This window comes from Jaculus jaculus, chromosome X (assembly GCF_020740685.1).
Source record: "Jaculus jaculus isolate mJacJac1 chromosome X, mJacJac1.mat.Y.cur, whole genome shotgun sequence".
In the NCBI taxonomy this organism is placed as follows: Eukaryota; Metazoa; Chordata; class Mammalia; order Rodentia; family Dipodidae; genus Jaculus; species Jaculus jaculus.
This window is the reverse complement of record NC_059125.1, coordinates 7655611-7799789: the sequence shown is the minus strand read 5'-3', so window position 1 is coordinate 7799789 and position 144179 is coordinate 7655611. Positions and strand designations below refer to the sequence as shown.

At 41.5% G+C, this 144179-nt stretch overlaps 2 protein-coding genes and 1 non-coding gene across 6 annotated transcripts; 2 read left to right on the top strand and 1 right to left on the bottom strand.

The window, feature by feature from the left end:
- The first annotated feature begins 37592 nt into the window (after nucleotides 1–37592).
- On the top strand, nucleotides 37593–68100 carry Zrsr2 (zinc finger CCCH-type, RNA binding motif and serine/arginine rich 2). The gene is made up of 11 exons (XM_045140481.1): nucleotides 37593–37657; nucleotides 38135–38217; nucleotides 41277–41361; nucleotides 43612–43720; nucleotides 43971–44057; nucleotides 49061–49099; nucleotides 50002–50120; nucleotides 59043–59256; nucleotides 63334–63389; nucleotides 64169–64278; nucleotides 66779–68100. Exons 1-11 carry the CDS (start codon nucleotides 37617–37619, stop codon nucleotides 67324–67326), a joined length of 1491 nt encoding a protein of 496 aa, XP_044996416.1. The 5' UTR covers nucleotides 37593–37616; the 3' UTR covers nucleotides 67327–68100.
- Nucleotides 68101–73341: 5241 nt separating this feature from the next.
- On the bottom strand, nucleotides 73342–104351 carry Ap1s2 (adaptor related protein complex 1 subunit sigma 2). Of its 4 annotated transcripts, XM_004667929.2 has the most exons (6): nucleotides 104276–104351; nucleotides 101800–101978; nucleotides 94476–94584; nucleotides 93657–93794; nucleotides 75345–75353; nucleotides 73342–74587 (listed from the first exon to the last, which is right to left on the bottom strand). In XM_004667929.2, exons 2-6 carry the CDS (start codon nucleotides 101976–101978, stop codon nucleotides 74540–74542), a joined length of 483 nt encoding a protein of 160 aa, XP_004667986.1. In that variant the 5' UTR covers nucleotides 104276–104351; the 3' UTR covers nucleotides 73342–74539. The 4 variants fall into 4 exon arrangements, with proteins under 4 accessions (XP_004667986.1, XP_044996852.1, XP_044996853.1 ...); XM_045140917.1 differs by lacking the exon at nucleotides 75345–75353; XM_045140918.1 differs by lacking the exons at nucleotides 73342–74587; nucleotides 75345–75353 and adding an exon at nucleotides 77790–78245.
- A 14920-nt stretch (nucleotides 104352–119271) lies between these two features.
- On the top strand, nucleotides 119272–119373 carry LOC123456898. The gene has a single exon (XR_006634765.1). It is a non-coding gene; the product is annotated as a U6 spliceosomal RNA (small nuclear RNA).
- Nucleotides 119374–144179: the final 24806 nt, after the last annotated feature.

Sequence of the window (144179 nt, the reverse complement as noted above, 5' to 3'; positions counted from 1 at the left end):
GATCATCCAAACAGAAACTCAACAGGGAAGTAAGAGAGCTCAACAAAACCATAGATCACTTAGACCTAATGGACATCTAGAGAACATTCCATCCCAAATCCACAGACTACACATTCTTCTCAGCAGCTCATGGAACATTCTCTAAAATAGATCATATGTTGGGTCACAAAGACTGCTTCCACATATTTAGGAAGATTGATATAATTCCCTGCATGATATCAGATCACAATGCTGTATTGCTAGAAATCAACAACAAAAGACCCACCAAGAATCCCAATGGCACCTGGAAAGTGAACAGCACACTTTTAAACAATAAATGGATAGTGTATGAAATAGCAAAATTCCTGGAATTGAATGACAATGAGAACACATCGTACCAAAACTTATGGGACACAATGAAGGCGGTCCTCAGGGGAAAAGTCATAGCACTCAATGCCTTCATAAAAAAGACAGAAAGATCCCAAATCAATAACCTAACCATCCACCTAAAGGCACTGGAAAAACAAGAAAAATCCAACCCAAAGAGCTCCAGAAGGAAAGAAATAATTAAAATCAGAGCAGAAATTAATGAATTGGAAACCAAGGAAACAATTAAGACAATTGACAAAACAAAGAGCTGGTTCTTTGAAAAAATAAACAAGATTGACAAACCCCTGGCCAATTTGATCAAACAAAAAAAAGGAAAAGCTTCAAATTAACAAAATTCAAAATGAAAAAGGAGAGATCACAACAGACATAAGTGAAATTGGGAGAATCATCAGGACTTATTTCAAATCCTCTACTCCATAAAACTGGATAATGTGTAGGAGATGGATAAATTCCTGGATGCATACCATCTATCAAAGCTAAACTCATAGCAGATTAATCATCTTAATGAACCCATCACACTCATGGAGAATGAAAAAGTAATAATAATAAAAAAAAAAAACCTCCCCAAAAAGAAGAGTCCAGGACCAGATGGCTTCCCAGCTGAATCCGATCAAACTTTCATGGAAGAACTCAAACCAATCTTCCTCAAACTGTGCCACACAAATGGAGAACAGGGAAAGTTACCCAACTCCATTTATGAAGCTAGTATCACCCTAATTCCAAAACCAGGCACAGATGCCACAAGAAAAGAAAACTACCGGCCTATTTCCCTGATGAACTTAGATGCAAAGATCCTGAACAAAATCCTCACAAACCGAATCCAACAACACATCAAAAGCATTATCCACCTTGACCAAGTGAGATTCATCCCAGGAACACAGGGGTGGTTCAACATATGGAAATCTGTCAATGTAATACACCACATAAACAAGGTTAAACATAAAAACCACATGATCATTTTGCTAGATGCAGAGAAGGCCTTTGACAAGACACAACATCACTCCCACACACTCTTGCAATTTTCTCCCACATTCAACAGTTATCATAGACTCTTCTATTATAACTGTGGATTGCCATCATCTATAGAATCCTCCTCTCCAATCACTGATTTTCATTAATCAGTGCAGTCTACAGCGCCACTGAATACACTCATAAAGAGTCACAGCATGCTGGAGTGTAACTCACTCTGATCATATATTCACTGATGTTCCCCACACAACAAATTCTACACTTTCCTACTCTACCACTCACTGCTTTTCATCTCACCCCACAATTTGCAGTGCATCCTCATCTATTCCCACCTCTCAACTCACCTAACAGTGTGCAGTTCCTTCAACTAAAAACTCCTTTTAATAACTTCTGATAGGAGTGATGAAAAGCAATGAGTGTAAGAGTTGAGCCTCACTGACTGTGGAAAGAAATGAAAGTGGTGAAGGTTAGAGGGTAGTTGGTAGAAAGTTGGATTAAATGACCAGCATAGAATATGTCAAGAGGGCTGAGAGTCTTGAGGTAGTAATGAAAAGCAGTGAGGGACCTATAGATGGGGGGAAATAATGAAAAGCAGTGGGTGTGGAAGGGGGTGGCTGTATGCTGTTATGTGCAGTGACTAGCAATGATTGCAGGATAAAGGACTTATGTACACTCTATAGACTATGTGGTGTGTTCAACATCATGAAATGTACAAGGATCCTGCTGTAGATTGTGAAGGGCAATTAAAAGCATTGAATTTTGGAGGAGGAAAACTGTAGGATTTGTGGAGAAATGCAAACAAGAGTATGGTGAAAGAGCATTGGAAACTGTGGTAAGGTTACAAGCAGTAAATGTGGGAGAATATTGCCTAAAGTGGAATGGAGTGCCAGACATTAAATGTAAGAGGTGGGAAATACAGACTCTCTAGTACAGCATGACTGTATATATGGCAGGAAAGTGCTGTGACCTGTTGGGAAAAATGGCCACTAATGAATGTCACAGGAAGGTCCTGCAGTCTAAAAGGAGTAATGAAATTAGTGAATGTAGAAAAAGGGTACTGTACACTGGAGTGGTCCCTAGCAGTGAAGTCACTACACATGGGGCAACCAACAGTGAATATAAGAGAAAGGCCATGTAGACTGCAGGAAATCATGATAATCTGTGGGTGTGAGAGGAGGAGAGTGTAAACTGTGGGGTGAGGTCAAAAGTGAATGTATTGAGAGTGTGCTGTAGTCAGTAGAGTAGGTTGCTCAACATTGAATTTAGGACTGTATTGTAGGAACATGGTCATGCAGACAACTGGAAATAACAAAAAGGAGTAAGTGTCTGAGCAGGGTGATACACATTGTGTGGTGGTGTGATCACCAGTGAATATACCAGGAGGGAGCTGTACAATGTGAGGAGTAATGAAAAGCAGTTAGTATAGGAGTATAGGAGGAGGACCCACTAGACTTTGGGTTTGTGCATCTGACAGAGGTTGTAGCCGGGCCCTGTATACTGTGATATAAAGTATGAACATAAGAGAAGGGTACTGTAAACTGGGATTATGTGATAAGTATCAATTAGGGAACAGGACCCTGTACCCAAAGGGAGTACAGCATCCTCATACTATATTGAGTGCCAGTCATCCCACTTCAGAAAGGACATGGTTCTCCACCTAAAACACTGCTAATAATTTCTCTTCCCCGGTCTTGTAGATCTTCATCTGACATTCACTGCTGCTCACCTCTACCCTCAGTTAATACCACATTCCACCCACATTGAGTGGTTTTCATTAGTCACTACCATCAGCAGGACCTTCCTCCTATGTTCACTATGACCCCCCCACACACACACACACGTTACACACCTTCCTTCTTCACTCATGACCTTTCATTGCTTAGCACAGAACACATCATCTTTTTTCCTCATTTCCCCATCTGCAGCACCTCGTCCTACACTTACTACTGGAAACCCAAGCTCAAAGTTTACAGTGTCCTCCTCTCCCACTTGCTTCTATTACACTTCCTGAGTACAGGGCCCTTGATACACTTATAGCATTCATACAACCCAATAGTTTACAGTATATTTATCTGACATTTTCTACTGGAAATCACAGTTTACATTGTCCTCCTCTCCCACTTTCTTCTATTACATTCCCTGAGTTCAGGTCCCTCTTCTCACACTGACAGCATTCACATAACCCCAGAGTTTATAGCATCTTTATCCTACATTCACTGCTAGAAACCCACGTCTACAGTTTACAGTATTCTCCTCTCCACTTACTTCTTCCTATTATTCCCTTAGTACATTGCTCACATTCCCCAGATAGCTATATTATAACCACATGGCTTACAGCACTCTTTTCCTACATCCATTGCTGGTGACCACACTGCACAATCTACAAGGTTCTTCGCCACTCAGTACTCTGCATTGCTCTCTACAGTACACACTGCCCTCTTTCTACCTTCACACTGGTAACCACAACCATAGTGTATAGACCCAACTCTTACACTCATTGTGTCAGCCCACCTGCAAGTCAACTGCACCCTCCTCCTCCTATAATCAATGCTCTTCATTATCCATCAGTATAAGGGTGTTTCTAATGAATTGGCTGCTTATCTTTACTTTCCACAGCCTACAGGGCTCTCCTTGTAAACTAATGGTGGTCAACACAGTCTACAGTACAGAAATCTCTCCCCACACTTGGGTCATTTCATTTTACTCCCCACAGTGCAGGTCTGTGCTCCCATATTCACTCCTCATAGTCCAGACAGGTCTTCTCCTACATCTACCACTGGCCCAATACTCCAAGTCTGCAGTGCCCTCCTCCTGCTCTCATTCACTACAGTCTATAGCATCTTCCTCTCATATTCACTGCCACCATCCCACTCCATACTTGATAGTCCCCACTTCTTAGTTTCAATAATAGTCACTGAATCCAAAATCCTGAAGCACATACCTAAAGTGCTTACTGCTTGGACTACTGTACACCCTCTATAGGATCCTCTTCCTAGCCAACAGTCTACATTGCACTCCAACACTCACTCATTTTCCACAGTCCTCAGGGTCCATTTGCTATAGTCCTTGTTGTTCAATCCACGCCTGAGTCAAAAGCACCTGCCTCATACACTCATTGCTTATTGTTACTCCCAAAGCAACACGATCCTCCTAACCCATTCACAGCTGGATATCTCATCTCACCTTACTCCTCTAGTAAATGACAGCCCGATGAAACGACAGTGTACTCTACCTTCTTCCAACTCAATTATTGTCATTACTCCCCATAGTCTACAAGGCCCTTTATTCCAACATTCACAGATGGTCACTCTGCTCCACTGGTTATAGCATGCCCCTCCCACACTCACCGCTTCTTATAAATCCTTATAGTGTCTAAAGAGCCATCTTCCTTCACTCACTGATGGTCATCTCACCTCATGATCTAAAACTTCCTCCCCCAAACTCTCTACTGTCATTTCTATCCACATTCTATGGCAAGCTCTTCCCTCACTCAATCCTCTATCTCTACTCTGCAGACTAATGCACCGTCCTTCTATATTACTACTGGTATCCCCAACCTAGCCTACAGAATCCTCCTCCTTCATTCCCTGTGAATATTTCCTCCACATATATTAAAACACTCTTTCTAAATCCAGTGTGGGTGGTGGCATTTCACAGAATACAGGAACTCTTTCTACTACATTCCCTGCTGATCATCTCACCCCACACACTACAACACTCCCCTCTGAAAATGGCTGTTTTTCATTTCCATACACATTCTACAGTGAACCTTCTCTCACTCACACCACTGGCCACATACCCATACAGATTACAATACCATCCTGCTACATTTTTTGCTGGTTTCCCCCTCCTCACAGATTAAAACACATTTCTCCTATAGTCAACCCACCACACAGTGTACAGCACACTTATATATTCACTGCTGATAACCACACTGTACACTGTCCTCCTTCCATATTCAATACCTTTAATCATCCCATCACAGAGTACAGCCTAATTACCCTGAACTCATTAATGTGCAGCCCACCTGAGAGCTTTCAATTCCACATTCATACATTCACTGCTGATCACCTCACTGTACAGTCTATTTCCCACATCTATAAGTGTCATTCAAGTACATTTACAGATTTTCACTACTCAGTACACTCTAGAGTTCCCTGCTCTATATTCACTACTTGTCATTAGGAACACTTATCTACAGGTCTTCCTCCTATAGTCTTTTCTGATCATGTCCTACCACAGTCTACAGAAGCACCCTTCTCCCACAAAGATATTCATTATCATTATTTCCCATAGCCTATTGGGTCTTCATCTTCCCCCCATGTTGGTAATATACCCCACCATCTATAGCACACTCCTCCCACACTCATTGGTTTTCATCACTGACCATGATCTACTGGGCCTTCCTTCTACATTTTTGGCTGGTCATCCAATACCACATATTACAGCACCCTCCTTGCACACTCATTGCCACACTCTCCCCCCCACCTCTGACTATAGCATCAACCTCCTAATTCATTACCAGAAACCACACTGTAGGCTGTGGGTGTGACAAAGTGGAAACTTGTAACCTTTGGGGTGGTGTAACTATTAGTGAGTATGAGATGATGGAGCACTATACTGTGGGGAGGAATGCAAAGCAGTGAACATTGTAGAATAGTGCCATAAACTGTGGGCTGTGGTGTTCTGCAGTTATTACAGGAAAATCTTATATACCATGTAATAGTGTGACCATCAGTGACTGTAGGGGCAAGGCCATGTAAACTGTGGGGAATAATGAAAAGCAGGAAATGTGGGAAGGGGACAATGTTGACTGAAGGATTGGGTGCCCTGCAGTGAGTGTTGAAGGGTGCTGTAAATTGAGTGATGCATTGACCAGCCATGGGGGAGAGAGGATTATTAGTAGTGTGGAATGTGGATAGAAGTGAAAAAGCAAGAGTGTGATCTCTGGTGAGATGATGAGCAGTGTGTAGGAAGATGACCCTGTGGACTGTGACAGTTGAGAAGCAGTGAGTGTGGGAGAGGGATGCTGTACCCACTGGGGTAATGTGACCTGCAGTGAATGTAGAAAGAAGACAGAACAGACTGTGAAAAATAAGGGATGTGATGGTTAAATTTGTGTCAACTTGATCTGTTGAGGAATCCACAGACATTCCTCATAAGTAATTCTCTGAGGTTGCTTCAAGGAAGGATTAACTAAAGAAGGACTCCTTCCCCCAGGGTGAGCCCTTTCCCCAGAGTGGGCGGCCCCTCTGAGAGGGGAGGGGCTTTACCTAAGGAAGTTCTGGGAAGGAAAGTATCCCTTCCTCCCACCTGGCTGCCTGTGCTGCTTGCTGCTTACCAGCATGGACTGAAGAGCAGCATGACTAAAGAGCAGCATGGACTGAAGAGCAGCATCTCTCCAGGGAGCCTCCAGGATTTCAGTGCCAGATTGGGACTGCTGAGGCATTCGCCTCATGGACTGAGCACCTACTGGGTCCCTTGACTCTCGGGCCTTCAAACTGCTATTATTGGACTGCCATAAACAAATCCAATAAATTCCTTTTTAATACAATTCATTCAACCTGCTATTGTTGGACTGCCCTAAACTAATCCAATAAATTCCCTTTGAATACAATTCATTCTATAGGTTCTCTTCCTCTAGAGAACCCTGACTAATATAAGGTAAAACAGTGAAATTGGAAGGAGTGTGCTACACACTGGATGGTGTTGCAATAAACAGTGAATGTACCAGGAGGTAAATGTACAATGTGAGGAGCAATAAAAACCAATGAATGTGGGAGGAGGATCCCATAGACTCTGGGGTGGCATGACAAGCAGTGAATGGAGGATAATGTAGAATATGAGGCTATGTTATGTCTCTCAATGTGGGAAAATGTCTTCTCTGAGACGAATGATGTATAGCAGTAGCCATGAACATGTGCAAATGTGATTATAGTTGGTGGGCCTGATTTCCAGTTGTGAATGTAGAGGTGTTGTGGACTCTGAGGTGGGATTACCTGCAGTAAATGTAAGAAGAGAACCATTTTCTGGTAGATAATAATAAAGCTACTGAATATTTTAGGAGTGTGTTGTACACTGTGGGGTATGGGAACTTGTACTGAATGTCACCTGAGGGTGTTGCAGTCTGTAGACATCAGTGAAAAGCAGTGAATGTGGGAGGAGGGTGTTGAATCATTGTGGTGTGTGGTAACCAGAAGTGCATGTGGGAGTGGATGATGGAAAAAAATGAAAACTGTTGAATATAAAGGAGTGTGCTATAGATTTTAAGGCATTGTGACCACCAATGAATGTCGCATGAGGCATTGGTAAGCAATGAAATCCCATGAGTGTGGGAGGGTACAGTGGAGACTCTGGGTTGGGTTGACTTACAGTGAAAGTATAAGGATGGTGATATATCTTGAAGGGTAATAAAAACAGTTATTGTCGAAGTGTCTGCTCTACATAGTGGGATGGGATGGCCAGCAAAGAATGTAAAAGCAGAGCCTTGTAGACAGTAGGGAGTAATTAAGTGACAGAGTTTTGAGGAAGTGTATTGCAGACTGTTGGGTGGGCTTATTAGCAGTCATTATGTAAGGATTGTGCTGTAGACTGGAGAATAATAAAAAACAGTGAATGTGCAAAGAAGGCAGGCACTGGAGACTGTATGGTATGTTCACTAACAGTGAATATTCCAGGATTCTGTACACTGTGTAGTGGGGTAACCCACAGGGAATATAGGATGACCATGTAGCCTGTGGGGATTAATAAAAAGCAATGAGTGTGGGAGCAGGACACAGTAGACTGTTGGATGTGGATACCAGCAATTAATATAGGAAGTGAATGCAGTACAATGTAGATCAGTGAATGTAGGAGGAACATTCTGTAATCTTTGTGGTTGGTGTCCATCAGTGAATATCAGAGGCTGGTGCTATAGTCTCTAAGGCAGAGATAACAGCAGTGAACGTAGGAGAAGAGTGTTGTCATCTGTGGGGTGATGTGAGCAACTGTGAATGCAAGATGCATTAGCTGTATCTGTGCAGCGGGGTGAACAACAGGAAGTGTGGGGGAGCAATGTTATAGAATGTGTGTGGAAACAAAGAGTTGAGAGTTTTGTAGGACAGAGTCCAGTGTATCAGCAGTTAAGGATGTGAAGATGGCCCTGTGGAGTTAAGAGACCAGGAGTTACTGGAAGAGGAGAGAGCTATAAACTATGTCGTATATTGTAGGGCACAGCAGTGAATGTAACAGGAGGGTCCCATATACTGAAGGCTGTAATATATGGAGAGAGTGTAACAGATGGAGGCCTTGGTAGACCAAAGGTCATAATAAACCTAGTGAGTTAGAGAGGAGAGAGCAGTAGACTGTGGAGTAGAGTGCACAACAGTGAATGTAGGAGGAGATTGTAGATTGAAGGCAGTAGTAGATGGAGAAAGTGTAGTGGATGGAGGGCTTTGTTGACTGAAAGTACCAATAAACCTAGTGAGTTTGTGAGGAGACAGCTGTGTGGTGAAGTGGCATGCAGTGAATGTAGAAGGACCCTGTAGACTATGGGGAATAGTATGGAAAGCAATGACTGTGGGAGGAGTGGCTTGAAAACAATGAGGAGGGGTAGTCAACAATGAATCTATAAGTGATGGTTATACATTGTGAGAAGTAATGGAAACTAGTGAGTACAGGATGATCGTGTAGACTCTAGCATACAGGGATCACTAGTGAAAGTATGAGTGTGCTGAAAACTGTTGTATGATGACAGTCAATATGGGAAGAGAGCCCTGTACTCCCAGGAGAGCAATGATAAGCAGAGTGTGGGTACTCTCGACTCTATGGTGGGGTGAGCAGCAGTGAGTGCAGGTTGAAGGCCTTATAGACATGGGGGATTAATGAAATGCCCTGAGTTCATATGAAGGAGCTCACTGTGGACTGTAAGGTGTGCTGACCGGAAGTGACTGGACTGTGTTGAACTACAGTGTGGTGAACAGCAGTGAGCACAGAGAAAGGGACCAGAAGACTGTGGCATATGGACATCAGCAGTGAGTGTAGAAGGAAGGCCCTAAAGGCATTGTTGATCAGTCCTTTAGATAAAGAGTGAGTGTGCACATGTATGTTACATGCGTGTGGCAGCCGGATCCTGAGGTTGGATGTCTTCCTATCCCATCATTTATTAAGATGAAACTTTGTATGGATACATCATTTATTGGTACCATCATTCCCCTCCTCCCTGACCCCTCTCTACTGAAGGTCCTCCTTAGTGGATTTCTGGTATTCACTATGGAGTCACAGGCTATGAGTTGTAGGAGAATCAGTCACTCATTGTGTGGGGGAGCAATGCCTCTGGATATTCCCTCCCATACTGTGACTCTTACCTTTTCTTTTCTGTCTCCTCTTCCCCAAAATTCCCTGAACCATGGTGGGTGTATTTTAAATCTACTTTAGAGTTGAGCTCTCAGCAGCTTCTAGATTTCTGCTCTGGTACATGTTCAGTGTCCTGATTGCTCTCTACTTTATTTACTAAATCAATGTCTCTCAGTTCAATCTGGAACATGCATAATAAGTTACTCAACCTAGCCAGCTGGCCCTGGGGATTCTGATCCACCCTCATGAGTACTGGAGATAGGGTGTCTCATACCCACCCTACATTTACTTGAGTGCTAAGAATTAAAATGCCAGTCCTCATGTGTGGGCTGCACATGCTTTGTCCATGTGGTGATCTCCCCTAATGCCATACTTAAAGGACTAAATACATAGAGAATTTTAATCTGGCTTCTATTTACAGAGAAATTATAACAAAATGTTACTTAGACATGTAGTGTGGCCCACGAACTGCATTGACACTACACAAATAAAACGGTAGCTATGATTATTCCATTGCGTTATTGATGAACCAGGGAAATGGTAAACACAACAAAATAAACCTCAAACTTGAGTATTGTTGTAAATACATCAAAACAAAACAATATGTTAGAATGAGAATATTGGCAAAAGGTCTCCCAAAAGGGACTTAGGGAATAGTTAAGATAAACCCATTTCTCCATGTGGGCATCTGTGCAGAAATCACAGAGCTCATTGTATAGGAGGACTGGGGAGGATAGGGTTAAAACTGGAAGTAAACAAGGACAGGGCTGAGGGAGAAGCCTTTGCTTCCTGAAGCAGCAACAGCTGCTGCTGCTGTTCTACTTGATCATTGTATGGTATGCTCAGATAGCCTTGGGGTGTGACACAGAATAGGTCATTTGGGCAGGTGGGAATGCTTAGTGGTTAAGGCGTTTGCCTGCAAAGCCAAAGGACCCAGGTTCAATTCCCCAGGACCCACATTAGCCAAATGCACAAGGGGGCGCACGCATTTGCAGTTCATTTGCAGTGGCTAGAGGCTCTAGCGCGCCCATTCTCTCTCTCTCCTCCCTCCCCCTTCCCTCTCCCTTTCTCCCCTCCCCTTTCTCTGCCAAATAAATAAATGAATAGAATAGAATAGGCCATTTCCTTGTAAGGGTTGATTTCTAGATGCCAACAGAAGGCAATCCTGTGTTACCAGATTTATTGACCATCAAGCAAATGTCAAGAAGATAAGAGAGAAACTCATCTGTGAAAGTTTGATCATGAATATAAATGAATTCATCAGGAATCTGCTTACTGCTTACATGGCAAGAAGGGATCAATTTAGAATTACTGTGTGCAGGCATGGAGGGTAGTCATACCTCTTTCAAGAATGGCATAGGGCTGGAGAGATGGCTTAGCAGTTAAGGCATTTGTCTGTGCAGTCAAAGGACAAAAGATTGATTCCCCAGGAACCATGTAAGCCAGATGCACAAGGTAGAGCATGTGTCTGGAGTTTGTTTCCAGTGGCTGGAGGCCCTGGTGTGCCCATTATCACTCTCCCTCTTTCTCACCTCCTCAAATAAAAATAAAATAAATTTTAAAATATTTTTAAAAAGAATGAGGGCTGGAGGATGGCTTAGCAGTTAAGACATTTGCCTGCAAACAAAAGGACCCAAGTTCTATTCCTCAAGACCCACATTAGCCAGATGCACAAGGGGGAACACACATCTGGAGTTCGTTTGCAGTGGCTGGAAGCCCTGGCACACCCATTCTCATTCTCTCATTCTCTCTCTCTCTCTCTCTCTCTCTCTCTCTCTCTCTCTCTCTTGTTATCTATCTCTCCCTCTTTCTGTTAAATAAATAAATAAAAATAAAATATTTTTTAAAAGAACGACATAGCTCTCTCTGTATTTTGGAGTGTGTGAGTGTGTGTGTGTGTGTGTGACAGGTAATAACACTGTGTGTCCTTCAATAACAAACTTCCAACTAATTTTCCTGAGACAGACTCTCACCGAAGCCGGAGTTCCACACGATTTCAGTTAAGTATGATGATTAAGTAGCTCCAGTGATCCTGTGCACACCCCACTCAATGCTGGGGGTACAGCAAGTGTAATCACGGCCACCTCTGTAGAAGGGTCCTGGGGGTCCAACTCAGTGCCTTACGCTTGCTTGTGCAGCAAGCATTCTTGCCCTCTGAGACATCTGCTCAGTCCCTGGAAGGATTCTCTTTTATACCGATATTGTACACATGCATGTGCATACAACACGACACTACCCATTTTACATGAGCAATGGGGCTTGAACTTGGGTCTTCAGGGCAGTTTATTCTCTTCATTCAATGTTTCCTTTACTCGCCACAGTTACAGTACCCTCAGACATTCACTATGGTTACTACATCACACACATTGTATACAAACTCCTTCCAAACTCACTGCTTTTCATTACTCCAGCCCATGTGCAGAGATCTCCTGTTACACACATTCCCAGTCACCCCACTCAACAGTTTACAGCACATGCTCATTACACTCGGTAGGTTTGTTTCTTGTGTGGTTGGCGGGCGTCCAGGAGAGGGGAGGGCACCTGGACTGCGGGGATCCTGGACAAGGGGCAAGGCACACAGGCCAGGTCAGCGGGGGTCCTGAGAGAGAGGAAGTCGCCGGTCTGTGGGGGTCCAAGAGAGAGGGGAAGGTGCAAGGGCCCTGATCCGCAGGGATTTGGGAGAGAGGGGAAGACGCACAGTCTTTGGGGGTCTGAAAGGGGGAAGAAGGCACTCAGGACCCGCCCGCAGGGTTTGGGAGAGAAGGGAAGGCGTGCGGACAGTGAAGGTCCAGGAGAGAGGGGAGGGCGGGTGGGTCCCGGTGGGCGGAGGTCCGGGAGAGAAGGGAAATCAGGAGGAAGATGGGGTCCGGGAGGTGGAGAAGGTGCGCGGACCTTGGTTGGGGTGGGTCCCAGAGAGAGAGGGAAGGCGCGGGAGTGATGGAGGTCCTTGAGAGAGGGAATGGTCTGCTGGTGGGGGTCCTGGAGAGAGGGACCGTGGGGAAGGCCCGTGGGCCCTGGTTTACGGGGGTCCAGCAGAGAGAAAGGCTCACAATCTGCGGAGGGTCCTTGAGAGAAGGGACGGGGCACGGGCGCCTGTGGGCGGGGGTATGGGAGAGGGGGGAAGACAGCTGTATGGCGTGGTCCAGGGAAGAGGCGAAGGGCGCAGGCCTTGGGTGGGGTGTGTCCCAGAGAGAAGGGAAGGCGCGGGGATGGGGCGGGTCCTTGAGAGAGGGCATGGGGCACAGGCCCTGGTCCCGGAGAGAGGGGAAGGCACAGTCTGCGGGGATGGGGAGAGGAAGGCACAGAATTTGCTGTGGTGTGGAGAGAGAGCCGCTGGCTGGTTGGCTGGAGTCCGGGAGACAGGAAGGCTCACAGTCTATGGAGAAGGCACATAGGCCCGGGCAGCCTGGTCTCGCAGGCCCTCCCTCTCTCAGGCCCCCGCCTCCCCCTCTCTCCCGGATCTCCACCTTCCAGGGCGTGCCTTCCCCTCTCTGGGACACACCCCCAACCAAGGCCCCACGCCCTACACCGCCTACTCCGTTCTTCTTCTCCCCTGCCTTCCACGCGCCTTCCCCTCTCTTCAAGGCTCCCGCTATCCTGTTACCTTGTCAGTACAGCAACACTGGCATCTGTGCTTCGCATAAGGACAGGTGCAGAGTCCCGGGCAGAGGACGGGTCAGTGTCCCATGAAGTAGGCCATCAGGGTTCAGTGTGTCAAGACAAGATGAGGAGGGGCACTGTGGCCCCTCTGCTATTCCACTGCGTGAGACCACTTAGCTGACAAGAAGTCATCACACAGTGTGGCTGCAGGCCCAGAGATGCCATGAGCCAATCAGGTGCGAGGTGCAGAGGTTAAAAGGACTAGAGGCTCCTGGACTAATCATTCAGGGTCTTCCCCATCCTCATGGCTTGATGTCAGCAGGTGCTGGCCTGAAGGCTTTTGAAGACCCAGGCTCACGGCACCCTTTCCCATTCAGACACAGTGCTCCTGAGGCTGCTCCTGAGCCTTGTGATGGCCTCATGTCAGCCGGCCAGGTCCGTGTTTCTGATTGCTACATAGAGCTTCTCATCCACACTCAGAATGTTTACTCCTGGCGCCCTGCCAGGGCCTCCTGTCAGCAGGCACATGAAATGTGCTCCAATTGTAGAGGAGCCACAGCCACCCTTCCTTTTCAGTCATGACTTCTGGGACTGAAGCATTTGACTCCTCCAGGTCTCCTTCAGAGCCAGAGGGCTAGGCTGTTCCTCAGCATTCAGACCACAGGGCTCCTGCGTGGAACCATTGCACATGCAGGATTCAGAGGTTAGAGAGCTTAAAGGTTCCCTGCTTCACTTCTACCTCAGTCATCCACTCCCTAGCTCTCTGATAAAGGCAGGTTAGGCCTGAAGGCTTCCAGGAAAACACAGTTTGACCCCTTCTCATTCACCCATGAGGTCATTGTACCCGGTGATGATCTGATGCGAACAGACAAGCTCCCTGTGGTCCTCTTGCAGAAGGTCCAGAGTCTCTTGTTATTCCCACTCAAGAATATTCCCCCTGTGATGGCCTGCTGTCAGCCATGAAGGGAAGGGCTAGTATGTGCCAGATATCAGAGAACACAAGATCCTGAGAGGTCCTCTTCATTCTGAGGATATGGTTCCTGATTGCCAGGTGCCAACAGGATCTTGAGGACACAGCATCTGATCCAACACTTCTTGTCATTTGGTCATGACATCTGCTGGTCCTCCCACATGGACTACTGATGGTCACCATCAGCCAGTGTGAGCCTGCACTATGTGTGGGCCCAGCGACCATTTGGATGCAGCCAACATGGGGATTTGGGGATGTCAAGGCTCTGGTAATGACCCTCTTGTCAATGAGTACTGGAAGACACAGGGTTTCCAGCACTACTTTTCCCTCTGTCCTGGGTCTCTTGTGGCTACAACTGGGCCCTATGATGACCTCTTGTCAGCCAAGAGTATGTCCAAACAGAGGGTGTTAATGCCCCTCTTCACTAAGAGAGAATATGGAGCTCCTTACAGCCTGATGTGTATGGATCTAAGGATACAGGATCCAAAGGAATGCCCCTGGTCCTCCACTGATGAGTTAGTTCTGTGCTTCACACATTGACCTGTAATGGACACCGTCTGTGTCTGAGCTGGCCCTGTGTGAGGGTCTCTGCCTCTGTGCCACAAATACCCCCTGTAGTGAGTCCAGGTCCTCCCTTCTTGTTCACACTCATCCCACATCCCATGGTCTGTTGTGTGTGTGGTGGGCAGAGGGTAGGCCTGAAGAGTCCCTAAGGAACAGGGCAGGAACAACCCTTCACCTTCACTCAAGGGTCTCCACCTTTAGGCTTGGTAATGACCTGTTGTCAGCAGTGGGGTCCATGGCTGTCGAATAGCAGAGGGTCCAGATCACCTGTGTCTTTTAGTCATGACTTCTGCAGCTAACATCTTGACCCCTCAAGGTCACTGCTAGAGCTGCAGCCTACAAGGTAGTCACAACTGTGTCCATTGAAGTGCATGGGCACCCATGGAGGCCAATGCACACTTAATGGGCTTGTGTCATGCAGCATGTGCAGGACTGCTGGCTTACCCCTCCCCATAGAGTTAAAGTCCTTCCACATTCACTACTTCTCATTATTTGCCTTAGTCTACTGGGCCTTCCAAAACACACTTCAAAATTCAATGCTGGTCAGCCCGCATTCACTGCTTTTCATTATTTCTCAGGGATGACAGGGCCTTCCTGTTACATTCACTACCAGTCACTTCTAAGAACCGATTACAGAGCCATCCTCCTACACTCATAGACATTACCCCACCACAGTTTACAAGTGCCCTCCTCCACTGCCATCAACTCACCCACAATCAAAGCATTCATCATCAGCATTCACTACCACTCATCGACCCCACAATCTGCAATGCCTTCCTCTTGCATTTAATTCTAGGCCCTTCATCTCTATTGGCAATGCCCTTCCACACTCTGCTTTTCATCTCTCCCTACCGTTTACAGAGTCATCCTAGCAATCTACTACTGGTCAACAAGCCCAACTCCCTACTGTGCTCTTTCATCCATTATTGTGGCTTGCATTTCTCCTCAAAATCTACAGTTTTCTCCTACATATGCATTGATTTTCATTACTCCCCACAGTTTACAGCAGTGAAATCTCCTTGAATATCCCCTGATGTTCACCACACTCAACCATATATAGTTTGTGCATAAACACTTCATCCTACTTCCAGTACTGGTTACACCACAGCACAGGACGAAGCACACTCCTTCCATGCACAGTGATTTCCACTATTCCACACAACTTGTCCCTCCTTCTGAATTCATTATGATCCATTAATACCCACACTGCCATGGCCCTCAAAATTTGCTCAATGTTGGTCACCCCGCTCCTAAGTCTAGAGCATGCTTCTGCTACATTCTCCCCTATACACCCCATCCCAAAGTCATAAATCCTACTCATACATTCACTGCTCACCACCCCACCCCACAGTTCAAAGGGTCCTTTTGTTTCTCCCCCAACACCACATGACTCGTCTTCCCCATTACCTCCAGTCATGCAACCCTCAGAGGTCTAAAGAGACTTTGACCTACATTCAGTTCCAGTCAGCTAACCAGGCACTCCACAGCATCCAACCTTAATATTCATGGATTTTCTTTACTCCCAGAACTCTCTTGGACAACCTTCAACATTCCCTGGTGGTAACCCCACTGCAATGTCTACACAGCGCTTCTCCAGTCACTACTTTCCATTACTCCGTATAGTCCAGAGGGTCCTGCTCCTACCTTCTCTTCCCATCACCAAACCCCATAGTCTACAGCACATCCCTCCCATGCTCATAATTTTTCAATATTTCTCCAACATTCACTGCTGCTTGCCATGCCCCCCACAGGATATAGTACACACCTTTCGAACTCACTGCTTTTCATTTCTATATAGTCACAATCTACAGTTTTCACCACCCCCACTCACAAAGTCACTACCCCCAAAGTCTGCGTCCCTTCATCCACATTCACTGATGCTCACTCCACTCAATAGTCTACAGTGTCCACCTACCACACTAAACACTTTCCATTACCCACATAAGGAAGTAAAGAGCCTTGTGATCACATGGCCTATCATCACAGTCCCATAGACAACATCATCTTGTTCCTAAATTCATTTCCAGTCAGTCCCCTCTACAGTCTGCTGGGTCCTCTTCCCACACTCACTGGTTTTCATTACTCTTCACAATGTACAGTGCACTTCTGGTACTCTTGCTGCTAATCAAAGTATACCACACATTCCTCTCCTAGCCCTCAGGGCCTTCCTCCTACATTCCCTGCAGTTCAACCAACCCCACAATCTACAGCTGCCTTCTCCCACACACTGCTTTTATTACTACCATCAGTCTACAGAGCCCTCCTCACACACTCCATTGATTACTGCCCACAGAACTCAGGACCTTTCTTTAAAATTCACTGCTGTGCACCACACCTCCTAATTTACAGCACCACACTCCTTCATTCACTAACTCCTGTTCTCCCAACTTCACAGGGTCATGTAGCCTCTGCCTGCATTCAGTGTATCTCTGCACCCCACAGTCTACAAAGCCCTCATCCTATATTAACTCCTAGTAATTGCAACCCACAGCACACAGCACAAGGGATTGGTGTCTTACAATCACTGTTTTTCTTTTCTCCATTCTAGAGGACACTCTTCCTACACTGCTGGTCACCCCATCTCACAGTCCAGAGCACTACCCTTCCACACTCAGTCCCCACTGCCTAAAAGCCCTTCCACCCATACTCATTCCTGGACATTCCAACCCACACTCATAGCACCCTCCAACCCCACCTGTATTCAGTGCTAATCACAGCACCTCATAGTCTGCAATGACTTTTTCCCACATCCACTGTTTGCCTTTATGTCACACAGTCTACAGGACCCTCCTCCCAAATTCACTGCCCTTCATTCCATCCAAGTTCACATTGTCCTACATCCACTTCCAGTCAACTGAAGCCACAGTCTACTGTATATTCCTCCCACACTCAATGATTTCTCATTACCACACAGTATACAGGGCTCTTCTTCCAAACTCATTGCTGGTTATTCCATTCAGCTGCTAACAGAACCCCCACTAGTACTACTATTTTATGAATCCCACAGTCTAAAGAACAATCTTTCTTCACTTGTATCTGAGGCCCAAGTATAAGATCCCCTTATATAGAAGAGGAAGGCCCTTAGCTAGGCATGGTGACATATGCCTTGAATCCCAGAGCTTGGGAGGCAGAGGTAGGAGGATCACCATGAGCTCAAGGCCACCCTGAGACTACATAGTGAATTTCAGCCTGGGCTAGAGCTAGACCCTACCTTGAAAAACCAAAAGAAGAAGGAGGAGGAGGCCCCAGCCTGCATTATTTAAGTTGGGTTAGTTCTTAGGTACCCTTAAATGGAACAGAGGGGGGTTATCTGAAATGCCACTGGGCAAAAGAAAACTGGTTCTGAAGGAGTAGGTGTGAAGATGCTCACTTGAGCAGAAAATGAAGGTCTGAGGCCCTCTTGGAGAGAAGGGAAGTTCTAAGGGCTCCTTTGAAACTGGAGTTTTCTTGATGCTGGAAACTGGATCACCTTGGCCCTGGGAACTGGAGTCACTTAGCACTGAGAACTAGATTGCCTGGGCTCTGGGAACTGGAGTCCCCTTTGTGCTCAGAACTAGAATGCCTGCTTACTGTGACCTGGAGTCACTTTGGTTCTGGGAACTGGATCACATGGGAAATGTGACCTGGAATCATCTTGGCATGGATAAATTGAATACCTAGGCCCTGGAAACTGGAATCACCTTGGTGTTGGGAACTGGATCAACTGGGAACTGTGACCTGGAGTCACCTTTGCACTGAGAACTGGATTGCCAGGGCACTAGGAATACCAGAGTCTACTTGGTGCTCAGAACTGGACCACCTGGGCACTGGGAACTGGAGACACCTTGGCACTGAAAATTGGAATGTTTGGGTACTGTGACCTATAGTCACCTTGACACTGTTAACTTGAATGCCTGGGCCCTGGGAACTGGACCACCTTGGCACTGGACATACCAAAGTCTCCTTGGTGATCAGAACTGGATCACCAGGGTACTGGGAATACTGGAGTCTCCTTAGTGCTCAGAACTGGAAATCTGTGACCTGGAGTCACCTTGGTGTTGGGAACTGGATCATCTGGGCACTGTGACCTGAAATCACCTCGGCACTGATAACTGGAATGCCTGGGTACTCTGACCTATAGTCACCTTGGCACTGTTAACTTGAATGCCTGGGCCCTGGAAACTGGATCACCTGGACACTGGGAATACCAGAATCTTCTTGGTGGTGGGAACTGGGAATACTGGAGTCTCCTAGGTGCTCATAACTGGAATTCCTGGACCCTAGGAACTGGAGTCACCTTGGCACTGTTAACTTGAATGCCTGGGCCCTGGGAACTGGATCACCTGGGCACTGGGATCTGGAGTCTCCTTGGCACTGATCACTGGATCTCCTGTGCACTGGGAACTCCATCTCCTTGGTGCTGAGAACTGGATCACAGTGGCACAGGGATGTGGACACAATTGTAAGCTGAGATCTGCAGATCTCCTCCTGAAAACTTGGCTGGCAGAGAAGGGCACAGAACTCGAGTGACCATTGGGCTTGGGGCACGCGATTGCCAAGGGGATATCCGGATCCTGTCCTCTTGCGACCTGCCCGCGCCTGGACACTAGTCCATTACCTGCCCATTGGCCTCCATGGGCGCCCACACGCTGAGCATTATGATGGGAGCTGGGACGCTAGCACAGGGCAGGATGCACTTCTGATGGTGGCCTTAAGGGGTCACTGTGTGACAGGCTCACGCACTGTGATACATACAGTTCATTTAGTGCGCAGGGGTCTACACGCAGTCTCTGCTCTGCAGGATGAGGGACGTTGGTCCCTTGCACAATCTAGGCCTCTGGCTCTGGTGAAGGCCTGGAGGATGCAAATGTGCCAGTCCCAGTCGTCAGTTCTGAAAGACAAGGGTCGCAGTGGACCCTCTACAATTGGACTACATAGCCTGTGCGATGGACAGAAGGACAACTCAGGGCATTGTGGAGTCCACGGGGGACTCATGACTGCTGATGACTGACTGGTGCCATTGATTGCCTAATGTCAGCAGGCACCCGAGATCAGCGGGTGTCATTTAGATCTTTATGGATGTCAGGAAACAGGGTCCCAATCCAGTGCCTCTTGTCATTCATTCATGACTTTCGTGTAGACACACTGAACCTTAAGGGCCACCACCAGTGGGCATGATCCTGGATAGCAGGAGACCCAACCACAGATACCACTGTGCAGGATGTGCACATGGATGCCTGGGTGCAGAGGCAGGAAAAAAATAAAGTTCCTCTCACTTCCTCAAGCAGTTCAGACCTGGCAGCGGCTAGATAGGCCACCAGTAGCCTATAGCATTCACCAGTATTTGCAGTGAGTTTACCCCTTAATTCCAAACCTTTCCTCAATGCACTAACAGGAAAACCAGTAATAGTGAAACTTGAGTGGGGAATGAAGTACAAGGGCTACCTAGTATCTATAGATGGCTACATGAATATATAGCTTGAAAATACACAGCAATATGTAGACAGAGCACTGCTTGGACATCTGGGTGACATTTAAATAAGGTTTGGTAAAGTCCTTTATATCAGAGGTGAGGAAAAAGAATGGAAAATAAGAGAATACCATCTTTTGGGGGGGATTTTATATATATTTCTAGACAATAAAGTTAGGCTTTATGGGTTTTTGTTTGTTGGTTGGTTGGTTGGTTGGTTTTGAGGTAGGGTTTCACTCCAGTCCAGGCTGACCTGGAATTCACTATGTAGTCTCAGGGTGGCCTCGAACTCAGAGTGATCTTCCTACCTCTGCCTCCCAAGTGTTGAGTTTAAAGGTGTGTGCCACCACATCTGTGATGTGATAGACAAAGGGATCCTTCTGGCATAAGTTTTATTTTTCAGTTAAAAGTTCCCATAATTGTTACTGCAGGTAACCTTCTGGACTCTTTGAACTCTGCCTGGCTAGGTACTTGAAATTAGTGTGTCTCAAGATCTGGCAACACCTGGGTATGCAACAGTCATCAACAAAAAGTATTTGGATTTGAATAATATGTGTCATATATTCAAACATATCAGTGTGTGTGTGTGTGTGTGTGTGTGTTTATTTTTACTTTTCAAGGTAGGGTCCCACTCAGGCTGACCTGAAATGCACTCTGTAATACCAGGCTGGCATCAAACTCACAGCAGTTCTCGTACCTCTGCCTTGAGAGTGCTGGGATTAAAGGCGTGCACCACCATACCTGGCAGATACCGTAATGTTTTTGTAAAGGTAAACTTCACTGGAGATTGAACACTCTCACTCTGAAAAAAAGATAATTTTTTTTATTTATTTGCAAGTAGACAAGAGGATAGATAGATAGATAGATAGATAGATAGATAGATAGATAGATTGTATGTATGTATGTATGTATGTATGTATGTATGTATGTATGTATGTATGTATGTGAATGGGCACACCAGAGCTTCTTGCCACTGCAAACAAATTCCAGATGCTGTACTCAGCACTCTGTGCATCTGGCTTTAAGTGGGTACTGGGTAATCAATCCTGGGCTGTCCAGCTTGACTTGGGAAGTAGAGGTGTGTGGATTGCAAACTCTTTATATAGAATCCTATTGCAGTGACTACTCCAGTGTGTCAGTTACTTTCTTGCTGCTGGGACAAAATTCTCAACTGGAAGCATCTTAGGGGAAGAAAGGGATTATTTTCAGCCTACAGTTTCAAAGGAAATTCCATCACCATGGAGGGGAAATCACAGAAGGAGTAGGAAGCTGGCTCCCATTGTCACATCAGCATGGAGGAAGTAGAAAGCATGGTGAATGTGCTTTCTTGTATGGTCCAGGAAACCAGTCCATGGGATGGTGCCACCAACATCTAGGGTGGGTTCTCCCACCTTGAGTAATAAGATTTTAAAAATCTTTCACAGACATGACCAGAGATTTACTTTCATGATGATTCGAAATTCTTATAATTTGACAACCAGAGATTAATCATCACATTCAGACTGGAACAAGAATCAATGTGCAAAAATTACTAACATTTTCCTTTTTTTCTCTCTCCATCTCTTTTTCTTTCTCCCTTCTTTCCTTCTTTTTCCAAAGCCTACCTCTTCTCTCCTCACTCATTTATAAAAGTTACATCCCCCCAATCTTTTTATGATGAATGATAGCAAGTAGTGAGCCTGGTTCAAATAAAATCCACAATTTTCTGGATATAGGGTGACTGGTGGAGTTTAGGGAACTTGGAAAAGGAGTTGACTTTTATAGTATACTATTTATTTTTATTTATTTATTTGAAAGAGAGAAAGAGAGAGAGAGAAAGAATGGGCATGCCAGGGCCTCCAGCCACTGCAAACAAACTCCATATGCATGTGCATCTGGCTTATGTGGGTCCTGGGGAATTTAACATGGGTCCTTTGGCTTTGCAGGCAAACACCTTGACCGCTAAGACATCACTTGAGCCATTTAGGGTTCTTCTTATTTTATTTATTATTATTATTATTTTGGTTTTTCGAGGTAGGGTTTCACTCTAGTCCAGGCTGATCTGGAATCCACTATGCAGTTACAGGGTGGCCTTGAACTCATGGTGATCCTCTTACCTCTCCCTCCAGAGTTCTGGGATTAAAGGTGTGGGCCAATATGCCCAGGAGGTTCTTCATATATATTTATTTATTTATTTATTTTCAAGGAGAGAAAGAGAAAAAGAGAGAGGAAATATGGGTGCACCAGGATCTCTAGCCACTGCAAACAAACTCCAGATGCACGAACCTCTTTGTGCATCTGGTTTTATGTGGGTACTGGGGAATCAAACCAGAGTCGTTAGGCATTGTAGGCAAGTGCCTTAACCATTGAGCAATCTCTCCAGCCTAAGGGTTCTTTTTATAGTAATGCCTGAAGAGACTAGAGGGCAATACCAGAGGGGAAAGATGATTCAATGTGAATAACCCATTAACCAACCATGTTCCTTCTCTTCCTCTGGCACTTTTACTGGGTATACATAGCAATCTGGCTCTGGAATTAGCCATTTATGATACCCACTGTGCAACTGGCCTTGCAGGAGGACCACTGTGTTATTTCTTTAGAAAGTCATATACATTGAAATAACTGCCTTTGTATTCCCTACCCATGCCTGTCCCTTTCAGCAATTCTTACTCCCTACTTAATGCTGCTAGGTTCCCTTCCAGAGGGGAGAGTGGGAAGTGAGAGAATCTAAATATATTTATAAGGTGACTGTGTCCTACCTTCCTACTACTGATTTCCTGGTGTGGTGGTGTAATTATAGTGGCAGTCCTTTTTCACTCTCAACCATGTTTGCATGGTAAATTCTTAACTTTATGCAAGGAAGATTATGAAAACTGCATTGAGATTATAGTTCCCATCATGCTTCCCCCACCCCAGGCAGGGTAAGATTCTAGGCTGACCTGGAAATCACTCTGTAGCTCAGGTTGGCCTCAAACTTAATGATCCTCCTACCTCAGCCTTCCAAGTGCTGAGATTAAAGGGGCGTGCAACCATGTCTAGCTCATCATGTCTTTGTCATATGACCCTCCAAGGGATACTGGGAATTCCCTGGCTACAACTATATCTTTTTTTAAATTTTTATTTATTTATTTATTTGCAAGCAACAGGCAGAGAAAGAAAAAAGGAGAGAGAGAGAGAGAGAAAGAGACAGAGAGAGGGAGAGAGAGAGAGAATGGGTGCGCCAGGGCCTCCAGCCACTGCAACTCCAGATGTGTGCGCCCCTTGTACATCTGGCTAACGTGGGTCATGGGGAATTGAGCCTTGAATCGGGATCCTTAGGCTTCACAGGCAAGTGCTTAATCACTAAGTCATCTCTCCAGCCCTACAACTACATCTTAGCAAAGAAACATTTTATGGATTTTACTTTTTTATTCATTTGAGAAGGAGAGAAAGAGGGAGGGAGGGAGGGAGGGAGATAGATAGATAGATAGATAGATAGATAGATAGATAGATAGATGGATGGATGGATGGATGGATGGATGGATGGATGGATGGATGGATGGATGGATGGATGGGTGGGTGGGTGGATGGGTGGATGACAGATAGATGAGAGAAAAAAAGAGAGAATTAGTACACCAAGCCTCCAGCCACTGCAAATGAACTCCAGACACATGCATCACCTTGTGCATCTGGTTTTATGCGCTTACTGGGGAATAGAACCTGGGTCCTTTGGCTTTGCTGGCAAGTGCCTTAACTGCTAAGCCGTCTTTCCAGCCTGATGATTTTTGTTTTTATTTTTATTTTTACTAAAGTAGTTCATTTAGTTTTATTCACTGCACAAGAATCGAGGATAAAGTAGTAACTTCTATTCCAAGAGTAAAGGCTTCATGTAATGTCTGCTGTAGTATCTAAGCTAATGGGTCCTCATAAAAACATAGAGTCCATAGTTTCTCTCATTCATAAGTTTCTCTGGTTTCTGGGAACACCAAATGAATCACTATGTGGCCAATATCCTCACAGAGCCAGACATCAAGTTGTCTTCCCTTTCGATGTTAATATAAAGCTCACTTGTACATAATCACAATGTGATGGACCATGACATTAAAATTTCGGGTGGGGGCTGGAGAGATGGCTTAGCGGTTAAGCGCTTGTCTGTGAAGCCTAAGGACCCCGGTTCGAGGCTCGGTCCCCCAGGTCCCACGTTAGCCAGATGCACAAAGGGGCGCACGCGTCTGGAGTTCGTTTGCAGAGGCTGGAAGCCCTGGCACGCCCATTCTCTCTCTCTCCCTCTATCTGTCTTTCTCTCTGTATCTGTCACTCTCAAATAAATAAATAAATAAAAATTTTTTAAAAAATTTCGGGTGGATGCTCTGCTACTAATCACAGAGGCATCTGTGCTTCATGTTTCTCTTTTCCAGATATACCAAGTGTTACATGCATCTGGAGTTCATTTGCAGTGGCAGGAGGCCCTGGCATGCCAATTCAGTTTCTCTCTCTCATAAACAAATAAAATATTTTTTCAAAAGACCTGAAAGTGTAAAAATGACTGCAGAAAAAAATAGGGAGAACCCTCCAAGATATTGACCTAGGGACTTTCCCCAGTAGCACAGGGAATTAGACATACACTCACCACTGGGATCTCATGAAACTAAAAAGCTATTGTACAGAAAAGTAAGCTATCAATAGAGTCAATAGACAATCTACAAAATGGGGAAAAATCTTTGCCAACTATACATCTGACAGAGGTTTGATATCTAGAATATATAAAGAACTCAAAAAACTAAGCAATAAAAACTTAATCAACCCACTCAAAAAAATGGGGCAGGAGCTAGGCATGGTGGTGCATGCTTTTAATTGCAGACACAGGTAGCAGGATCACTGTGAGTTCGAGGCCATCCTGAGACTACATTGTGAATTCCAGGTCATCCTGAGCTAGAGTGAGACCTTACTTCATTAAAAAAAAAAAAAAAATGGGGCAGGAAACTGAACAAAGAGTTCTCAAAGGAAGAAACACAAATGGCCCCAAACACATCTAAATAGATGTTCAGCATATTGAGCCATCAAGGGAATGCAAGTTACAACTACTTTGATATTCTATCCCACTGCAGTCAGAATGGTTATCATAAAAAAAAAAAATCCAATGCTAGTGAGGATGTGGGAAAAGAAGAACCTTTATACAGCACAGCCACCATGCAAATCAGTGTGGAGGTTCCTCAAAACCTTAAAAACAGATCTACTATCTAGCCCAGCTATACCACTCCTGGAAATATACCCTAAGGACTCTAATTTTATTATAGAGACACCATCTATATTCATTGCTGCTCTATTCACAATAGCTAGGAAATGAAATCAACCTAGATGTCCATCAACTGATGATTGGATAATGAAGATGTGGTATGTATGCACAATGTAATTTTATTCAATTATCAAGAAAAATGAAATTAAGAAACTCGTAGGCAAGTAAATGGACATAGAAAAATATACTAAGTGCAGATATACAAACCCATGTTCTCTCTCATATGTAGCTTCTAGTATTGAATTTTTATATTACTATGTGAGGTGGAATAAAAGTCAATACTAGAAGCTAAGAAGGTTGAAAGGGGCCATGCAGGGAAAGGAAGGGAGGACATAAAGGAAGGAGACAGCAGATATGAAAGTAGAGGGACAGAGTACTAGAGGTGTGAAAAATCTAAGGGGGGTTAGGGGAAGGAGATGGAAGAAATGAGGAGTTAGGGCAAGATTTAACCAAAACTGAAGACAACATGAATAAGCCAAACTGAAACCTACTTGTTTGTTAGATAACTAGAAATAAAATTTAAGGTAGAGATTGTCAAAGAAAATTCCAATCCCAGGGTTGGTCAGGAAGGCTTCCTCCCTGCTGCCTAGGTGCCATAGTGCTAGAAAGTCCCAAGCAGGTTGTTTAGCTGGTTAATAGTCTTTTATTTTTTTCTTTTCTAATATTTTTATTTATTTGTTTGTTTATTAGAGAGAGAGAGAGAGAGAGAGAGAGAGCATGCACACGGGCACACCAGGTTCTCTAGCCACTGCAAATGAATTCCAGATGCATGTGCCACCATGTGCATCTGGCTTATGTGGGTCCTTGGGAATCAAACCTGGGTCCTTATGCTTCACAGGCAAGCACCTTAACCACTAAGCAATCTCTCAAGCCTGGTCTTTTTTATTTTAATTTTAATTTATTTTTATTTTTACTTGCAAGGGGAGGCAGAAAAAAAAATATATATATATATATATAGAGAGAGAGAGAGAGAAGAGGTGTGCCAGGGCCTCCAGCCACTGCAAACAAACTCCAGATGCATGCACCACCTTGTGCATCTGGCTTACATGGTCCTGGGGAATCAAACTTGGGAACTTTGGCTTTGCAGGTAAGAGCCTTACCCTCTAAGCCATCTCTCCAGCCCTGGTTAACAGTCTTTGAAAAAAAAATAGGGCTGGTGCCAGGCATAGTGGCACATGCCTTTAATCCCAGCACTCAGGAGGCAGAGTTATGAGTATCACCATGAGTTCAAGACCACCCTGAGATGACATAGTGAATACAGGTCAGCCTTGACTAGAGTGAAACCCTACCTCAAAAAAACAAAAAAAAAATAGGGCTGGTGAAATGGCTTAGCAGTTAAGGCACTTGCCTGCAAAGCCTAAGTACTTCAGTTTGATTCCCCAGGACTCACGTAAGCCAGATGCACAAAGGGGTGCATGCATCTGGAGTTTGTTTGCAGTGGCTAAAGGCCCTGGAGCACCCATTCTCTCTTTCTTTCTATCTGCCTCTCTCTGAAACAAATAAAATATCAAAAATAAAAATTTAAATATATGTGCAAAGAGAGAGAGAGAGGGAGAGAACAAGTGGGGTAGGACTTCTTCCCACTGCAAACTCCAAATATGTGTTCCAGTTCTACTTTGTGTATCTGGCTTTATGAGGGTATTGGGAAATCAAACCTGGGTTGTCCTACTTTGCAAGCAAACATCTTTAACTGTTGAGCCATCTCTCCAGCCATGGTTAACAGTCTTAACCAGCAGGAAGATGAGCCCACAGGTATAATAGTGGCATGGATGTTATGGGGGTCACCAACTGCCTTCTGATTGGATTTGAGGCCTGTTTCACAGGAGGGAATTCAAGTCTGGTACTGAAAATCTAGTTCAAAAGCCTATGGTTTAAGAGCTCATAGGCACTAGGGCAAAAGCTACTACCGTTGTTTGGCTAACAGGACATGTTTTATCCATCAAATTTCCCTCTCAATACTCTCATTTATGCTCATATAGTAGGTCTCACTTTTGTGTGTGGGTGTGTATGTTTAATATTTTTATTTATTTACTTGCAAGCAGAGAGAGAGAGAGAGAGAGAGAGGATGGGCATGCCAAGGCCCTTGGCCACTGCAAGTGAATTCCAAATGCATGCACCACATTGTACATCTGGTTTTACATGGTACTGGGGAATTGAAACTGGGTTGTCAGGCTTTGCAGGCAAATGCCTTAATCACTGTAGCTCTCACTTTTGACCAGAGAAACTTGTTTTTTAAGGTAGGGTCTCACTCTGGCCCAGGCTGACCTGGCATTCACTATGTAGTCTCAGGGTGGCCTTGAACTCATGGCAATCCATTTACCTCTGCCTTGTGAGTGCTGGGATTAAAGGTGTGTGCCACCATGCCCGACTGACTAAAGAAACTTTTTACAGATGGTGGTGAGTACAGGGGAGACTCAGATTCATCAAAGAGCTAAGAAGTGACAGCTGAACACTTGGAATTAAATGTGACATCTGCATCACACCTGACAAAAGTCAGGGAACATTGTGGACGAGGTGGTGGAAAGAATGTGAGAGCCAGAGGATGGGCGGGGGGCAGGGGAGTGCTTTGGACTGGTGTATTGCAGACATGTGGTGGTTGTTTCATTCATAACCTCACAGAGGCTGTCTTTACCTGTACAATATCAAACCTGCCAACATGGCATCACAGATGATTAAAAGAAGGCAAAAATAAAGTTATTAAAATAGCAGATTGATTGGTTGGAGGGAGGAAGGGGTTCAGTAGAAGGAGCATGGGGAAGTAGGGGCAGAAGAGGATAAAATTTAAATGCATTTTACATACATAAACTTTCTTTATGAAACTTTTATTACTTATATTACTTATTATTAGGGAGAATGGGTGTGCCAAGGCCTCTAGCCACTGCAAACGAATTTAGACACATGTGATGTGCCCCCTTGTGCATCTGGCTTATGTGGATACTGGGGAATTGAATCTGGGTCCTTAAGCTTTGCAGGCAAGTTCATTAATCACCAAGCCATCTCTCCAGACCAAATTTTCTTTCTTTTTTTCTTTTCTTTTTTTGAGGTAGGGTTTTGCTCTAGCCCAGCCTGACCTGGAATTCACTATGTAGTCTCAGGGTGGCCTCCAACTCTCCATGATCCTCCTACCTCTGCCTCCCAAGTGCTGGGATTAAAGGTGTGTGACATTGTAGTGGGGAAATTGGAGTTCTGTGGTACTTACATTTTATTCATTTTTACAAAGGAGTGTGGAAAGGGGAAGGCTGGGAGGTAAGGGGAGATCAAGTGGGGAGAAGAGAACTACACCATATGGAGCCCAAAAGCCCATGTGGGCCACATTTAGATGAGGGGTCCATATGACCAGATATGGATCCAGGAAAAAAAGCTTGAAAAGTAAAGAGAAAGTTGAAGGAGCTGGTGCCATGTGGGGAGCTGGAGGAGATAAGGAACCCATGCAGAGAGTAATGGCTGGGGGGCCACCCAGCTGGGCATTGGCCTGGGCCTGAGCTGAGCCAGCCCAGGCCCAGCCAAGGGAAAAACTCACCCACAGCTGGAAGTTCCCACGTGATCAGAGAGCAAATACCTGCCCTCTCTTTGGAAAAGTATTTATAACCTTAGGGTGGTGGGCTGTCTTTTGACCCAGGTGAACCAGAGGGCCCGCTGGCTAGTTAGGGCTAGGGGCTGTCCCAGGAAGAGATTAATTTTAGGGGCTCAACTTGACCAACCACAATGTTTAAATCCTATGAAAGACCACCCTCCTAGGAGGGGTTCTGACTATGGAAAAACAGTTCTACAGAGCTAGGCAAGAGATAAGAAGTCAGATGATCTTGGATTTCTGGCAAGTGCAATCTTTCCTGCCCTTTTTACCTTCAGAGGTCTGGTCAACCTAACTCTATTCCCCCCTTCATCAATACACCTGGCTTCCAAATTTTCTTTTTTCATATTTTATTTATGTGTGTGTGTGTGAGAAAGAGAGAGAGAGAACGAGGGGGAGAGTGAGTATGGGCACACCAGAGCCTCCTGCCACTGAAAACAAATCACAGACACACGAGCCACTTTGTGCATCTCGGTATATGTGGGGGGAATGGGATCTGGGCCACTAGAGTTTGTAAGGAAGTGCCTTTAACTGCTGAGCCATGTCTCCAGACCCATATATAAATTTTCAAGAAATATTAATGAGAAAATATTAAGGCAGCGTTAAAAATTAAAAATGTGGTACACATAGGGTTGGAGAGATGGCTTAGTGGTTAAGGCACTTGCCTGCAAAGCCAAAGGAACCAGGTTTGATCCCCCAGGACTAATATAAGCCAGATGCCCAAGGTAGCACATGCATCTGGAGTTTGTCTGCAATGGCTAGAGGCCCTGGTGCACTCTCTCTATCAGCTTCTCTCGCTCTCTCTAATAAAAAATAATTAAAAATAGAAAATGTGGGCTGGAGAGATGGCTTAGCGGTTAAGCGCTTGCCTGTGAAGCCTAAGGACCCCGGTTCAAGGCTCGGTTCCCCAGGTCCCACGTTAGCCAGATGCACAAGGGGGCGCACGCATCTGGAGTTCGTTTGCAGTGGCTGGAAGCCCTGGCGCGCCCATTCTATCTCTCTCCCTCTATCTGTCTTTCTCCCTGTGTCTGTCGCTCTCAAATAAATAAATAAAAAATGAACAAAAAAAATTAAAAAAAAAATAAATAAAATAAAAAAATAGAAAATGTGGTACATATAAAACTGTTGTTCGTGTTTATTAAAAGCAGTAGCTTGGGAGCTTGTTTGTAGGTTCTAGCAGGGGACCGCAGCTACTCGTATGCCCTTGACCGAAGACCGGTCCTCCTCTATTCTGGGAAGGTCATCCTCTTCGACCGAGCAAGATTCCCCAGGTCCCACGTTAGCCAGATGCACAAGGGGTCACATGCATCTGGAGTTTGTTTGCAGTGGCTGGAAGCCCTGGCGTGCCCATTCTCTTTCTCTCTCCCTCTGCCTCTTTCTCTCTCTGTCACTCTCAAATAAATAAAGAAAGAAAGAAAACAGTAGCTTGGGGCTGGAGAGATGGCTTAGCGGTTAAGACATTTGCCTGCAAAGCCAAAGGACCCAGGTTTGATTCCCCAGGACCCACATTAGCCAGATGCACAAGGGGGTGCAAGCATCTGGAGTTTGTTTACAGTGGCTGGAGGCCCTGGCACACCCATTCTCTCTTTAATTTTTTTTTTCTCTCTCTCTCTCCTTGTCTCTGATAAATAAATAAATATAAAAAATGTTAAAAAAATAGTAGCTTGGGCCAGGCATGGTGGTGCATGTCTTTAATACCAGCACTTGGGAGGCAGAGGTAGGGGGATCACCTGAGTTTGACTCCACCCTGAGATTATAAAGTGAATTCCAGGTCAGCCTGGGCTAGCGTGAGACCCTACCTCGAAAAAACAAATAGGTTGATATTGTATATATGTAAGTACAATGATTGTGATGGAGAGGTAATATGATGGAGAATGGAATTTCAAAGGGGAAAGTGTGGGGGGGAGGGAGGGAATTAACATGGGATATTTTTTACAATCATGGAAAATGCTAATAAAAAGTTTTAAAAAATTAAGTAAATTAAAATAAAATATTAAATAAGTCATTTAAAAAAAAAGAAAAGACAAACAAAAAAGTAGTATATCACTGAACCATTTTATTTTAAACAATGTTAATAGCTGGCAAATGGCTTTTTATTCCTATTCTTTTGGCATATAAAATAGGTTTGACATTAGTGAGACACCCTTTAGCATATAGCCCAGAAAGCAACTGGAAAACTCAAGGGATTTACTAGAGAAGTAGTCATGGGCGCTCAGTCCCCAAAGTTGGTGTCATGGCTGGTTAGTTCAGTCACCATTCAGAACCTTTAAATGACTCCAACTTGGTTCTCTAGGTAGGCTTTACCCCTTTCTGTTTCTCATGGGCAGGAGCCCTTCATACTATGTCCTCTTTCCTTCTCTTAAACTAATAGAATCTCTCTAAATTTATACAGTTAGCCATGGGAAAGGCCAGCTAACTTCTCATGGGTCACCTCTTTCTATGCAAGCCCACTGTACAGTCTGCAGACATCACAACTTCTGAAACTGCCTTTCTTCTTTCCCAGGGCTACATGATGTGGAGCAGAATCACCATGTGGTGGTTTCCAGCCTGTCTGAGTGATGAGCCAGAACACATTCATGTGCAAGTCATGGGGGCTGGGGAGATGGCTCAGCTGTTAAAGGCACTCGCTTACAAAGGCCTGGGTTCGATTTCCTAGTACCCATATAAAGCTGGATGAACAAAGTGGTGCATGGGTCTGGAATTCATCTGTAGCAGCAATAGGCTGTGCCCATTTCCCCCCTTCTCAAATAAGTAAAATACTCATGCATAAGTTATGCAAAGCATATATTATTAATTCACAGGTAGGCCGGAAGACGAATGAAGCCTAGGCTTATTTGTAAACTGGTTCTTCGAAGTTTCCTGCAGTGCACTGTCCCACTTGCATCGTAGCTTAGGGTCCCCCTTTGTCCCCAGGTTGTACACCCTCAAGGGCTGTGAGGTTCAACAGACAAAACTTCAGAGCCCATCCTGCTTCCAAGAAAGAGTAGAATGAAGTCTGGTACGTTCCTAAGAAGGGCAGGAACCAGATCCAGGCAAGAAATTGCATTGCCAGCATATTCTACAGTTTTCTTGGAAATTACAAGCAAAATAGAGAACTGGGTTGACTCAAAGCCACCCAGAGAGCTATCCTGTCCATCAGTTAGGATGACATTGTCTCTTCTAAAATGATGCATCTCCTCAAAAAAAAAAAAAAGTTTAGTAAGATAATGAATTTCCTTATTGGAATTCAAATGACAGCAGTCTTAGTTTGAGTTTGGAAATGGAATCGGCACTTTGTGTTCCTTCAGTAATAACATTAACTTGAACCATTCAAACTTTTTTATGAAAACGAATTTAGTAGTTAACTTGCAAATATATGCCTCACTCCTATTAAAGTATATTTACATTCATTTATAAATCAGTCATAATAAGACAAAATTTCCATCTGTATATATTTTTAGTTCTTATTTTAGGAGGTTTTTTCTTTTCAATTTTTTTTTTATTAAGAACTTCCATGATTGAAAACAATATCCCATGGTAATGTCCTCCCTCCCTCCCCCTACTTTCCCCTTTGAAACTCCATTTTCCATCATATCCCCTCCCCATCTCAATCAGTCTCTCTTTTAATTTTGATGTCACAATCTTTTTGTCCTATTATGATGGTCTTGTGTAGGTAGTGTCAGGCACTGTGAGGGCATGGATATCCAGGTCACGTTGTGTCTCGGGGGAGCATGTTGTAAGTTTAGGAGGTTTTTGAGGTAGCCCAAGCCAATCTGGAACTCACAGTTTAGTCAAGGCTGGCCCTAAACTCATGGCACTCCTCCTACCTCAGCCTCCTGAGTGCTAGGATCACAGGAGTGCACCACCACGTCAGGCTGTAACCTCTCAGAAGACACCCTTAGTGCACTGAAGTGAAAGTTGATGCATAAGAAAGATTACAGCAGACAAACATGATGCTTCCAGAATGGCAGTAACTCTTGGAATAAGCCCTAGTCTTAGGGACTGGCAAAATTGGTAGTCATAGTCAAAGTTGTCATAATCTGTGTCACCCAGAGCTTTCTCTAGTTTGGAGCTGTAATTGCCAAATCTTACAAAAATTTAAGATTTAGTGCTAGAGCCCAGAACGGAGGCTCATGGAATCCTAGCCCTTGAGAGGTGGAAGCAGGAGGATCAATACTTCAAGGTCATCCTTAACTACATAGTTAATTTGAGGCCAGTTTTGGTTTCATGAATCTTTCTCCCCCCTCCCAAAAAACCCCACACTAATGAAGAAGATTTAGTGCAAGAAGCATGTGAAGCAAATGAAGGGTATTATACCATAATATGTTGGATATTTTTCTTGTTTTGTACAATCTTTAAGAAAAGCTTCACAAGATAGGAATTATTATTGCTATGTTTATTTTTACAGATGATGAAGCCAAGGACTAAATATGAAGGAATTTATTCAAGACCAGAAAGAGCTCGAATTTCCTAATGCTTTTAATTCCAAAGCCTATTTCTACAGTTATGGATACATTGCACTGGACAAGATCACCTGGATGTTAGAGGGAAACGCGTTGCCAAGTATCTTAGGAAGAGGGAAAATGGTGAGGTTTTATGCAGAGCTTAGCTTTCAGCTGAGAGACTCAAAGGAGAAGTTTGGAGGAGCAGGAACAGTTTAGTAGTTGTGCATATCTGCAATTGCACAATGTTTTCTTTTTAATATGTTTGCTTATTTATTTGCAAGCTGAGGGAGAGGGATGGGGGCTAGATGTGCCAGGGCCTCCTGCCACTGCAAATGAACTCTAGACCCATGTGTTACTTTGTGCATCTGGCTTTATGTAGGTGGGTACTGGGGAGTCAAACCTGAGGTAACAGGCTTTTCAAGCAAGTACCTTTAATAGTTGAGCCATCCATCTCTCCATCTCCTACCCCCACAATTTTAATACAGAGATGAAAGGAACAAAGCTATAAACGATGTAGCGGGACACACCTGTAATCCCAGCATTCTGGATGTGCTGACAAGAGTTTCAGAAGTTAAAGTTTACACTCTGGCAATTTGGGATTCTTGAGACCCTGTTAAAAAAGACAAGAAGCTGGGCATGGTGGCGAATGCCTTTGATGCCAGCACTAGTGAGGCTGAGGTAGCAAGGTCGCCATGAGTTCGAGGCAAACCTGAGACTACATAGTGAGTTCCCGGTCAGCTTGGGCTACAGCGAGGCCTTACCTGTAAAAAACAAAGACAAAAAAAGAAAGAAGGGCAGGAGAAATGTCTCAGTGGGTAAAGGTACTTCCTTGCAATGGCCCTGGTTCCATTGCCATGATTCAGTACCCACATAAAGCTAAATACACAAAGTGGCGCCTGCGTCTAGAGTGAACCCATCCTGTCTCTCCTGTCTCTCTCTCCTTGTTAATAAGTAAATTAAATAATTTTTAAATTTCGTTTGTTTCTGTTTTTTATTTTTATTTATTCATTTGAGAGCGAAAGACAGAGAGAAAGAGGCAGAGAAAGACAGAGAGAGAGAATGGGCCCACCAGGGCCTCCAACCACTGCAAACGAACTCCAGGCACATGTGCCACTGGCTGACGTGGGTACTGGGGAGTCAAACCTGGGTCCTTAGGCTTCTCAGGCAAACACCTTAATCATCTCTTCAGCCCCAAATATTTTTTTTTTAATTTTTTATTTATTTGAGAGCGACAGACACAGAGAGAAAGACAGATAGAGGGAGAGAGAGAGAATGAGTGCGCCAGGGCTTCCAGCCTCTGCAAACGAACTCCAGACGCGTGCGCCCCCTTGTGCATCTGGCTAACGTGGGACCTGGGGAACTGAGCCTCGAACCGGGGTCCTTAGGCTTCACAGGCAAGCGCTTAACCGCTAAGCCATCTCTCCAGCCCCCCAAATATTTTTTTTTAAAATAACAAAGCAAAAGAGCTAGAGAGATTGCTCAAGAAATCTGTGGCAATGGGAGACAGAGTCAAGAGAATGCAAAAGTTTGAGGGCTAACTAGTCTGACCTCCCCACTGGGAAAACAGCCTTAGGGACTCAAACAAGGTGGGAGAACAGAACCAGCACCCAGAGATTGTCCTCTGACCTCCACATGCACGCTGAGGCACTGGCAGCATATACACACAGAAAAAATAAATAAATGAATAGAAAGAAAGAAAAGGAACAAAGCTTACTCAGTTTCTGTTCCTCAAAAGATGGAGTTTTTTCATGTGTGGTTGTGGATGGTAGAAATGCTTTCTTGTCCGTGTTTCTGATCTTGAATGTGTACGTTAGTCTGATTATTAGAAGGGTTTTTAAAATTATTTTTTGTTCATTTTTTATTTATTTGAGAGTGACAGAGAAAGGCAGGAGAGAGAGAGGGAGAGAATGGGTGCACCAGGGCCTCCAGCCACTGCAAATGAACTCCAGACGCATGCACCCCCTTGCGCATCTGGCTAACGTGGGTCCTGGGGAATCGAGCCTCCAACCGGGCTCCTTAGGCTTCACAGGCAAGCGCTTAACCACTAAGCCATATCTCTAGCCCAGAAGTGCTTATTTTTGTTCTCAGTTTCTGGTGCCTCCATTTGTTTTCTCATCACCTCACCTAGATTATTGTGATAGTGAATTCCAGATTTTTTTTTTTTTTTTACATGGTAGCTCCTAGCCCAGGCTGACCTGGAATTCACTATGTAGACTCAGGCTGGCCTCGAATTCACAGTGCTGGAATTAAAGGCATGCCCTACCATTCCTGGCACATTCCAGTGTTTTCTTTACGGGGGGAGGGGGTGCATTGAGGCAGGGTCCGTGTAACCCAGGCTGGCCTCAAATTCTCTATGTGGCTGAGGATAAGCGCAATCCTCCTGCCTCCATTTACCAAGCGCTGAGAGTGGAGGGGTTACAGGTGTGTGGCACCACAGACGCCCTAGTTTTATTTTTTAAGCCCTTATATTTCAAACTACAATTTACCTAGAATACAAGCACCACCACAGGTTGCTACCATTGTCTATAGAATATAATCATTCCAAAGTATACCCGGCTCTCCATTATGTAATGTCAGCTCACTTCTACCTACATCTTTCTTTTCTTATCTTTTGGATTTTTAAATTTATTTTTATTTTTATTTATTTATTTGAGAATGACAGAGAAAGAGGCAGTTGAGGGGGGGGGAGGGAGGGAGGGAGGGAGAGAGGGAGAGAATGGGCACGCTAGGGCATCCAGCCACTGCAAACGAACTCCAGACGCATGCGCCACCTTGTGCATCTGGCTAACGTGGTTCCTGGGGAATCGAGCCTGGAACAGGTGTCCTTAGGCTTCACAGGCAAGCGCTTAACCACTAAGCCATCTCTCTAGCCCTGGACTGTTTTCTGTTTGTTTGTTTGTTTTTGAGGTAGGGTTTCATTCTAGCCCAGGCTGACCTGGAAGTCACTCGCTAGTCTCAGGCTGTCCTCGACCTCGAAAAGCAAAGCAAAGAAAAGAAAGAGGGTATGAGAGCCCTTGGGCCTCTTGCCACTGCAGAGAAACTACAGACATGCGACACTTTGTGCGTCACCTGGCTTTTGGGGCTATTAAGCCTGGACAGGGCAGGCTCTGTAAGCAAGCACCTTTAACTGCCTAGCTGTCTCCCCAGCCCTCTGATTTCCTTGATACCCTAGATTTGCAGTTTGAATTCGCTAAGCAAATTCCCGCAGGCGCCAGCACACTGGGGAAGCAGGCTTAACCTCCCCGCGCCTACGCATGTGCTGACTAGACTGGAATTTTGTTCCTACCCTTTCCCCTAGGGAAAGCCTCGCTCCTTCAGATCTCAAGCAGAAAATGTCCAGGTCACCTTTGCCTATGTATTTGGCCGGGGCTGAGTCAGTCAGTCAGTCAGTCTGTCTGTCTGTCTGTCTGTGTCTGTGTCTGTGTCTGTGTCTGTGTCTGTGTCTGTGTGTGTGTGTGTGTGTGTGTGTGTGTGTGTGTGTGTTTTCAAGGTAGGGTCTGTAGCCCAGGCTGATCTGGGATTCACTATGCAGTCTCAGGCTGGCGATCCTCCCAGCTGTGCCCCCCCGAGTGCTGGGATTAAAGTCGTGGGCTACCTCGCCTCGCCCCTCGCTGCCGAGTGTCAACAGTAAACTCCTTAGTGTCAGGACACCGCCCCCCTCCCGTTGAGTTCGCCCTCCCTAGCCCAAAGGCGTCACAAGAAGGGGGTGGAATCTGAAACTTTGCCTGAGGTTGACTGGTGGAACCGAGGGGGAAGGTGGAGCCTGGAGAAATCCACGGGAAACAGGGCTGGCAATTCCAGGGAAATTGAATGAGGACAAAGTCGTAGGGGGGGCGCGCGCATGGCTTTAACCCCTTAGGTCCCGGACGCCGCCTGGGGCGACGGGTGTTGCTGATGCTCGGAGCTAGCGGCTTGGGAGGAAAGGATCGCCCCCGGCTCAGGGTGTTGCAGAGGCGTTTACCGCGAGCAGACACTTACTTAGGCTGCCCAGTATCCCTTGGCCTTTTGGTTCCGCCCTGGCAGAGGCTGGCCTTGCAACGGTTGCGTCATCTGTGAGGTTACTTCCTTTTCTTCCGGTTAGGTTCCTAGTGGGGGAAGGGCAGTGTGGCAACATGGCCGCGCCGCAGGAGGCGGCATTTCCCGAGAAACCGAGGTAGTATCGCTGGGGAAGAGGTGATGAAGACAAGAGAATCTGGGGCCGGGACAGCCTGGAGGACGCTCAGGCGCGGAGGGGACCTGAGCCACCGCTGTAGCTCCTAGCCCTTGGCCCTGTAGGCTCGGGATGCCGAGTAGGGGAACAGGTGGCTGCTTGGAGATCTAAGGCTGAAGATGACAATAGTCGTCATTAAGAACACGGGAGGGAAGCACAGGGACTAGATGGAGAAATACGGGATCAATGGAAAAGGCTGGGGAGTGGGGCAAAGAAGGGTAGTGGGAGGGGATGATCATGATACATCGTCTGTCTGTATGGAGGTGGTCAATGAAAAGTTTAACAACCACCACCACAAAACATGGGGAGCGAGATGGCTCTCCCCATCACCTGGGAGATTTCCTGACCTTGGGTGAGGAGAAGAGGGATGCTGAGCTTGAGATCGCTGACACCCTGATGGATGTTTTTGCAATCTTCCAGCCACAAAAGGTTCCGGGCTGCCCTGAAGAAGGAGCGACGAAAGAAACGCCGCCAGGAACTCGCTCGGTTGAGAGACTCAGATGGTAAGTACATTCCTTGTCTACTTTGCTTGAAAATAAAATTGTTTCCACCGCTCCTACCCAAAGTTGATGTTCTGTGCAGCTAGCCCAACCCCAATGTCATTTGGCCTTCACATCCTTCCTATGACAGAACCTGATACCTGCTTTTCTTTTTTCTTTTGGCGGGGGTTGGGAGGATTTCGAGGTAGGGTCTTGCTCTAGCCCAGGATAACATAGAATTCACTATGTAGTCTCAGGGTGGCCTCAAAGTCATGGTGATCCTCTGACTTCTGCCTCCTGAGTGCTGCGATTAAAGGCGTGTGCCACCAGGCCTGGCCTCTTTTTAACTTTTTATTAACAACCTCCATAAATATATAATATCTATCCTGATCATAACCCTCTCCCACCAATCTCCAATGTTCCCCATTCCCTACCCCTTCCTCCATTATTTTGATTTATTCACTTATTTTTTTTTTTTTTGAGGGAGGGCCTCACTCTAGCCCAGGCTGACCTGGAATTCAGTATGGAGTCTCAAGGTGGCCTCGAACTCATGGTGATCCTCCTACCTCTGCCTCCCAACTTCTGGGATTAAAGGCATGTGCCACCATGCCCGGCCCACTTAAAATTTTTTAAATATTTTGTTTATTTGAGAGAAAGAACAAGAAGAAGATATAGAAAGAGAATGGGCATGCCAGGACCTCTAGCTACTGCAAATGAATTCTAGACACATGCACCACTTTGTGCATGTGGCTTACGTGGGTACTGGGGAATCAATCCTGGGTCCTTAGGCTTTGCAGGCAAGCACCTTAACTGCTAAACCATTCTCCAACTCAAAAATATATTTAAATTATTTTTGTGTGTGTATGTGTGTGTGTGTGTGTGTGTGTGTGTGTGGTCTCTTGTCCCAGGAAACAAATGTCAGGTGGTTGTGCCACCTTTTGCATCTGACTTTATGTGAGTGTTAAGGAATCAAACATGGGGCCAGGCATGGAGTCACGTGTCTTTAAGCACTTGGGAGGCAGAAGTAGGATGATTGCTGTGAGTTCGAGGCCAGCCTGAGACTACATAATGAATTCCAGGTCAACCTGCCCCACCCCCCTCCAAAAAAATTACAAGGTCCAGCAGGCTTCCAAAGCGAGTGTGTTTAACCACTGAGCCATTTCCCCAGCCCCTCTCATGAGCCATTATGAGAATATAAATGCAATGGCCACTTTGATGACACATATTCTGTTCACCTGTTTAATTGGATTAGGATTTTATACAGTGATAAAGTAGTTATAAATGCAGGCACGAGCATTAAAATAGCACAGCAAATCTGGGTTGTGAAGGGTGTCAGTCTATCACCCAAATATGCTTACTAAATTATTGTAGACAATGTTCAGAGGATGTCAGTCCAGAGATGCTTTCCTCAAGTCAGTAGGATTATCTGGCCTTGAGATACATAGCTGTGGAGTTTTCACTCACTTTTGGACTTCTCAGTTGCTGTTTTAGTAGCAGTACTTAGAGTATTTGGGAAGGAAGGAGCAGTGTGTTTACTTGCAACATGTATTTTTTATTGTTGTTGTTTTTTGAGGTAGGGTCTCACTTAGCACTTGAAAACTGGTCAGAGGCAGGATGTAGCTTCAGGGATAATAGGGAAAACCACTGTGAGTTGCAAAAGTGCTAATTTCTCTACCTTTAGTGTTTGGACACTTGTTAGGTGCCATTCTTCTCTAGAGGTGATGCTCCTTCCTACACTGTCATGATGGAACCATTGTTTGTTTGCTTTTTTAAAATTTAAGTGCTATCCACTTCCATTATTCTATTTTGATGTACCTGAATTTGGGCAATTCAAGGTCTTATTATTTGTCTTTTTAAAAATTTGTTTTTAGATTTTTTTTTAATTTTTATTTGTTTATTAGAGACAGAGAGAGGGAAGAGAGAGAGTGAGAATGGGCACACCAGGACCTCTAGCCACTGCAACGAACTCCAGATGCATGTGCCACCATATGCATCTGGCTTACATGGGACCTGGAGAATCAAACCTGGGTCCCTAGGCTTCATAGGCAAGTGCCTTAACCACTAAGCCATCTCTCCAGCCCCAAGGTCTTATTACTTGAAAGCATTAGGTTTGGGGGTGGGGGACTGGTGAGATGACTCACCAGTTAAAGGTGCTTACTTGCAAAACCTGCTGACCCAGGTTCAATTCCACAATCCCCATATAAAGCCAGATACACAACATAGCACATGTCCGGAGCTTGTTTGTAGTGGCAGGAGGCCCTGATGTGCCGATATTCTCTCTTAAATAAATAAATGTTAATACTTTTTTTTAAAAAGGCTGAGAGTATGACCCCATGGTTAAAGGCACTTGCTTGTAGTGCCTACAGGCCTGGGTTCAATTCCCAAGCCATCCACATCCATCAGATGCAAAAAGTGGTACAAGCATCTGGTATCCTTTGCAGTGGCAAAATGCTCTGGCATGTCCATACATACACCCACAAACACACACATGTACATAAATACATTTAATTTCTTTGAGAGAGAGAGAGAATGGGTACACCATGGCCTCCAGTCACTACAAACTTCAGATGCATATGTGACCTTGGGCATCTGGCTTACATGGGTCATGGAGATTTGAACCTGGGTCCTTAGACTTCACAGGCAAGTGCCTTAAATGCTAAGCCATCCCTCCAGCCCCATTGTTTTTTTTTTTAATTTTTAATTTATTTATTTGAGAGCGACAGACATAGAGAGAAAGACAGATAGAGGGAGAGAGAGAGAATGGGTGCGCCAGGGCTTCCAGCCTCTGCAAACGAACTCCAGACGCGTGTGCCCCCTTGTGCATCTGGCTAACGTGGGACCTGGAGAACCGAGCCTCGAACCGGGGTCCTTAGGCTTCACAGGCAAGCGCTTAACCGCTAAGCCATCTCTCCAGCCCTCTCCAGCCCCATTTAATGCATTTTAAACACACACACACACACACACAGTGAAAGTATTAGATTTTTACCATAATTGTAAAAATCAAAGATTTTGTGTAGTTTTTCCTGAATTATTGACCAAGGATTTGTAATATTCAGTTTAATAAACTATTTGAATTTCCTCAGGAGTCTCACAGAAGGAGGAGGAAGAAGACACTTTTATTGAAGAACAACAATTAGAAAAAGAAAGGCTGTTGGAGGAGAAAGAGAGGTCAGCACTAATTGAGACACCTAAAATGAACTGTTATTGGAATTTTATCAGCCTTAACCAACTAGCATTGGTTTTCTGTATAAAATCTTGCTCCAAGTGGGTTTTACAAAATAACTTGAATAAACTATTTAAATCTGTAGCTGATGGGCTAAAAGTAGATATCTTTTTTTTTTTTTTCTTCTTCTGCTTTTGAAAGTAGGGTCTTGCTCTAGCCCACACTGACCTGGAATTCACTATGTAATCTCAGGGTGGCCTCAAACTCATGGCGATTCTCCTACCTCTGATTTGATTTGATTTTCATGTCATCAGCCATCTTATGTCTGGCCCGGTTGCCCAACTTTTAACAGATTTCTTGTCTTGTAAGATGATGAAAGTATTCTATTTTTTCAAGGGGTAGTGCTGTGTGCGTGCGCGTGTGTGTGTGTTTCTTTTTTCGTTTTGTTTTATCTTTTTTAAAATGTGGCATGTACCAATGGGAATGTACCTAGTACTACTTGGCACTACACAGTTTAGGGTTCAGTCCATCATGATGGAAATTTTGGTGGCAGGAGCAGCTCTAGCTGAATGTTCAGCAGCATGAGACCGTTGATCCCATCCCATCTGCAGGCAGGAAGCGGAGATGCATGCTGGTGTGCTGCTTGCTTTCTCCTTCCCTTTCTTATTTGGCTGGGAGCCCAGGCTAGACGATGGTGCCGCCCATGTTCAGGATGGGTCTTTCCTCCCCAGCTAACCCTCCCTGGAAACTCCTTCACAGACGTGCCCTTAAGAGTGTCCCTTAAGTGGTTCCAAGTTCAGTCAAGTTGATAATGATGACTAGCACTCACATAAGCCCTCTTTAAATTAGAAACTTGTGATATTGGATGTCGGAGACTTACCAGTTTAAGGTAACCTTACCTTTGTTTTGTTTTCTTGAGACAAGATTTTGCTGTGTAGCCCAAGTTGGCCTAAAAATTGCAATCTTCCTGTCTCAGATTCCTGAGTGCTGAGATCATTAACATGTATAACCTGACTGTACTCTGCATTTTGAAAAATTAATTCTGTGACTTCAGCTCTGTAAAAGCCTGGCATATTTCATTATAAACCTTTGGACTCTCATACTCTTTACAGTCAAAAGAGTCCTGAAATTCTTGGAATGTGCCTTCAAACATCCAAACTGCCTGCAAAGCCTAAGGAACCAGGTTAAATTTCCAAGTACCCACAACAGTCAGATGCACAAGGTGACACATGTGTCTGGAGTTTGCTTACAGTGGCTAGAGGTCCTGGTGTGCCCATTCTGTCTCCCTCTCTCAAATAAATAAATGAAATATTTTTTTAAAATAATAGAATAAAGGTTCTAAGAAAAGATGAAAAGGGATTATAAAAATAAGTACAGATTTATTTATTTAGTTAGCTAGGATTTATTTGATGCAGAATCTTGCTGTGTACTCTAGGCTAGCCTGAATTGGACATCCTTGGACCTCAGCTGGCTTTGCAAGAATATGTCACCATGCCCAGCTCTTTTTCAAAAAATAATTATTTATTTGAGAGAGAGAGGGAGAGAGAGAGGAAGAGGCATATAGAGAGAATGGGCATGTCAGAGCCACTAGCCATTGCAAATGAACTCCAGATGCATGTGCCACCTTGTGCATTTGGCTTACATGGGTCTTGGGGAATTGAACCTTGGTCCTTAGGCTTGGCAGGCAAGTGCCTTAACCTGTAAGCCATCTCTCTAGCCTGCCTATTTTTTTTTAATAAATCAATTACAAGAAGTAATATGAGTGGGAAAAGAATATATACCATACGGAGAATTAAGCTTTCAGAATATGAAAGGCTAAATATTGCCTTGAAATTTATTACCTACCTTATTGGAACCTAAACATTACTGTGATCACCTAAAAGGAAAGTCACTGTCATTTTCTTATGTAAAAAATGTCACAGCCATACGTGCCTGTGAAATAGAGAAGTAGTCAGTTACAACTTTATTAAGCTCTGGAAAGACAGTTTCTTTCCCAAAAGCTTTCCTTCTGCCTTCTGGTTCTTACCCTGACTTCCCTGCTTTCTTAGAAGATACCTTTCATAGGGAGATGACTCAGCAGCTAAAGGCACTTGCTTGTGAAACCTACCATCTTGGGTTCGATTCCCCCACACCCATGTAAAGCCAGAGGCAGAAAATACCTTTCACGATATTTTAGTCATTCCCTAAACACGTGAATTTTGTTTGCCATCTTCTATGTATGCTCATTTCTTTTCTTGATTGGCTCATGTTAATAGGCAAAGATTACATGAAGAATGGCTGCTGAGGGAGCAGAAGGCACAAGAAGAATTCAGAATCAAGAAGAAGAAAGAAGAAGCTGCTAGAAAACGGAAGGAACAACAAGAGGTACGACATGGCCAGTAAGCTCACTGAACTGCTTCCTGTTACGAGTCGCAGGTTGTGGGGCCGGGATACAACTCACAGTGGGAATTTCGCTTAGCATCTGCAAGGCCCCTAGCAGAGGGGCATGGCTGCTATGTGTTGCTCTTAACATTTTCCACTAGTTTATTCTGTATGTTCAGTGTTTTGAAAATGTTTCGAAAAGAGTGAGTGTGAAACTAAAATTATCTTTTCTTTTTCTTTTTGTCCTTCAAAGAAAAAGTTAAAGGAAGAATGGGAAGAACAACAGAGAAAGGAGAGAGAGGAGGAGGAACAGAAGTTGCAGGAGAAGAAAGAGAGAGAGGTGACTCCTGCCGTATCTTCTTAGTGTTCCCTTGTGCGTTTGAAGACTGTGCAGGGGTGGGCCTTCCTGGGGTGGGCTTTGATTGTTATATTTTTTGGTTGTTGCTTCATTTGTTTGAAAAGAGTCATTGGTTTCACTTCAAAATAGATGGTTTTTCTTATGATACTCTTCTTAGGATCTGTTCAGTGGGAAATTTCTTTTTTTCTAACTTTTTTTTTGTTCATTTTTATTTCTTTATTTGAGAGTGACAGAGAGAGAGAGAGAATGGGTGTGGCTGGGCCGCCAGCCACTGCATACGAACTCCAGATGTGTGCGCCCTCTTGTGCATCTGCTAACGTGGGTCCTGGGAAACCGAGCCTTGAACCGGGGTCCTTTGGCTTCAAAGGCAAGCGCTTAACCGCTAAGCCATCTCTCCAGCCTGGAAATTTCTTAGATTAAGATTTTCTTCTGCTTTTTCCAAGTGACTCTTTATTTCTGGGACTGGCAAACATTTCCTTTCAAGAGCCAGATAGCAAGTACTAGGCTTTGATATACTAGGTCTGTAATGGCCTCTGGCTATCGTCCAACTCTGCCAGTGCACTCTCAGAGAGGACATGCATACTAAGCAAGGGAACGGATGGGCCGTGTTTCAGCAAAACATTTCTGTCGACTAGGCAGCTGGCCTCCACTTTGCATTCTTACCACTCTGTAGCAAGCAATGTTTTTCTGAGATTCATTTGCATGTGTGTTGATATCTTTAAAGATGAATATGTTGTGCAGTTTTCATATTTATTTACTTCATAAGAAATATAATAGTTTATAGATACCTTAGAAAGAATCACTTGACTTAACTGGTTCAGGATTTTTTTTTTCAAATTTTTATTTTTTTATTTTTTTGTTTTTTTTTTTTTTCCAAATATTTATTAACAACTTCCATGATTATAAAAAATATCACATGGTAATGCCCTCCCTCCCCCCACTTTCCCCTTTGAAACACCACTCTCCATCATATCCCTCCCCATCTCAGTCTCTTTTATTTTGATGTCATAATCTTTTCCTCCTCTTATGATGGTCTTGTGTAGGCAGTGTCAGGCACTGTGAGGTCATGGATATTGAGGCCATTTTGTGTCTAGAGGAGCACGGTGTAAGGAGTCCTACCCTTCCTTTGGCTCTTAAATTCTTTCCGCCACCTCTTCCACAGTAGGCCCTGAGCCTTGGAAGGTGTGATAGAGATATTGCAGTGCTGAGCACTCCTGTCACTTCTTTCCAGCACTATGATACCTTCTGAGTCGTCCCAAGGTCACTGCCATTTGAAAAGAGAAGATTTTCTACCAAAAGTGAGAGTAGCATTAATATAAGGGTATGAACATTAAGAGAAGGGCTTACTGGGTGGTTTGATAAGCATAATATATACATTTAGCCAGACACCAGCAGACAATACACCCCTAGGATTCATGACTACCCCTGTTTTAAGTTTTCAGTATCAGGGATGTATTCCCTCCCATGGAGCAGGCCTCCAGTCCAATTAGAGGGCAGTTGGTTTCCAACATGACAGACGTGCCACTATTGCACCTGTTGGCTCACTTGGCCTGGTTGGCCAAATATAAGGCTTGCAGTGTCCACTGTTGAGTATTTTCACTGGTGATTTCTCTTTCTGCCATTGAACTGCATGCAGAATGGATTCTTTCAGCTTTCTTTCAGCTGGTCTACATGGAGGAGGTTATCAGCTCAGTTCCAGCAGGGTTTCTCAGTGACCTTGTAGCCCAAGTATGTGGAATCTTCAGCAATAGGGTCTTACCATCTATTCCTGGTGGGAAACCAAGGGCCTTGGCAATGGCCTACAATGTTTTGGTGGCATAAGTGACCTCCTTGGCCAACAGCTCACTGGAAGGTATCCCAACCCTGGCCCTGAACATTTTCTAGCAACAATCTTTGGCTCCTGAGTGTTCCATTCCAAAAAAGTAGGATTCCATGTGATTTATTTATATCCTCTTAGATTTTGATTAGCCCTCCATCCACCTTTCCTTTACTCGATCTCTTCCCCTGACTTCACTTTGGCCCTTTTCACCCCCATTAATCTATTCTACTTACATATATACAATACCATCGTAATAAGTACCCCCCTCCCTTCCTTTCTTTTCCCTTTATATGTCTTTTCTAGCTTACTGGCCTCTGCTACTGAGTTTTTTTCAGGATTTGAAATGTTAAGGAATTAAGAAATATCTTTGTTGTTATTAAATCATGGCTTCCTTTCTAACCTTTGCTATAAAGACATGACAGTTGGTTGTTTGAAAGGATTCTTTTTGAGAAGTACATGCCCACTTTTGGGTGGGTATTATTGTGTTTCTGTTATATGTTTTTCTTCCTGGTTAATGTTCATTTTCCATAATAATATCCATAGCATAAAAAGGAAGGTAGGAAATTCTATAATGTTTAAATGTATCTCTTTCAGGATTTTTTTTTAATTGGTTTGTTTTGCTAGTATTCCTTAACGGTGTATTATTTCAGAGATAACACAGCTCATCTTTCCTTGACTGATTCATGAGGATGTATCTTTTTCTGGAATATTGCTACATTTAAATAGCATAAAATTCCATACTTGTTCACCTTATAATATGTTTACAACTTAGTCACAGTAGAGTATCAGCAGCTGTCAGTTTTTGTCTTTTGTGTCATAGGTAGTTCCAATGCAGTGTTGAGCCCTTGTTTGAGCACTGCTTTCCAGATGAGGCAACATCATGTCAGGTTCTTAGGGGTATAAAAATTAGTTAGAGTTTGACATATTTTACAGAGATGAATGAGTTCCATTTTAAGATTAGAATATTGCCAGGCATGGTGGCGCACGCCTTTAATCCCAGCACTCAGGAGGCAGAGGTAGGAGGATCGCTGTGAGTTCAAGACCACCCTGAAACTCCATAGTGAATTCCAGGTCAGCCTGTGCTAGAGTGAGACCCTACTTCGAAAAAAAAAAAAGTTTAGAATATTTGTTAACTGAGTTTTTAATTTTGTTGTTCAGGGACCAACCAAAGTTAAAGCTTCTTTTTAATGCTTTTGTTTTAAAGGCCACTTAGGGAGGCCAGAAACAACAGTAGGTAAAGTGAGGTCCATGCTAAGTATATGTCAGGGGCGTATGGGATGCCCATTTCTGCTGTGTGCTTCACGCCTTTCTTATGGATAGCAATACAGCAGTGAAAAGCAACAGCCCCTGTTCCCATTGAGCTACTTTCCTCGATGGGAGGGTCAGAGAGTAAGCAAGAAAAACATATCTTTTCAAAGAGTAAGAGAATGTTAAGTGCCATAAAGAAACAAAGCAAGGTTATGTCATAAAGTTAGGGGAGAGGGGAGTAAGTATTTAGATTTTGCCTGGGCAAGGAAAGCTCTAAGGAGGCTATGCTTACGCTGATACCTGCGTACAGGGATCTTGGGAAGAAGAGATCTGGAGGCGCAAAGACCAAAGTGCTGAAGCTTACATACCACACAGCACGGGGCAGTGGGGCAAGGGCATGGGAGGAGGCCGGGAGAGTGGGAAAGGGTAGGAGGAGTTGGACTTTATGGCTAGTGTACTGAACAGACGTTGAGGAGTTGTGAATCAAGGAGTGCCTCTATCCCATTCATATTGTTACCTCCAACACATCATCCTCACTTCATATACAGGGAATAGCCAAGAGAGGAAACAGCACGATCAGTTACAAAGCTGAGTAGTAGATAACTGTGGCTTAGATGTGGGTGGTGCTTAAAAAACTATTAGGTTATACAGATTAGGTAGTGTCGGAGGCAGTTAACAGGAATCCAGCTGGTGGGTTGAATGGGAGGGAGGAGAAGGAACAGGAGGGGAATTGAAGTCACAGTTTTTTGGTGCTTTTTTTTTTTTGGACACTTAGGCAAATGACAGACGGTACCAGCTATTGAGAAGGGCATTTAGGTAGATGTTAGGGATGAGTAGATAAAGGAAAACAAGAGTTTTATTTTGGGGGGGGTGTAACTTAGAGGTAAATGTGCATACTTAGTGTAAGTAAGGCCTTGATGAGCTGGACATAGTGGCACATGCCTTTAATCCCAGTACTCAGAAGGCAGAGGTAGGAGGATCATTGTGAGTTCAAGGCTACCCTGAGACTAACTACATAGTGAATTCTAGGTCAGCCCGGGTTAGAGTGAGACTCTCTGGAAAATATAAAGGAAAGACATGTAAGGCCTTGAGTTGGATCACCAGCAACTCCCCCCGCCCCCCAAAAAAGACTTCTGTTTTGAGCATGTTAAGTTGCCAGGACCCTTATAGACCAGGCAGAGCTATGAAGTCTGCAGCTAGACAGAAGTCTTTCAGGGTGCTTTGAGGAGCTAGGGAAGAAAGGTCTGTAGAACGTAACTGAACGTATCAATTAGGTAGAAATTTACTGCCATATTGCAAGGTTTTCTTTATTTTGTTGCAAGTTTGAAATATATACATACATATACATACCTGGATGATTTTTTTTTTTTGAGGTAGGGTTTTGCTGTAGTCCTAGATGACCTGGGATTCACTTGGTAGTGTCAGGGTGGCCTTGAACTCATGGTGATCCTCTTACCTCTGCCTCCCAAGTGCTGGGATTAAAGGCATGAGCTACCACGCCTGCCTAAAATATTTTTTATATCCTAATTATGTCCTGTTTTAGCTTCTGTTAAATAGGATGTTTAACCTAACATTTTTATAATAGTCATTAATGCCTTATATTACAAACAAGAACGTGATTTGCTTATGTAGAAATATACTAAATACTGTTATTGGAACTATTAAAATACTTAAATATTTTGCAGTGTGAACTATTCAAACTTTGTATTTGAATAAATATTCTAAGCTATATATCTTTTGAAAGCTTCTCAGGAGATATGTGTTTATAAAGTAATAGGAACTTGAAGCCTTTTGAGAGGTGTGTGTTTGTGTGTGTGTGTGTGTTAACTGTGATATCTTAGATTCTTAACTAAAGAAACCAGACATGACTTACCTGACTTCCAGGTTTTCATTAGTCCTATGTTTGCACCACTTATAGGAAGCTGTGCAGAAGATGCTGGATCATGCTGAAAATGAGGTATTTGGAAAAACTTTTCATTAAGAATTTGAGATAGTTCCTTAGCCTTCTTCCTTGTCCTCCATAGCTGGATGTGGTGGGGTGCTCCTGTAAGCCCAGAGGTTGAGGCAGGAGAATTGCTATAAGTTGGAGGTCAGCCTGGGTTACATAGAAAAAACTGGTCTCACAAAACGAAAAGGAATTTGAGGACACGTGATATTTCATTAGAAACAGTAGCTCCAGTCACATAAGTTTTATGGGAGGCTATTTAAGTCACTCCTGGAGTCACTTCTGTGGCCCTTCAGTGAATGTGGCAACAGCAGTTCATTGATGATCAGAAGCAAATGGTATTGAATCGCCCCAAAGACTACTTGTCTAGAGTCTTTAACGTGTGTGTAAGCACATTACCTACTACTGCCTCCCCCCCCCCCCAATTGTCGGCTTCCCTTTATTCAGAGTACTTGGACTTCTCTCTGGTGGCTCCTTGAGTCACAGGATCCTTTTCAGAATGGATAGACAGAAAGGCCTTGGTGATTGCCTTCAGTGACTTGGAACCAAGAGTATTCAGAGACTTAGCTTGTAAGTCTGGATTCCGTGTTGTAACTGAAACATGAATGTTCTTATGTGAAACCATTTGTAGTTGGTTTTGTTTGCTTGCTTTTTGTTTTGTTTTTCAAGGTAGGGTCCCGCTCTAGTCCACAGTGACTGACTTGGAATTTACCATGTGGTCACAGACTGGCCTCGAACTCACATAGATCCTCCTACCTCTGTCTCCAGAGTGCTGGGATTAATGGTGTCACCACACCCGGCTCATTTCTAGTTTTGATGAAAATATTAGAGTATTTGGGAATCATTTAGTCTTTCATGGGCTTTGATACCAGCAATAAAGTCATGTTTATCTGTTACTTGTTTGTTTTTAACAGTTGGAAAATGGTGGCATCTGGCAGAACCCAGAACCACCGGTGGATATGAGAGTGCTGGAGAAAGATCGAGCCAATTGTCCATTCTACAGTAAAACAGGAGCCTGCAGATTTGGAGACAGGTAAGGAATTTTGCTTTGTCTTGTCAGAATGCAAGGATTTAAGATGTCAAGGTTTGAGAGTTCTCCTTTTGGAACAGGCATGGTCTTAAGTTTGAGATGTTCATCATCAGAGGTGAGCTGCTTTCTTGCTCTTCTCCATCTCCAGTTTTTCATCTTTTTTTAAAAAAATATATTTTTGTTCATTTATTTGAGAGAGAGAAAGGGGGGGGGAGAGAAAGGGCACACCATGGCCTCTAGCTGCTGCAAAGGAACTCCAAACTGCATGTGCTACCTTCTGCATCTGGCCTACGTGGGTCATGGGGAATTGAACCTGGATCTTCTGGCTTTTCAGGCAAGTGCTTGAACTACTAATCCATCTCTCCAGCCCACTTTTTCATCTTTTAAACATTTTTTTAAAATTTATTTGCAAGGGGAAAAAATGAGAGAGAATGGGTGTGTGCTAAGGCCTCTTTCCACTGCAAATGAACTCTGGATGCATGCAACACTTTTGTGCCTGACTTTACATGGCTACTGGGGAATTGAACCAGAGCCTGCAGGCTTTGCATGCGAACACCTTTAACTGTTGAGCCATCTCCCAACCTTTTTTTTTTTTCTTTTGAGGTAGGATCTCTTTGACTGTAGCCCAGGCTGAGTAGTCTTGGGCTAGCCTTAAACTCATAGCAGTCCTACTGCCTCCCAAGTGCTGGAATTAAAGGCTTGTGCCACCACACCTGGCCCATTTTGTTTTTAATATAGAATTCATTTATTCCTTTTTTTTTTTTTTTGCTTTTTCAAGGTAGGGTCTTGCTCTAGCCTAGGCTAACCTTGAATTTACTATGTAGTCTCAGGGTGGTCTTGAACTCACAGTATTCCTTCTACTTCTGCCTCCCAGGTGCTGGGATTAAAGGTGTGCGCCACTACACCTGGCACATTTATTCTTTAAAAAAAAATGATTTATTTATTTATTTGGTGAGGATCAGGGAGAGAGAGAGAATGAGAATGGGCATGCCAGGGCCTTTATCCAGTGTAGCGAACTCCAGACTTATGCACTGTCTTATGCATCTGGCTTTACATGGGTACTGGGGAATCAAACATGGGTCCTTTAGGCTTCGTAGGCAAGCACCTTAATTGCTAAACCATCTCTCCAGCCCCTCATTTATTTATTTTTTTAAATTTTTTTATTTATTTATTTGAGAGCGACAGACACAGAGAGAAAGACAGATAGAGGGAGAGAGAGAATGAGCACGTCAGGGCTTCCAGCCTCTGCAAACGAATTCCAGATGCGTGCGCCCCCTTGTGCATCTGGCTAACGTGGGACCTGGGGAACTGAGCCTCGAACCGGGGTCCTTAGGCTTCACAGGCAAGCGCTTAACCACTAAGCCATCTCTCCAGCCCCCCTCATTTCTATGGATGTATCTCTTGGCTCTGTGTTTTTATAACAATATTCCTGAGACCGGGTGACTTATAAAGAAGAAAACATATGTTTCATCGTTCTGGAGGCTGGAAGTCTAAGATCAAGCAAGATAGCATCCAGTTGGCTGTCTGGTGGGGACTGCTCTCTGCTTCCAAGATGGCACCTTGTCATTGTCTGTGTACCTTTACCCCATAATTCTTCCACTTCTGTGCCCAGAATTTTTAGATTTGACTTCCACAGTATTCTGACGGGCTTGAAAGTCCCACTCATATATTCTGATTAATTTGTCTTCCTTCTTATTGGAATGCTCCAAATTCCCCACCTTGTCTTGAAGCTCAGATATTCAGTCTTTTACTTGATCAATTTTATTGATGAGGCTTTTATAGAGGTTGTTTTTTGTTTGTTTGTTTGTTTTTGGTGTAGGGTCTCACTCTATCCCAGGTTGGCCTTGAACTCATGGTAATCCTCTTACTTCAACCTCCTGAGTGCTGGCATTACAGTCATGAGCCATCATATCCAAGGACTCTGGAGTTTTTCATTTAATTAATTAATTTGTTTTTTTTCATTTCCTGTATTTCAGATTGGGTTTTCTTCCATACTTCTATTTCCTTACTTATATCTTATATTGACATGCTTGTTTCACTCAATTGATTTTCTGTGTTCTCTTGGGATTTTTTTGTTTTTGTTTTTTGAGGTAGGGTCTCACTCTAGCCCAGGCTGACCTGGAATTCACTATGGAGTTTCAGGTTGGCCTCGAACTCACGGCAATCCTCCTACCTCTGCCTCCTGAGTGCTAGGATTAAAGGTGTGTGCCACCATGCCTGGCTCTCTTGGAATTTCTTTAGGAATATGTTTTCTTGATTCTTTTGAGTTATTTTATTTATTTATTTTTGTTTCTTTTTTTCTTTTTTATTTTTTTGGTTTTTCGAGGTAGGGTTTCACTCTGGCTCAGGATGACCTGGAATTCACTATGGAGTCTCAGAGTGGCCTCAAACTCACGGTGATCCTCCTACCTCTGCCTCCCGAGTGCTGGGATTAAAGGCGTTGCCACCACACCTGGCTTTTTGAGTTATTTGAACAGACATATAGTCATAAATGACTTAAGTCATAATGTACCCAAGATACAATGAATGTAACAGTAACTCTATCTGCCTTGGTGGGATAGTTTTGAATTCTTTCCCTCTCTGTGATGTCTGTGAAGTTTCTTTAGCAACCTGCCCTGATATAGGAGGCATGATTAGTATTTCCAGTTGAAACCTATCTAATCACATTCGGCAATCAATCCTGTTAACCTTTTCTTAAAAAAATTGTGTGTGTATGTGTGTGTGTGTGTGTGTGTGTGTGTGTGTGTGTGTATGGGTACACAAGGGCCTCTTGGTGCTGTAAAAGAACACCAGGTGCTTGTGCCACTTTTTTTCTTTTGGCTTACATGAGTGGCTTGGGAAGTGAACCTGAGCCAGCAGGCTTTGCAAGCAAAGTGCCTTTAAGTGCTGAGCTATCCTTTCACACCCAAGCCGTGTATCGTTTTTTTTCTTTTTTGGTTTTTCAAGGTAGGGTCTCACTCTAGCCCATGCTGACCTGTAATTTACTATGTAGTCTCAGGGTGGCCTCGAACTTACATTGATCCTCCTACCTCTGCCTTTTGAGTGCTAGGATAAAAGGCAGGCACCACCATGCCCAGCTCCTTGTCACCTTATTTTGGGGGGGAGGGGAGATTCGAGGCAGGGTCTCACTATAGCCCAGACCTGGCTTCCTGCCATCTTTTGAGGTGAGGTTCTATCTCACACTGAGTGGTTCCCTCCTTGGTGTATTATGTGCTAGTCTGGGGCAGGGCGCTGTGGAGGGGTAGGGAGAGGCTGGTGGCAGCTTTTGGCTTCCTGTAATCTTGGTGCTCCTGGTGCTAAAATTATGTTTAAGGTGAGGCTTTAAAATACTGTCTGAGGGTATTCTTGAGCTCAGCTGGTACCCTAGCCCTCTCCTTCTAGTTCTGATTTTGCAAGGCTGATGTGGATGAGGAGAAGTCCTTCTCTACAGTGTCCAAGGCTTTCTCAGAGCCTTGGGAACCAGGAGAAGCACTTCCCAGTGTGCTCTTTGGCAAGGCTCCTTGTCTTCCATCTTAACTAGAAGTCCAGCTCTTCATTTTCTGTTCCCTCTAACTGTTCCTTGGATGGGCTTAGCTGAATGGGTACTTCACCTGTTGGTTTCTTCCATGCTTATATGAGTCCCTGGAGGACAATTTGGATGGAGCAATAATGTTTGAAGTGATTGGGAGCAGTCAGAATATCTTTTGGTGGCAAACACTGGGCCCAGGTAGGATTGTTCCAATTTGGCATGCAGACAGGGCCATGTGTGAAAGACAGAATCATAGGGAGTAGAGGAAAGGAGCCACTGCAAACAAACAGCAGATGTTGTGCCCCTTTGGGCATCTGGCTTTATGTTGGTACTGGGGAATCAACTTGGGTCATTAGGCTTTGAAGGCAAGCACCTTAACCACTGAGCAATCTTTCCAACCCTGTAGCCGATTTAAAAAAAATTTTATTTTATTATTTTTATGTATTTGGGAGAGAGAAAGAGGCAGATAGATAGAAAGAATGGGCAGGCATGCCAGGGCCTTTGACTGCTGCAAAGAAGTGCAGACGTGTGTGCCACCTTGTGCATCTGGCTTGTGTGGATCCTGGAGAGTCAAACCTGGGTTCTTTGGCTTTGCAGTCAAGTGCCTTAACTGCTAGGCCTTTTCTCCGGACCCCTAGAGCCTATGTAACTACATATACGTATGTATATGTTTTATTTTATTTTGATTTATTTATGGGGGGGAGAGAATGGGCACACTAGGGCCTCTAGCCACTACAAATGAACTCCAGACACATGTGCCACCTTGTGCATGTGGCTTACATAGGTTCTGGGGAGTCGAACCTGGGTCCTTAACGTTTCACAGGCAAGCAACTTAACCACTATGCCATCTCTCCAGCCTTAGCCCATGTTTTGATTGGGTTGTTTGATTTCTTATTATTTAGTTTTCTTGAGTTCTGTGTATATAATGGAGATCAATCTTCTGTCAGATGTATAGCTGACAGATTTTCTTCCATTCTGTTGGTTGCCTCTTTGCTCTATTCACAGTGTCATTTGCTGTACAAGAAGTTTTTAATTTCATAAAGTGCCAGTGGTTGATTAGTGATTTTAATTCCTGAGCAACTGGGGTTATATTCAGAAAGTCATTGCCTAAGCCAAGATGTTGAAGGGTTTCCCCTACTTTTTCCTCTAGCAGTGTCAGAGTTTCAGGTTTGATATTAAAGTCTTTGATCCATTTGGACTTGATTCATGTACCTGGAGAGACATAAGGATCTATTATATCTTTCTACCCTAGGTATCCAGTTTTCCCAGCACCATTTGTTAAAGAGGCTGTCTTTTCTTTATTTTTGGCATTTTTCTCAAAAATCAGATGTCCATAGCTGCCTGGTTTTATATCTGAGTCTTCTATTCTGTCTCATTGATCTACATATCTGTTTATGTGCCAGTACCATGTTGTTTTTGTTACTATGGCTCTGTAATATAGCTTAAAATCAGGTATGGTGATACCTGGAGGAAAGTGCAGAACAATTCCAAAAGCCCACTGAGCAATATACATACACGCATCCAAAGCCACCAAAGAGTATTTATGCATGAACGTGGTTAAAATAAATCAGCAAGCTAACAAAGTGAAATGCCCCAAACTGGCTGGGCTTCTTGGCTCACACCCTTAATCCTGTCAACTGGGATACTGAGATTCCTAGGCTGCAATGCGTTTCTGTTCATCCTGGGCCAGAGTGAGACCCTGTCCCCAGGATAAAACAGAAGAAATAAAAGCATAGATCAACAAATGTCAAACTGGGCGTGGTGGCACATGCCTTTAATCCCAGCATTTGGGAGGCAGAGGTGGGAGGATCTCTGTGAGTTCGAGGCCACCCTGAGACTACAGAGGGAGTTCCAAGTCAGCCTGGGCTAGAGTGAGACCTATCTTGGGAAAGAGAAATATCAAAAGCAACAAAAGTCAACCCCAAAACACAATTTATTTAAGAATGGTAACTTAGACTAAAAGTACATCTATCAAATCTAACACATTAGTATTTTTAATTAATGGGATAGGTTTTGAATATTTTCCCTCTCTGGGATTCTTTTCTGTAGCAACCTGCCTGGATATGGAAAGTGAAATCAGTACTTCCAGTGCAGGCCTATATACTTACCTAGCCTTGGGGTAGGCATTGTCCCAGTCAGTGTGAAACAGTCCTGTTACCTTTTGGGGTAGCTTCTTATCTCATCTAAGTTGAGTGAGGCTGTTTTCCTCTTTGGTGAACTGTGGGCTCTTCTCAGCTGTTTAGGTCAGTAGATTACATCCACTGTTTTCTTTCCCCCACTATTGCCCTAATATTTAACATACTTGCCTCCCAAGCTTGTTTTTCCCTAAAAAAGTCTTAACTTCTTATTATTGTTATTATTTTGGTTTTTCAAGGTAGAGTCTCACTCTAGCCCAGGCTGACCTGGAATTCACTATGGAGTCTCAGGGTGGTCTTGAACTCACAGTGATCCTCCTATCTCTGCCTCCCTAGTGCTGGGATTAAAGGCGTGCACTACCATGCTCAACTTTACTTTGTTTTTTGTTTTTTGGGGCTTTTTTTGGTTTTTCGAGTTAGGGTCTCACTCTGGCCCAGGCTGACCTGGAATTCACTACAGAATCTCAGGGTGGCCTCGAACTCACAGCGATCCTCCTACCCCTATCTCCCAAGTGCTGGGATTAAAGGCATGCACCACCATGCCGGCTTTTACTTATTTTTAATTAGAATCCTATCCAAGGGGCTTGGGAGAAGTCTCAGCAGTTAAAGGCACTTGCTTATAAAGCTTTTCAGCCAGGATCATTTTCCCAGAACCCACATTAAACTGGATGGGTGTTCCTTATAAGAGACTCTAGTGCATACGCATGCACGTGCGCGCGCGCGCACACACACACACACACACACACACACAAATAAACAAATAAGATTTGGACAAAAACCTTAACCAGGAAATTTTGGTCTATTTTGTTCTTTAGACTCTGTCCTCTTAGGCAAAGGGAGTAAATGAAATAGAAAACTCATATAGGGAGTAACAAAGTTACCCTAGTATAACCTGGTCATCTTAACCTTAGTTTACTTTAAACTCTGAAACGAAATTATTCTTCACCGTGGTTAGCCACTTGTGGTCAATAAAAATTGTAATATGTATTTTTTTATGCTTCATAGTGACCAGGTACCAGAGTTTAACTCAGATCTCTTAGATCCATCTCTTCTCAGTCATGTGGCTTGGGAAGTCAGTGCTGCTTCTGGTTTCTGTTTCCCTTGCAAGACAGGGAAAGTACTAGCATCAGCTATCCTACCAGGTTTAAGGGATCAGAGGGAAAAATACCCAAATGCATGGAAAGTATCATATGCTGTATGTGCATGCAGTTATAATTCTTCAGCATGCAAGTCAGTTGGAAACTGTGTGGAACCAGGATTATATTGTTAGTTCTCACTTTCTTCTTGAGTCCCACATGTGGCATTTTATGCCTGTAACTGCCCTTTGTCACACTAGTGTGCCTTCTTTTTTTAAACTTTAAAAAAATTATTTATTTATTTGACACACACACAGAGAGAGAGAGAGAGAGAATGGGCACACCAGGGCCTCCAGCCACTGCAAATAAATTCCGGACGCATGTGCCACCTTGTGCGTCTGGCTTACATGGGTCCTGGAGAATCGAACCTGAGTCCTTTGGACTTGCAGAGAAATGCCTTAACCACTAAGCCATCCCTCCAGCCCTAGTGTGCCTTCTTTTTACTTACGGTTCAACACATTGAAATCTTTCTAAACTTATGCAAAGGCTCTTTACTGACAAATGAACTTGGAAATTAGTCCCAATCTTGCATTTTTTTGAGGCAAGCCCAACAGACTGGCCTTTTTTTATGGGAGAGAGAGAATATTGGCACTCCAGGGCCTCCAGCCACTGCAATCTTACATTTTAATGGGAAGCCTGGTGGTCTTCCAACAGTTTTCTCACGTGGTAGAGCTTGGTATGTAAGTAGGGTTTATTGTCTTACAATAAAGTCCAAACAACTTAGTTACTTGAGTTTTTAATCCAGAATTTAAGGCAAGATTTTTTTTTTTTTTTTGAGTAAGGGTGTCATTCTAGCCAAGACTGGAATTCACTCTGTAGTCCCTGTGCTGACCTTGAATTTATGGTGATCTTCCTACCTAAACCCATTAAGTGCTGGGATTATGTAGGTGTGCACCAGCACACCCAGATAAGGCAAGCTAGTTTTTTTTGCAAGGTAAGTTCTAGCTCTAGCCCAGGCTGCCCTGGAATTAACAATGTAGTCGCAGGGTGGCCTTCAACTCACACCAGTTCTTGTACCTCTGCCTCCTGAGTGCTGAGATTAAAGGCGTGTGCCACTTCGCAGGCAAGCTATTCAAAAAATATATTTATTTGTGAGCAGAGAAAGAGAGAGTATGGGCATGCTAGGACCTCTTCCTACTACGTACAAACTACAGATACATGTGCCAGTTTATGCATCTGATTTTTTTTGTTGTTTGTTTATTTTTAATTTATTTATTAGAAAGTAACAGAGAGAGAGAATGGGCGCGCCAGGGCCTCTAGCCACTGTAAATGATCTCCAGGTGTGTGTGTCCCCTTGTGCATCTGGCTAACGTGGGTCCTGGGGAATGGAGCCTAGAACCAGGATTCTTAGGCTTCACAGGCAAGTGCTTAACCGCTAAGCCATCTCTCCAGCCCTGTGTCTGGTTTTATATATGGTGTGGTGGTTTGAATTAGGCGTTCTCCATAAACTCTTGTGTTTTGAATGCTTGGTTCCCAGCTGATGGCAATTTGGGAGGTGGAGGCTACTGGAGGAGGTATGTTGTTGGGGGTGGGCTTAGGAGTGTTGTAGTTTGCTCCTTTTTGGCAGAACTCAGCTCACTCTCTTGCTGCTCTTCTCCGCCTGCTGTGGCAGAGGTGATGTCCAGCCCCCTCATGCTGTCCTTTCCCCTGCCATCATGAAGCTTGCCCTCCAGAGTGTAAGCCAAAGCAGAAACCTTTCTTCCCATCAGCTGCTTTTGGTCAGGTTCTTTATCCAGTCATACAAACATAACTATGACACATGGGTAATGGCCAGCAGGCTTTGCAAGCATGCACCTTTAACTGCTGAGCCACTAATTTTTTTTTTAATGCAAGAGTGAGAGAAAGAGAGGGAGAGAGGGAGAGAGAGAGAATTGGTGCGTCAGGGCCAGCAGCCACTGGAATCGAACTTCAGACCCATGCGCCCCTTTGTGCACATGTGTGGCCTTGTGTGATTGAGTCTCTGTGCATCTGGCTTATGTGGGACCAGGAGAGTCAACCATGAGTCCTTAGGCTTCTCAGACAAGTACCTTAACTACTAAGCTATCTCTCTGGCCCCCAAGGCAAGCTTTTATTGTGTATGTTAATGTACTTTTTTGTTAATGTGCTTTTTAAGTATTACACAAATGATCTTGCTTGTCTTATGCAGATGTTCTCGTAGACATAATTTCCCTACGTCAAGTCCCACCCTTCTTATTAAGAGCATGTTTACAACATTTGGGATGGAGCAGTGCAGAAGAGATGACTATGACCCCGACGCCAGCCTGGAGTACAGTGAGGAGGAAACCTACCAGCAGTTCCTAGACTTCTATCACGATGTCCTACCTGAGTTCAAGAACGTGGGAAAAGTGGTTCAATTTAAGGTCTGCGTGTGTATGAGAAGGGGACGGGCACACCTGATTTTGAAATACACAAAGCCAAGTAGAAAACAGAGCCATGTACCCGTATGTGCCTAGTCTGGAGTCGGTCATGTCACTTTCTTCTCTTCCTTTCCACCCTCCCTCTGGCCAATGCCATAGAGATACAGGAGGAAATCCTAAGCAGGGTCTGGTGTAATATCCAAATGCTCAGGTCTGAGTTGGAAAGGAGCTCTCACTTAGGCAGTGCCTTTGTGTGGCAGCTCTTCCCAGCATTTCCGTTCTCTGCCAGGTCCTCTGTACCTTGCCATACACGCCTTTACGTAGATGCCGCCTGTGATGGAGAGCCGGCCTTTTCCTTCTCTCTGTGGCTTCCTTACCTAGTGCTGTGTTGTACAGGCTGTGACTGGGCACTCCTCACTCAGCATGTTCATGGCCTGTGTTGGCAGTGGCTTGTAGCTTCTGCTCAAGGCACACAGGGTTTTCTTTTGGAGTTACTTAAGCTCCTAGGTAGATCGTGATTCCTTTCTTTAGTTTTATTCATTGGCTACTTTCAACCAAGAACCTTTTAGTGCTGAGGCGTCACCCCAGCCCCTCATTGGGAACTTTCAGTACTGAACTTATAATGTCCCTCAAGCCAGTACTTTATACTATTGATGACACATTAGGTGAAAAGGGGTATGCAGATGACACTTTATTTTATTGTTTATTTTTATTTATTTATTTGAGAGGGACAGACACACAGAGAGAGAGAGAGAGAGAGAGAGAGAGAGAGAATGGGCACGCCAGGGCCTCCAGCCATTGCAAACGAACTCCAGACGTGTGTGCCCCCTTGTGCATCTGGCTAACATGGGTCCTGGGGAATTGAGCCTTGAACCAGGGTCCTTAGGCTTCACAGGCAAGCACTTAACCACTGAGCCATCTCTCCAGCCCCAGATGACACATTTTTAAATATTCCTTAAGGCAAGGAAAATATTCCTGAAGCTAGATGGGGTCCCTGCTGCTCGTGGAATACATGAGTTGAATCCTAACAGAGGTGTACTTTGTGACTCGATCACATCTGAACCTGAATAAGCTTGCTATATTAGGCAAGAGAAAAACAGGATTAAAGTTGTGGGGATTTTCCTGCTATTGCAAATGGCAGTTGCAATAGCCAAGGATCAAAATATTTATGGAATTCAAGGCTATGCTTTTTATTTGTTGATTGTAGGATTTAAAAATTCTTGAAAAAAAAAACCCCGTAACCTTTTATTTCTGTGGCATGCACCTTCCTGTTTTCTGAGTACAAGTAAGCACTGAAATAGATGTTTGTGGTCAGGCTTGCATGATGCCACATTAAGGCAAGCAGCAGCCTAGGAGGCAGTGTGGTCTCATTCACCCTGTGTTCTTAAATGTTATTTTTCCTGCAAGTGCTTCTTTCTTGCCCCAGCAGCAGATTGGCTTCCATCAGTGCTTTCCCTCGTGGCCACTAGCTCATGCTACTTCTATAAAGTGGCAGCAAAATGGTGGAAAGTTTTCAGAACTTCAGACCGGTGGCTGGAGATGTAGCTCAGTGGCAGGGCACTTGCCTGGTATGTGCAGCACCCTGAATTCTACCCTCAGCACCATACAATGGGGGAGGGAGGCCTTTTGTGGGGAAGATTAGTGGAAATTACACTGTTACTATGGCAAATTGTACCCACTAACTACAACATTTTTTTTTTGTTTTTTTTTGTTTTTTTTTTTTTAGATTTTGGAAAGCTAGTCACATTTGGCAGTTACAAATAAAAGGCTATTTAGTAAATTTGTGGAGAAAAAATGTTTAGAATATTGAATTCATTATGGAAAAGTTAACAGGCCCTTGGGAACCATGGGATTAAGTTATTTTTTATATATATTTTTTTCTTCATTTTTTATTTATTTATTTGAGAGCGACAGACACAGGGAGAAAGACAGATAGAGGGAGAGAGGATAGAATGGGCACGCCAGGGCTTCCAGCCACTGCAAATGAACTCCAGACGCGTGTGCCCCCTTGTGCATCTGGCTTTATGTGGGTACTGGGAAATTGAAGCTGGGTCCTTTGGCTTTACAGACAAATGCTTTAACTGCTAAGACATCTATCTCTCCAGCCCTTACATTACATCTTGAAAAAATATAGAATACCGTTTATGTAAAATTTCTAAATGGGGCCTGGGGAGATGGCTTAGACATGAAGGTCTGAGAGGACCTGGTCAATTCCTTAGCACCCATATGTACGGCTGAGTGTGACCACACGTACCTGTTACCTTAGCTCTGTGAAGAGGCAGAAACTGCAGAATCACTGGAACTTGCTGCCTAAAAATAGCAGCTTCAGGCTGAGGGAGAAACTCTGTCTCAAGGAAATCTTGCAGGTAATAGACAAAGGCACTGTGTTTTCCTCTGGCTTCTGTGTATGCACAGGCCTGCACATCTACACACATACATGCATATACATCATAGGTCTACACAAACACACACACGTGCAAAAAATGCTGTCTAAATGTACAAAGCAATACTATACATTATTAGCACATAGGCATGTTCCTTTGTATACATAAACATAAATGTGTACATCATTTTGCATGATACACATTTATCTGTATATGTTTTCTGGCATGCAGCTGGTGTGTGTATGCTACCACACATTTGTATTTCCATGTTTTTCTTTTAATATTTCAATTTATTAGAAGGAGAAAGAATGTGAAAGAGAGTGAATATGGGCACTAGGGCCTCTTACCCCTGCAAACCATCTCCAAACACATGTGCCACTTTGTGCATCTTGTTTTATGGGGTACTAGGGAAACAAACCCAGGCCAGCAGGTTTTTGCAAGTAAATACCTTTAACCTCTGAGCTATCTACCCAGCCCATCTTTTTTTTTTTTAATTTTCCATTTTATGGTTTTTCGAGGTAGGGTCTCACTGGGGCCCAAGCTAATCTGGAATTCATTATGTAGTCTCAGGGTGGCCTCGAACTCATGGTGATCCTCCTACCTCTGCCTCCTGAGTGCTGAGATTAAAGGCGTGCACCACCACACCCAGGACCAGCCCATGTTTTCAAAGGTCTATATATATGTATGCATGTTTCTGTTTGGAACATGAAAGGTACACTCAGCCTCTTGACAGTGCTTACCTAAGTTACTGAGATGGGAGAATAGGATGGGAGGATTTCAAGTAGATCAAACAGTAAAGCACTGTTTAAACATTCCCAAAATGGAAAATGGAAATTTTTATTACTAAATACGTATAGGATATCTATAGATTGATGTATATTCTTTTTTTTTTTTAAGGTAGCATCTTTTTTGCTCTATCCCAGACTGACCTGGAATTCACTATATAGTCTCAGGCTGGCCTTGAACTCAAGGCAGTCCTCCTACCTCTGCTTCCTAAGTGCTGGGATTTAAGGCATGTGCCACCACGCCAAGCACTATACTCTGTTTATTTATTTTTATTTATTCATTTATTTGAGAGAGAGGGGGGCAGATAGAAAGAGAGAATGTGTGTGCCAGGGTCTTTAGCCACTGCAAACGAACTCCAGATGCATGTACCCCCTTCTGTATCTGGCTTATGTGGGTCCTAGGGAATTGAACCGGGGTCCTTAGGCTTCACAGGCAAACGCCTTAGACACTAAGCCATTTCACCAATCCTGCTCTGTGTTTTTTATATATGTGTGAAACACTTAATATTAATGGTGGACAAATATATAAAACAGACTGGGGTCAACAGGGATCTGACATTTTAGGCCTGCAGTGCTGTTATGTGTTGATGTATACCTTAAATAGCAAAGTGGAATCATGTCTCTATTTTGGAATCTTTGAACATCAGCTACACTTTGGCATATTGGCCTGGACAAAATGTGTTTGTTGATGGGATGGTTTCTTTTGTTTAACTTTTTTTTTTCTTTGAGGTAGGGTCTCACTCTACCCCAGACTGACCTGGAATTTACTACATAATCTCAGGTTGGCCTCAGACTCACAGTAATCCTCCTACCTCTGCTTCCCAAGTACTGGGATTAAAGGCATGCACCACTATGCCTGGCTTTTACTTGTTTGCTTAATTTTTATGTTAGCATTTTTCCTTGTTCCTTAGGTCAGCTGCAACTTGGAACCTCATCTGAGGGGCAACGTATATGTTCAGTACCAGTCGTAAGTATTACGGACATACACATCTTCATATTTTGTCATAGTTAGGGTATTTTGTTTCTTTCATATCTGGGATTTTCCCACTGGCTGTATAGCTTTCATATGAATGGCATTTTTCAGAATGTGAATATTAAGAGCTGATAAACAGACAAGATTTGAACATGATACATTCTTATATTGTTCTTTGTCTAGTTATGTAGTTTTGAATATTTTGTGGCATGGTTTATTATATAATTTTAATAGCTAAAGTTCAAACTGAATACGGATAACCAGAAGATAGAATGTAAAGTTTAAATCAAAAGCATCAAGGGGTTGAAGCCCCATGTATTCTTATTGTGCAAATGACGAGCCAGGAGAGTACTTCCTGTATTATTTCTGCTTGTCTTGCCATGAATTTGCCTAGGCTGCACCATGATTAATGGGTTCACTTAGCCATTTGTAGTAAGAACAGCAGTCCTAGCTGAGAAACAGGAGGTTCCAACAAGGGAAAACAGTTCAATACTTCATGGTCCAGTCATGTGGATTAAGAAGCTTTGGCTCCAGCCAATTTCCATGCAACAAAACTTCTCATATAGTTAGTAAAAAAGGTACCTGGATAAATTATCGACTGGTGGAACCTGAATGCTCTAATGAAAACTTCCTAGTCCGTACCAAACAAATAAACAAAAAAACAAAGCTATAAACTTGGTAGTCCTATGATAAATGAATAAAAGGGCTAATTAGTCGTAGGTTTACTCTATTGGATTTACTATTAAGCACTTCCTTTGGTTTTCGGTTCAAAGGGAAGAAGAATGCCAAGCAGCCTTTTCTGTCTTTAATGGCCGATGGTATGCAGGACGACAGCTCCAGTGTGAATTCTGCCCAGTGACTCGGTGGAAAATGGCAATTTGTGGTAAAAGCAATATAGCAGTCCCTCCTCCCCCACCTCTATCCTTCTATACAAAGCTATACAAAGGAAAACTTTTAGGGAAAAAAAATCAATATTTTAAAGGGACAGGTGCAGTTTTGTCTCAAACTGCAGATGACCAGAGTTGTCATATAATGGACACTGCAGTTTAGGTGTATAAAAAAACTCTGTGGGTCACTGTATAAATGAGTTGACTGAAGTCACATTATATTGGTGACAGCAATGGGGCTTGAGTTTCAGTCTTCGGATCCTCAGTCCTGGATTCTGCGTGTAATGTACTCACATTGCCTTGTTGCACTTTGCAAGAGTTTTTTTCCATTGACTGGCTTTCATCACTTGAGCTGTTTGTTTCCATCTTGATCCCTAAGAAATCTACCAACATCATTGCTACCCCAAGCGTTACCTATGGGTAGCATTCCTCACTGTACTTGAAGTAATGCTCTTGTGCATGAGCCCTTGGGTAGGTGTGGGGTCAGTTAGTCTGACTCATCAGACAGCGCAGCCAAACCAGGAAGTGATTCAGGGCTGTGCACAATGTAACTAGCAGCTTTGAAGGCCAAGTCACTTTCTGACTTCTAAAGGTGGGTTAGTCACATCAGCATGGAAGTTCCCCAGATAAGAGAAATGAAGTGCTAATGCCTTGGCATGATATATATCCTGCCTTTGCCTTGCGTTCTCTGCCCTGTGTTCTCGAGTGCTTAAAACTTATCAAAAACAAAACAAACAATCAAAAAACCCCACAGTTTATAAAGACTGTGTCTTAATGGATGATGTCATTTTAGAATAATTTATGCTGGATGTGGTGATGTTCACCTGCAGTCCCAGCACCACAGAGGCTGAGGTGGGAGGAGTGTTGAGGCCAGCCAGCTGGGACTACCTAGCTAGACCCTGTCTCTAGGTAAATAAATGAAAAGAAAACCACTTATGGAGGGGAGATTTTATAATTCCTTGCTCAGGAAAGCCAAAACCATTACATCCTGTTTACAGGTTTGCGGGATGTTTCCTAAGGTAGTTTCTTTTGCTGGTTCCTGGAAACATGGTGTGATTCCAGTGATGTGTTTCTGAGTGGCTTTGATGTCCCCAAAGCAGGTGTCTATTTAATTTTTTAAAAGACATTTTAAATGTATTTACAAGGAGAGAGACAGCGAAAGAGAGGTGGTGGGGGTATAGGCACACCAGGCCTCTTGCTACTGCATGCGAACTCCAGATGCATTTGCCCTTTTGTGCATCTGGCTTTATGTGGATACAAGGGAATTGAACCCAGGTCATCAGGCTTTGCACACAAGTGTCTTTACCTACTGAGCCATCTCTCTACCCTCTTATTTTTTTTTAATTTTTTTTGGAAAAAAATAACAGCTTTATTATTTTCCTCTGTGAGTAATGACGTTGAACATCTTTCTGTGACATTATTAACTACTAGTATATCTTTGGAGAGATACCTGTTCAGATCCTGGGCCCACCAGATTCCAGCTTTTATGTGAGGTCCAAAAATCTGAACCCAAGTACTCAAAGTTGCATGGCTTTAACCATTCAGCCCCTCCTTTCTTTTTTATCTTTTATTTTTTTTTTTAAATTTTAGAGAGAGAGAATTGGCACATCAGGACCTCAGCCACTGAAATAGAACTCCAGATGCTTGTGCCAGCTAGTGGGCATGAGTGATCTTGAGCTTGCCTCACCTTAGTATGTCTGGCTTACATGGGATCTGGAGAGTCTAACATGGGTCCTTGGGCTTTGCAGACAAGCGCCTTAACGGCTAAGCCATCTCTCCAGCCCTCCTTTCTTTTATTGAGATAGGATCTCACTGTGTATTCCAGGCTGGTCTTGAATTTGTGGCAATTCTGCCTTAGCCTCCCAAGCAATAGGATTATAGGTGTTCGCTACCATACCCAGTGATTATGTTACTGTGTAAAGGAAATATAGGACCCTCCACATATGATGGGCCTTCTTTTCTGACCAGTAGTTCTGCCCTCAAAAACAATGCTACCACAGGGACCCCAAAGCCTGATTCTTCTGTGTTAATTAGGGATGTAAATGCAATCAATGAATGGTTAAACCTTAGGAGAGGTGACAGGGTTACAATTTTTTCAGTTGCACTCCAATAATACAACAAGGCACAGAAATTCTGGTGAATTAAAACTTCTGATTTGTTACCTTTCAGAGTGCCTTTTGTTGTGGCTTTTTGTTTTTCGAGGTAGGGTCTCTAGCCCAGGCTAACCTGGAATTCACTATTTAGACTTAGGGTGATCTCAAACTCACAGCAATCCACCTACCTCTGCCTCCCAAGTGCTGGGATTAAAGGCGTGCACAGCTACCTCGGCCAGCTTCAGTGTCTTGTTAGAGCATTTGAGTATTTTTTAAACAATATGCAACAAAAAAATAGTTCCAAACTTCAGAAAAGTACCTTCTTACTTCCTCAAAAGATGAAATGCCATCTTCCTAATGCCTGTTGATAACTGCCATTTCACCAACTGTGCCTGATTCACAGGTTTGTTCGAAGTACAACAGTGCCCTAGAGGAAAGCACTGCAACTTTCTTCATGTGTTCAGAAATCCCAACAATGAATTTAGGGAAGCCAACAGAGACATCTACCTGTCCCCAGACTGGACTGGCTCCTCTTTTAATAAGACCTCGGAGAAGAGGGAAAGGCCAGGCCACCATGATGACTACTATGGCCGGTCGAGAAGAAGGAGGAGCCCTAGTCCCGACACCTACAAGAGAAATGGTGAGTCTGAAAGGAAGAGTAGCAGTCACAGGGGGAAGAAGTCTCACAAGCACATTGCAAAGAGTCGTGAGAGGCACAGTTCGCCAAACAAAGGAAGAAAAAGGGACCGCAGCCCGCGCCGAAGCCGAAGGAACCGGTGGAGCCGGAGCAGGAGCAGGAGCAGGAGCAGGAGCAGGAGCAGAAGCCGGAGCCGGAGCCGAAGCCGGAGCCGGAGCCGGAGCCGGAGCCGGAGCTCATCGAGGTCTAGGAGTCGCGGAAGGCGGAGGTCGGACAGTAGAGACAGAGTCATTCAGAGCCCCAAATCCAAATAAGCCTCTGTCTTAAATGTACACACTGTATACTGACGGCTTTGCAAGTGTAACTGAGCTCTGTGGCCTGAAATCTTTTGTAAAATGTTCATTGTTTGATAATCACGAAATGTGTTTAGTATAGAAAACCTAGAAAACAAAACTGTATAAATTATATGATATAACTTGTAATAATGACCCTGCAAAGACTAATTAATTCTAGAGCATTGAGTTAGTCTTTTTTTCTTATGGCTGTTTACACATTTTCTTAAATCACAGATTGCATATAATAACTTTAGTGTAATGCCTTTCATATAATTGTCACATTTCATCAATCTCAATTATGTCACATAATTGTTATTTTTATTCATTGTATGACATGTATATCATGTATTTATTTACCTTTATTCCAGATGAACTTTGACTTTGTGCTATTAAAGAGTGTTGTGCTAAAAATAACCCTCTAGTTGGGTGAGGTGGTTCAAGTCTATAGTTCTAGCACTGGGGAGGCTGAGGTAGGAGGATCACCATGAGTTTGGGGCTTGCCTGGGGCTCCAGTGTAAGTTCCTGGTCAGCTCAAGCAAGAGTGAAATTCTGTCTCAAAAAAAAAGACCCTCTAATAGATTTCCTTAACTATTTCTACATATTTCTGGTCATTTCCTTAGAATACATTACATGAAGGAAAGTGTGGTGGTTTGATTCAGGTGTCCCCCATAAACTTAGGTGTTCTGAATGCTAGGTTCCCAGATGATGGAGATTTGGGAATTAACGCTTCCCTGGAGGCAGTGTATTGTTGGGGGCGGGCTTATGGGTGCTATAGCCAGTTTCCCCATGCCAGTGTTTGGCACATTCTCCTGTTGCAATTGTCCACCTTATATTGGCCAGGGGGTGATGCCCACCCTGTGCTCATGCCTTCATTTTCCCTGTCATAATGGAGCTTCTCCCTCAAGCCTGTAAGCCAAAATAAACCTTTTTTTCCCACATGCTGCTCTTGGGTGACTTCTACTAGCAATGCAAATCTGACTGCAACAGAAAGCAATCCAAATTGCCTTCCAGAAAGATTACTATAATAAAAATTATTCTGGGGGCTGGAGAGATGGCTTAGTGGTTAAGGCTCTTGGCTGCAAAGCCAATGGACCCCGGTTTGACTCCACAGGACCCACATAAGCCAGATGCACAAGGGGGTGTACACATCTAGCGTTTGTTTGCAATAGCCAGAGGCCCTGGCATGCCTATTCTCTGTCTCTCTCTCTCTCAAATAAAATAGAAATATTTTTTTAATTTACTCTGTGATGTGTGGGGGTTTATTTTTTACTCTATTAACAATTACTATTCCCACAGTATCAAATTATTGTTTTAATTTTTGCCAGTTTGGTAAATTTTACGTACTTAAGTGTTTCTATACTATATTTAAAAATTAATGGCTATCCATTCTTAGTTCTTTTAAAATTTTCTAAGCCAGGCATGGTGGTGCACTTGGAAGACAGAGGTAGGAGGATTGCTGTGAGTTCCACACCACCCTGCGACTACATAGTGAATTCTAGGTCAGCCTGGGCTAGAGGGAGACCCTACCTTGATTAAAAAAAAAAAGTGTCTACCTGTAAAAGCTAAGTTTTATTATTATTACTTTGTTATAATTTTTTTTCTGTTTTAAAGTACAGAATAGTCCATTTCTATTCCCCCTTTTCCCATGTATGCAATTCCCCTTCAATTAGGGGCTTTTTGTCAGGATGTGTATCTTTTTAAAAAATGTGTTAGGGGGCCAGGTGTGGTGGCGCACGCCTTTAATCCCAGCACTTGGAAGGCAGAAGTAGGAGGATCGCCGTGAGTTCGAGGCCATCCTGAGACTCTATAGTGAATTCCAGGTCAGCCTGAGCTAGAGTGAGACCCTACCTCGAAAAAAAAAATGTGTTAGGGGATGGAGAAATGACTTAGCAGTTAAGGCGTTTGCCTGCAAAGCCAAAGGATCCCGGTTTGACTCTCCAGGACCCATATAAACCAGGTGCACAAGGGGGCACATGCATCTGGAGTTCGTGTGCAGTGGCTGGAGGCCCTGGCATGCCCAATTCTCTCTTTCTCAAGTAAATAAATAAAAATAAAATACTTTTTAAAAGTATGTTAGAAGATTTTATATATAGGTAAACCTTTTAGTCATTTCTTGGAAAATTAGTTATCATTCCTGAATGTTCTACTGGTAAATCAATTATGATATAAAAATCATAGGGAAGTGATTAGAGAACATAATATAGAAAAAGCTCATGCATATTAACATTAGGTAGTAGAAATAAGATGCTTTCATAATTTAAGTTTTTTTTTTGTTTTGTTTTGTTTTAGGGTAGGATCTCACTCTGGTCCAGGCTGACCTGGAATTAACTACGTAGTCTGAGGGTGGCCTTGAACTCTCAGTAATCCTCCTACCTCTGCCTCCTGAGTGCTGGGATTAAAGGTGTGTGCTACCACGCCCGGCTAAGATTTTTTGTTTGTTTGTTTTTTGAGGCAGAATTTTGCTATAGCCCAGGCTAACCTGGAATTCACTATGCAGTTTCAGGGTGGCCTTGAATTCACAGTGACCTTCCTTCCTTTCCCTCTCAGGTGCTGGCATTAAAGGTGTGTGCCATCACACCCCGCATAAGGTATTTTTATTTGAGGGAGACTGGACCCAGGCCTCTTATGTTGCAAAGGAACTCCAGACACATGCACCATATTGTGCGTCTGGCTTTCTGTGGGCACTGGGGAATTGAGTCCTGGCTTATAGGCTTTATAAGCAAGCACTTTAACCATCCAGCCATCTACCCAGTTCTCATACTGTTTTTTGTTTTTTATAATTTTTTATTGATATACTTCCTGGTGTGCATGTATAGTATGTGTAATGTGACGTGCATGTAGTATATGCTTGTTTACACAGATGCACACACTTTACGCACATGTGGAGGCCACAGCATGTCATGTCCCATGTTCACCCCTGTGCCTATTTTCTTAAGACAGTTTCACTCAACCCACACCTGCCATTTTCACCAGAAAGCAAGCCCCAGAAATTATAGACATGAGGAAATCTTCCTAACACGTAACTCCTTCACTGACACACCTTTGAATTTCAGTGTTATATGGGAAATTTGACATTTGACAATAAAATGATGCACAAGCTGAGTGTGGTGGTTCTTGCCTGGAACAGTAGCACTTGGAAGGCCAAGATGACAGATAAAAGCTCCAAGGCCAGCTGTGGTTACAGAGTGAGACCCTGTCTCATTAAAAAAAAAACAAAAAGTTTTATTTATTTACTTAAGACAGAGAAAGAAGCCGGGCGTGGTGGCGCACGCCTTTAATCTCAGCCCTCAGGAGGCAGAAGTAGGAGGATCGCCGTGAGTTCGAGGCCCCCCTGAGACTCCATAGTGAATTCCAGGTTAGCCTGGGCTAGAGTGAGACCCTACCTTGAAAAACAAAAAAACAAAAACAAAACAAAACAAAAAAAAAACAAAAAAGAGAGAGAGAGAGAGAAAGAGAGAAGCAGACAGTGTGCTCCAGATGCATGCACCACTTTGTGCATCATCTGACCTATATAGGTACTGAGGAATCAAACCTGGGTCCTCAGGCTTTGCGGGAAGCACCTTAACCACTAAGCCATCTCTCCAGGCACCCCGTCTCATTTTTAAAAGCAAAAGATGTGCACAATGTTGAAAAGTTGACAAAAAATAAATAGGAAGCAAACATTCTAAAACATTCTAAAAGACATGTTCTTCATTAAGGGTCAGAGCTCCCTGATCTATAAATGTGTGCCTGGATGTTTTTTCCTCGTGCTGAGGACTATACCTAGGACCTTGCACTTTCTAGGCAAGCACTACTGGTGAGCAAAATCCCCAAACCTGTGGTCCAAAATTTAAATATATATATATATAGTAGTTCCAAACTCTAAATGCCTGCTTCACATTTAAAATAACTGAAAATTTGTAGATTCACTGGGCTCACTAATAACTAAATAATTTTTAGTAAATTCAGTATTTTTCTTTTTAAATAATTTATGTGCAAGAGGAGGGGGAAGGGAAAATATATGGGTACACTAGGGCCTCTAGCCAGTGCAAATGAACTGTAGATGCATGCATAACTTTGTGCATCTGGCTTAACATGGATACTGGGGAATCAAACCTGGGTCATTAGGCATTTCAGGAAAGCACCTTAACCACTGAGCCACCTCTCTAGCCCAATCCAGTATTTTTCAATTTATATGCATATATATGTGTGTGTGTGTGTGTGTATAGCCTGATTACTATTTATGACTCAAAAGTTATAACTAGATTACTGTCAGAAGCCCACATGCTTTTTGGGAAATTGCTTCATTAATAGGCTTGTTAAGCTTAGAAATACTGGGCTAGGGAGATGGTTCAGCAGTTAAAGATGCTTGCAAAACCTGACAGCCTAGGTTTGATTCCCCAGTACGTACATAAAGCCAGATGGACAGAGTGGCACATGCATCTAGAATTTTGTTTGCAGTGACAAGAGGACTTGGCCTACCCATTCTCTTTGCTTACAAAAGAAAAAATTAAAAGCTAGAATTTTTTTTAGTAGACTAGCAATTTAACTTGTTGGCATTCTCTCACACACTTTTTTGAGGCACTGTTACTCTATCTAGCCCAGGCTGGCCTTGAACTTACTGCCATTCTCCTATTTCATCCTCACAAGTGCTGAGATGAAAGGTGTGCAATACCAAATCCAGCTTCTGGCTTTTTATAAATAGGCTTTTTCTTGTTTGTAAATGTCCCATTTTTATTTTTTTTTTTAATTTTTTGAGGTAGGATCTAGTTCTAGCCCAGGCTGACTTGGAATTCACTATGTAGCCTTAGGCTGGCCTTGAACTCACAGCAATCCTCCTACCTTGGCCTCTCCAATACTGGGATTAAAGGTGTGCATTACCACACCTGAGAGAGAAAATGAATATATGGGCACACCAGCGCCTCCAGACGCATGCACCACTTTGTACATCTGGCTTTATGTGGGTACTGGGGAATGGAACTCGAGTTCTCAGGGTTTGTAGGCAAGCCCCTTAACCACTGAGCCGTCTTCCCCAGCCCTAAATATCCCAATTTTAAAATGTAAAAATTCCTATTTGCAGTAACCAGGAAGCTAGAAGTAAATTTTTGTTTTTTGTTTTGTTTTTGTTTTTCGAGGTAGGGTCTCACTCTGGCTCAGGCTGACCTGGAATTCACTATGTAGTCTCAGGGTGGCCTTGAACTCTCGGCGATCCTCCTACCTCTGCCTCCCGAGTGCTGGGATTAAAGACATGCGCCACCACGCCCGGCTAGAAGTAAATTTTTGGTTTGTTGCTTACATTAGGTAGCATGTTTGGCAAATTTAGCATATTTAGTCTGTTTATGTCATATGTGCTAGCACTTTCTAGTACCTGGAAGATGAGAGCAATCATAATTTGGATACTTTATGACTTCTTGGAATGATCTGAGTTTATTCATAAAGTTAGGGTTATAGCTCAGTTAGTAGAGGGTCTATCCTAGCATGATGCCCTGGGTTCGATTCCTAGGTTTGATTCCCCAGTATCCACATATATCCAGATGCACAGTTATGCATGCATCTGGAGTTCATTTTCACTGGCTAGAGGCCCTAGTGTACCCACATATTCCATCTGTAATCCATATTTACAGTCCTTTGAGAGGTAGGGGACAGAAATCAACTTCAAGGTCATGCCCTGTTACATTTGGAAACCAGCCAGGGATACATGAGATCTTGACTTCAATAAACAGTATAAAAATCAACTGCATCATGGTTTTTAAAGCGGCATTTATTAATTGAAAATAAATGTGTTGATAAGTTCTTGATAGCATGGAATCCATATGACTTTTTAATGAGCTTGAAGTACATGAAAATTCCTTAAATCTACCATTTTTGCATATGTTTAGAACTACCACCACATTCAAATGGAAAGGGTGTGGGGGCCAAATGAAGTATTTTTGTTGGAAAAAAAGAAATTCTTCTTGCAGTAGCTCTCGCCAGTTTGACAAAACATTTGGAAAGAGAGAAAAACACACTACAGTATTTGTATGTCGAACATTTATTACAACTAATTGGCAATGTGTTGAGACAGTGCTCATGTGGCCTGAATGTTCACAGTCACAACAAAGCTTAACCCAGCCCAGCATATGCAAGTGAAAATATACACTATGAAGACACAGTCAGATATGCATTAAGTATGTATAAAAGTGATGCTGAGCATTTATATAGCTTGAAAAAATATAGGGCCAACAATGCCATTTTACTTCATTCAACTCTAACTTTGTTACATGAAAGGTTTCATGACAGGAAAGGAAGCTGCTGTAAAGTCTGCAGCACTTCTAATTGGAAAGAAGCAATAGGGAAGCAAAGTGAATTTGGCTTTAATAAGCACCCCAGCAGGAACAGTCATGCTTTAGATAATGACTTGGTGATGAGTAACCCATTTCCATAATATACTGTCAGGAAGAATTCCTGGTAAATTAACATTCCCACTTTATTTGGGGGCATCAAAAACAATCCAACTAAGTAACTAAATGATTAATTATGACCACTAAAAATTCATCTCAGGAGTCAAATGTTGCTTGTCTTTAAAAATTATGTGCTATTATCAGTCTTTGTTTCTGGTCCCATTCATTCAGAGTACTTAATGATTTTGTTTGTGTAAAATAGCATCATTCCAAGTTAGTCCTCTGAAATAATGTATATTCCCTTTGTTTTAAATTATGTTGTATCCAATAGAAGTCTTTGGTATAAATTTGGTTTTTTGTTTAAAGTTTCAATAATTTTTTTCATTTGCTTAATCTGTGACATGTTAATTCCCTTTTGTATTCTTTTTAAGTACTGAAATGCTGCTCTACTCTTTGGTTTCATAAAACCATGTTTCCCGTAACTTAGCAATTCCTTTATCAAATACAGTAATGTATTTTGTAAGATTAATATACACATATACAGATGTGTCATTTTCATGTATGCACATAATGAAAAACTGACCTATAAACTAAAATATCCAGAAATGGTATTCTTTTCTAACTTCTTTCTAATTCATATTTAAGTCCCTTAATTTATCATTTAGTTTAACCAAAGTTCCCTTTAAAAAAATTGTGCAGGCCTGAATGAAGCAGCTTAGCAAAACAGTAATACTGACAAGACATCATCTTACACCATTAGCTAACATGGACATGAAGGCAGTGACCATCTAGTATGTGAAATGCCACAAGGAGTCATCAACAAAGGAGGAGAGTTATGTCAGTCCAATTTCTTCAAGAACACTACGTGGGGTCTCAGCTTCCTGTGAAGGGAAAATGTGAGACTCTGGTAAATAGATCCATGGGAGTCTTATGAATGTGAAAAACTGACATGAAAGCCATACCCACTTTAGAGAAGCAAGCAAGCCTGTGTCACAGGAGCATTCTACCAGTGACAACCAGTGCTTAGGGTTCTGTGCCCAAATCATTTAATATCACAGAAAGATGTTTCCAGAATTTAGTGAATATTTACTACTTACCAACCACTGTATTGGGCACCATTGCTATAACACAAAAAGCAATCAAGCCCATGGCAAACTCACTATCAATGTGTGAAAAAAGATTATTTTGTCAAAACTCACAATCTCCAAATAAAAAGCAGACCCCTTCCCCCACTTTCTAATGCTTCGCCCAAAGTTTCATAGCCTCTGTTATGCCATGTGGACTTTTAACTTAACTGTCCACAGTAGCCATGCTTTAGAAAGAGCCACCTTCCCAGACCTCCACTGGGCAACCAATGGCATTGGTGATGACATCCAGAAGAAATGCTCTAGGACAAAAGGCACTTGCCACAATGTAATAAGGAATGTATATTTTTAAATACCAATGCAAACCCAATCAACCCTATCTAGAAAAGCATTTTAAAATATTTCAAAGTTGCTACCTTTACACATGCACATCCCAAAAAAAGGAGCAAGTAAGTCAGCTATTAGGCATTACTAGCAATCTTAAAATTAAAAGGCAACGTTTTCAAAATGGAAGAAAAGATTGTAAATGTTTGGTATACAATAATAAACTTACTTTTGCATCCTAATCATGGCATAGCATAAAACAAGGAAAAGAAAAAATTATATTAAAGCATAAATCCTTAGAATATTAGATTTACTTGTATGAATGGCATGTCAGTGTAATCTTAAATTAAGCTTTATAGACTGTTTCCTTATTTGGAAAACAAGAATAGCAGTACTTACCTTCATATGCTGATAATGTGAGTTTAAGGCTCAGTGCCTGATTTAAAGGAAGTGCTTCAAAATATATTAGCTGATAGTTATACAACTGAGATCTAAATGAAGGTAATTGTTATTGAGTATTAAAGACAATAACCAAAATAGTTCATAGGATGACTTGTTAGTATGTTTATCTAGTAATGAAAACTTGGGAAAAATCAGCATTAGTGAAAAGACATTATTTTATTTATTTTTATTTTTTGGTTTTTGAGGTAGGGTCTCACTCTAGCTCAGGAGGACCTGAAATTCACTTTGTAGTCTCACGCTGGCCTGGAACTCATGGCGATCCTCCTACCTCTGCCTCCCAAGTGCTAGGATTAAAGGCATGCACCACCATGCCCAGCTAGACATTATTTTTAATAAGGCAGTCTAATCTATGAAGTATACTTCCTCCCTTAAAATGAACTTTAGTCAAGTTACAGATATAAATAAAGATGGAAGATTTTGTTGGGTGTGGTACTTATCTGTAGAAATACATGTTGAAGTATTAAAGCTGAGATGAGTTTGTCTAGGGCTTGCTCTAGGAACACTACAACAAAAAGCGGATTGTAGGACACAAGCAGAATGTGAAGTTCATGATGACAAAAGCTGAGTAATATGTAAATAAAGGTTCTTTGTAGTAATCTCTGCATTTTTGTCTTTATGTTTTCATGATAGTTTTTCTTTTAAGAAATCTAATGAAAACCTTCCCAACAATGACATAGGTCAATCTCTTCCATGTAGAATGTTGGGTGCCCTGTAACTATTAACATTAAGAGCATGACATCTGAACCACATAAATATTTGTTGCATCCTAAATATGCATTATTTAGAATATCTGCCTTTCCTAAAAGGCCTAGTTTATATTTTATTCCCTTAAGACTGTATAAATTAAATGTTTTAACAAATTATTTATAGTATGTTAAGTTTACACTGAAATTGTAGATCAACATTATTTAGGAAAATGATTACCTAAAACAGTTTGTTGGTTACCAGGGCATGGTGAGAGATGACATGGGTAGTGCTTGTCTGATGGGTTACAGAAATTTAGTTCTGCTTGATGAAAACGTTCTATTGATCTGTCACACTACAATGTGAATATACAATATAATACAATAGGGATACTACTGAACTGACTTAGAAATGGCTAGAATGCAAATTAAGTTATTTTTAACTATTAATTAAAAAGCTACCTAGATAAATGAAAATATAAAATGTTATTTTATCAAAGGGATGAAGAAGAAAAGAGTCATTCACATGAGACAAAGTACATGCAATACTTTATTTTAGACATGCAAGAAAAGCTATTTCAGAATTACTAATTTAAAGCAAGCAGCTATATACAGATAACAAAAAGCAACATTTTGTTACAGCTCAGCACATAGCATTCCAAACAAACAGGCATGAGACAATGCATATTTATGCAACATTAAAATCAGATGAACAGCATGTTACAGGGTGGTGGGGATGGAAAAATGGAAATGAAAGACTGTTTTACAATGCTTCAAATGTAGCACATTACAGCAAGAATGGAGGAAACTGATCTGTGTATCTGCCAAATACTAAGTTTGCTCAAGGTCTTCTTTCAGGTAAATTGGTTTAAGTATCTTCTAAGTTACCTCAATTTTGGTTTACCAGGGTCTCTTTAGGTAACCCAGTAGCCCAGATTGGCCTAGAACCCATCAGCCTCCTGTCTCAGCCTCCCACATGTTGGGATTACAGGCACACACCACCATGCCTGGCTTTGAAGTTACTGTTTAATGACAGTTTATTTAATTCATCTTTAACTCTAGATAAAAACAATGAAGTATTTGGTGCTTTTTCTTTTGAAATAAAATATGCTACAAGTTTTGTTAAGCTATATAGTATCCCCCAACATTAAAGTTTTAATATTTAGAAATATACAACCATAGTTAACAAAACATTAAATATTTTAAATGAAGACAATATATTAGCCAAAATTATTAGGTACTGAACATTCGGTATTGGAGCTAGATATTAGTATTTTGATACCATATCAACACTTTGGAAAGGGTGACTCCTAAACAGATGTTGCAGGAGACTTTTTTGACATAACTTTCTGATAGTTCTTTAAGTGACTGATGTACAGCACAAATGTAGTTCAATAAATTTGGCACTTCAAAATTTTTTAAAGATTGAATGTTTTAACCTTAAGTGTAATAGTATAAATTAACTTTATTTTCTTATATTATTTCAACATATACTTTTATGTAATATATTAGAACATATTAATTCATACAAATTGTCAACAATGGAAGACCAACTCAAACTAACTATTATGGCACTGCTACTTAGGATTGAGCTCTTCAGCTCTATTTTCTTTGGTAAACACTTGATTGTCAGGTTTTTCTCACGTTGATTCACTAATGATAACATGTATGTGTTTAGGGTTAAAATTACTTAAAATATTCACAGGGCATATTCTGAAACTGAGTTTAATCAATAACAGACCAGAATAAATTATGTATCAAGATCACATGTAGAATAAAATTAGGAAAGAGTCTTGTGAACAGAAAAACATACAATTGTAAAGGTACTGATTCTAAAATGTTCTATTATTATTTTACAAGATAGTCACCAAGCTGAGGATATTTTCCTTCATAAGTATACCAGTTCTCTATTTCCTCTGTGAAATTCTGCATACTCGATGAGCAGTCATTTAGTACACAGGGACATTAAAATATTCATGACGTGGCTACAAAAGAAATGCATACATTCTTACACACAGTATACAAACTGATGCAAGTACAATCAGATTTCCACAATTTTCAGTTCACAGTTAAGTTAGCTAGAACTTCAGGTTTTGTGTTTGCTTTTTTCTTTGGTTTATGGCTGAATATTTAACTTTTTAAACAATACCCAGTTTAGATTCATCTGTTTTAAGTTTATGGTATATCATAGTAAACAAAATTACCCACATTTAAAAAATTTCTAAAGCAACAGATTTACTAATAATCTGAAAAGAGTGTCAGTTTAAGTTAATGCTGAGTTAGCAGAAAGTTCAATTAGAACACTCCCTTATACCAGTATCATAAGTTCATTAGGATGCTAGTACACAAAAGTAGAGATCTCAGAGGAAAATCTTTAAGAAAAAAGTAAAACTGGTCATCCTTATGATATTTTAAGTAACAAAAAAGGTTTTTAAATGTTTATTTAGCTACAAAAATATGACTTTGAAACTAAGGATTTAAATTTTTTTTTACAAAAATCCTCAAAATAGATCCTGAAGAATTCTCCAAATTTTAAAATATCTATGCATACAAATATATCTAATAAGATGCTTTCTTAATAACAAGGTAACAAAGTAACCTGAGGTAGGGCCTTAAATGGATCCTAGTTTCCCACAGGTTTTCATTGGGACTCGAATATTAGACTATAAGAGCATGTAAACTATTACAAAAATCCCTAGAACTATTGTAAAAAGTATCTGAGAAGCCTTTAATCCCAACACTTGGGAGGCAGAGGTAGAAGGATCACCATGAGTTCAAGGCCACCCTGAGTCTACATAGTTTATTCCAGTTTAGCCTGGACCAGAGTGAGATCCTACCTCGATAAAACAAACAAAAATGACAAAAGTATCTGAGAAAAAAAAAGCCAGTTGTATTTTAGTCCTCAGATAATTCTTAAACATCCTAATGAGAAAGCTTCCCTTTTTCCCATTTAGAATAATAAATCAAGCAATTAAAATATTAATAAAAAATCCCCAATGTTTAATTTCCTTATCATTTTCATAAGGAAATTCTAGGTCTATACTAACGACATTACATAAAAATATTTAGAAGCTCTTTGTCAATCACCCTCAACCTATTTCAACATTCTGCATAAAAAGCAACTCATAACTTCAACTAAAGGTTATTATAGAGCAGTATTTCCTATAAAAACATCAGCTTACTGAAATAATAGGAACTATCTCTAGGGATGTAAATACAATTATAATTTCCAAATAATGCTAAAATATAAATAACAGACTTTACAAAAGTGTAAATAAAACTGAATTCATATCTCCTACTACATTTTGATGCATGTCAGTACTCCAGCACGTATTCTAGTATGCTGTCTTATACCCAATGATACTCTTGCTGTGATATATATTCTCTGTGTTCTGGAGAGAGAACAAGAAAAGTTTTTAAGTCTTAAATAACCTTTCACTTCAATACCAGTTCTTTGCCTTTATGTAACAGTTTTTAATCTCTTTGTTTTCTCAATTAGATATCACATCATGTGAAGACAAACCATGCAGTGGTTTATACCAATTAGTAGAGAAAGGTGTCTTCCCAACAGAGCTGAATATACAGTCACTTTGCACCAAAGAAGACTTAAGATAATGGGATTCCCACCAGTCTTTAACTACCTTTGGAAAAGGAAAGAGTTGATAAACCAAACTATTCTTTATAGCCAAAAGATCCATATTACCGTAATTAAACAAGGTTTTCAGCATTCAAACTATTCTTTTTTTTTTTTTTTGGTGTGCATCTTTAATTTTTATTTATTTATTTGAGAGTGACAGACACAGAGAAAAAGACAGATAGAGGGAGAGAGAGAGAATAGGCGCGCCAGGACTTCCAGCCTCTGCAAACGAACTCCAGACGCGTGTGCCCCCCTGTGCATCTGGCTAACGTGGGACCTGGGGAACCGAGCCTCGAACCGGGGTCCTTAGGCTTTACAGGCAAGCACTTAACCGCTAAGCCATCTCTCCAGCCCCAAACTATTCTTTATAGCCAAAAGATCCATATTACTGTAATTAAACAAGATTTTTAGCATCCATAATGTGAAGAATATTCTTCATAAGAAGAAAGCCCTCTTCCTAGAAAAGCACTGTTCAAGAAAAGAAGCCCTAAAATACATAAAAATAAATGGTGGTATAAGTGGTATCCTTTACTACCACTTTTAGGTTCCCATAATATGTCCTATGTAGTTTCCTAGCTCAGATTGAAGAAGTTCTACTATAAATAAGAGCCTTAATAACCCTTTTAACCTTAAGGCTGGTTTTTAGCTAGATGATAAAGATATGCTCCTAACTGGCCAAGACATGTTTTCTCTCATATACAAAGGATATTTAATGGCTTTAGTATAAGCTCTGGTATTTGGGGCCCTCATCTACCAGTATATTTTCTGAGTCACAGAAAAATTATTTAAGAATTAGAAGAGGATGACAGTAAAGTCTGCCATACCATACAAGGGACCTTGTCAATGTAAGACTAGGCCTAATATCTTGCTCTTCTAAAGGGTACATTAGAAAGTCATATATTTTACTAGGGCTGGAGAGATGGCTTAGTGGTTAAGCACTTGCCTGTGAAACCTAAGAACCCCAGTTCAAGGCTTGATTCCCCAGGTCCCACATTAGCCAAATAAACAAGGAGGCACACACATCTGGAGTTCATTTGCAGTGGCTGGAGGCCCTGGCACGCTCATTTTCTCTATCTGCCTCTTTCTCTCTGTCACTCTCAAATAAATAAATAAAAATAAAGAAAAAATTTTAAAAATAGTCAGATTTTTACTCAGCAAATTGTAAGTTTACAAAAGCAAAAATGCAAGTAATTTAAATAACAAAGACCAAGTAATGAGAAATCAATTTTAACCAAATTGTATTATACAAATAATCATTTATATAATAATTTGTAAAAAATTACACAAGTTTTCCATGGCAGAGATTCTTTAAAGCAATATCTTTTTGTATTATATTTTCAACTGAAATAGGCCTTCATTCCTGAGCAATCATATTGTTCATCACTAATTTGCTCCTTCCTGAATCTATTACCAACCCCTTCATACTTTCCTGAAGTTACCTTTCCCTCTATTCCCCAGTCTCCTATAGTTTTCTAGGTGATGTCATTTCTCAAGCCCCCCAAAATGACAACTTTCTCTATTTTGTTCATTTAACTCATGAAGAAAAAGCCCTACAGCAGGGCTGGAGAGATGGTTTAGTGTTTAAGTGCTTGCCTGTGAAGCCTAAGGACCCTGGTTTGAGGCTCAATTCCCCAGGACCCATGTTAGCCAGATGCACAAGGTGGCGCATGCATCTGGAGTTCGTTTGCAGTGGCTGGAGGCCCTGGTGCACCCATTCTCTCTCTCTGTCTCTGCTTCTTTCTCTCTCTCTCTCTCTCTCTCTCTGTCGCTCTCAAATAAATAAATAAAAATTTTCAAAAAGCCCTACAGCTTACCCCATTATTGCCTCATAACAAAGGAGATGCTTCTTACATAAAACCATTCCTATCTCCCTTCCAATATAGTATACTTTCTCCCTTTACTCCTACATGTCTTCACTTTTTCCATTAGCTCCTTCTCCTTAATATACTACACACATTAAACATTCCTCTGCATTAAGAATATTGTTCTTGATCTAGAAAAAGGATCAGAGGTAGTGAGAAGTTTAAGATGTCAAAAATAGAAAGGAGCCTGGCGTGGCAGGGCACGCCTTTAATCCCAGCACTTGGGAGGCAGAGGTAGAAGGATTGGTATGAGTTTGAGGCCACCCTGAGACTACATAGTGAATTCCAGGACAGCCTGACCAAGAGTGAGATCCTACCTTGAAACACCAAAAAAAAAAAAAAAAAAAAAAAAAAAAAAAAAAAAAAAAAGAAAGAAAGAAAAAGAAAAGTTAACAAGTTACATTATGTTTTCAAAACCTATCTTTCTTAGAAAAGACAAACCTTACTACCATGAAATTTCCTAGATATTCACCATGCTAGGCTCATGACTTAAGAAGAAAAAACAAATCAATTGCAAACCTGTAACACTGGTAAGCTAGCAATTACAAATAGACTTAAATCTTACTGAACTGAGAAGTGATAATGCAAACTAAAGGTACTTTAGATATCTGATGTCTACTCTCCTGACTCTAGCACAATGTGGTAAAGGAGAAAATACTTTACATACAATGAAACATAAACATTAAAAAGTGTAATTTTGTAGCCGGGCGTGGTGGCGCACACCTTTAATCCGAGCACTTGGGAGGCAGAGGTAGGAGGATCACCGTGAATTCGAGGCCACCCTGAGATTCCATAGTGAATTCCAGATCAGCCTGGGCTAGAGACCCTACCTCAAACAAACAAACAAAAGTGTAAGTTTGGGCTGAGGAGATGGTTTAGTAGTTAAGAGGTGCTTCTTTGCAAAGAATGCTGGCCCAAGTACAATTCCCCAGTATCCACATTAAAGCCAGATGGACAAAGCAGCACACGCATATGGAGTTCATTTGCAGCAATAAGAGGCCCTGGCACGCCCATAAGCTCTCTGCCTTATAAAGTAAATAAAAATAATTTTTGTTTGCTTTTTCAAGACAGGGACTCACTCTAGTCCAGGCAGACCTGAAATTCACTATGGAGTCTCAGGGTGGTCTCAAACTCACTCTGATCCTCCTACCTCTGCCTTCCAAGTGCTGGGAGTAAAAACGTGCGCCACCATGACTAGCTTAAAAACATTTTCATATATCTTTATTTGAGAGTCGTGGAAGAGAGGAAGGAGGAGAATGGGTGCTTCAGAGCCTCCAGCTGCTGCAAATGAACTCCAGAAACATGTACCACCTTGTGCATTTGGCTTACACAGGTCCTGGGGTATCGAACCTTATAATGCAGGCAAGTGCCTTAATCACTAAGCCATTTCTCCAGACCAATAAAACACATTTTGGGGTTTTTTTTTGAGGTACAGTCTTGCTCTACACAGGCTGACCTGAAACTCACTATTTAGCCTCAGACTGCCCTCGAACTCATGGCAATCTTCCTACCTCTGCCTCCAGAATTGTGGAATTAAAGGTGTGTGCCACCAAGCCTGGTTTCCAATAAAACATTTTCATTTGAGGTATGGTCTTCCTGTAGCCCAGGCTGACCTGGAACTCACTGTGTAGTCTCAGGGTGGCTTTGAACTCACAGTGATCCTCCTACCTCTGCCTCATGAGTGCTGGGATTAAAGGCATATGCCACCATGCCTGGCTTCATTAATTTTTTTTTAACTTTTTTTGTTGTTTATTCTTATTTATTTGAGTGCAGCAGAGAGAGAGAGAGAGAGAGGGAGAGAGAGAGAGGGAGAGAGAATGAGAACGAACGCGCCAGGGCCTCCAGCCACTGCAAACGAACTCCAGATGCATGCACCCCCTTGTGCATCTGGCTAACGTGGGTCCTGGAGAATCGAGCCTCGAACCAGGGTCCTTAGGCTTCATAGGCAAGTGCTTAACCACTAAGCCATCTCTCCAGCCCAATAAAATATTTTTTAAAAAGTTTAATTTCAGGCTAGAGAGATGGCTCAGAAGTTAAAGGTGCTTGCTTGCAAAGCCTGTCAACCTGGGTTCAATTCCCCAGTATCCATGTAAAGCCAGATGCACAAAGTGACAAAATCATCTGGAGTTCATTTGCAGCGGCAAGAGGCTCTTGTGTGCCCATTCTCTTACTCCTTCCTCTCTTCCTCTTTTTGCTTGCAAATAAATGAAAAAAAATTTTTAAAGTTTAATTTCAAGTTAATGCTCTATTTCAGGATTTTTTGTTGATGTTATTTTTTTTTGTTTGGTAAAGGGGCTTCTTCCCTCACTCCTTTTAAAACACAATGTTTTTATTGCCCCCCCCCCCACCAGGGCAAAGCATACAAAGTTCTTACACTCAGTTCGAAAAGCTTATTCTTTGATTTAAAGCCCAAAAGGGCCATAGAATATCCAAACTCACTAAGATCTATTTTCAGCAGTGATTTTTTTTTTTTAAAGGAAGGGTCTCACTCTAACCCAGGCTGACCTGGAACTCACTGTGTAATAATTCCCAGGCTGGCCTTGAACTCTCAACAATCCTCCTACCTCTGCCTCCTGAGTGCTGGGATTAAAGGCATGCACCAGCATGCCTGGTCAGCAATGAATTTTTAAAAAAGAATTAGAGGCCTGTAGAGATGGTTTAACAGTTAAAGGTCCTTGCTTGCAAAGCCTAATGGGCCAGGTTCAATTCCCCAGAATCCACGTAAAACCTGATGCACAAAGTGGTACATGCACCTGGAGTCTGTCTGAAATTGCAAAAGGCTTCTCTCCTTTACTCTCTCAAAGTATTTTTTTAAATAATTGGAAATATAAAGTACCTTTTATATGACAGCGCTCATGATGTCAGTCATTTAATGAGCATTTGTGAATTTCTGAGAAAATCTAGTGATTTTTTTAACATTCAGTTAGCAGGATATGTATGTATGGTTGCACCAGATGGTTAGTGTCTAAAATGGACACAAGAGAACAGGGCTTTACTCTCCGTGCTGTGACTTTGTTTTAGTACTTCTACTCAGGTTTCACATCTGAAGCGACACAATGTGAACGTTTTCATTCACATAGCAATATTCTTCCATTAAAAAAAAAATACTACTGGGAAGCGGGAGATGGCTTAGAGGTCAGAGCCTTTGACTCTGAAGTCAAAGGACCCCGGTTCGAACCTCCGGGACGCAGGCAAGCCCGAGACACAAGGAAAAAAAAATTACTACTAAATGTATACTTGTCTTATCCTTCTGAAACACAAGACCTTTAACATTTTCAGAGGTTAGTCAATATCCTGCTACTATATTGTTTCCATTTGATATACCTTAAGAATCTTTCCATATCATTACACAGAAAATTGATCTCCTTTCTTTTACAGATGTTTAACAGCTGCATATATGATTATGTTGTAATTTTCTTATTTTCTTTTTATTTATTTATTTATTTATTTATTTGAGAGCGACAGACACAGAGAGAAAGACAGATAGAGGGAGAGAGAATGGGCATGCCAGGGCTTCCAGCCTCTGCAAACGAACTCCAGACGCGTGCGCCCCCTTGTGCATCTGGCTAACGTGGGACCTGGGGAACTAAGCCTCGAACCGGGGTCCTTAGGCTTCACAGGCAAGCGCTTAACCGCTAAGCCATCTCTCCAGCCCAATTTTCTTATTTTCCATTGTGGTGCTTTGAATATAAAGTGTCTCCCATAGCTTCATGTATCTGTGATTAAGCCTCATACTTGATCCCTAGCTGGTGGCAAAATCTGGAAGCTGGGAGGTGTGGCATTGGAGGGAGAGCCTCTGCCCAGCTCCAAGCCCAGTACTGAGACTACTTCAACCCAGTTATGTGACAGCTTCCTGTTCATGTCATGCTTTCCCCACCACGATGAAACTTCTTTCAAAAGTGTAAGCTTAAAATAAATCCTTCTCTCCCATAAGCTGTTTCTGGTCAGGGGTTTTGTCCCAGCAACAAAATGTTAAATGAGGGCTGGATTCAATTCTCCAATACCCACATAAAGACAGACAGACAGACAGACACACACACACACACAAACACACACACACACACACACACACACACACACAAAGTGGTACATGTGTCTGGAGTTTGCTTGCACTGGCAGGAGGTCCTGGCACAATCCCCCCTCAAAAAAAAATCTTTTTAAAAAATGAATTATAATCCCACCCCTTGATAGACATTTGGGTAAGTTCCAATGGCTTAATATTATACTGAATATGTCTTGGTGCATTTATATATATATATCAATATATATTATTATAATAAAAATAATATAATATAAATATAATAATAATAAATATTAATATAATATATTAATATATATATATATATATATAAAATTTATCTATTTATTTATTCATTCATTCATTTGACAGAGAAAGAGGGGAGGGAGGGAGGAAGAGAATGGGCACACCAGGGCCTCCAGCTACTGCAAACAAACTCGAGACGTGTGCACCCCCTTGTGCATCTGGCTAATGTGGGTCCTGAGGAAACGAACCTGGGTCCTTTGACTTTGCAGGCAAAAGCCTTAACCAGTAAGCCATCCCTCCAACCCATATATATATATATATATATATATATATATTTCTGTTGGATAAATGGATGTGTAGCTAATGGGACCAAAGGTATAATTCATGTTTAATTATTAATAGATATTGCAAAATGTCCCCTTTAAAATAAAATACAAATTTAAATGTTCATAAGCAAGAAGAAGAGTACTTCCTCCCCTTATGAGAACAAACAAAAAGGTCTAGCCAGGCGAGGTGGCACACCACTTAATCCTAGCACTGAAGTAAGAGGATCTTTGTAGATTCAAGGCCAGCCAGGGCTACAGAGTGAGTTCCAGGCCAGCCTGTGCTAGATTGAGACCTTGCTTCAAAACAAAAGGTCTAGTTGGTATTTTAATTTGCAATAGATTACATAGTCATATTTTCTGCTGCCTTTTCCTTCTGTGTTGTTGATCTTGTTCTATTACTTTTGTCTTTAAAATGATAAGTGGACCCCCCCCAAACACAAAATGGCCTGGATATCCAGGACCTCATAGTGCCTGACACTATCTACACAAGACCATCATAATAAGCTCATGACATAAAAAATAAAAGAGAGACTGATTGAGAGGAGGAAGGGATTTGATGGAGAATGGAGTTTCAAAGGGGAAAGTTGGGGGAGGGAGGGTATTACCATGGGATATTGTTTACAATCATGGAAGTTGTTAATTAAAAAAAAGAATAAAAAAATGACAATTGGAATAACTACTATAACACTATATATCTATGCTACTTGACAACCTGTTAATTATAAGATACTCAGGACAAATTACTTTCTCTGGTTGCTAATTGCACTTTTTAAATGAAAAGGCAGAAAAATTAGCTTAGTGAATATGATTTTGGCTATAAAGAGATATTTTTCTTTTTATTTCATTTTTTTTTTTGAGGTAGGGTCTCTACTCTAGTCCAGGCTGACATGGAATGCTGTAATCACTGACTGAACTTGAACTCACAGCAATGCTCCTACCTCTGTCTCCTAAGTGCTAGGATTAAAGACATGTACCACCATGCCTAGCTTCATAAAGAAATATTTTAAACTTACTCTTGTGTACTTGTATTTGCCTTGAAATAGACCAAATTTAATCAGCTTTCTAAACCTGAAAGAGTTCTTAGAATCACAGAATTTCAAGCAAATTCTAAATCTCTTCACTAAAGAAACTTATGGCTAACAGGACAAGAAAGAACAACAAGAAATTCTATCTATATAAGAAAAGTAAAGTCTGCATGTGTAAATTCTGAATACTTTATTCTTCCTTGAAGATCAAGCCCCTAAGGTGGGTGGGAAATCTGCAGAAAATTTAAGTGTTCTGCCTGCCTTCAAGGTAGACTCAATCCCATTTCCACACAAAAACTCAATTACCTTAACAGAAGGGAACAGATCTGGTTGTTGAGGAAATAGCTTTGCTATGGGTAAAATTCTAAAGTCAACCATAGATTATCTCCTCAGTCATGAGTTATTGGGCAAAAATAATTTGGGTGAATCACAGGAGTGATTTTTTACAGCCACTTATGTGTTCTATGACAAATAGGTCCTCCTTCCACAATTTTAAAGGTTTTGCCATCCCATCTTCCTTTGCATTTTAATTAGTTTTTAGCCACTTTTTCATACTATGGTATAAACTACATATAATATTTTTCAGTCTATAGTATTAAAATAAGCCAGGGTTTCTCAAACTGGGCACAATTCACATTTGGGACTAGATGATTCCTGAAAGAGGAGTTATTGTCCTGTGCACCATGGGTTAGTTAGCAGTGTTCTTGATCTCCACCTAGTAGATGTCAGTAGCATATTCTAGTAGCATATTCTAGTGGTTTTACCTGTGTTAATTTAATTTTTCTATGGAAATATTTTATTAATTGAAGATAACAGAAGAAACAAAGAAGTAGGAGAAAACCTCACACCTGAAACTTTTCATGCTTAATGAGAAGATCACCACTGAGCCCTCAGGATATGTTCTTAGCAAGTCCCAACCCTATGGCTCATGAGATCAGTCAAGTAGGTCAATAGCAACATTTTGACAAAGAAAAATAGAACAAAATGGAAAGTATGATATTGTCAAACAGGAATGAAAATTTTTTCGGCAACATATACTATCTAAACTTGCAATTATTACTGTGCATTTTAAACAAACATTTTGAAGATAAAATTTACAGTTATTGGACATTTTAAGTTATTCTAATTTTTCATCATTATAAATATCCCAGAGTACAACGGGGGATGTAACTCAGTGGTAGAACACGTTTGTAACATAAACAAGGTCTTGGGTTCTGTCTCTAGCTCTGCAACAAGAAAAGCCACCCTGAGATTACATAGTAAATTCCATGTCAGCCTGGGTTAGAGTGAGATCCTACTTCAAAAAACCAAAAATAAAAAAATAAAAGCCAGGCACGGTGGCACACACCTCTAATCCCAGGCAGAAGTAGGAGGACAGCTGTGAGTTCAAGGCTACCCTGAGAATACATAGTGAATTCCAGGTCAGCCTGGGTTAGAGCAAGACGCTACCTTGAAAAACCAAAATAAATAAATAAATAAGAACATCAATCAAGTGAAGCATGGTGGTGCACAACTTTAATCCCAGCACTCAAGAGGCAAAGGTAGGAGAATGGCCATGAATTCAAGGCCAGCTTGGAACTACACAGTGAATTCCAGGTCAGCCTCAGCTACAGTGAGACCCTACCTCGAGAACAACAACAAAAAATCCAAATAGCTCAGAGTACAAAGAACTGGTTGACAATGTGCTACTGAAATAAGAACACAAGGAAATTCTCAAAATTTTGAAGAGCAGACAAAATAAAAAGGGCAAAGACTACATAGAGCAGTTACAACTAGGATGTAGTGATCAATGACACTGGTCAAATTATATGGCACTAAAAGTAAAGTGAAAGGCTTTATGTCTTCTGCCTTCTGTATCTGCCTCCTTCCAGACTGTCTATTCCACCAACCCTCATTTATCCAGAATTTGCTCTGGCAAACCTCAAGTAAGTTTACCCATGAAAAATTATAATACATTGGCATTAAAGATGACAGCCTAACTTTTAACCCTGTTAACATTATGAAGTTTAGACTTAATGCTTTAATGCTAAACAGTGGTGATTATAAAAGAATTATAGGAACTTTCTTCTACTAGATTAAATCCTAAAAGGACTTAAATAAAAATGTTTTTTGCTATTAAATGGCATTATTGTATATATTTGAAAGCATCTACTGCTTTGAAACAATTTAAGATATTTTTGAATGTGACTAGCATACACAAATATTCTTAATTTTCAAGGTTTAAACTTTTAAAAACTCAAATGTTCATACTAAAAAGCCTTGTTATTAGAGACTTCAAGAAATATTTATTTATTTAATGTTAAATTATAAAAGCTTCATTTCCTTAAAGTTTTTACTTTTCTTCCAAGATTCTTACCTTTCCATTTTTATGTAGTCCCACAGATTAACTGTTACTTTTACAAAGATATAGCATAGTATTGAGATAGTTCATGCAGGCCTCAGCCCTAAAACAAATCAATTTCAGCAGCAGTAATTCTTCATAAAGCACCACTTTGTAGACAAGATAAACAAACATCTGCAAAATCTAGTAAATCTATTCAAAAAGTGGATCATGTTTGAAATGGAAGCAAATTCACAAGTACAACGCTTGCTTTTGGTACCTCACTTATTTCTCATTTCACAGATTACTTTAGTGAGAAACAATACCAACAGCAAACAAAGCTAAAAAGAAAAAAACCCCACAAATTTCAAAATGATGCTGTTAGTATGAAAAAGAAAGATCGACACATCTCAAAGCACTGATCAACACCATCATGCATCTACCGCTGAGGGTTATAACAAGCCCAATAACTAGTATTTAACTATTTGATCTGCACAGATCAAGCAAGGACTTGAAATCATCTCACGTGCAACAGTCTGCAGAGTGCTGTTTTATCCATGCCACAAAAATGGTAAATTTAGTAGTTACCAATACATAAGATGGGGGTCAAAGGAACTAAAGCCTTAGACTGCTCTTTATCATAAGATATCCTCAGACAAACCTCCCCATTCTTCATTCTGGCTCTATAAAATTAAGGAGCAGAGAAAAACTGGTAAGTGTGTACCTTTACATTGAAAAAACTGCCACAGTATTAATTTCTTTGCCATTATACATATGTGTTTATAAAATAAATACAACTACATCCTCATTCCCCACCCTACTCCACAAAATCTAGCTAAAAATAGGTATGTGTGGGGAAAATATACCAAGCACTATAAAGGATATGAGTTTAGTAATCTCAGCATGTCATAGCTTAATAATTTAAGAATCAACTTTAGTACCAGTGGCATGTTGAGATGACATTTTTTAAATTCCAACAGTCAAACACTAAAAATTGGATAAAGGACCCATTTATGGGCTTTATACCTAAATCTAATTATGCATTCATACAACCAAATGCCAAAAGCTATAAAAACAGTTGGTCAACAAATGCCAAAAATGATCCTTTATTTACCAAGTAACTAATCATAATGAAAAAGGTATCATTAAATCACATTGACTGTTGATATGATATATGAATAATTTTAATTATTATTCAAATATATTTTACTTATGTTCTTACTATGATATGTTAATAGAAAACCTACTTTACAGCCAACCATCTGCCCTGTTTGCTTATAAATTAAAGACTACCTAAATTATATCACATTTATAGAAATTGAGTAAAAGTAAAACTTCCAGTAAATTTTCTGAATAAACATTCTTAAAGATAAATTTTAAAGGAACTCAAATTAAAGTTACTCTGATTTCCTCTATCTTTAAGCCAAAAGATACAATGTCATTATAAATTCAAAGTCATTTTAAGTGCTTAGAAATAATCCAAGTAATACTTGACACTAAATGGGAAGTTGCAATACATGAAACCTAAGAATAAAATCAAGTTATTACTTATGCTACTAGAAAGTTAAGGCTACATTTTACTAAATATCTTTGCAGCTATACTTTCAATTAAAGAAGCAAAATCACTTCAGGACACTGACTAAGTGAATACTATATTCCAAACAATAAGACCAAAAAAGTCATTATATTTAGCTATTTTTATTTTATTTTATTTTACTCATTATACCCTATTAAGTGAACCTACTATTGTTCTCAAAAAGTATATAGCAATTTCCCAGGAGCATTAAAAAAGTAATCCAGGCACAGGGAGTTTATCAGTGCCCTATCATTACTCTCTAGGAAACACATTAAAAGTAAAAGCTGAACTTCAAGTAACTTTAAAATTGTTTTAAAGCAAATGTAATTAATCAGAAAATGATGAAAACTTGGAAGAAATACCAAGTTCTAATGGAACAATTACATCAAAAAAGCAAGAGACAAATTTGAAAGATTCCCAATGCCTAGTCCTAGTTTTGACCTATTTAAAAAAAAAAAAAAGCTCAATTAGTGAATAACAAAACAATGACATGCTAGCTTTAAAGCCAAATTTGTAACAGAATATACTCTTATAGCCAGCATATCTGATGTTAAAATTTAAAATCTCCAAAATGACATGTTTGTGATCAATAAAACACCATGGAAAACTGCACACACAAGGAGAAAGGTCTATGCTCATTTCTACTGAACAGCAGATGGTATGAGGGCTGCCACTGAAATGCTTCACTTCTAAAGGCACACTAACCACTCCTTTCAGAACTACTACATCATGAAATGCACAATGCATTGTCTCACACTTAACATTTGTTACTCCACAACTTCAAGCAATCACCACTGCTGACTAATGAAGGGACCGACAGATTCCTTAGTGGTTCCCTCCTCCCTCAGAGGCCAAAAGTAATTACAATGGGAAATTAGAGTCATTCTTTGCCCCTTGTAGCTCACTATTTCAGAAATGCTAAAAACTAGAATTTAAAGTCTGTTTTAATAATTTTAAAACTGATAAATATGTAATAGACAAGGAGGGATGAAAATAGGTTAGGGAACACAAAACCATACTCTCTAGCTATGGAGATAGAGGACCTAAATTCAATCCTCAGTACCTATGGAAAATTGCTGGGCATGATGGTGGTGCATGCCTATCACAGCACTGGGAAGACAGAGACAGGAATATCCCTGGGGCTCACTAGCCAGCTAGTCTAGCTAGCCTAATCCTAATGGGTGAGCTCCAGGCTAGTAGGAAACACTGTCAAAAAGAAAACAAATCCAGGTATGGTGGAGGAGAATCGGCATGAGTTTGAGGTCAGCCTGAGATAACAGAGTGAGTTCCAGGTCAGCCTGGGCTAGAATGAGACCTTGTCTTGGAAAAAAAAAAAAAAGAAAAGAAAAGAAAAGAAAAAGGTGGATGTTGTTCCTGAGGATGACATCCAATATGGCCTCTAGCTTCCACAGACTTGTGCACATACATGCACCTACACATGTGAACACATATACACATACACACACATTCACACACTCATAACAGGAAATTAAAAAGAAAAGCACTTTTAGCACTTCTGGAAAATGAGAGTAGTAATCAAAAATACTCAAATATGCATCTTATATATTATATATACTCACACATATATACTACCACCTTAAAGAAAACACTATTTTTTATATTTACTAATCCATTTTCATGCTATAAACTTTCTATGTGATAACACAATTAGCTCTAAAGCATAATTTAATTTGGTCCCTGAATTAACATATCATTAAATTTCAAACTTCAGAAATACAAAGTACATAAGCATCAAACACATGATTAGCCCAGCATGACTGTGGCAATTAGAAAGGAAAGGGGTTGTTACAGTTCTGGGATATGAAGGTTAAGACAAGAATAAATAATTTTGACAGAACATGGTTTGTTAGTTAAGAAGAGCACAGAGAAGTACATTTCTTTTGTTAATTTTGTTAACACAAAGCCAGAGGGTTCTATAAAAAGTGCAATTAGAAATCACTAACATTTGCTTGAGTACATTTACACTTAATGGACATGAGGTGAAAATATGAACCACTTTGGAATCAAAATGCCATAATCTCACAGTCAACTTCTAATTATACACACTAATGAAAAAGGAGATTGCTTTAAGTAATTCAAAACATGGATGGAGAGTTCTCATTTTATTATTTTCCCCCAATCTTTTCCCTTAAAATAATCTGTCCTTTAAATCAGCCCAACTGACAGACGATCTACAAAGTGAACTACCCATCCATAGATAACTGAGTTGACGTGACTGACACATGTTATGATCAATAAACTGCACATGGACACTACATGCCAAGCATGCTTTGGAGTAACTTCTGAAGCTCTAGAAATGATGACCGAGGCTTCCCTAGCAAGAGCAAAACATGCCAGTGCCTTGACAGGAGAACGAGTAGCTTACCTCCTGAAGTAGATCAGCCTGCTCAATTGCCTTAAGGACATTTTTCTTTGAGGTTTCTTGAACTTCTCCCCCCAAAAGAAACTCATCCAAAATAAAATAAGCCTTCTCAAAGTTAAAGATGATATCAAGTTCACACACCTGAAAAGCCCCAATAGAAAAACAAACAACAAAAACAAAGATGTATATTCACTATTAAGTGGTGGTAAAATCTGATCAGAAAAAAAAAATCAATCTGAATTCTTTCTCAAAATGGCAATCATGTTGACCAAGCACTATTACAAGTGCTTGCAATATAATGCCTATAAGATAAGTAAGACCTGTTCTGCATATGCCCAATGTGGGAAATTTAATAATTTTCTATTCATAAAAATTGATTTTTACATTTTTTCAGAATGTGATTCAACTGCTAACCAAACCAAAATTCTATACTATGCACTTCCAGAATATTAATTCTTGCAGTATAAGTCCTATCTTACTATTTTAAAACTCATTCTCACCATCATAATTAAACAAGTAGGTCTGTAGAGCTAGAGGTTCTGAAAGTGGACTAGAAGAACTAACAGCTGCATGTCTTTATTCCCAGAACTCAGGAGGTAGAGGTAGGAGGATCACTAGAAGTTCGAGGACACCCTGACACTACATAGTGAATTCTAGGTCAGCCTGTGATAGAGTGAAACCCTACCTCAAGAAAAAAAAAAAAAAAAAAAGAAAGAAAGAAAGAAAGAAAGGAAGTCATCCCTGCCTTCTCCTTACAGTTAGAATCCTTGAGACAAATAATAAACTTGTTAAGGAAAATACAAAAAGTAAAATACTACTTACGCTCCCAAAATACTTGTCAAGTAGTTCCACATAACGATGAATTATTTCCAGGGTAATTAGTTCATTGTCCTGATCCTCAATAGCACAGCAAAAATACAGACTAGCATATCTATAACAAAACACAAGTGTGGAAGAAATCTTACCCCCATAATCATGTTTGTTTTTAAGGTCACAAAACCATTTAGTATGCGTGTGTGTTATTTGTAGTGCTAGGGATCGAACCCAGGACCTTGCATATGCTAAGCAAGCATTCTGCTACTGGGCTACATCCCTGACCCATGTTTTTTGTTTTAAAAAATATTTTATTATTTGAAAGCACAGAGAAACAGAGGATGAACACACCAACCAAACACTGCAAACTCTAGATGCATGCATCACTCTGTGCATTTTACTTTATGTGGGCACTGGGGAATTGTACCCAGGTCATTAGGCTTTGCAGGCAAGTGCCTTAACCATTGAGCCTTCTCTCAGTCATGTTTTCTAAATATATTTCCATGTCATATTGTGAAGGACTTCATGCTATAAGCATGTTTACTTCTTATTTTAAGGTTTATTTTCATTTTTTTGTATGTGTGTATGGACAAATGTTTTCAGATACATATGGAGGACAGAGGTTGATATTGGGTATATTCCTGGGTCACTTTCCACTTTGCTGAGACAAAGGTCTCTTGCATACCTAAGGACACAAGGATTTGTCCAATCAAGCTGGTCAACAAGCCCCAGGGATTTCTTAACTCCATTTCTCCAGCCTTAGGATTACAGGTATACACTCAGCATTTTTATATGGTTCTGGGGAATCTGAACTCATATCCTCAAGTTTCCACAGCAGGCACTTAAACCATGATGTTACCTTCCCAGCTCCTGTTTCTTCTTTTACTAATTTATTTAAATTTTTATTTATTTATTTGGTGGGGGGGCAGACAGAGACCGAATGGACATACCAGTGCCTCTAGCCACAGCAAGCGAACTCCAGATGCATGTACCACCTTGTGCATCTGGCTTATGTGTGTCCTGAGGAATTGAACCTGGGTCCTCTGGCTTTGCAGGCAAGTGCCTTAACCACTAAGGCATCACTCCAGCCCCCATTTCTTCTTTTAAAAGAGATTCTTTTTGTCTCATATTACAAAGGTAATACATGCAAAATGGCAAAAAACAATTATGCCAACTAAAAGGAGTAACTGATTTTGCTCTTCTTCCTTTTAGATACCTTTCCATGAGCATTACAAAACACAGTTGACTCGGGCTTTTAAAAGTTCAAAGTTTAGGATAAAATCAGCTATAAAGGGAAGAAAATAACCCTTCATTATCTTCCAAATAAAGGTCTTGATGATGCTGTCAATACAAGGTCAATGTTTTGGTACACTTTATTGAAGTATATAATACAGACACAGAAATCTTGTCATAAGAACTTAATGAGTTCAATGAGCTCATGAGGAACCCATTGGTATACCAACATCCATATCACAATTGAAGACCATCTTCCTATACCTTCTTCCAGTCACAAACTCACATCCACAGGGGCAACTACTACAATAGCTTCTACAGCAAAAAAAGAAAAAAGTTTCTAAAATGGATATTTCTAAGATTGTGGAATAAACTCCAAGAAAAGAACAGCTTCAACTTGTTAGAAAAATTAGACAAAGAGAAAATAAAGTTTCTATCACTTAAGAAATTGAGGATTGTCTTCAAATTTTCCAAGTTCTATAGAACTGAAGTGTAGGTTATTTATCCTAGAAGAAAGAATAACGTTGGGAAGCTCATACTTTCCTTCAAATTAGGATTATGGGACTAGTTTATGCATGACTTAAGGAAATCACAGTTATTGAAGCATAGCAAGTCCTTTTAGGTAAATTAAAAGATCATTTTATAGTTGGGTGTGGTGGCACACACCTTTAATCCCAGCACTCAGGAGGCAGAGGTAGGAGGATTGCTATGAGTTTGAGGCCACCCTGAGAATTCAGAGTGAAGTCTAGGTCAGCCTGGGCTACCGAGACCCTACCTCTTAAAAAAAAGACCATTTTATGTCCCCAAGTGGCAGCTAATACCTAAAATCCCAGCACTTGGGAGGCTGAATTAGGGGATTGCCATGAGTGTGAGGTCAGTGTGGATTGGAGCAAATTTCTGATCAGCCTGAGCTACAGTGAAGCCCTGCCTCATCACGAGAACAAAAACACCACTTTGAAATGGTTTCAGTGTTTAAAGCTTTGAAAAGAAAGAAAAACCTGACATTCTAAACAAGTCTCAGTTGATACTATAATTTTGACTGAGAAACAAATGACTTCTAGAAAACACACTGGGCAATTACTGTTCTTAACATTAATGTAAAATATACAGAAAAACACAACTTCAACTTAGGAATTCAATAAATTCCTGGTTTCCAATATAAAAATAATCTTGGATCTACCCAACACTACCACTATCAGTATTAGCAAAAAATTGTATTATATTTGATCTTTTCAAATTTCTATTATGATTGATTACAGATAAAAACAGAAATCATCTGGGCATGGTGGCACATGCCTTTAATCCCAGCACTCGGGAGGCAGAGCAGAGGTAGGAGGATCACCATGAGTTCTAGGCCACCCTGAGACTAGAGTGAATTCCAGGCCAGCCTGAGCTAGAGTGAGACCCTACCTCGAAAAACTAAAATAAAATAAAATAAAATACAATCAGTGAGACCTAAAATACTACTAGGACAAGAGGAACTCCAGGAACTGTTCCATTCTAGTAAGCCTATGCCTTTGTCATACATATCATATCTTTTGCTTGATTCTACCTGACTTACATATTCAGTAAGTTATTTAAAATGTTGGGTTTATGCCTTACAGAGTATGCATTTAATTGTGTTCTTTGTTTACAAGCAAGAAGTACTTAAGCAAGAGCCAAAGGTCCTATGTTATAGGAACCATTCCGAAGAACAGATTTTACAATTCTCAGCACTGGTATGTCTAGGCACCAACCAATAATATTAAAATAAAATAAAAATAATAAGAACCTCCCAAACACTATTATTTTCTTGTTGGGAAAGAAACCCAGGGCTTCCTTGAGCTATACCTTCAGTTCTCTCAAAAGAGCCATTAAAAAAAAAAAACCCATGTCAGCTATTAGAATGGTGGGAATACCCTTCTTCCGAAAGCTGAAGGACAAAAGAAACAGAAGCACAACACGTGCCACTGAGCAACACTCACACCAAGTGAGTTAGTTATGGCTCATTTTACCATCTTAATCCTTCACTACACCTCTACCAAGATTCTATTATTACTTGCATTGATAGGGGACCCAGGCCTGAATGACCAGCCCAGAAGAGCAATTTGACCCTGGAGGCCCAGTTTTATATTAAAAACCATGGAAAGCCAGCAATATTAAAGTAATCCTGGGCAGGAGAGATGGCTTAGCAGTTAAGGCACTTGCCTGCGAAGCCTAAGAACCCAGGTTCAATTCTCCAGGTCCCACGTAAGCACAGGGTGGTGCTTGAGTCTGGAGTTTGTAATGGCCAGAGGCCCTGGCATGCCCATTCTCTCTCTCTCTCCCTTTCTGTCTCAAACTTAAAAAGTGAGAAAAAAATCCTGCACCTGGCAAAAAATAAAATATGTGCAAAGCAATATTTTAAGAGCTCTGAAGTAGAGAAAAAAATGGCATACTCATTTAGTAAAGGAGAACCTGAAGTGTACTCCTTATTTCTGGGACCGAGTAGTGCTTTAAAAATGTAATAATGCATTCATTTTGTTCTCTTAGTGCATATTTGTAGTCTAAATCTGAAGTAAAATTAATAATAGACTAGTAAGAAGAAAGGTATGTTTATAGTTATTTTTAGCACAGTGGATTAGTGCTTACTCTAATTACTGGCACTCAGAACATCTGAAAGTTCCTATTCTTACATTCAAAACACATGACTTCTCTGCAGTCAGCTAATTATCAGCTGACTGAGTGAACACAGTTAAACTCTTCTCAATACCCACTGGTATGTCACTAAAAATACTTTTGTTAGTAAAGAAAATCAGTAAGTACCCTTCAACAAATTCTCAAGCTAGCAGTGCGGGAATGTATTTTTAAATTAATTTTAAAAGACTTTACTTCACTGGCCCCGCCACAAATTGTGAATTGGGAATCAGAAAGATATACAATGTTGTCTTTAAAGATCTTCAAGAGAGCATTCTAGATATGAGGAAACAAAAGCAATGTGACTTATTCAAGGTCATAACACTAACTAATGGCACACAGGGACAAAACTTCAGTGCTCAGATTTTCGGTCTGTTTTCAGTTGTATTATCCTCATCCCTGTATTGTTTTCTCCCCCAAAGGGGAAATATGTATGCCAAATGCTCAGAATGAAAAATGCAGATGAGACAAGTGAACAAAAGCATTAAGAAAAAGACACTTGAGCCGGGCGTGGTGGCGCACACCTTTAATCCCAGCACTTGGGAGGCAGAGGTAGGAGGATCACTGTGAGTTCCAGGCTACCCTGAGTCTACATAGAGAAGAATTCCAAGTCAGCCAGAGCTAAACTGAGACCCTACCTGGAAAAACAAAACAAAACAAAACAAAACAAAAAAGAAAGAAAAGAAAAGAAAAAGACACTTGCTGATATGAACAACAAAGTTCTACTTCTGTTCTCAGAAGCTACACAGAAATCCTCTGGCTTAACAGGTCTTCTGGCAGGAGCAATGAAAACAAGTCACCTGATCATAACAAAAAAAAGGAAGCAATGTACAGAAAAACAAATTGTAAGCTTTAGAATTACATATGAAATATCTCCATAAAGCAGTTCATCATTTTTAAACCACCTTTTATTTAAAAGGGTTTCAATCTAAATATTAGCCAGGTTAGGGTTTCCTTTATAACTAATCTAAGAGAAAAGGTAGGAGCCCCACAGGGACAGGTTGAGTGGCAATTGTATGAAGCACTTGCTGTTTCCCTTCTTCCTTTTAAAGGTCCAGTCATATAGCTTTGATTCCCTTGCTAGGATTTTCCTCCTCCACATGGGGGACTCCTTTCACTAGAAATAAGCTTTCCTCTTTGAGACTCTGTAAACTCTGTCCAGGAGTCCATGTCTACGGGTGATTACCACCTCTTCTGTCCTCCTCTAGCTCACTATACATCCCATAGGTCAAAGTGAAAAATTGGAGATTACCCTGGTCCCTTTCCTTGGCAGCTCTTGCTATTTCTCATGGTGAGCAAGCCTTCTCAAACTTTCCTAGGCAACAGCTCTCCTTTCCGGCCTCAAGGTTCAGGATAGAATTACCATGCAGTCTCCTATTGATCCAGCAGGTGCCAGTCTTAGCCCTTTTCACTTCTCAGCCACTGTCTTCTGGCAATCTTCTAAGAAATGCAAATCCACACACACACCCCTTTGCCTTTAAAAGCTTTGACTCCACACTTAAAAGTGTAAGATGTAGCCCTATGTACACCAACATACAACTGGGGACAGGCCACTATTCACAAACTCTCACATTTTATAAAACTGAAATTTGATCAAAAACTGGGGTTTTCAAATTCAGGAACTATCTCCTGTGTAGAGGGCAGAGACCAATTGGGCAGGAAACAGGATATTGTTTCTGATTCCACAAGAGTGCCTCCACTTCCACTTGTTTTATTTAAGGTTCCACCCAATTTGAGTAGATTGTTCTAAGACCTCTCCTAGATCCCAAATGGTGGGATTCTTCTATGATCTTTCTTTCTCAACAAGTACTAAACCAAGCTATGGATTAAAAAAAAAAATGGGACTGGAGAGATGGCTCAGTGGTTAAAAGCACTTGCTTGCAAAGACTTCTGGCCCCAGCACCCACATCAAGAGACTCTGGCATACCCATACATATACACACATGAATTCAAATATATTATTTTTTAAATAATCACCTAAACTAATTAAATTCTGTAATAAAAAGGAATCTGCAGTATTTAAGAAATACTCTGTGTTCTATAATCTCCCATTCTTTCCCTGTCATCTCCTCCACAAAACCCGCATCCATACTTAGGATTCAATAAAGGAAAGGGGGGGGGAACTAGGCTTCTCTTCCACCTTCACTACATTCTATCCCAAGACTTTCCTGCTTATTAGCTATACAAGAGAATTGCTTGTATTTACCTTAAATGCAGTGAATTATCCAAAAAGGGAACAGACATGAGGAAGAAACAAGTTAAGTTCCATAAAAATGAAGCTACTTCATTTAAGCTGCTTACAGCAACCTTTTAAAAATATTTTTACTTAGCCGGGCATGGTGGCACACGCCTTTAATCGCAGCACTTGGGAGGCAGAAGTAGAACTGCCATGAATTTGAGACTACCTAGTGAATTCCAGGACAGCCTGGGCTAGAACGAGATCCTACCTTGAAAAACCAAACTAAATAAATAAAATTATTTTTAGTTGTTTACAAGGAGAAAGAAATGAAGAAAGTAAGTAAATGTGGGCACACCAGGGCCTTCTGCCACTGCATACAAACTCCAGATGCATGCACCACTTTGAGGATCTGGCTTTATGTGGGTACTGGGGAATTGAACCCAGGCATGTCAGGCTTTGCAAGCAAGCAAGCACTTTAACGACTGAGCCATCCAACTCTAGAACAATCTTTAAAAATTTTAAGTATTTGAAATTTTAGATATCATTAAAATAATAATGTCTAGCATTTTTGGAAAATTTTTGTGTAAAAAACAACCTCTGAGTCATTTTACATATCAGGGAAGTGCCTTAACAGCTGGGCCATCTCTCCAGTCCTCATTTTACATACCAAATTTTTTTTTAATCTATCCTTGGTAAATATATCTAAACACAACTCCACCACAGCAACAAGTGTATTTCAAATTAATAGTAACAGATCCTATATTTAAGCAAAGTATTTAAATAGCTATATGACTAGAATGGTGAATTTTCCTAATATGTTTGTAAATAACATTCTAGAAGTCAGATCAAAGGCATATCAAATATGAATTATTACTTTACAGATTTCTTGGGAGAAGGGATTGCTATTGCAATCTATTTGTACCTGAAGTCAGAGAATGACTTAAAATTTTTAAATACTGACCCTATTTACCCCTGCAATGAAATGAATTCACTGGATTTTTTCTAAAAAGATGATTAGGAATGAACAATCATTTCTTTATGATTATATAATTTGTTTTAAAATGATTTTCCTGCCATTTGAGCCTAGGTAATGAATCAAACAGTAGCTATTTTAAAATATGAAGCATTCCTTTAAACATATTTCATATAAATGTTTATTAATCATTATTTATAAATGTTACTACTCCAAAGTCTGCAATTCCTTTATTGCAAATTACTTACTATTTGGTTCTATTTCATCTTTCTGATAAATAAAAAAAATTATACCTTTTGTAAACAATCTTCAGATCTCGCCACTCAAGGAAGCTGCACATTTTAGGTTTCCGTGCTAAAACGGTTTGAACAAGTTCTCTTGTGATCTTCTTCTTTTCTTTGTCTGACAGTGGGACATACCATTTCTGCAGTCGAAGCTTTCCCTGACGGCTAAAAAGCAACATAAACTGCATCTGTTAAGAGAAATAAATCAAGATTACATACAATGCTTATTGTTAATAGTTAAGATTACATGATTTTCAGAGCAGCTTTGGGAGTAGGGCATTTAACTGACAAGTAATTATTAGCTATCAATATTTCTATGAAGGTTAAAATAGCAAGAAATTCTTTTGGAAAGATCTTCCTAGTAAATGCAAACCTTTCCTTCCCACCCTGTTCACTTATGTTTGAAGCAAAGTGTGTGGAAATAAAAACAGGTAATAAGTTGGAGTGAAATTTTCAAAGAAAAAGATTACTTTGGTAATTTAAGAAACAATTTTCTACCTGGGCTATACACACAGCATGCTACATGCATCAAAAGAGGATTTTAGACACATCAATTGGTTTAGATACATTTCAATGAAACAGGAGACCTACTATTTTTCACCCTGAGGCTAGTTAGTTCCAGGCTGAATTATTTGCAGACAGACTGCATAAGCTTAGAATGCTCTCTTCAATTTATATTAGCATATTTAAAGGAAAATAGAAGAAAATATCAATCCAAAATATTTCACAAATATACGTTTTCCTTAATAAAAGTCCATTTTTATGTGTGTATCTCACTTAAAAAAGAACAACACAATTAAAAAAAAATCCAACACAAATATGCAGCAAAGAACTGAGTTAATGAAATACTATGAAAAAGAACAGAAGTCTCAAAAGCCAAATTAAGAGTTAAACATATAAGAAACATTATGTAAGATACTCAATTTAAAACAATAAAGAACAACATTTACAGAATTCTAGTGTGTTTTATATTTAAGCTGCTTAGTATCTGAAAGTCTGTCAATTAGTCTACATTAGGTTTTAAGGCAAGCATGTTATAATCCAACTAGTCGTCCCAACTACAAGTGATAAACATTGTATTTACAAACGCAATTTAAAGGTGCAACTTCAGATATCTATTTTTCTTTTGTTTTTAAGCTATTTTTCTTAATATTTTTTTAATCCTTCTAAGTTCATCTAACAGTATTACCTCAAGTAAGACCCAAGCCTAATTCTTTTTTTTTTTTTTTTTTTTTGGTGTTTCGAGGTAGGGATCTCACTCTGGCCCAGGCTGACCTGGAATTCACTATGTTGTCTCAGCGTGGTCTCGAACTCAAGGCGATCCTCCTACCTCTGCCTCCTGAGTGCAATGGTGGGATTAAAGGCGGGAGCCACCACGCCCGGCTCCAACCTAATTCTTAATATTCACTACATCATCTTGAATTTGAATGCAGGCAGGAGGAAGTTACACAACTAATGTAGAATAAAACGGGCCCAAATTTGAATAGGAAATTAACGTCGCTTTCCTGAATAACTGAAAAAGCTTCAACCTGGTATGTAGAAATTCATGCCGTGGCCATCTAACTTTAATAAAGTTAAAATTGCCGATTACTCCACTCAACATGCTTCAGTAGCACAAAATACACGGATATAACTCAGTGTAGCAAAGTGCCTTCCTTGGAAGTCCTGAAGATAGCGGCATTTCGAAGGAGACGTCAAGCATCAACTGGACATTTAATGCAAACCGTTACCGGAACTTGGAAAAGAATGGATCCCGGTATTCGTAGATCTTAATGACCCAGAGGAGTGAGGGTTTGCTGGAGAAAAGAGTGGGCTCCGGGCTATCTGTAGCGGGGTCCTGTATCTGCCCTAACACTTGGAGGACGAAAAAAACAATGTCTTCACCTTAAAATAAATTATATGCTACCATGGGATGAAATCTGGTTGTAAGTCCCAAGTATTCCCTTCCGTCTCTCTAAAATCCAATGCTCTGATTTTTGCCGCAAATTACAGGGCACCACAATTCCTCAAGATTGCTACTAAAAACAATGGAGTGGGCTCAGGTCCAGCGTTCTTTGGGTCCCGCCGGCTCCGACACCTCCCCTCCTCCCGGGGCCACACTCCATCACTGAGCGAGCCCGGGCGAGGTGACAGTCTAGGAGTGGAGCAGACAATGGCATCCGCCGTCGCGCACGGGGCGCCAAGTCCCGGGCCGCCGCCGTGCCCCCGGTCCCCTCCCCAAAGCGCCCCGCCAAACTTGAGGCGATTTGCAAACCACAGGTGCCGCGGAACCCCCGCGAAGCCCCGGACCGGCCCCGCACCCCCGGCGCAGCGCCGAAGTGGCGCGCGGCGCGCCGACGCGGGCAGAAGTGAGTTGCGGGGCGCGGCGTGCCCCGACGCCTCGGGGTGGGGTCGTGGGGGCGCGCGGCGAGGAGCAGCGGGGGGCGCGCCCGGCCAACCCTCCCTTACCCATCCCTGGCCGGTCAACTCGTCCCCCGAGACTTACGGCGGCCGCGGGTCGCGCACGCGACGGAGCTGGGCTGTCGGCGGCGACGGTGGCGGCGGCAGCGGCTGAGGGGCAGCCCCTATCGCTGAGCTCTGGAAGAGAAGCCGTGTTGCCGTGGGGAGGGGACCAGTTTGGCGGAGGGCAGGCTTAGGCGGCGAGGGTAGGGCGAGCCAACAGGCCCCGCCCCGGAGGCTGGACGAAGGGAGGAGCCAGGGCTGCGGCGAGCCCAGGGGCGGATCCGGAGTCGCGCGCCAACTTGCTTAGCGGTCGCCAACTGCACTGGAGTCAGCATCAAAACCGGGCAGCCTGAGTAATCGGATTGGCCAGATGGCCACAGAGAGGCGTGGTGTGATCCGGAAGTCGGGGCACGTGACCCGGAAGCGGCTACTGCCGCGGCTAGCGCGACTGCGTACTTCTGCCCGTGCCTCCGGATCGCGCGCGGGCGGTAGTCCTGGCTGTTTAGCGGTAGGAGGTTGAGGTGCAGAAGCGCCCTGAAGTGACCTCCCTGGTGCAGAGCTGGGAAGATCCGGATCGCAAAGAGCCAAGTTTGAGCTCCCATCAGTGTCCCCCCCCCCCAACAGGGATGGGTGAGGAAGTGTGACTGTCGGTGATGACTGTGGGAGGAGAGTAGTGCTAACTCTGGGGACAAGTCGGTTCTTTGGTGGAGCTCGTCCCGCATTCACAGGGAAGCCCTTCCTTTCCAACGCACTGCTGCAGCCCTAGCTCGGGTAGCCACCTCTTGCCCCAAGCTTCCTCTGAGTCTCCTCGCAGAGCTGGCCTCACCCGCCAGGGCTGCGGTCCGGATGAGTTACTGTCCGCGCTGGGCTTTTCAGCCCGTGCTGCACTTCGTCTTCCAGATCTCCATTCCTTCACATAGGCTCACGCCCGCGAGCCACCTGGGCTCCACTTTAGCCTTCCAGACGACTTCTGTCGTCTGCCTGATTTGTCCTCCTTAAAGTCACATCTATGAAACCTCACCCTGGAGCTCTATGAGAACGAATCCCTCGTTCACCCACATGCCCACTTGCCTTTATTTAGCGCGTGTGGGATTTTATTCATTTAGCATCTTAGTCTAGTTATAGACCCTGGTGTGTAAATTTAAGTTGACTAATAAGATTATAACATGATAGGTTTGTTAGAAGCTGTGATGCTGAGTTACTTCTGGACACATATTGTTCATATTTTTTTCAATGACACTGGATGAATCATCTAGTTCAACTCATCTTTTATAGATAGAGGAGAAGAGACCCGTGGGATTACATGACCTTGCTTGAACAACCACGGGCTTCTAATATCCAATGCTATTCACCCCAGCCACCTACGTTCATACAAAGGAAGCTAGAAAAGTACATTGGGTGGGCCATATCCTCATTGGCAGAGGTTATTAAACATAGTTACCAGAAATTTTAATGGACCAAAGTATCAAAGAAATGCTACATTATTTATTTATTTGACACAGAGAAATAATATAGAGAATTGGCACTCCAGGACATCTAACTGCTACAAATTAACTCCAGATGCATGCACCACGTTGTGCATCTGGCTTTATGTGGGTACTGGGGAATTGAACCTGCATTCTTTGGCTTTGCAGGCAAGTAACTTTAACGACTAAGCCATCTCTCCTTCCCGACATGCTACATTTTTTTATGAAGCTTTATATACTCGATTTAAAGGAATCCTTTATTACAGATTATGTTCATTTTTGTGTGTCAAAGTGCCTATATAATGGGAATTTGAGGGCATTTATTTATATTCATAAACAGACAGAGAATATGCACCTCAGGGCCTCCTTCCACTGCAAAGAAACTCCAGACACATACATCACTTTGTGTATCTGGCTTTGGGTGGGTACTGGGGAGTCAAACCAAGGCTATCAGGCTGTGCAAGCAAGCCCACTGAGCCATCTCTGCAGCCCCTGGGGGCATATTTAATGACTGTTTAGCAAAATAAGTGTCTAGTACTTCCCCTTTTCAGGACTACTGTTTTGCTTGGAAAGTTTCCTACTAACATGTATGATTAGTATACACTGGAATATTAAGAAAGTGGTCAGCAGAGTTGGCTTTTGGTTTGTTTTTAGGTCCCCAGCTCAGATTTCTCTCTTCTTGTCCAAACATGTCCCAAAGGTGCTTGCTAGTCAAGGTTCTATTTCTCCCTTACCACATAAAACAGATGCCATTAGTCAGTTCAAAGATAGCTCTAATATTACATAATGAAAATTTGCCCTCTGATTCTAAATGATGCCTTTTATTCTATACAAAACACACATATCCTCAAGGTTCCTGAGATAGCCACATTGAAGTATAAACTCACTGGATGTGCTCCTAATGTTGGTTGATGGCTCTGAAAATGAATATGGGAGACTTGCAGATGACATATTGGCAGTCTCATCTCTGTGTTCCTAGCCAAAAAATGGTGGGGGAAGGGTAGGGAGGGGAAGGAATTATGGGAAAATAATTAGCAGCTGAAAGCAGCTATTACATAATCTTGGCTGCTTATTAATTTAGCAGAAGGAATGGCTTATTAGATTCTAATAGCAACAGCAAAACTGCAAGCAACCTACAATTAACAGTGCAGGGCCCATTATTTTGTTAATATGTTCTCTTCTTTTGGCAAGTGTATGAGAACAAAATTTATAGAAGCAGATGGTCTTTTTCAGTAGATTATAGATGGTTTATTCCCCAGTCTTAGTACTAAGTACTAATTGTGCATTCACTGTGAAAGACAAAAAGAAACACGGCTGCCATCTTTGTTAGTAATTAACTAGCTTGACTTTGATTCCCACAATTTCCAAATTATAGGCTTTGTTATATACATGTTTCTTCTCACTTAATATCTTTTTCATCTGTCATGTCAATATATTATCTTTTTAATGCTTTGTTTTTGTTTTCAGCCTAATCCTGGCCTCTTGGTATTAATGATACAAAAAGCAAAAAATCATTTTATAAAAAATTAAAAATCAGATTTTATACTTGTTTGTTAATTTTTAAAAAGTTCCCCCGTCTTTTTCTTTCCTTTCCTTTTTGGAGATAGGACCTCATAAAATCTAGCTCTCATGCAGGCCTTGAACTCATTATGTACAAGATGATCTTGAATTCCTGATCTGTCTGCCTCTACCTCCTGAGTGCTGTGATTATGGACATATATCATCACTCCCAGTTGTATGCAGTACTGGGAGTAGAATGCAGGCCATAGTGAATATTAGATAAGCCCTTTACCAACTGAGCTACATCCCTAACCCTCACACTGATATTTATGCTAAATGCAAGAACTGAGGATAAAAAAGTGGATTCCAACATTATAACAAAATTTTGAGATTCAGAGCTGAGGCAATGGCTCAGTGGTTAAAGGTGCCTCCCTGGATTTGATCCCCTACATAAAGCCAAACCCCAAATGGTGAATGTATCTGTGATCCCAAAATACCTAAACAATGGGAGGTGGAGCCTGGAGAATCCCTGGCAAGAGACCCTGAGTAAAAAGAAGATGGAACATGAATACTTTGAGGTTGTCCTCTGACCTTCAAATACATGCTGTGGTATGCAACCACCTACACACGCGCGCGCACGCACACACACACACACACACACACACATACAGCAACAACAACCACAAAGAGATAAAAATTGATATTTTATATAATTATCTAAAATTTTAAATATTTATTAGACGGAGGGAGAGAGAATAGGTGCACCAGGGCCTCCGGCCACTGCAATCTCCAGATGCATGCACCACTTTGTGCATGTGGCTTTCCATGGGTACTGGGGAATCAAACCTGGGTCACCATGCTTTGTAAGCAAGTACCTTTATCAGCTAAACCACCCTTCAACTAAATCATCTAAATTTTTAAAAAATAATTTTAATTTGCTATTGAATATGTGATGGCCAAGAAGGGGAGATGGTTCAGTGGTTAAAGGTACTTGCCTGCAAAGCCTGAGGGCCTGGGTTCCATTCCACAGTACCCATGTAAAGCAAGATGCACAAAGTGGCACATACATCTGGACTTAGTTTACAGGGGCAAGAGGCCCTGGCATGCTTAATCTCGCTTTTCTCATAAGCAAACAAATAAATAGAATTTTTGAAGAAATATATGACCCTCATATACTTTTGTGCTCTTTACCTCTCAAAACACCACTAAATTAAAAAATATCCACATAGACAGTAAAATGGAACATTAATATGAGGATGTCAGTAAGAGTGTCAGGGTACAATGTCTACATATCATTTCAACACTGATGATATGAAGAAAAAGTGTAATAGATTGAAAATAAAGAGGAGGGCTGATGGATGGCTTAACAGTTAAGGCATTTGCCTGCAAAGTCTAAGGACCTAGGTTTGATTGCCCAGGACCCACTTAAGCCAGATGGTGGCATGTGCGTCTGGAGTTCGTTTGCAGTGGCTGGAGGCCCTGGCACGCCCATTCTTTCTCTCTCTCTCTCTCAATCTCTCTCTCTCTTCCTCTCTCTCTCTCTCTCTCTTTCTAAAATAAATAAATAAAAATATTTTTTAAAAACAGAAAATATAGAGAAGTAGAAGTGAGGAGAAGTTGGAATAATGCTGAACTAGAAAATATTTGAAGTAAACTGAAACGTAGAATTAGTGTGTTCCTTACATACCATGAAGTGAACTCCAGAAAACAATTATGCTTAGAGTTTGTAAATTTGTAGATCCTATGATAAAGTTGCTCCAAAGACAAAACTGGACAAAATAATGAGGGTTTGTGAACCAGATTTTTTAAAAATAGATAGAGCTGTCACTGCCAAAGTCCTCAACAAAGAGCTAAAGTGAAATGTAGAACTATGCTCTTTCTATATCTTTGAATAGAATACAGGAAAATTACTACTCTATTAATATTAGGTTATTCTCAGCCTGGACAGTTTTGTTCTCCAAGGGATACTTGGCAGTGTCTAAAAACATTTTGCTTGTCACAACTGGGAGGAGATGATGCTATATGCTTAGGTAGATGGAATTCAACATCGTGCAATATACAGGACAGGCCCACAGCAAAGAAGACCCTGCCCCAAATGTCAGTAGTACAGAGGTGAGAAAGTCTGGGTTAGTCACTGCAAATGTTAGCATGCCCTAACATTATTTATAGGCCTTTCCAATCCTGGAACAAGCAAAGCCTTCATTATATAAGGCTTGCTCTGCATCTATTGGAGGAGTTGCAAGAATTATTCCTAATTTTTGATAAGTTTCTTCTTCTTCTTCTTCTTCTTCTTCTTCTTCTTCTTCTTATTATTATTATTATTATTATTATTATTATTTGGTTTTTTGAGGTAGGGGCTCACTCTAGCTCAGGCTGACCTGGAATTCACTATGTAGTCTCAGAGTGGCCTCAAACTCACAGCGATCCTCCTACCTCTTCCTCCCAAGTGCTGGGATTAAAGGCGTATGCCACCACACCCGGCACAGATAAAATCTTTACATGCACACAAGACTAGCCATAGAACTTAAGGTAATCAGCATTTTTATTTATTTATTTCAGGGAGAGAGAATGGGCATGCTAGGGCCTCTAGTCACTGCAAACGAACTCGAGACACATGTGTAACCTTGTGCATCTGGTTAATGTGGGTACTGGGGAATCAAACCTTTGTCCTTTGGCTTTGCAGGCAAGTGCATTAACTGCTAAGCCATCTCTCCAGCCCATCAGTAATCTTTTTTTTTTTTTTTTTTTTTTTGGTTTTGGAGGTAGTGTCTCATTCTAGGCCAGGCTGGTCTGGAACTCACTGTGTAGTCTCAGAGTGGCCTCGAACTGACAGTGATCCCTCCTGTCTCTGCCTCCAGAGTGCTGGTGTTAAAGGTTTGTGCCATCACACCCATCAGTATTTTTAATAACTAGAATTAGTTATCCAAGTGAAAAAATTTTAAAAGTAACTCCAGAACTTTAGTCAAAGTTATTTAATTTGAATCTGTAAAATGACTATTCCACCAGTCTATTGATTTATTATAAATCATTATGTATCCTTGCTGGAAGATAATGTGGGTACAAAGATGAATTAAGGAACATAACGTGGGTACAAAGATGAATTAAATATTGACTCAGTTATTAATCTCCAAACATTGAATTCCTTTTCCTTTTTATTTAGTGATTTGTTGTATTGAGTCGAGGTGTCACAATAGCTCAGGCTGGTCTGAACTATATAGCCCAGCCTGACTTTAAACTCACAGCACTCCTCCAGCTTCATGCTCCAGAGTTGGGTTCTAAGCATGAGCCACCATGCCTGTGTTTTGAGACAAACCCTAGAGGCCCAAAGGAATAGTCACCAATCACATACAGGACTGCATTTTCTTTTATACAACCAGTGGAAATGCTTCCTTAGAACTTTACATTTTTGTGACTGATTTGTTATTTAGTGTGTGTGTGTGTGTGTGTGTGTGTGTGTGTGTGTGTGTGTGTCTGATTCTTTTGAGCATTATGCCTTTGTGACCTCCTCAGACTCTTAACAATGTTTTTTTTTTCTGTTTTGTGAATTTACTATATCACTCTAAAAAAAGTTTGAAATAATGTTTTAACTTGGTTCTTGAAATGAAATGATTCAGACCCCGCCCTCCCGAGGCTCAATTTACATTGTGGAAAAGGGAATTAATTTGTAAGAGCCAGAAAATGGAATGGCATGATGTGGAATGCTGTCTTCCATACATGGCATGGCTCTTGCATCCATGAACTCAGAGCAGCAGTGGTTACCTGCACAATATTGGGCCCATCCGTGCTGGGTCATGGATGGGGGAGGGGCTCATGAAGTCCAAACCCTCCGAGGAGTTCTTGGCAGTTAATAATTATTGGGGAAGGTACAGATATTTTCTTCAACAGTGTATGCGCACTGATAAGTTGCCCATGTTCAGGTAAATAACCCCCACACCCATGTGCATTGAAGCAACCCTACTTAAACTTAATTAGTCACATTCACACACAAAAAAGACATCAAAGTAAAAAGTAGGACTAGTTGAGAGAAGACAAGAGAAGGCAGTAAGAGTAAATATGATCAAAATACATTATATACACGTATAAAGAAAGAAATGAGGGCTTAGGAGGTTAGGAGCAAGCATTAAGGCCCGTAAAGGCCTGAAATACCACTAGTGGCACACGTGTCTGTAACCCCCAGTCCTATAGACAGCAGGGAGCAGATAATCGCCAGAGCTCATAAGGAATAAAAAAAAAATCAAAGCCTGCCCAGCACTCAGGAGGCAAAGGTAGAATTGCTGTGAGGTCGAGGCCACCCTGACATTACATAGTGAATTCCAGGTCAGCCTTTGCTAGAAGAGCGAGACCCTACCTTGAAAAACCACGAGGGGGGGGGAAGAGACAAGTTCTGGGATCAATACGAAACCCAACAAGTGAAAATGGGCAGAAGAGCAATGGAGGGGCACAGTGGATATTCCCTTTTGGCCACCACAGGTGAGTGCATTCCACTGCAGGCCAGCACATGGGGCACCTCGTGAGCACATACAGGTGTATACTCCAAACACCACATCACAAAAATACACACGAGAAATGAAATGATTCAGAGATAATGTAACTCAACTAAATGGCTATACTAGTGTTTCTAGTTCTGTGTTCTGTTAGAGACAAGTGCAAGCAGATTACTGGAACTCATTCCCTAAGTTTCAGGAAAGACAGAGTCTGAGGTGAGGCCTGAATATTATATCTCCAGCAAGTTACCCAGGGATATTGATGTCACTCTAGGGACCATATTTTGAGGAACACCAGTTCATACCAAATAAAAGCTATGATATACAACTAAATAGTTATTAAAGTGAGCAATTATAATTTCCTAGATAAATGACCCAAAGGAAAATTGAAGTATGATTTTTTCCACCATTGACCTTACTAAACCAGATAACATTGGATGAGTAATATTCCCAGTTATGTACACCTGAAGTTAAATCTATATGCATAACCCAGAGTGACATATGATCATTCTATACCCTGTACAATATTAGTCTAATGTTTTATACTGTAAGGCAGAAATTAGAATTCTTAGAAAAACCTGAAGATTGCACCATAAAAGTAATGCTTACTTGATGAATATCACCACTGTAAAACTATTTTCTAATGGTCTGTGTCAAGTAGGAGTTACTCCTGAAGTTTTATTTATTTATTTGCAAGCAGAAAGACAGAGAATAGGAGAATAGACATGCACCAGGTCCTCTTGACACTGCAGACAAACTCCAGATGTATATGCTACTTTGTGCATCTGTCTTTAGTTGAGTACTGGGCAATCAGATCTAGGCTACCAGGCTTTGCAAACATAACTTTAACTGACAAGGCATCTCTCCAGCCGCTGCCCCCCCACATCTGAAATATTTTATCAGCAAGTATAGAAATATGATAGAAAGGGAGTTCGGAGGGAACAGCTAGACATAACCAATATCCGTGGGTAAGTCAAAGACCAGAGACTAGCATGTAGTAATGAAAATCTGCTCCTTGTTTTCATTAGTACACAGCTAGACTCTGTGCCTCAGCATACACTGAAATTAGGTATGTCCATGGACCTGGAGATGAGGCTGCATTAATAGAGTGTGGACAGAAGTGATACCATGCCTTGTCACAGAAACCTCCAACAAGAAAGCCTATTGTCTCCCATCCTCTCCAACTTTGCTTTTGCTACCTGGATGTTGACACTTCAGGTAATCTTGGAAGTCATGTATTGTGTGTGTGAGTATCTGAAGCTGTCCTGAATGACTGGCTGAATGGAGCAGGCATACACTATCACCAGCATTCTTACCATCAGTCATACTTCAAATGAAAGGGAAATGGCTTCCTTTTAAGCCCCTGCATTCTCTGGGTTTGCCTGTTACAGCTGTTAGCATTAGTGGCCATTCTTGCAAGCTGTTGCATGTCTAGTTACATAGAGAAGGAGCTATAGAGGGGAGAACAGGTGAATGTTCAAGTGAATAGCTCTGTTTCTTGATTTTAATCCTGTTTTCTGTGTTCCTTCATATGCTCCTTTCCATTGATATTTGAAGACAATTGTCACACCATCTGAGCCCAGAATTTAAAGCTCTTATCAGAGCAGAAAAACATTCTTATTTGAGGCTTCTCTTTGCATTCTTCTGACAAACACTAGCACTCATAGAAAGCAATAGATAAGGCAAACTAAAAACAAAAGCATAAGCTTGGAAGAGCTGAGGAAGTGGAGTGGGGAGGCATGTTTGGGAAACTGTCCATCGTTGGCAAAGATGAATATTACCATCCATCTCTTAGAATCAAGAAATCAAGTTGCAGTCTATTCATGACCATATTATGTCCTTATCTTCTAAATAAGTTAAAACTCGTATTCCAAAATACTCTTCACTATTTACAATATGTAAGTGTTCTAGTTAGATGACTGAAAAAATTAATACTTCACCCACTTTAAAAAAAAACAAATATAAAAAATAAGATTTTAAATGTTACTTCATTCAAAAACCTTATTATATAAATGAAGACATTAAGGCCTAGAGAAGTTAAGCATGAGCTGGAGAGATGGCTTTGTGGATAAGGCACTTGCTTGCACAGCCTAAGGACCCCGGTTTGATTCCTCAGTACCCACATAAATCAGATATACAAGGTGGTGTGTGTGTCTGGAGTTTGTTTGCAGTGGCTGGAGGCCCTAGCATGCCCATACTCACTCTCTTTCTGTGTGTCTCTTTCAAATTAATAAATTAATATTTTAAAAAAGAAGTTAAGCATAATTGTTCAAGATCATACCCACCAGTCAGTTAGTAGCAGGTTAAGAATTAAGGTTTCTATGTTCTCTCTTTAGGCAGTGTTCTTCCCACCAAGGTACACTGTGTGTATTGCACCTGTTGACTAGCCCATTAGCTTTGTATTAAAAACAAATCAAGTAAAAAACTTAGGAACAACACCCACTAGCCCTGAAAATGTTAACTCTTCCACCTCTTGTTTCTCTACTTGATATGAAATTATTTGTGTATCTACTCACTAACTGAAACCCCTGAAGCCTTCAGGATCGAGTTATCTTACCAATATTCTAATATCTTTATATCTTGTAACCTGGTACAATGCTTTGCAAAGACTAAGTAAATGTGAATTAAATTGACTTAAAATTTCAGAAGATTTATTTATTTATTTATCTATTTATTTATTTATTTGAGAGAGAGAATTGGTACACCAGTGCCCCCAGCCACTGCAAATGAACTCCAGATGCATATACTATCTTGTGTATCTGGCTTTACGTGAGTACTAGGGACTCAAATCTGGGTCCATTGGCCTTGTCAGCAAGCACTTTAACCAGTAAGTCATCTCTCCAGTCCAAATTTCAGAAGATTTAATAATTCTCTGCCTTATTACTCCTTGAATGTTAGCAGTTTTTCTGGAATAGTCTTCTCTCCATTGCCACTAATACTGTACTATGTGAGACCAACAAACTTGACTTTTATTTATTTATTTATTTATTTGAGAGAATGAGAAAGAGGGATAGGAAGAGGGAGAGAGAAAAAGAATGGGCACACCAGGGCCTTCAGCTACTGCAAACAAACTCCAGATACACTTGCCACCTTGTGCATCTAGCTTACATGGATCCTGGGGAATAGAACCTGGGTCCTTTGGCTTTGCAGGCAAGGCTTTAACTGCTAAGTTATTACTCCAGCACACAAACCTGACTTTCTATCTCAGCCCCTTCCCTCTAACTGATGCAAAAAGTTCCTTCTACACATGAGTGTTTTTCTTTAAAAAAAAATATTTACTTGAGAAAGTGAATGGGTACACCAGGGCCTCTTGCTGCTGCAAAGAAACTCCAAATGTGTGCTCCATTTTGTGTATCTGGTTTTACATGGGTACTAGGGAATTGAAACTATGCCAACCACGGTTGACCGGCTTTGTAAGCAAGCACATTTAACCACTGAGCAATCTCTCCAGCCCTATATGAGTGCTTTTCTAAAATACCAATACAATAAAGATTAGACCCTCTGTTAAACATACTTTTGGACTAGGAGTGGAATTCAATGATAGAGCCCTTGCCTAGTATGTCTAAGGCCCTGGGTTGGATCCCAGCACTACAAAAACAATAAAATAAAATAACTTCCACTAGTTTATTACTCTATGTATATACTCCAGTCTGGGCCAGACTGTCATTGAATACTAAGGATAGATAGCAACTTAAACATGGACCCTTCTTCAAGGTTCATATGACATGATAGGGGAAGGTATGATTTACGATTATAAATCATAATTCACTGGAGTGTTTTGAAGGAGGCAGAGGCAGGATGCTTTGTGAGGTCATAGGAGATTACATATTCTAGAACTTTGGTGATAATAATAGTCTGTGGGGTCAGAGAGGATTTCTTGAAGAATATAACATTTAGTCCAATTTTTAAAAAAATAAAAAAGGAGAAGTACCCAAGGGAATACAGAGCAAGAGAGTTTCACAAAGGGAAAACAACAGGTACTAATACAAAGAGATGGGTTTATGATCATCTTGGGGGCTTAAATGGAAGGTGAACATGGGCTGAGAGAGCGTGGATATAGATGAATCTGCAGAGGATAAAAGGATCAGGTTATGTAGGACCTTTCACATAAAATTAAAATGTTTAGACTAGCCGAGCATGTTGGTGCATGCCTTTAATCACAGCACTTGGGAGGCTGTTGTAGGAGGATCACTGTGAGTTCAAGGCCAGCCTGAGACCACATAGTGAATTCCAGGTCAGTCTGGGCTAGAGTGAGACCCTATATTGAACATCCAGAAAAAGAAAACAGTTTAGATTTTAATACAAGAATATTGTGACAGGGCTGGAAAGATGGCTTAAGGGTTAAGGTACTTGCCTACAAAGCCTAAGGACCCAGGTTCAATTCTCCAGATCCCACGTAAGCTGGATATACAAAGTGGCACCTGCATCTGGTGTTTGCAGTGGCTAGAGGACCTGACATGCCCAGTCTCCCACACTTTCTCTTTTTCTCTCTCTCTCTCTCTCTGTGTCCCTTTCTCTGTCTCTAATAAATAAATAAAAATAAATCAGAAAAAAATTTAAAAAGAATATTGGGACCATTGAAAGACTTTAAGCAAGGATGGTGCCATCATTAATTTTGAGTATTAGGAGTTTGAAAATATCACTCTGGCTGAAATGTGATTCACTGTAGGATATACTGTTGTCGGAATTCAGTTGCAGAGAAAACATACCACTTCAGCTGGTACAAACAGAAGCAGTATAAAAAAAAACAAAACAAAACAATGAATTGTTAGAGGAGCAAAATCTATCCTGAACATCCTGGAAAACCTTCCAGAATGACACTGCAGAAGTTGACTGCCAGAGAGCTGTTGCCTCTGCTGTGATCAGTGAGCTGGAATATTAAGACTCTGTTTCCATATAACTGTTGGCTCCAGGACTTTCTCTCCTTTGCCATGGTCTGGAAATCACCAGCTGCTGCCAGCAAAGTGGGTGCCCTTTTGCTTTTTTTTTTTTTTTTCACTCATGTAGCTAGGGACTGCACATTGGACTCACTCTACAAACAGCTACTGAAAGCCAAATTACTCTATAACTCTGTTTGCCAATAGAAATAAAAGAAGCAAGGCTCTCTTTTCAAGATATATCACTTCAACCTTCCAAATCAGGCATGGGTTCATCTGATTGTTGAACTCTTCATCACAACTGGAAGCCCAGTGAAGGAATGTAGTTTTTTGAAAGGAACACTTTAACATGGTTGGAATGGAAATCCAACTAGACTAGAGGACACTGCCTGAGAGGTGAAAGTACCCTGAACAAGGAATCAAAAGAAGACTATAGACTGGAGAATTTTCAGGTACAACTGATCGGTACAAGTTGCTATGGTAGTTAATTTCAATCATCCACATGATTGGCTTAAGAGTTACCTAGGGCATTAGCGAGTCACACATTTGGGTGTGTCCATGAGGGCTCTTCCAGAGAGGAGTGACTGAAGGGACAATCCCTGCCCTAATTGTGAGCAACACCATCCCATGGCCTGAATAAAAATGGAAAAAGGAATTAGCCAGCTAAGTGCCAGAATCCCCCATTGGGCTCCCTGATCCATTGTGTTGTAAGGAGCCTCAGCCACATACTCCTGCCGCCATGAACTCTGTCACATCTCCCCCACCATGATGGCCTGGCCAAAACAAATCCTTCTTCCCTTCAGTTGCTTTGTATCAAGTATGTGATCCCAGCAGTGAGAAAAATAACTAATGTAGTTTCTTTGATATGACAGCAGTGTGAACAGATGTAAAGTCAAGAATATGCTGGGGAATGACTCCTTGAGAGAAGAAACCTAGAAAGAAGGCAGGCTGGCGGTGAAATGATGAACTCATTTTTCAACCTTCCGAACCAGGTATGTGTAGGGCCTCTAATTGGACACTGAGAATTGTTGATATACGTCTGAAGTCTCCAGAGTGAAGTTGAGCTAAAGATTTGTGAGTCATTAGCAACTTTGAGCTGGTAAATAAAGTTGAGTAGAAGGATGAGATCACTCACAGGAGTGTATATAATAATAACATATGTTTTATTTTTTCAAGTAAGGTGAAAAGCAGAATTATTAGCTTATTCCCATGACATTTGCTATCTGGTATTACTGCTATAATTTTGTTTGATTGTTTGTTTCAAGGTAGGGTTTCACTTTACTCCAGACTGACCTGGAATTCACTATGTTGTCTCAGGGTGGCCTCAAACTCATGGAGACCCTCCTACCTCTGCCTCCTGAGTGCTGGGATTAAAGGCATGCACCACCATGCCTGGCCCAGATTGTGTTTTGTTACATGGTAAAAGGGAACTTGCATATATAATTAAGGTTACTAACCAGTTAACCCTAAGATACAGAGTAGTCCCAACCTAATCTCTAAGAAAAGTGTGCTCTCTAACTGATAGAAGTGAGAGATTTGAAGCATAAGAGAGATTCAACAATAGAGTTTTTTCATTGCTGAGATGAAGGGCAATACAAGAGAGTAACTTACAGAAAGTGAAAAGCAGGGCTGGAGAGATGGCTTAGTAGTTAAGGCACTTGCCCGCAAAGCCTAATGATCGGAGTTCAATTCCCTAGCACCCACATAAAGAGCCACATGCACAAGGTGGCATATGAGTCTGGTGTTCATTTATAGTGACTAGAGGCCCTGGCATGCCCATTCTATCTCCTAAATAGAATATTTTTTGAAAGAAAGTGAAAAGAACCCAGCTGATACCCAACAATAACAATAACAAAAACAAACAATAAAACTTCATCTCCATTCTTTATCTGTTAGGTAGCCAGAAGGCTTTATTCAAACCCCACAGCCAGGCAGTTTAGATTAGATGTTAGAAAGATATGGGCTGGAGAGATGGCTTAGTGGTTAAGCGCTTGCCTGTGAAGCCTAAGGACCCCGGTTCGAGGCTCGGTTCCCCAGGTCCCACGTTAGCCAGATGCACAAGGGGGCGCACGCGTCTGGAGTTCGTTTGCAGAGGCTGGAGGCCCTGGCGCGCCCATTCTCTCTCTCTCCCTCTATCTATCTGTCTTTCTCTCTGTGTCTGTCGCTCTCAAATAAATAAATAAATAAAATTAAAAAAAAAAAGAAAGATATGACCAATAACTGGCAACTATTCACTAGGAACCTAATGAAAACCACATTGCCTTTACATTTATTTATTTATTTGCAAGGTGAGAGATGAGAGAGAGAGAGAGGTAACAGGAGATATGCATAGCCTCTTGAAGCCTTATAGGGCAACTTAAGAGCTCTTCTGGCTCCTGTCCTGGAGAAAATTAACAAATGTTGCAGCAGGCAAGCCACTGGGAAAAATATTGCCAAAACATTGGTTGTCCTCGTAAGACTCCTTGCCCTCAGTGTGGCAAGATAGGACACTGGAAAGCTTTCTGTCCTGAGAATCAAAGGATTCCAGGATCCGAGCCCCAGATGTCCCTGGATAGAGGAAGCCTTTGGCTCCAGTTGGCTTCAAACACAGCAATCAACATCAATGAAAGGGAGCTCTGGGTAAATCTTACTGTAATAGAGAGGAACATAAGTTTTCTCCTTGGTAGTGGGGTTTTCAGTTCTGTACTTGCTTTGTATTCTGGACAATTGGGTGCTTGCTTTGGCAGTGCATACACTAAAGTAAGAATGATACAGAGATTAGCATGGCCCCTGTGCAAAGATAGCATACAAATTCATTAAGCATTCTATATTTTTTATGGATCAAAGACCTTAACATAAAATATGCTAGAAGAAAAACCAGGGGAAGCGTGTTAAGACACAGGCATAGGTAAAGACTTTGTAAATAGGACTCCAGAAAACTGGCCTCTGACTCGTGAGCAATGGGCTTCAATGAGAGTCCTGTAACCAAATGTTTCATTCTGCCTTTATGCTGTCTATAGCATAATTTGTTCTTTATCCATACTTTTTTTCCAGGTAGGGTCTCACTCTATTCCAGGCTGGCCTGGACTTCACTGTGTAGTCCTAGGGTGGCCTCGAATTTATGGCGATCCTCCTACCGCTGCATCCCAAGTGCTGGGATTAAAGGCGTGTGCCACCATGCCCAGCCTACCCATACTTTTAAAGTAATGCCTGAATGTCCTCATAACAGAGATTGGCTGTAAGGTAATTTTCTTTTGTACATAGTCAGGGACACAGGTCCAAGACAACATAGATGCCCACCTGCCCTCCAAGATTGCAGTAGGGATTACAGAAGCTACAGTCACATAATTCCTCTATGCCCTGCTTCAGCCTTGAATTGCTGTCCACCTCCTGAATGGTTTTAGGGTCTATACTCTTGATGGGTGACTGACTGTTGTAGATAAACAGACATTAGGCTTAGAGGTCATTGAAAGAAGGATGCCACCTTCTGTTTCCTCCAGACAGGTAAAGATCCTCTGGCCCTAGGAGTCTTTCAATCACTCACCTGGTCAAGAGACCACCCCACATCTACAGACATGTTAAAGAGATGTCAGGAATAGCTAGTTCCTTAATGAGGTACTGTACTGAAACCTACAAAAGCCTCTGGGTGAAGTTGCTTGTAGACTCTCACAGCTGAGGCGCCTGCTTTTCTGACTTCTAACATTTTTATTTTCTTTTCCCTTTCTTCCTCTTCTTTTGACACTGGCAGCAATCCTAAGCATGGTTGTCCTGACACTTTGAGCTTTTTCATCTATATATTCCCAGCTCCAATCCCCTTATCCAGCGTCCCCCCTCTCTCTTATTTATGTGAAATGCTCACTCTTGGGAGTCATTTTCTAAATTTTCCTTAATACAGTCAACTTTTGCTCACTTCACATCTTTGTCTGCATTACTTAACTCTTCTGCAATATGCAACAGTAACTTGAGAGTCTTAGCCACTTGTGTCCAGCCCATCTGTGCTGAGAGAGGCTATGCCATTCTCAAAATACTTTATCACTTTTTATTTTTAGTGGGCTGGAACCTATTAACAAAAATAGGGTCTTGGGCTAAAGAGATAGCTTAGCAGTTAAGGTGTTTGCCTGAAAAGCCTAACAACCTGAGTTCAATTCCCCAGTACCCATGTAAAGCCAGATGCACAAAGTGGCACATGCATCTGGAGTTCGTTTGCAGCAGCTGGTGGCCCTGGTGTGCCCAATCTCTCTGTCTCTCTCTCCTTGTAAATAAATAAATAAATAAATAAATTTTTTAAAAAATATTTTTTGTTTTATTTTTATTCATTTGAAAGTGACAGACAGAGAAAGAGGCAGATAGAGAGAGAGAGAGAATGGGCGCGCCAGGGCTTCCAGCCTCTGCAAACGAACTCCAGACGCGTGTGCCCCCTTGTGCATCTGGCTAACGTGGGACCTGGGGAACCGAGCCTCGAACCGGGGTCCTTAGGCTTCACAGGCAAGCGCTTAACCGCTAAGCCATCTCTCCAGCCCATAAATAAATTTTTAAAAAAACCTTCCATTGCTGAAGAGGTGGTGCCTGACACTACCTACACAAGACCATCCTAATAGGAGGAAAAGATCATAACATTAAAATAAAAGAGAGACTGATTGATAGGAGGAGGGATTATGATGGAGAGTGGAGTTTCAAAGGGGAAAGTGGGGGGAAGGAGGGAATTACCATGGGATAGTGTTTGCAATCATGGAAGTTGTTAATTATAAAAAAGAAAAAAAAAAGAAAAAAGTGGGATCTCAAATTATCTTCAACCTTCTGCAAAATCCCACAACAATGGCCCTGATCAATCACCTCTACTGAAGGGACAATGAGTCAGACCCCCAAGTATAGCTACTGATATGCTAAGTTGAAATAAGATTCAACGACTCTCTCTTGCTTTTCGTAAGAACAGTGTTTCCTCTTGCTCAAAGCTTGATCAGGACTTCAGCTTCTAATCAGTAATCTCTCTATTATGGGCTTTTAATCCTGTCACTCACCCTCTAATGCCCCAATTCTGGCCTTCAAAATTATTCCTCCATTTGACTTCTATAGCAGTCAGCTTCATGTTGCTGGGATGAACTTCCAAACCAGGCACAGTTTATGGGAGGAACAGGATTTATTGAAAAGTAAAGATCCAGGGGAAGTTCCATAATGGCAGAAGAAGCTGGCCTGCTTTCCCAGGTCCATGCAGAGAGAAATACCACCACCAGCACCATAAGCACGCACACTCTAGGAATCCCAGGCAGAACTCAAGCACTCTGCATATCTTTAGACCGGGGTTCCAGATCTGCCCCAAACAGACCTTAGGGCATGACCCTAGGATCTGCCCACAGTGATACCTCAGCCAGGCAGCTGGAAATCTAAGAAGCTTTAATAAAATGAATCTATTGGGAGACATCCATTCAAACTACCACAGCCTCCTAAGATGTCCTTAAAGCTGTAATGATCCTTTATTTCCCAGCTGAGTTAGACATTACTTTCATTTCTCTTGGAGACCTCAGTCCTTTGGAAAAGTGGAACATGTTAATCAGACCCTACAATGATCTATTAAAAAAGCTTTGCCAGGGTTTAGAGAGATAGCTTAGTGGTTAAGTGCTTGCCTGTGAAGCCTAAGGACCCAGGTTCGAGGCTCGATTCCCCAGGACCCACGTTAGCCAGATGCACAAGGGGACGCATGTGTCTGGAGTTCGTTTGCAGTTGCTGGAGGCCCTGGCGTGACCATTCTCTCTCTATTTCTGCCTCTTTCTCTCTGTCTGTTGCTCTCATATAAAATAAATAAAAATACACAAAAAGTTATTGCAAAAAAAAAAAACTTTGCCAGGAAACACATCTTATCTACAGAGCAATGTTACCAACAGCCCTCCCTAGAGCCCACTTAAGCCTTCATTCAGCCCTTGATCTATTTTTTTTTTAATATTTGTTTGGGTTGGAGAGATGGTTTAAGGTGCTTGCCTGCAAAGCCAAAGGACTCAGGTTCGATACTCCAGGACCCCTGTAAGCCAGATGCACAAGGTGGCATGTGTGTCTAGAGTTCATTTACAGTAGCTGGAGGCCCTGGTGCACCCATTCTCTCTCTCTCTCTCTCTCTCTCTCTCTCTCTCTCTCTCTCTGTCTCTCAAATAAATAAATAAAATTAAAAATATTTATTGGGAAGAGGAAGGGGAGGGAGAAAGAATGAACACACTAGGGCCTCCTGTCACTGCAAATGAACTAGAGACACATGTGCCACTTTGTGTAACTGATTTTACATGGATACTAGGGAATGACACCCAAGCCATCAGACTTTGCAAGAAAGTGCCTTTAACCATTGAGCTATCTCTTCATCCATTAAGCCCTCTTAATTTTTTTGAATTTATTACAGACATAGAGAAAATGGGCATGTCAGGACCTCTTGCTACTGCAAACGTTCTTCAGACACATGTACCACTTTGTGCATCTGGTTTTATGTATTAGGGAATAGAACCAGGCTGTTAGGAATTGCAAACAAATGTGTTTAACCACTGAGCAACCTTCACAGCCCTGGTCTAAGTCCTTTTGAGGTGCTTTATGGACACCTTTTTGTATTTTCAGATCTGTTCCTAGATGATGAAGTATAAGGCAATTTACCTCGAGACTCAATAATTCACTAGACTATCAAAGAATTTGGGCATCTAGCCTGTTAAGAAAATTCAACCCAGAGAATAGGTGCTAATTAAAACTTCCAGGAAGGGTCCTCAAGGCCAGCAGTTAACTCCTCTTTGGAAAAGCTCTCTTCCCATGCTTTTATCCTGTACTAAAGCCATCAAAGTGCTGGGGATTGCCAGCTGGATTCACTATTCACAAGTTAAACCTTAGAAAGGAGACTCTCCTCTCTCCCAAGGAAACATTTCTTCCAGAGCTTTAAGAAAGTCAACTCCTAAGTGACCTTAAATAGCTTTTCACATGAACAGATATATAAAAGTTTTACTGTTTGCTCGTTCTTTGTGCTTGTCTTTGGTTCTGAGGTTCTGGCCAGCCTTTCATTTCTGCCTTGTATCCAAGATAAAAATCTCTATTATCACCTTACTGATTCACCCATGTTACAATGGTCACCAGACTCAAAGTGCTTTCCATTAGAATAATCATCTGGATTCTGCTTTTACTCATATACAAGACTAGATAATGTCATTTCAACAAGGTTAAATGCTGTGTGTATATTACTGATAATTCTACTAGTGTTTCATTTGCCTTAAACAATCTATAAAACCAGATTCAAATCACATCAAATACCACTATCCTCTTGTTTACAATTGGTCCACCCTCAAATGGTCCCATGACTAACTCCATCAGCTAGGTCTCGTGAACATCATCCAAGGCCTGAAACTCAGTAGTAGTAGAGATCCTAAATACTTTTATAATCCCATTTCATCCAGAAGTACCTATAGGGGATCAATGCTCATCCTGTAAGTCATTTTAGCAGTCTCAACTCTTAAGAGAGCATTGTTAGGTATCCAGTCAGCTATTAAGCTTAAAGGTCATAGGATGGACCCTTCCCTCATAGTTAACATTTTGTAAAACCTGTAGCTGTAAGTACAGGACTTTGAGTAATGGTTAAAAGAATGGGATCTGAGTTGTATCTCTGGCCAAGAGACATGACATTCTTAACTACCAAAAAGATCATAAGATTACTATATACCTGGAGGTTTTCTGATAAACAACAAAACCATCTTTGAATCTTAATCTAAATCATAATAAGAAGGAAGCTCAGGAGATGTCTCAGTAATGTGCTTGCTTTGCAAGCATGAGAATCTGAGTTTCATCTCCAGTACTCATGTAAACAAGCTGGGCATGGCTGGGTGTGGTGATGTACACCTTTAATCCCAGCACTCGGGTGGCAGAAGTAAGAGGATTGCTGTGAGTTTGAGACTACCCTGAGACTACATAGTGAATTCCAGGTCAGCCTGGGCTAGAGTGATACTCTACCTAGAAAAAAAAAAAGTTGGGCAAGGTGGTAAGTGCCTATAACCCCAGCACTGGGTAGGCAAAAACAAACAGATCCTGGAGTCTCACTGGCCAATGAGTCTAGCCTAATTGGCAACTTCTAGGCCAGTGAAAGACCCCATCTCAAAACAGGTGGGCCTGAGAAGGCCTGAGCTCAATCCTCAGCACTCATGTAAAAGGCTATGACCACTCATGCCTGTAACCCCCATCTTATGGAGATCAGAGACAGGAGAATCACTGAGGCTCAGTAACCAAGCAGTCTGACTGGAAATGGCAGTTCCAGGTTCAGTGGGGCTCCATGTCAAGCAAATAACTCAGAAAAGGGAAAAAATGGAGGAGGATACCTATCTTCTCCACTGGCCTCTACACATGCACATGGGGCACGCACATCTGCACACACAACATGTATGCACCATACCACATAATACATGATGTGCAAAAAAATAACTAGAAAACAAATAAAAGGTTAGGGGGATTGTTCAGTGGTTAAAGGTACTTTCTTGCAAAGCCTGCTGGCCTGGGTTCAATTCCCAAGTACCCATGTAAAGCCAGATGCACCAAGCAGTGCATATGCCTGGCATCCATTTGCAGTGTCAATAGGTCCTGGTGTGCCCATTCATATTCATTATCTCTCTCTCTCTCTATCTCTGTTTGTCTGTCTGTCTGTCTGTCTGTCTCTCTCTCTCTTGTGCATGTGCACAAACACACACACACACACACACACACACACACACATAAATAAATAAATAAAAATATTTTTAAAAAGAAAAGAAAAAAGAACAAAGAGACACCACTGTCCCTTCCCTTAACAGTTAATCCAAATGGTCTTGTCAATGAACTGAGCAGGAACTCTCCCCCTTATATTTGATATTTTTTATATTTTAAGAAATAGTATCAGGGCTGGAGAGATGGCTTAGCGGTTAAGTGCTTGCCTGTGAAGCCTAAGGACCCCGGTTCGAGGCTTGATTCCCCAGGACTTGTGTTAGCCAAATGCACAAGGGGGAGCACGCTTCTGGAGTTCATTTGCAGTGGCTGGATGCCCTGGCACGCCCGTTCTCTCTCTCTCTCTCTATCTGCCTCTTTGTCTCTCTCTATCTGTCACTCCTAAATAAATAAATAAATAAATGAACAAGAATTCTGTAAAAAAAAAAAAAGAAATAATATCAAACCAACCTAAAATGTAGGTTGGCACAATGTTATCTATGGCTACTGTCTACTCTCTGTGACAGTAATCTCTGCAATAGTTCCTTTGGCTATTGCCCACTCCCAGCCCTTGAGGGTACTCTACTATACTCTGTCTATTTCTTTCAACACCATGCTCTGTATGGCTTAACTAAATTCTTTCAATGAATATCACAAGTTTTGGGGAACCAAGAGAAGTCCAAAGCAAGCTACTGATAATGCATTCACAATGAATTGAATTCTACCAGTAACCTGAATAAGCTTAGTAAAGGACTCTAGCTCAGAGAAAGCAACCCCAGCTGACAGTTTGGTTTCAGCCTTGTGAGACTTCAGCAGAGGACTTAGCTCACTTGTGTTTGGACCCCTGACCCACAGAAACTGAAAGAGAATCAATCAATGTTGTTTTAAACTGCTATGCTTGTGTTAATAAATAGATCACATGTATAGCATAAGCTTAGCTAAGGGAAGAGATCTTGATCAGCAGGGAAAAGTTTTTAATGCACTAACCACTACAAAGAATTCAGGCAGGAAAAGAAAGGAACTCACTGGTTTAAAAATATTTTATTTGTTGATTTATTCATTCATTTATTTGAGACAGAGAGAAAGAGTCAGAGAGAGTGAAAGAGAATATGGGCTCACCAGAACCTCTTACTACTGCAAACGAACTCCAGATGCCTGTGTCACTTTGTGCATTTGGCTTTATGTGGGTATGGGTGTATCAATCCCAGGTCATCAGGTTTTGCAAGCAAGCACTTTTAACTGCTGATCCATCTCTCCAGCCCCTCACTAGATCTTTTAAAAGCCATTTCAGCGAAGTGACATGTAGAAATACCCATTGCAGCATATGGAATAAAAAGCGGAAAGAGAAAAGTGGAGGTAGATGTTTCAGAATGTTTGCATTTAAAGAGTAGCCAAAAGGTAGGGAAGGAGCTAAAGAAGTTCATAGGACATGAAGGCCAAAGTGCTGCTGCTGCCTAGGCAGGATGAGATATGTTGAAGAGAAGGAATGAAGACGGAGAGATTGAAGAAAAGAGAAAGCAATACTATAAAAATACTGAGTAGTAGTGAGGAGGTGATACAAACCAAAACAGATGGATAGAGAAACTTTAAGAGGAGGAGCATTTCTTCCATTTGGCTAAGAACAATGAATGGTAGGGAAATGTGATGGTTACTTTTGATTGGCAACTTGATTAGATTGCAAAGGCCCTAGGACATTAGTGAGGCACACCTTTGGGTATGTCTGTGAGGATGTTTCCAGAGGTTTGACTAAGGGGGAAAGACACACCCTGAATGTGGCAGCACCATCACCATCCCATGGGCTGGGGTCCTGTACTGAATGAAGAGAAACTCGGCTGAGCACTGGCCTTCCTTTCTCTCTGCTTCCTGACCCACTCAGATGTGAGCAAATTCCTTCTGCCACAAGTGTGAGCAGCTCCTATCATGACGGACTGCATCCTCTCAAAATGTGAGCAAAGTCAATCCTTTCTCCCTTAAATTGCTTCCTGTGACATGTTTGGTCACAGTGATGAGAACATAACTAACACAGAAGGTGTAGGTTCAGTTTGGCAGTGGGGAAGGTTATGAGCTGGGTGTGAGGAGGGAGAGGGTGGAGAAGAGTTGAGAAGCGTGGGTCGTGTTTTTACCAGAGACCTTAGAGAACTGGAGAAACATGGAAGGAAAACTGAAAGCACTGAGAATATAGTGTAAAGAAGACTAGGACTGGGTCACCCTGTGTGGATAGTTGCATTGATAGAGGATTGAGATGTGTTAAATGATCACAATGGAAGGATGAGCGACTGAAGTGACAAAGCATAGAATTCAAGCAACATGAAGAAAGTGGTGTGAAGGACACCACTGGGTTGCAGTGCATGGAGGGAGGTTATGGGTGCTAACAAGGCAGAGAAAGAGAAAGTAGTGGAGCTGAGAAAGACCCCTTCCCTTCCTAGGTCCAGTTATAGCTAAAGCAACTGCAGGGATCATGTGGAAGTATAGAAGTCAGGTTTCTGAAGAATGCAGTATTTCATAGGAAGGGAGTCTGGGGGGCGGGTCAGGCTGAGGTGTGCAACAAACAAGGGTGAGGTGAGTGACTGAATGGGAAAGGAGGTGAAAGGTCACTTGAGAAGGGAAAATGCCAAATGACTCAGTGGGAGACTGGATGGTGGGTTATCTCTGTGGACATCAGAGTCACTGGGATGGTAGCAATGATAATCTGATAGAAATAATGACAGTGATCCACTTGCTAAACAGTACAAAGGATGAGGGTGACATGATGGTACCAGGAAAAGTACAGGGTCATGGTTTTCATAAGTAGTTTTATTAGTATATAATTCACATCTCATACAACTCACCCATTTATAGTATATGGTTCAAGAGCTGATAGAATATTCACAGAGCTGTGCATCCACAGGCACAGTCAATGGAAGAACTCAAAAAGAGACCCCAGGCCTCTCTGCCATCACTCTGTCACCCTGTCCTGTGGTCCTGGAAACCACTCATTGGCTCCCGGACTATGGATTTTCTTATTCTGGTGATTCCATGTAAGTGGAATCAAACAATATGTGGTACTTTGTACCTGGCTTCTTTCATTTCTGAGAATGTTTAAAAGGTCTATCCATGTAGTAGCATATATCAATATTTCATTTAAGACCCTAATTTTAATGGATGGACAGAACCTCAGAGTAAACTAGGGGAGGATGCAAAGCCAAACACTTCCCCTGGACACCGAGTTGACTCTGGTCATTCGTACTCAGTGCTACCTTGTTAAAAGTACCTCTTTCTCTTGTGAGTAAAAGTGCTTATTTCTTCCCTCCCCACCCCCCAGCAGCAAATATAACTGAAAGCCTTGCTTGCGCACAAAAACCGCGTCAGTCATTGTTGCTTCATGTTAACTGCTTGCCTAAGAAACACATTCATCTTGTAGAGGAGATAATGAGAAAAACTGGCAATGCCCTAATAAGCTCTAAATTAAGCATACATAATGTTGAACAAAATATAAGAATCAGCAAATTTTTTCTACTTATTGATCATTAGTGTTAATGAGAACAGCAGCAAGTAGCTTTGTTCCTGTTCACTTAGAAAGCATAAAAACAAGGTAAGCAAGCAATTAGGAAGGTTAATATGAGGATTTAGTTTTCATCCTGATAAATGGAATAATTTATTTCCTAGCCCATTGACCTCAGAAGCCCTCAGTGGCTTCTCTGGTCTCTGGCTAATTTTGAACCATGATGGTAACAAAAACCGTGGAAATATGATCAGAGCCTACTAAAAGTAATAAAACTGAATGCATGCATCTATTTCCAAGAAATGTAATGTGTATTACAAACAAGCATAAAGGACTATTGTGTATAAAGGTACCCTTAGTAATGATAATGGAGTATCTTCCCCATTTGGGCAGCTATAACAGGAAACAACCTATCAGATGGCTTATACAACAGAGATTGGGCTAGTATTATAGTTCAGTGGTAGAGCGTGTGCTTAGCATGCACCAAGCCCTGGGTTCAATCCCCAGCATCAAAAGCAAAGCCAAAGGATCCCGGTTTGATTCTCAGGACCCACGTAAGCCAGATGCATAAGGGAGCAGATGCGTCTGGAGTTCGTTTGCAGTGGCTGGATGCCCTGGCTTGCCTATTCTCCCTCTCTCCCTCCCTCCCTCCCTCTCTCTCTCTCTCTCTCTCTCTCTCTCTCTCTCTCTCTGCCTCTTTCTCGCAATAAAAAAAATAAACAAAATATTTTAAAAAGTTGTTTCTCATGGTGTTGGAATCTGGGAAGGTCAAGATCAAGGTGTCAGTTGATCAGAGGTCTCTTCTTGGTTTGTGGGCACCTGTCTTCTCATTGCATCCTAACAATATATACAGAGGGGAAGCTAGCTCTGTTGAGCCTCCTTTTTTATAAGGGCGTTAATTCCATCATGAGTGCTCTACCATTAGAACCTAATTATATCCCTAAGGCTTCATTTCCAAGTATCATCACATTGCAGATTATATTGAGGTTCTAACATATAAATTTTAAAGGGGCACAGACATAGCATACAAAAACCAACCCATGAGACCAAAATTGCTGGTGAGAGGGGCTGAGGTTCTCTTAGGAGCTCAGATTATAAAGATACAAAACAGCCTGGAAAGAGGAGATAAGAGTTCCAGATTCAAACCACAGGAATAGCATAGACCTGAAACAGTAATGAGAAATAGAAAGAGCTGAGTCTTTTTTTTTTTTTCCCCCAAGATCACAAGAGAACAGCTTTATTAACCAGCTAAGACTCAGGCAGAGTAATTCTCCCAAAAAACCTAAACCTCATCCAAGGTTTTCCACACGTCACACTTTTTATACTGAAGAACAGCATACAGGAATGTTGATCATATCTGGCAGTATTTGATTGGTTACTTCTTCTTTTTTAAAAAAATTTTATTAGCATTTTCCATGATTATAAAAAAATACCCATGGAAATTCCCTCCCCCCACACTTTCCCCTTTGAAATTCCATTCTCCATCATATTACCTCCCCATCTCAATCATTGTAATTACATATATATAATATCAACCTATTAAATACCTTCTTCTCTTCCTTTCTCTCCCTTTATGTCTCCTTTTTTTTAAAAGTTATTTATTTATTTATTTATTTGACAGAGAGAGAGAGAGAGAGAGAGAGAATGGGCGTGCCAGGGCTTCCAGCCTCTGCAAACGAACTCCAGATGCGTGCGCCCCCTTGTGCATCTGGCTAACGTGGGTCCTGGGGAATCGAGCCTCGAACCGGGGTCCTTAGGCTTCACAGGCAAGCGCTTAACCACTAAGCCATCTCTCCAGCCCTATGTCTCCTTTTTAAAATACTGGCCTCTGCTACTAAGTATTTTCATTCTCATGCAGAGGCACCATCATCTGTAGCTAGGATCCACATATGAGAGAAAACATGTGGCGCTTGACTTTCTGGGCCTGGGTTACCTCACTTAGTATAATCCTTTCCAGGTCCATCCATTTTTCTGCAAATTTCATAACTTCATTTTTCTTTACCGCTGATTAGAACTCCATTGTATTAATGTGCCACATCTTCATTATCCACTCATCAGTTGAGGGACATCTAGGCTGGTTCCATTTCCCAGCTATTATAAATTGAGCCGCAATAAACATGGTTGAGCACGTACTTCTAAGGAAATGAGATGATATATGCCTAGGAGTGCTATAGCTGGGTCATATGGTAGATCAATCTTTAGCTGTTTTAGGAACCTCCACAATGATTTCCACAATGGTTGGACCAGATTGCATTCCCACCAGCAGTGTAGAAGGGTTTCTCTTTTTCCAGATCCCCGCCAACATTTATGATCATTTGTTTTCATGATTGTGGCCAATCTGACAGGCGTGAGATGGAATCTCAATGTTGTTTTAATCTGCATTTCCCTGATGACTAGTGACGTAGAACATTTTTTTAGATGCTTATATGCCATTCGTATTTCTTCCTTTGAGAATGCTCTATTTAGCTCCATAGCCTGATTTGATTGGCTTGTTTGATTCCTTATTATTTAACTTTTTGAGTTCTTTGTACACCCTAGATATTAATCCTCTATCAGATATATAGCTGGTGAAGATTTTTCCCCATTCTGTAGGTTGCCTCTTTGCTATTTTTCACTGTGTCCTTTGCAGTGAAAAATCTTTGTAATTTCATGAGGTCCCATTGATTAATCTGGGTTTTATTGCCTGAGCAATTGGGGTTGTATTCAGAAAGTCTTTGCCAAGACCAATATGTTGAAGGGTTTCCCTTACTTTTTCCTCTAGGAGCTTCAGAGTTTCAGGTCTAATGTTAAAGTCGTTAGTTCATTTGGACTTAATTCTTGTGCATGGCAAGAGAGAAGAATCTATTTTCATCCTTCTGCAGATATATATCCAGTTTTCCCAGCACCATTTGCTGAAGAGGCTGTCTCTTCTCCAATGAGTATTTTGGGCATTTTTATCAAATATCAGGTGGCTATAGCTACTTGGGCTTACATCTGGGTCCTCTATTCTGTTCCACTGATCTACATGTCTGTTTTTGTGCCAGTACCACACTGTTTTTGTTACTATGACTCTGTAGTATAGGTTAAAATCAGGTATGGTGATACCACCAGCCTTATTTTTGTTGCTCAGTATTATTTTAGATATTTGAGGTCTTTTGTGATTCCAAATGAATTTTTGGATTGTTTTTTCTATTTCCATGAAGAATGCTTTTGGAATTTTGATAGGGATTGCATTAAATGTGTAGATTGCTTTAGGTAAGATTGCCATTTTCACAATATTGATTCTTCCAATCCAGGAACAAGGGATGTTTCTCCACTTTCTAGTGTCTTCTGCAATTTCTCGCTTGAGTGTTTTAAAGTTCTCATTGTAGAGATTCTTTACTTCCTTGGTTAGGTTTATTCCTAGGTACTGTATTTTTTTTTGATGCAATTGTGAATGGGAGTGATTCTCTGATTTCATCCTCTGTGTGTTTGTTGTTAGCATATATGAAGGCCACTGATTTCTGTGTATTTATTTTGTATCCTGCTACATGGCTGTAGGTTTTGATCAGCTCTAACAGTTTGCTAGTAGAGTCTTTAGGGTCCTTTATGTATAGAATCATGTCATCTGCAAATAATGATAACTTGATCTTTTCCTTTCCAATTTGTATCCTTTTTATGTGTGTCTCTTACCTTATTGCTATGGCTAAGACTTCCAAAACTATATTAAATAAAAGTGGGGACAGTGGACACCCTTATCTTGTTCCTGATTTTAGTGGAAAAGCTTCCAGTTTTTCCCCATTTAGTAATATGTTGGCTGTAGGCTTGTCATAAATAGCTTTTATTATATTGAGATATGTTCCTTCTATTCCCAGTCTCTGTAGGACTTTTATCATGAAGGGATGTTGGATATTGTCAAATGCTTTCTCTACATCCAATGAGATGATCATGTGATTTTTGTCCTTCAACCGGTTTATATAATGTATTACATTTATAGATTTGCGTGTATTGAACCAGCCCTGCATCTCTGGGATAAAGCCTACTTGGTCAGGGTGAATGATCTTTTTGATATACTCTTGTATTCTGTTTGCCAATATTTTGTTGAGAATTTTTGCATCTATGTTCATGAGGGCGATTGGTCTGTAATTTTCTTTTTTTGTTCTATCTTTGCCCGGTTTTGGTATCAGGGTGATGCTGGCCTCATAGAAGGAGTTTGGTAGAATTCCTTCTTTTTCTATTTCCTGGAAAAGCATAAGAAGCAATGGTGCTAGCTCTTCCTTAAAAGTCTGGTAAAATTCAGCAGTGAATCCATCTGAGCCTGGGCTTTTTTTAGTTGGGAGATTATTGATAACTGTTCGGATCTCCATGTTTGTTATAGGTCTATTTAAGTGATTAATCTCATTTTGATTTAATTTAGGTAGGTCATATAAATCAAGGAAGTCATCCATTTCTTTCAGATTTTCATACTTTGTGGAGTATATGCTTTTATAGTATGTCCCTATGATGTTTTGAACTTCTCTGGAATCTGCTGTGTTGTTACCTTTTTCATCTCTAATTTTATTAATTTGTGTCTCTTCTCTCTTTCTATTGGTCAGATTGGTAAGGGTTTATCAATCTTGTTTATCCTTTCAAAGAACCAACTCTTTGTTTCATTAATTCTTTGGATTTTTTTTGTTTCTATTTCATTAATTTCTGCCCTAATCTTTATTATTTCTTCCCGTCTACTGATTTTTGGTTTGCCTTGTTCTTTTTCCAAGGCTTTAAGGTGAAGCATTAGGTCATTTACTTGCGACCTTTCTAATTTCTTAATATAGGCACTTAAGGCTATAAATTTACTTCTTAGAACTGCCTTCATTGTGTCCCAGAGATTTTGATATGTTGTGTTCTCATTATAGTTTGACTCTATCAATTTTTTGATTTCCTTCTTGATTTCTTCATTGACCCATTCATCATTTAGTAGTGTATTGTTTAGTTTCCATGATTTTGTGTATGCTCTATAGCCTTTCTTGCTAATGATTTGTAGTTTAATTCCATTGTGGTCAGATAGAATTCAAGGAATTATTTCAGTTTTCCTCAATTTGTTAAATTTGCTTTGTGTCCTAATATATGGTCTATTTTAGAGAATGTTCCATGTGCTGCTGAAAAGAATGTATGTCCTGCAGCCTTTGGATGAAATGTCCTGTAGATATCTGTTAGGTCCATTCCTTCTATGACCTCATTTAGTCCAGATGCCTCTCTGTTTATTTTTTCCTGGGATGACCTGTCAATTGATGAGAGTGGGGTGTTAAAGTCACCCACCACCACTGTGTTTGGTGTTATCTGTGACCTTAGTTCTAATAGTGTTTGTTTGTTGAATTTGGGAGCCCCCATATTAGGTGCATATATGTTTAGGATTGTAATGTTCTCCTGTTGGAGTGTTCCCTTAATCAATATAAAGTGACCTTCCTTATCTTTCTTGACTAAGGTTGGACTAAAGTCTACCTTGTCAGATATTAGGATAGCAACCCCTGCTTGTTTTCTAGGCCCATTTGCTTGAAACACCGTTTTCCAACCTTTCACCCTAAGATAATGTCTATCCTTTGTAGAAAGGTGATTTTCTTGGAGACAACAAATTGTAGGATCCTGCTTTTTAACCCAGTCTGCAAACCTATGTCTTTTGGTTGGGGTATTGAGGCCGTTGATATTAAGAGATATTATTGAAATGTATGTATTTATGTTTGCCATTTTTTTTTTTTTTTGTGGTTCCTGTTCTACCTGTGCTCTCTTGTGTTAACTAGTATTTGAGTATTTCTTGTTTTTTCTAGGTTCCTTAGATGTGTGCTTTTCCTTTTCTTCAGCATGGAGGATTCTATCAAGTATTTTCTGTAGAGCTGGTTTTGTCTTCAAATACTCCTTTAACCTGCTTTTGTCATGGAATGTCCTTATTTCTCCATCTATTTGAATGGATAAATTTGCATTATAAAGTAACCTTGGTTGACAGTTGTTATCTTTCAGAACTTGGAATATATCACTCCAAGCCCTTCTGAGCTGAGTCTTAATAAAGATTATTTGCATGTGAAGGGTTCACTGCTGCAATGGAATCTATTTTTTCATCTTTTTTTTTTTAAGGTAGGCTCTTGTTCTAGCTCAGCCTGACCTGGAATTCACTGTGTAGTATCAGGGTGGCCTCAAACTCACGGTCATCCTCTTACCTCTACCTCCTGAGTTCTGAGATTAAAGGTGTGTGCCACCATGCCCAGATTTTTTCATCTTATAAAAATTATTTGTTTACTTTTATTTATTTTTTGAGAGATAGAGAGAAAGAGGGAGAGAGAGAGAGAATGGACATGCCAGGGCCTCCAGCCACTGCAAACAAACTCCAGACATGTACATCCCCTTGTGCACCTGCCTAACATGGGTCCTGGGGAATCAAGCCTTGAAATGGGATCCTTAGGCTTTACAGGCAAGCTCTTAACCGCTAAGCCATCTCTCCAGCCTTTCATCTTTTTAAAAAATTATTCATAAGCAGAGAGATAGAAGAGAGACAGAGAGAATTGGCATGCTAGGGCCCCCAGCTGCTGCAATGAACATCAGATGTGTGCACTACTTTGTGCATCTGGCTTTAGGTACTGGAGGATCAAACCCAGATCATCAGGTGTTGTAGTCTGGTTTGCATTGCTGGTAGAAATCACCCAACCAAAAGCAGCTTTTGGGAAAAAGAGGTTTATTTTGACTTACAGGATCAAGGGGAAGCTCCACAATAGCAGGGGAAAATAATAGCATGAGCAGAGGGTGGACATCACCCCCTGGACAACATAAGGTGGACAATAGCAACAGGAGAGTGTGCCAAACACTGGCAAGGGGACACTGGCTATAGCACCCATAAGCCCACCCCCAACAATACACTCCCTCTAGGAGGTGTTAATTCCCAAATCTCCATCAGCTGGGAACCTAGCATTCAGAACACCTAAGTTTATGGGGGACACATGAATCACACCACCACATTCCGCCCCTGGCCCCCATAAACTGATAACCATACATGATATAAAATGCAATGCATTCATCCAACTTTAAAATTCCGCATAGTTGTTTTTTTTTAATCAATTCCAATGATGTTCATACATCCCCATGGTCCAAGATCTTTTAGCTTAGCATAATACCAAAAAGTAACCTCAGGAAACACATAATGGTGCAGAACAAACATTCAAACTGCAAAAGATGGCATTGGGCATAGCAAAGAAATACTCAAGCAATACATGATTTAAACAGGGCAAACATTAAACTCTGTAGCTCCAAATTGAACAACTCTAGCCAGTGACAAATCTCCAAGTCCAATAATTCTAAAGAGCAACTCTAGAATTCCAATTCTGCCCCTCCAGCTAGGCTACTCACAATCCTGGAAAACTTCATCAGGGAGGGCAGCTCTCCTTAGCAGCCATTTTGTGGTCCCAGCCTCTCCACTGGGTCTCTACTGCAATCCACGGTTCATCCTCATGGCTCCATGGGGGTCTCCATACAGGCATCTAGCCAACCTGCTTTCACACTGCCCATGGCCATTTTTAAAACACAAGACAGTACTGCAAACTCAATGACTCTTTCCTTCATTTCTTATACTCCACAATACCAGGTAGGATGCCAATTTGTTAATCCAAGGAAGGAATAAAACAGACTTTGAAGAACAGGACACTCCTTGAGCACATAGGCCCCTTCAAAAGAGTCTACTGTTGCCCCAGTGCAGGTCAACTGACCCAATCTCACAAAGGTTGTAATCTCTCAATTGCAGCTGAAAGGGCAGCAGTTCACCCAAAGATTTTTCTTTCTGTTTCTTATCCCTCAGCTCCCACCAGTTCATTTCTACACAATGCAACCCTGCACAACTTCTCAAGACACGGGCATGACAGCAAGCTTCTCACACAACTTGCCTCTAGTCCAGTCCAAGCAAAGCTCTTTCTCACTCTCATAAACCAAACCTCACAGCCCATAGTTCTTATAGCAATCAGGTCTTGCAACTCTGACAAGAATAGTCCATGAAGCTGTACTTACAGCTCTGCAAAGCATCTCTTAGGCCAAGGTTTCAAATCCGTCCACATTCCTCTTGAAAATCAGTTCCAAAAGGCCAAAGGCACACAGTTAGGTGTCTAGCAGCAATCCCAGTCCTTGATACCACTTTACTGTTGCAGTCAGGTTTGCATTGTTGGTAGAAATCACCCAACCAAGAGCAGCTTCTGGGAAAAAGATGTTTATTTTGGCTTACAGGCTCAAGGGGAACTCAACAATGGCAGTGGAAAATGATGGCATGAGCAGAGGGTGGACATCACCCTGTGGCCAACACAAGATGGACAATAGCAACAGGAGAGTGTGCCAAACACTGGCATGGGGAAACTGGCTATAACACCCATAAGCCTGCCCCCAACAACACACTCCCTTCAGGAGACATTAGTTCCCAAATATCCACCAGCTGGGGACCTAGCATTCAGAACACCTAAGTTTATGGGGGACACCTGAATTGAACCACCACATCAGGCTTTTCTGGCCTTAACCACTGTGCCTTCTCTCCAGAACTGTTCTGTTTACCCAGTATCTTTTATTTTTTTTGTGAAAACAGTACTCCTATTATTTGAGAGAAACTGTGCTCTAATTCTACCACTACCATTTTCACTCCAATGTTGCAAACTAAACCAGTGACCCAGAACTGGCCTTTAGAAATTCAATGTTTGGGGTGGAGGTATAGCACAATGGAATATGTAATTGCCTACCATAGGCGATTCCTTGTATCCCATTCTCAGCACTTCAAGATAATTGAGCAGACACACAGAGAAAACCAAACCAAACAAAACAAAATTAAAAAAATCTGAATGGGGGAAGGCACTCATGAAGCGCTATCCCTTGCTGAGGAACTATTGGCAGTTGATGGTTGTTTGGGGAGAGGGGAGTCACTTTCTTCAGTGGCGCAACCACTGGTAAGTTGCCCATAAATAACCCTTCCCTCATGTTCACTCATGTAAACTACCCTTTTAAAACTCAGTGGACCACCGAAAAATAAAAAAAAAATAAAAAGACATCAAACTGCGAGTAGTTGGGAAGAATAAAGGATTCAGTATGAGTAGGAAAGGGGATAAGAGAGGGTAATGGGGGGGGTGAATATGACCAAATTCAAACTACATTATATACATATCTGAAACTGTAAAATAAAAAAATTTAATACCTGAAAGGGTCTGGAGAGCTGGCTCAGCAGTTAAAGGTGCTTGCTGGTAAAGCCTATGAGCCCAGGTTTGATTCTCCAGTACCCACATAAAAGTTCATATGCATAAAAGTGGCATGTACATCTGAAATTCATTTGGAGCATCAACAGACTCTGGAAATCTCTCTCTCTCTCACTCTCTCTCCTTGCAAATAAATAAAAAAACACCCAAAAGAATATAAGTCCTGTGCTGGAGAGATGATTCAATGGCTAAGGCACTTGCCTGCAAAACCTAACAACCCAGGATTGATTCCCCAGTACCCATGCAAAACCAGATTCACAAAGTAGCACATGCATCTGGAGTTTGTTTGCAGTGGCTGGAGGCCCTGGTGTGCCCATTTTCTCTCACTCTCTCTCTCTCTCTCTATCTCTCTTTATCTCTCTCTGCTTGCAAATAAATAGATAAAAATATTTTTAAGAAGAATATGTCTTGAGGTTTGGAGAAACAATATCGAAGAATATGAAAACTATTTCAAAAAGAGATTCATAAAATCTCATCTGTAGTCCATGGGAAATAGAAACACTTCCTGAGGACAAATATGGGTAAATGTCTTGTCTTTTTTTAAAATTTTGTTTGTTTATTTTTATTTATTTATTTGAGAGCGACAGACAGAGAGAAAGAAGGAGGGAGGGAGAGGGAGAGAGAGAGAGAGAGAGAGAGAGAGAGAGAGAGAGAGAGAGAGAGAGAGAGAGAATGGGCACGCTAGGGCTTCCAGCCACTACAAATGAACTCCAGACGTGTGCGCCCCCTTGTGCATCTAGCTAACGTAGGTTCTGGGGACTCGAGCCTTGAACTGGCATCCTTAGGCTTCACAGGCAAGTGCTTAACCGCTAAGCCATCTCTCCAGCCCATCTTGTCTTTTAAAAAAAAACTTTTAAAAATTTATTTTCAAGGAGAGAGAGATAGGAGATAGAGAAAGAATGGGTGTGCCAGGTCCTCTAGCCACTGCAAAAGAATTACAGATGCATGCTGCACATCTGGCTTACATGGGTACTGGGGAATTGAACCTGGGTCCTTTGGCTTTGCAGGCAAGTGCTATAACCACTATGCCATCTCTCCAGCCCTTGTCTTTTAAATATGGGGAGAAGGTAGATGACACAAATGTTAACCTTGGATTTCAATGTTAATTCTCTGTTATGTACTTGACAGCGGCTTGGTCTCCTTAGTATGTTTTAGGGATGAGGCTGTAGCTCAGTGGTGGAGCACTTGCTAGCATATGCAAGGCCCTGGGTTCAAGCACCAGTACCCCAAAATCAAATTGGATTTGTGCAAACAGAATGAGAAAACAAGTGAAGGAGGAGGGAGGGAAGAAGGGGGGTTATAAAGAGAGAGATGATTCTTTTAAAAAATCAGTGTGAATTTACAAAGAGCATGACAAGCAGGTTGGATTCTTTGGTGATACATTTATTATACTAGTAGACCAAAGGAATCCTGGAGACTTGGTTTCAGGATTTTCACAAGGAATTTTCAAAGCCTTTCTTGGCATTCTTGTGGAAAAGTCAGATACACTGCATAGATGCTAAGATAATTTAACAGCATAACCACTCTAGCCTTAGGATTCTGCTTAAATGGATCTATCAAGTCTTGCAAATGTTGTCAATGGTCCATACAGATCATTCCCATTTTTTTCTAGCATAGTCTTTTTCAATGCTTCTTTAAGTAAACTAGATATGGGCTAAATGAACTTGGTTACCAATGTATGGAGATCATGAAGCTGTAAAGTAATGCAAATAAATCAGCTAACAAGGCAAAACCTGAAATGGCAATGGCCCACCTAGTATCTTTTGGAATAAAGCAGGATTCATGCATATAAACAGTAATGACGATTAAGGTGAAATCTAACTCAGGTACCATTTAGTGTTCTATCTTTGCAACCAAAGTACAGGTCATAAGGAGAATACAGTAAACAATAGCATGGGGGAAAAGGAGTAGAGGAAATGAGTGTCCTGACTTCAGTAACATCCAAGAGCATGCTAAGGCTTCAAAGTACAGAGGGGGAACAGCAACCAAAGCAAGGCATTTCTAAACCATTTAAATAGAAATATACTATTCTGACTGTTCTATGCTTTGATGATGAATCTTACCATACTTTGATTTATTATGTTCAGTTCTTGGAAGCATATTTCATGAGTACATAGACCAATTTCGACTCCTTCACAAGAGTCATATCATACAGTGTTATAAATCATAACATATGAGCCACAGCCAAGATGAGGGAGGATGATTTGCTCAGGAAATGAAATATTTAGGGGCAAAAGGCTTTTAGAGCTAGTATAGAAGGTAGATGTCTGTTTAGTTCCAAGACAAAAACAAGGAACTAACATTTTCAGATGAAGTAGAAGGAATACTGTGTAGTAATTAGGTGTCTGAAATTGCAGTAGGGATAGGAATTGGAGTAGGTGAGCTCCCAGTTATTGGAGGTGTTCAAGGGAAGGCTGGCCAGCCAGAAGCTTAAGAGTACTTTCAACACAAGGATTCTCGAAAGCCCACCTTAAATATGCTGCTTTCTTGGTGGTGAATAAGGGTGCACGTTTCTTTAAGCATGAAATGAAGTGTTTCATGAATTTTTATGAAACATTGGAGATAGTCCTTAAAATTGTTTCCATAACACTGTTAGACACAAATGCAGTCACTTTAAGAGAAACTGATGCTTCAACCAAGGCAACTTTGAATTGTAACTTTTCTCTTTTATCTATGTGCCTCCTGTTCCCCCTCCTGGCCCAAGCAGAACCAAATAGCCTATGCCCCTTAGAGACTTGAGGCCTTCCTTATCTTCCACTCTCCCCAGCAATGTCTTCATGACTTTTCTCATGTAGCCTGTGTCCAGATACACCCTTCCCCCAGAAATTCATCAAAAAGGATACCTTTCTTATATCTTGGATTTTTGGTTTCTCTCTTTCTCTCCCCCCACATTAGGGCCCCACCATACTGCCTATGGTATGGTGGTGCAACCCTCGTGATAAAGCTTTAATTCTTTTTATTTTGGGTTTTTCAAGGTAGGGTCTCACTCTAGGTCAAGCTGACTTAGAACTAACTGTAGCTCCAGGCTGGCCTTGAACTCATGGAGATCTTCCTACACCTCAGCCCATGCTAGGATTAAAGGTGTGTGCTACCATCCCCGGCTATAAAGCTTTAATTCTAAAACAGCATTTCATTTCAGTGCTTCTCATCAAACCAATCTCTCTCCCACTGCTCTTTCTCTCAAAATTATCTATCAAACACTTGATACACACATTCACAAAGAGAGAACTTATATATATATATATTTGGTTTTTCAAGGTAGGGTCTCACTCTAGCTCAGGCTGACCTGGGATTCACTATGTAGTCTCAGGGTGGCCTCAAACTCAGTGAGACCCTCCTACCTCTGCCTCCCAAGTGCTGGGATTAAAGGCATGTACCACCATGCCTGGTTCCTCATATTTTCATATTATATTTTTATTTATGTCTGAGAGAGAAAGAGTGAGAGCAAGAGCAAGAGAGAGAGAGAGAGGCAAAGAGAGGGAGAGAATGAGTGGGCCAGGGCCTCCAGCTGCTGCACACAAACTCCAGAAGCATGTGCTACCTTGTACATCTGGCTTACATGGGTCCTGGGGAACTGAACCAGGGTCCTTTAGCTTTGCAGGCTAGTGCCTTAACCACTAAGCCTGGAGCTCCTATTTCTGAGGCTTCTCCATGTTTCTCATGAGGATGCCTCCTTATTGTATACCTCAATTATATTCATGTTTTAACCTCAAATGAAGTGGATTTCCTCTTAAAAGTCTCTCCCTAGGCCAGGGAATAAGAATCTGTAATTCTAGAACACAAATGTAAAGAAGAGAAGTTAAGGTAGGAGAACCTTGAAGCTCTCGTACTAGCAAGGTGGTGAATATAGTGCTGAATGATAAGACACCCTGCCTCAGAAACAAGGGGGAAAGTGAAGACTGACATTGGCGGTGGTCCTCTGTCCGCCATACATGTTCCATGACCACATGCACACATGCAGACACACACAGACACATGACTTTCCTTCAGTAGTTTTCTTTGCCCTGTGGATATCTCTTAATTTATTTTATGTATTTATTTTGGCTTATCAAGGTGGAGTTTCACTCTAGCCTAGGCTGACATTTCAGGCTAGCATCAAATTCACAATGATCATCTTACCTTTGCCTCCCGAGTATTGAGATTAAAGGCATGCACCACCATGCCTGGCTATTTTTAATTTTTATTTATTTATTTTTGAAGAGAGTAGGGGAGAGAATAGGTGTTCCAGGGCCTCATGCCTGTGGACATGAATTCCAGACACATGTTCCACTTTGTGCATCTGGTTTTACATGGGTTCTGAGGAATTGAACTTAGGCCATCTGGCTTTGCAAGCAAGTGCCTTTAACTGTGGTTATGATGTGGAACCATCTCTAGAGCCCCATATCTTCTAATTTTAAAAGTAGAGAATTAGAGGCTGGAGAGATGGTTTAGTAGAGTTTGCTGACCCCAGTGCTAGAGGTCCTGATTCACCCATTCTATCTCTCTCCCCGCTGGGCATGGTGATGTAAGCTTTTAATCCCAGTACTTGAAAGGTTGAGGTAGGACGATTGCTGTGAGTTTGAGGCCATCCTCAGACTACATAATGAATTCCAGGTCAGCCTGGGCTAAGTGAGACCCTACCTCACCCCCCAAAAAACAGTAGAGGATTGTGTCCTTTTTTTTCTTTTTTCAAGGTAGGGTCTCACTCTAGCCCAGGCTGACCTGGAATTAACTATGTAGTCTCAGGGTGGCCTCCAACTCTCGGTGATCCTCCTACCTCTGCCTCCCAAGTGCTGGGATTAAAGGCATGTGCCACTACACCTGGCTGAGGATTGTGTATTTTTCAACTACTAAGAAGCTAAGGATGTGAAGATGGATCATCAGGTAAGAGAATTTGCTGTGCAACCTTGAGGACCCAGTTGACATGCCCAACAATACCCACATCAAAAGTTGGGCATGACTATGCATGTCTGTGAACCCATTGCTGATGGGACTCCCTGGTCAGCCTAATTCAAAAGGAGAAAGTCTGACGAGATGGCATAGCAGTTAAGGCACTTGCCTGCAAAGCCAAAGGACCCAGGTTCAACTCCTCAAGACCCACATAAGCCAGATGCACAAGGGGGTGCACGCATCTGGAGTTCGTTTGCAGTAGCTGGCGGCCCTGGCACTCCCATTCCCTCTGTGTCTCTCTACCTGCCTATTTCTGCATCTCTCTCTCTCTCAAATAAATCAATAAAATGTACAAAAAGAAAAGAAAAAAGAAAAGGAGAAAGGAGCTTGGTGTTCAGTGAGAGACCCTGTCTCAGGGAAATAAAGTGGAAGAGTGATAAAGGGGGACACAACATTTTTCTCTGATCTCTGCGCGCGTGCGCACACACACAAACACACACACATACACACACCCACCCACCCACACCCACACACACACACACACACACACACACACACACACACACAGCTTTACCTCCTCACCATGCATATTATTCACAGTGAGTGAAAACACCCTTTTTGTCTGTTGTTTTTCTGACAGGACCTTCACAGAGCTTGAGATGGAACATAGAGCCTTGTTGCCCAGGCTGGGTGAGTGCTGTACCAGTGACATGCGCCACTCAGGGCTGTGTTTTGGAAGGTACTTGATCTTTGCTACAAAAATCTGAAAGAGCTTTTTTGGAAGCATACACAACAGTGTGCTTTTCAAGTTAGGCTGACTCAGGTTTTAATTCTTGACTTCTCCATATAACTTGATCAGCAGCTTTCTTTCTCAGGACCTCAGTTTCCTGATTTGTCAAGTAATTTAATAGCACATATATTCTAGAAGGTCATTCTGAAGATGAAATAAGATGCAGTTTGCCAAGAACAGATCATAAAGCTTAATTTGCAGCAGGCCTAAATGGAATGTGAATATTATGAACTTCCTACCTTCCAACAATTCTCAACTCTCCTTAAAGTAATGCATCAAATTTAATTTCACAACACTGTGATATTTGTATTTAAAATGTTTAATGGCAATTGTGCATTTACTTCTCTAGTGCAACTAATTAACTGCAGCTAAAAGGTACAAACTTCATTATTACTGTTAGGTTTGTTAAAAAATAATTGACATGATGCCAGCCATGTCTAAGGCATGTGTTTATCAGTAGCCTAGGGCATTTTTACTACCTGTCCTTTGTATAGGTGGGAAGGTATAGTTTTCCAAAAATACTTTGCCTAGATGAAAGCAATTGCAAAGTTCCTGCCTCTGTAGTCTGCTCTAACCAAACTCGGGGCACTGACTGCTTCCTTCCTACACATTGCAGAAA

Coding starts and splice junctions, on each gene's coding strand:
- Zrsr2 (XM_045140481.1), top strand. CDS start 37,617: ATGGCCGCGCCGCAGGAGGCGGCATTTCCCGAGAAACCGAG. Junction 38,218..41,276: donor TCGGTTGAGAGACTCAGATG/GTAAGTACATTC, acceptor GAATTTCCTCAG/GAGTCTCACAGAAGGAGGAG. Junction 49,100..50,001: donor TGGATCATGCTGAAAATGAG/GTATTTGGAAAA, acceptor TGTTTTTAACAG/TTGGAAAATGGTGGCATCTG.
- Ap1s2 (XM_004667929.2), bottom strand. CDS start 101,978: ATGCAGTTTATGTTGCTTTTTAGCCGTCAGGGAAAGCTTCGACTGCAG. Junction 94,585..101,799: donor CTGAAGATTGTTTACAAAAG/GTATAATTTTTT, acceptor GTTTTGTTATAG/ATATGCTAGTCTGTATTTTT. Junction 93,795..94,475: donor TTGACAAGTATTTTGGGAGC/GTAAGTAGTATT, acceptor GGGGCTTTTCAG/GTGTGTGAACTTGATATCAT.